This window comes from Akebia trifoliata, chromosome 9, assembly GCF_017979445.1.
Source record: "Akebia trifoliata isolate Shusen 1 chromosome 9, ASM1797944v1, whole genome shotgun sequence".
NCBI classification, from domain to species: Eukaryota; Viridiplantae; Streptophyta; class Magnoliopsida; order Ranunculales; family Lardizabalaceae; genus Akebia; species Akebia trifoliata.
The window spans coordinates 22044492-22150239 of record NC_141383.1 but is presented as its reverse complement, the minus strand read 5'-3'; the positions used below and the strand labels follow the sequence as shown (position 1 = coordinate 22150239).

The 105748-nt window shown below is 34.9% G+C and overlaps 9 protein-coding genes and 1 non-coding gene across 18 annotated transcripts; 5 read left to right on the top strand and 5 right to left on the bottom strand.

Moving 5' to 3' along the window:
* Window positions 1-3329: 3329 nt before the first annotated feature.
* On the bottom strand, window positions 3330-5956 carry LOC147394685 (UDP-glucose 6-dehydrogenase 1-like). Its single transcript, XM_086453784.1, has 2 exons — window positions 5800-5956; window positions 3330-5038 (listed from the first exon to the last, which is right to left on the bottom strand). Exon 2 carries the CDS (start codon window positions 5016-5018, stop codon window positions 3576-3578), a length of 1443 nt encoding a protein of 480 aa, XP_086309910.1. The 5' UTR covers window positions 5019-5038; window positions 5800-5956; the 3' UTR covers window positions 3330-3575.
* Window positions 5957-11991: 6035 nt separating this feature from the next.
* On the bottom strand, window positions 11992-15055 carry LOC147394684 (Ribosomal protein S19e family protein). Its single transcript, XM_086454373.1, has 4 exons — window positions 14868-15055; window positions 13504-13594; window positions 13182-13365; window positions 11992-12315 (listed from the first exon to the last, which is right to left on the bottom strand). Exons 1-4 carry the CDS (start codon window positions 14949-14951, stop codon window positions 12243-12245), a joined length of 432 nt encoding a protein of 143 aa, XP_086310499.1. The 5' UTR covers window positions 14952-15055; the 3' UTR covers window positions 11992-12242.
* A 5775-nt stretch (window positions 15056-20830) lies between these two features.
* Window positions 20831-27019, top strand: LOC147394683 (putative mitochondrial-processing peptidase subunit beta, mitochondrial). The gene is made up of 9 exons (XM_086454804.1): window positions 20831-21561; window positions 23280-23444; window positions 23575-23712; window positions 23820-23971; window positions 24094-24202; window positions 25062-25160; window positions 25995-26060; window positions 26507-26614; window positions 26714-27019. Exons 1-9 carry the CDS (start codon window positions 20896-20898, stop codon window positions 26798-26800), a joined length of 1590 nt encoding a protein of 529 aa, XP_086310930.1. The 5' UTR covers window positions 20831-20895; the 3' UTR covers window positions 26801-27019.
* A 2207-nt stretch (window positions 27020-29226) lies between these two features.
* On the top strand, window positions 29227-34394 carry LOC147394682 (biotin carboxyl carrier protein of acetyl-CoA carboxylase 2, chloroplastic-like). The gene is made up of 7 exons (XM_086454806.1): window positions 29227-29843; window positions 31637-31690; window positions 31791-31957; window positions 32068-32377; window positions 33040-33111; window positions 34033-34098; window positions 34176-34394. Exons 1-7 carry the CDS (start codon window positions 29688-29690, stop codon window positions 34197-34199), a joined length of 849 nt encoding a protein of 282 aa, XP_086310932.1. The 5' UTR covers window positions 29227-29687; the 3' UTR covers window positions 34200-34394.
* Window positions 34395-35959: 1565 nt separating this feature from the next.
* Window positions 35960-39126, top strand: LOC147394681 (uncharacterized). 2 transcript variants are annotated; one of them, XR_015181828.1, is made up of 3 exons: window positions 35960-36461; window positions 38420-38990; window positions 39038-39126. XR_015181828.1 is itself a non-coding variant. In XM_086454805.1 (2 exons), exons 1-2 carry the CDS (start codon window positions 36027-36029, stop codon window positions 38852-38854), a joined length of 870 nt encoding a protein of 289 aa, XP_086310931.1. In that variant the 5' UTR covers window positions 35960-36026; the 3' UTR covers window positions 38855-39126. The 2 variants fall into 2 exon arrangements, 1 of the variants encoding a protein (XP_086310931.1); XM_086454805.1 differs by having other exon boundaries at window positions 38420-39126.
* A 2766-nt stretch (window positions 39127-41892) lies between these two features.
* Window positions 41893-48117, top strand: LOC147394680 (uncharacterized). Of its 4 annotated transcripts, none has more exons than XM_086454437.1 (8): window positions 41904-42434; window positions 42717-42801; window positions 43791-43832; window positions 45215-45383; window positions 45941-45993; window positions 46148-46375; window positions 47519-47565; window positions 47687-48117. In XM_086454437.1, exons 1-8 carry the CDS (start codon window positions 42190-42192, stop codon window positions 47739-47741), a joined length of 924 nt encoding a protein of 307 aa, XP_086310563.1. In that variant the 5' UTR covers window positions 41904-42189; the 3' UTR covers window positions 47742-48117. The 4 variants fall into 4 exon arrangements, with proteins under 4 accessions (XP_086310564.1, XP_086310563.1, XP_086310565.1 ...); XM_086454439.1 differs by having other exon boundaries at window positions 42313-42434; window positions 42683-42801; XM_086454440.1 differs by having other exon boundaries at window positions 42315-42434; window positions 42740-42801.
* Window positions 48118-50692: 2575 nt separating this feature from the next.
* LOC147394679 (uncharacterized) lies at window positions 50693-62402 on the bottom strand. Of its 5 annotated transcripts, XM_086454004.1 has the most exons (11): window positions 62244-62402; window positions 60034-60096; window positions 59675-59924; window positions 57106-59466; window positions 56726-57024; window positions 56506-56633; window positions 54442-56403; window positions 54250-54298; window positions 53891-54138; window positions 53472-53579; window positions 50693-51217 (listed from the first exon to the last, which is right to left on the bottom strand). In XM_086454004.1, the coding sequence occupies exons 3-11, from the start codon at window positions 59865-59867 to the stop codon at window positions 50983-50985; spliced, it is 5583 nt and encodes a 1860-aa protein (XP_086310130.1). In that variant the 5' UTR covers window positions 59868-59924; window positions 60034-60096; window positions 62244-62402; the 3' UTR covers window positions 50693-50982. The 5 variants fall into 5 exon arrangements, with proteins under 5 accessions (XP_086310130.1, XP_086310126.1, XP_086310127.1 ...); XM_086454000.1 differs by having other exon boundaries at window positions 56726-59466; XM_086454001.1 differs by having other exon boundaries at window positions 56726-59466; window positions 60034-60160; window positions 62244-62396.
* A 4144-nt stretch (window positions 62403-66546) lies between these two features.
* Window positions 66547-71756, bottom strand: LOC147394678 (14-3-3-like protein GF14 iota). The gene is made up of 7 exons (XM_086454005.1): window positions 71493-71756; window positions 69270-69576; window positions 68341-68428; window positions 68125-68234; window positions 67224-67372; window positions 66935-66981; window positions 66547-66862 (listed from the first exon to the last, which is right to left on the bottom strand). Exons 1-7 carry the CDS (start codon window positions 71563-71565, stop codon window positions 66857-66859), a joined length of 780 nt encoding a protein of 259 aa, XP_086310131.1. The 5' UTR covers window positions 71566-71756; the 3' UTR covers window positions 66547-66856.
* A 13516-nt stretch (window positions 71757-85272) lies between these two features.
* On the top strand, window positions 85273-85345 carry TRNAA-UGC (transfer RNA alanine (anticodon UGC)). The gene has a single exon. It is a non-coding gene; the product is annotated as a tRNA-Ala (tRNA).
* Window positions 85346-87246: 1901 nt separating this feature from the next.
* Window positions 87247-101599, bottom strand: LOC147394676 (uncharacterized). Its single transcript, XM_086453726.1, has 16 exons — window positions 101333-101599; window positions 99340-99502; window positions 99198-99258; window positions 98700-99131; window positions 97138-98170; window positions 96991-97022; window positions 96382-96514; window positions 95508-95605; window positions 93693-93737; window positions 93005-93110; window positions 92593-92719; window positions 91631-91746; window positions 91008-91084; window positions 89355-89489; window positions 88132-88200; window positions 87247-87711 (listed from the first exon to the last, which is right to left on the bottom strand). The coding sequence occupies exons 2-16, from the start codon at window positions 99498-99500 to the stop codon at window positions 87439-87441; spliced, it is 2898 nt and encodes a 965-aa protein (XP_086309852.1). The 5' UTR covers window positions 99501-99502; window positions 101333-101599; the 3' UTR covers window positions 87247-87438.
* Window positions 101600-105748: the final 4149 nt, after the last annotated feature.

Here is a 105748-nt window from a genome sequence, read left to right as displayed (position 1 = left end):
TCTTGAGGCGAGGCGAGGCAAACTAGATCTAGTCCGATCCCCTTCCGTTTTGAAAACATGTGGCTAGTTCACCCTAATTTTGCAAATTTTATTAAGGGTTAGTGAAGGGAGGGTCCAACGGTAAGGTATCCAGGGGTGGTATTCAAGAACAAGTTCAAATATTTGAAAGATAAATTGAAATGATGGAACAAGGAAGAAGTGGAGAGGGTAGAGATGAGAAAGGGGGAGATACTCAAAGAGGTTGATGTCTTGGACTCTAAGGAGAAAGTAGGGGAGCTAAAGATAGATAAAAGAGTGAGAAGAACCGAGCTTAAGTTAGAATTTCAAAAAGTGGCTTTGATGGAGGAGATAAGTTGGAGATAAAAATTGAGGGTCAAGTGGCGAAAAGAGGGTGATAATAACACCAAGTTTTTCATAGGTGGTTAACTATCATAGAAGAATAACCAAATTACCAACTTGATGATCAATGGGAGTTTGGTGGAAAGGGAAGAAGGTATTAGGGAAGGTTTAGTAGGCTACTACAAAGAGCTTTATACTGAAAGAGAGGAAAGGAAACCTCGCCTCGTGAATCTCGAATTCAACAAGCTAAATTAAAAAGAAAGGATGTGGTTGGAATGACCAGTTGAGGAGGATGACGTGAGATTTGTTGTAGTATCCTTGAGGGGGAACAGAGCTCTGGGACTAGATGATTTCACAATGGAATTCTTCAAACACTATTGAGATATTGTCTCAGAAGATTTCATGAAGGTAGTTTGGGAGTTATAGGAGAAAGATTGTATGGATTATGCCCTTAATAGTACTTTTGAGGCTTTAATTCTCAAAAGAGTGGAGGCGGACGACTTAGGAGATTTTAGACCCATTAGTCTATTTGGTTCAATGTACAAAATAATCTTTGTTGGCAAACAGACTAAAAGAAGTTTTGAAGAAATTAATTGGTCGGGAAAAAAGTGTTTTTATTAGGGGAAGACAAATCCTATATGGTGTGTTAATGGCTAATGAATGTCTAGGCTCTAGGATCAAAGATAAAAAAGCAGGGCTGATAGGAAAAATCGACATGCAAAAGGCTTATGATCACATGACCTGAGAGTTTTTGGAGTATATGTTGAGAATGATAGTTTTTGGCTCTAAGTCGATAGGGTGGATTTTGAAGTGTGTAACATCGATTTCTTATTCTATCTTAGCTAATGGTAGTCCAACGAAGTATTTCAAGAGCTCAAAGGATTTGAGACAAGGTGATCCGTTATCTCCATTTTTATTTCTTATAGTGACAGAGGCCCAGGGAAATCTGTTTAGGAGGGGAGTTGAGATAGGAAGGTTACCTGATTTAGGGTGAACAATAATAGCCCTTTGATTTTGCACCTACAATTCCCGAAAGACATTTTAGTGTTATTAGATGATTTTAGAGAACAAGTGAGAGCTTTTTGGGTCTTATTATGCTGCTTTGAGCAATTTCAGGCTTACATATCAATTTGCAGAAAATCAAGTTGTTTGGGGTTGGCGAAGTGTCGAACCTTCCGGCCTTAGCAGTTACTTTGGGGTGTTATAGTGATATTTTCCATTCGTCCTATTTGGGTTTAACCTTAGGAGCTTCTTATTGAGTAAAAATATTTTGGAGGGAGTTATCGAGAAGATGGAAAAGAAATTGAGCACTTGGAAGAAAAAATATCTCTCCAAAAGAGGTAAGGTCGCGTTGATAAAAAATATTTTAACAAGTATACCGATCTACTTCCTTTCCTTGTTTTCGTTGCCAAAATCGGTGGAGGTTACGATCGAAAGACTCATGAAGAAATTTTTGTGGAATGACAATAATGGTGGTAGAAAGTATCATTTGGTGAATTGGAAAATGGTTTGCATTCTAAAGAAAAATGGAGGCTCCTAGGCAAGTGGCTTTGGAGATTCAGGGAAGAAAGAAATAACTTGTGGAAGAAGGTGGTTCATGCTAAATATGGAAAGAAAAAGTTTGGTTAGTATAGTAATGAGGTTAAAGGTTCTTACAGGTATAGTGTGTGAAAATGTATTCTGAAGGGTGTTGATAAGTTTGATAGACAGATTAGATTCAAAGTTGAATTGGAGACAAGGTTAGATTTTAAGAGGATATTTGATGAGATACTTCATCTTTGACTACTCAATTTCCACCATTGTATGTTTGTTCATTGAAAAAGTACAGTTCTGTGAGGCAGTGTTTGATTCGGGACAATAATACAAATTCTTGGGATCTAGGTTTCAGGAGGAATTTCAATGACTGGGAGTTAACTGAGGTCACATCTCTTCTTGATCTTCTTAATTCGCTCCATTCAAAGAGAACGAGCAAGACATGAGGGAATAGTTCAAGGCCAAGGACAAGAGATTTTCTATTAAATCTCTTTATAATTGTTTGCTTCCGTCGTGTGAGGTCTCTTTCTCACCGTCCATAATTTGGTCCGCTCTTATACCACCCAATATGTCCTTCTTCTTATGGCTTGCCTCTTTGGGTAGAATCCTAACCTTGGACAATCTGATCTCCCGGGGGTGGATCACCCCAAACTTTTGTTACCTTTGTTCGGAGAATAGGGAGTCTGCCAACCACATTCATATTCATTGTCCCTTCTCACATGTTATTTGGATGTTCTTCTTAGTTCGTTTCCAGGTGATTTGGGTTATCTCTCGTTTTCTTTTCGCACTTTTGGAGGGTTGAAACTCTTCTAAAAATAGGTATCTTTGGACTATCCTTCCTTCAGCCATTGTTTGGCGTCTCTAGAAAGAGCGCAACAACAGAGTGTTTCAGAGTAAGAAGAGCTTATCTAACACAGTAATTTTGAAGATATTGGGGTTACTCTTCTTTTGATTGAAGATGAGTAAAGACTTTGAGAGCGTATGCTTCCAAGATTTTGTTTTCAGCTGGAAAACCATTTGTAACTCGTAACCCCCCTTTGGGCGTGTGTATCTTTCTTTTCCTTTATTCTTTCTTTTGTTTTTGGCATGTTTGTTTTTTTGTCTTGCTGTTTAGGGGCTATCTCAGCCTCCTTTTCTCCTTTTTTTTTAATGGAAAATTTTTATATTTATCACAACAACAAAAAAAAAACACAATCCCATATGATCCACTCTCATGTTCCATTGATATGAAATTAAAGTCTCAAACCTAAAAACTAGGGGAAGCCTAAGAACAGATGTAAATTATCTCAAATTAGACAGTGAACCATTTGTCCAAAAACTTTACTCCTCTAAGGTGGCAGCAAAAAAAAAATGAAGCAAGATGGGTTGAAGAAAGAAGACAAGCTCACTACTCTATCAAAAATTTAGTTGGAACCATCAGATAAGAAAAGAGAGAGCAACAGATGCACAAAGTAATCTAAAGCTTTCAACAAAATTCATTTATGAAGCAAAACCAAATACAAAACAGATTAAAGTAAACAACTTAAGACCAAGTAACAGACATGGAATACATTATAAGACAAAACATAGAATCACCTACTTGTACCAAGATTGAGATAAGAAACATCAGAGAACCAAATCTAAAAGCAATGCAAAAATATAAAGAATTAAAGTGCTTCTCAAATTTTTCTGTTCTAGCTTTGACCCCCACAACAAACCATCCCTTATGCCACAGCGGGCATGTCCTTTAGCCATGGATCGAGGGGCTTTCCGATCGAATACACGATGAATCCAATCTCCCTCAGCTTGTCAACGTTCACAATGTTCCGCCCATCAAATACAAAAGCAGGCTTCTGCATGTTATCATAGATCTTCTGATAGTCGAGTTTCTTGAACTCATCCCACTCAGTCAAAATACAAATCCCATGAGCATCCTTTGCAGCCTCGTACGCATCCCAAACCACACTGACTTGCTTCACGGTAGTTGGGCTCATGGGTTGGAGATGAATCGGGTGATCCCAATCAAACTTTTTCATCGACAAATCCCTCTGGATTTGATCCTCGGTCACTTGTGGATCATATATGCTCAAGCGAGCCTTGTCACCTAACAAACCTTTGGACACGTCAATCGCGGGTGTCTCCCTTGTGTCACCCGTGTCCTTCTTAAATGCAAACCCAAACACCGCAATCTTCTTCCCAGAGACCGTGTTAAACATGGAGGCCACAACCCGGTTTACGAATCGGTCTTTCTGATAGTCGTTGATCTTGATGACTTGTTTCCAGTAATTTGCTACCTCGGGGAGGCCATTGCACTCGCAAATGTATACAAGGTTGAGAATGTCCTTCTGAAAGCACGACCCTCCAAATCCAACACTCGCATTCAAAAATTTGGGTCCAATCCTTGTGTCCTTCCCAACGGCATAGGCCACTTGGGCAACATCTGCTCCAGTCGCCTCACAAAGCGCTGACATGGCATTGACGGAAGAGATCCTTTGGGCTAGAAAGGCATTGGCGGCAAGCTTTGAGAGCTCTGCAGACCAGAGGTTAGTGGTTAGGATTCTCTCTTCGGGCACCCAATGTGCATAAACATCTTTTAAGGCTTGAATCGCTTTCTGGCCTTCAGGGGTCTCCCGGCCTCCAATTAACACACGATCAGGGCTGAGGAGGTCTTGGATCGCGGTCCCCTCAGCAAGGAACTCCGGGTTTGAGAGAATTTGAAAGTTGATGCCTTTGCTGTTGTGGGTCAGAATTTTTTCGATCGCCTCGGCTGTTTTCACAGGTACCGTTGATTTCTCAACTACAATCTTGTCGGATTTCGATACATCGGCAATCATTCGGGCTGCGCTCTCCCAATAGGTTAGATCAGCAGCTTTGCCCGCTCCAAGGCCACAAGTCTTGGTAGGGGTGTTAACCGAAACAAAGATTATATCTGCCTCGGATACATGTTTCTCTAAGTCGGTGCTGAAGAAGAGATTCTTCCCTCTACATTGCTTCACCACGTCATCGAGGCCAGGCTCATAGATGGGAAGCTGATTGCTGTTCCAGGCTGTGATCCGAGATATAGAAATGTCAACAACAACCACTTCGATTGATGGGCACTTCAGCGCTATCATGGCCATAGTAGGGCCACCGACATACCCGGCTCCAAGACAACAGATCTTCACCATTTTTGTTTGTTATATATAATCTGTAAGAGGGGAAGTACAAAGTACATACATCAGGATAACAACAATTCATGCGACACCCATTTCTAGATCTAAATATACACGATAGATAGCAAGACGATCTGATTATATATCAGAGACTAATCCTAAAAGAAGAATGTTGACGATCTCTTTAATAAATCCAAGATTATATAAGCACTTTGTCAATGATTCAAGATCTTTAGTGAACAATGTTCTTGAACTCAGTTTCAAATTGGAAAAAAAAAAATAGAACCCATTAGCTTTAAAATGGGTATTTCTCCACAGATCTACAATTCAAAGGAGAAGCTTGAAATGGGTTAAATATTTGGATAACAAATCTAAGTTTCTATTGAATCTGATCCAATAAGAACTTGATTCACAATCTAGAAATGACAATATGAACCCTAAGAGATCATATATGAAATTAAAAACCAAATAAATATCAAGATCCACAACAAATGAAGTAAAAGTCAACAGATCTGAGAACAAAAAACAAAAATTTTCCGCACACAAGAGATTGCAATTCAAAATCACAGAACCCAGAAATAAAAAACACAAAACCATCTAGAAATCAACAATTCAGATCAAACAAAGCCAAAACAAGCAAAGGGTGGTGACACCAAGTTAATAGAAACACACAGATTTCATATTAGCAAAACATTAAAACAGTATATCAAGAAGAATTGAAAAGAACCCATAAACAGAACTCATAAATCCAAACAAATCTTAAATCCATGACAAAAAATCATTTAAAGAACACCACCTGAATTGCTCCTCCCTCTCTCTCTCTCTCCCTCCTTGACTTAAATGGAAATATATATATATATATGAGATGGTAGATCTCTGATTTGGAAGAGAGACCACAACTTCTCTATAGGTAAGAAATGACACTTGGATCTAACCTTAAATACCCAAAACCCAACCTTAGATCTACCCCTCAGATTTTCACAAATCACGCAAAAAGTTGGAAAGCAACAGCTGAACTGAAATATTCAACACGTTTTCACCTCACCTTACAAATAACAGATAAAACTCTATTTCTTATTTTCTATATTAATAATAGTAACCCATTAATCAAATCAAGACTTCTACAAAACATATGTAAGAATAAGAAATAAAATCAAATTGGGTAGTATTAAAGGCACCCCAATTATTACTAAGGGCACCTACACCATAGCCAATTTTTTATCTTATATGGGTTAAAAGTTTTGGAATGGTCCGATTTTTGTTAAGATGGTGATGGGACTTGTTGGTGACTGCTCTCATTTATCAGTGAGTAACTAAACAATTGAAATCTACTAACCTCTAATGACTAATCGTAATCATTTACGAGCATCCTTATCCTTTAAAGCCGGATAAAAAAAGGATCTTAATCAAACCAAGATGGTGATTCAAGCACAGCGCATCCCATGCCTCCATTAGTGAATCTCTACCCTCTATCGTTGCCTATCTAAGTTAAGGCTTTAACTGCACTTCCATTTTCTCGTTTGACCTTTTTCTCTATGGGTTAAATGAGGACATCCTCATGGAAGCCCACTAAACCACATACGTATGGTAGCGATCCCTAACATGGTCTCTATGGTGAAGAGATCATCCTAACCAAAAATTAGCCTACTCTGTAACTTCTAACCCCATCAAAAGTGGGTTACAAAAAATAAAGAGAAAGATTTACGGTTCTTCAACTTATTTTGATTGGGTTAGAAGTTTTGGAATGAGCTGATTTTTGGTGAGGGTGATCTCCTCACCATAGAGATCATCCTCACCAAAATTCAGCTCATTCTTAAATTTTTAACCCACATAAGATAAAAATATAAATAAAAAAATTGGAGGGTGCCCTTAACACTACACAATCAAATTTCCTACTTTCAATATTTATAGTAACTCATTTATAAAATCAAAATTTCTACAATACCCATATAAGAATAATGCTAACAAAAGGGAAGAAGGGGGGGGGAGGGGGGGGGTCATATCATCCTCTAAGTTTTTGAAGTGATAATATACCCTTTGATTAAAGTCTTCCTTGAGAAACTAATAGAAATGACATAATGCCCTTAACTTCAATCTCTAATCAGAAACTCTTCAATTTTCTCCTGACAATACATTTTCTTCCACCTTAAGGGTAAATCTTCATCCTCACCTCAGACCTTAAGATTTAAGATTGGGTTTTTGGGGAAGTAGAAAATGATGTGTTTTTCAATATAAAAACAAGGGTTTTCCACCAAAGGTTGAAGACTTAAACGTAATTTACCCTAACAATTGAAGAGTTCGGAGATGAAGGTATTTTGGTTATTAAAGTATTTATGACATATCATCACTTTGAAAATCGAAAAATGCACCAAAATGTAAAGGGGTCTGCATAAATTATCCTTAAAATGTTACTAAAGATTTATAATCTTCAATCTATTGAATTTTTATGATAAATTTTGACCTATTCGACAAAATCATTGGGGTAAAAATCTTAATTATTTTCTTTTCTCTAAAAAAAAAAATCGAGAAAATTATCAAATCATGTGAACAACAAGTGGAGCTCTTGTCAAACCCAAGATTAAAGTCAAAGGTTTTATTTTATTTTTTATGGAAAGTGGATGGGATTGCATGGGTTTTTGGCAAGAGGTTGAGGTCAAAGTTATTTCAATTATTTTTAATTTTTTATAGTCTCTCAGAAAGATCGTTGTCAAGGGGTGTATATCATTAGTTTAAAACATGGGTATGTCAAATATTCACCAAAAGTTAGTGGGCTATGTCTAAATTACCCAAAATATGTTTTAGCCCACAAAGAATTTTTTTTTTTTTAGGGTGTTTTTTTGTCAGAATCTAGACACGGGGCAAAAAATAATTAATGCAAACATGGTTGTTTAAGTCTTAACCACTCCCAGACTATAAACCAAAAACCCAAAATCCTTCCAAAAAAAATCAAAACCCATAGTTAAAATTTCAATTTCCAGCTTTAGCCCAGTTCAGCCAAAATCCAAATTTTCGAAAAATAAAAAATAAAAAATAAAAGATAAATAAATAAATAAATACTGTTCTTCTCATGCAAATGATTAGGGTTTGGTAGGTTAAAAAAAGATGGAGTGACATTAAAGTCGTCCATTAAATAACCAAAGAAACAAAGAGAAGGCAAATTGATTGCTCATCATTATCCTACAATAATAAAAATGATAGAGAGCTTCTATTGCAAACCAACCTTTTACTAATGACATCCTAAGATGTATGTTGGTTCTTTGGTGATTTACATACACAGAATGAAAAAACATCTATGGTTCCTATCTACTTTCACGTCAAGATGTGTTATACGAGGTCTAATCTTGCAGTCACTCAACACAACTCTTAAAATTTTGTTCTATAATTTTTTGAGGGCTAATGCTGAAGTGACCTCGCATGGCACTACTTTGATGCAAAATTGTGGGGGAATCATGGGTGCTTTTTGACTTGTATCTCAATATAAAGTTATATGGTTCCTATATACTTTCAGGTCAAGATGTGCGATATGAGGTACAATCTTGAGTTCACTCCAGCAAAAGTCCTTTTTGAACTACAATTTGTTGCACCAAACATTTAAAAAAAAATAATAATCCAACAATTTTTACTCCACAAAGGTATGGAGGAAATCCTAGCTAAAATTTGGAGGTAAATAAAACAAAAAGTTCAGGACATTTGCAATCAACCGGAGGCATATATGATAAGAGTCGTGAGGAATGTGGAATTGGTACGCGACTGACGTGGAAAGGCACAGAACGATAGATCTTTTTCATCATGATACACAAGAAAAACATGTGCGATTTTATGCCCTTGCCACATCAGTCGCGTGCATTCATCATTATTATATATGATATATGCAAGCAAGGAGGGGCAACCAAGCACTAAGTTGTAGTTTATTTTTTTCTTTTAATGAGTTGATTTCTGATTTATCAAAAAATGGATGATTTACGGTTCTTGAATTTGTTTTGATGGGGTTAGAAGTTTTGGAATGGGCTGATTTCCAGTTAGGATGATCTCCTCATCATAAAAACCATCTTCATGAAAAATCAGCTCATTCCGAAACTTTTAACTCATATAAGACAAAACAAGTCAGCTATGATGTGGGTTGCCCTTATTAATTTGTGGGGTGCTTTTATAATTACCCTTTACCTTATGTTGGCTACAACTTTTTGTAGACCACAAATCTGCAATAAGGTTTTGATGAAGATGATGATGATGAGGACATTGATTATAATTTTCGTAAGCATGCGAAAAATGGTTGATATTGACACACCAACTTTTACTAATGCCACACTAATTCCAATGTAAATCACTAAAGAATTGCACACAGTAGGTGTGGCGTTAGGAAAAGTTGGTGAGGCAATAGTAACTCTCTAAAAAAAAATCTAGGAATATAATGAGAATCCACTTCTAGACAAATTCTAGTCCACCAAGCAATTGAGAAGGGAAGATATTTTTAAGGGATTCCCTAAAGAAATTGACTCCTAGAAATCGTGTATTGGAGCTAAAGAAATATGTATTGTACTAAAGTGAACCAGCATTGAATTCAAACAAGATAAATAATTGAGGGAGAACGGGTATGGATGGAGAGAAAAAAAACAGACATGAACTCACTCTCAATAATATAAGAACTTGGGATATTGTGAACTAGAGGATCAACATCTATTTAGTTTGATCCCAAATCTTTTTTTCAGTATAAGACTTTCTTGTTTGTAGTGGTATCATGGTTATAAAACTAGTTTTGACGTCTCGTCTCATCCATGAACGAGACCGAGTTGTCTTGGACGAGTTTTTCAATACGTTTATGTCGTCTCGTTCAACAGTGAGAAAAAATGAACTATGATTTTAAATCTCACAGAACTTACAGCAAAACTTTGCATTTAAAATTACAAAAAAAAAAAAAAAAAAAATCCTGATCAAATGATTTAGATGTCCCATGTATGGTTTTAAATCTCGTCTAAGACTAAGATGACTCGTCCAATTCGTCTCGGTATCTTCCATGAACGAGACGAATAGACAAGTCAAATGTCGTGGGTGAGATTTAAAACCACAGTTCATTTTTTCTCATTGTTGAATGAGATGACTCAAACATATCGAACAACTTGTCTAGAGACGAGATGTCAAAACAATTTTTAAAGCCTTGGTCCCATGTGCCTCCTAATATAATAAAAGAACATGTAGAGTTGCACTCAAAGCTCCATGTGAATGATACAAAGAGACTAAGAAAACTAAGTAATTTTCTTGTTTTGTACTCAGCCTCGTTACCTACAAAGCACAGCCTCACATTCAACCCATTTGTTCACAAACATGGAAGATCCTTCAAACCACAAAGACACCCCACAACCCATTACAGAAGGGGAGAAACATCAAACCATGCCCCTTACACCATACCTCAATTTCCAGACTCTGACCCCTATATGGAAGTTGAGTCCTTGGCAAGGGGGAAGCACACTATACGACTCGTATGAGCTCAGAGCCGTGACCCAACAACTTAATCGAACCATACAAGGCTTGCGGGCATCATCATCACCTAGTCCGTGTCAATTGAATTCCAGCTTTAATCCTTTTCGACGATTTCTTGATCATGTTTACAAGGAAAATGCTAAGACACCAAAACGACTCACAACATCTCGACAATCTGGTGGGACACTTGAAGTTAAGGATAGATCTCGAGGTAGAAAAAGCTTAATACCACGGCTCTGGAAGAAGATCAAGAGAACGTTTTTAAGAAGTAAGCACGAATCTGGCTTACGGGCCTAGTCATAGTTTCGAGTCCATGTAACAATTTATATGATTGATACGATATTTTAAACCATGATCTCATCCCGGAGCATGCTGAATTTGATTGTGTCAGTCACAAAATTCTAGAATTTTTTCAAAAAATTTCTCAAATTCTCCAAATTAAGGGTAAGCCGATTAATTTGGTGAATTGACAATCCCTCAAGTAATCATGGAATATGGTAACATTTTTACCTTTCAGCTCCAAAATTTTAGTTTTTTCAACCTTCAAACATGAAGTAGAAGATAAGATTTAGACAAAGGTTGAAGACGGTAAACTTTGGTAACAAATCCAATAATATATTTTGTATAATCTGAATTGAACCCCTCACCAAATAATTACTGAATCCAAACTTCGTTACCATAAATCGTGATAGTAATTAATTGATTAATACCTAACTCATTCTAACAGCAAAGAAGGTGCTGGATGGGCCAGCTTCGTGGCTCACAGTCAATACCTCCATAGTTTTTTTACGGTTCTACCTTCGCTTCTCATTTGGGGTTAATGGCTTTCTGGCAACGATTGTTACATTCTGTATACTTTCATGTTGCCGAAAAATAAATTTAGCTGATCAAATTAGATTTAAGAAATGAGAGGCAACAGAGTTTATTTCTTTCAGATTTTTGCCGAAGAGGAAAGAGTGAAAGGGTTAAGGAAAGGGCTAACTCATGCCTTACACATTTAGAAGTCTTTCATCCCCAAATGCTAAAGTGAGAAATACCAAAACCATAAAATAAATAAAAATCTCCTTTTAGGTACTGTACAGAAGCTGTGAAATTTTTTCTTGAAATTCAATAAATTATCAGAAATTATTTTCGGGAAACTTCAAAAGTAAAAAACATATTATATGAGGCATGACGAATTCAGAAAACCCTTTACGGAGAATTATTTCAAGCCTCCATTCAGGTTCATTAGAATGCTAAATACATGGAAAAATGCTGAACCGACTTTGTCCAAAACTGCATTCAGCACTGTGCTGACATAGCAGTGCATAGAGAATCTATGGTTCTCTGTGCATTACAACATTAGCGCAGTGTCGAATGTAGCATCAAGAAGACAGCTTTATAAATTTTTGGCTTTGGCACAACAAACACGTTGATCACCTCATGTTTCCTCTTTAGATGAGAAATACTTGCAAGGAAATTCGTGCAGAACCAGAGGGGGGGGAGGGGGGGAGATAGGATGATCAAGTCATGACCAACAAGTGCATTTAATGTTCAATTGAAATAGGTAAAGAGGCCAAATCAATGTTAAACCCAACTTCAAACACTTGACATCACTAACTAAAAAATAAAAAAAACGATGTCCATTCCTCAAAGAATACTCAGCAGCAAAAAAAATAAAAATATTTTAACATACTCTCAAAAGTTGATTAACCAATTAAATGAGAAACTACTAAACCCGGAGACATTACAGTCAAGTAGCTGCAGCGCTCAACAATTAGTTCAAGGGGCAACTACAATTCGCCCAGCAACCTGATCAAGATCCCGTTGGCCAGTGGATGTGATTCTCCTCCCACTGTCATGCAATAACAAAATAAAAAATTACAATGATTTCTAAGCTTTACATATCGGGATGGCAGACATTGTTGCTGTGGTATACAGAGAATTGTGACCTCTCTAAGTTAGAGAGGTATCTTCACTGGGTGTTCATATCATGAACAATCAATTTGGTCCCTTCAAATGATCTTTAGAAGGATATACACTCAAGGCTTTGTTTGATTCAAAATACGTAGTTTTCTAGTCTCAAGAGGGGGAAAAATGCGTGAATTTAATGCATACCATGAACAATATATAAAATGAAAAAAAAAAAAAAACTTTTAATCCCCACATCATCTTGATTCAAACTTCCCATTTCAAGGGGAAAAGGGGGGGTAATCCATGGGATATTTTCATATCGATAATATAGGTTTTAAAAAGCCCAACAAAATCACAATAACCATGGTTTCAAATCTCGTCTGAGACCGAGATGACTCGGGTGAGTCATCTCCGTATCATCCATCAACGAGATAGACAAGCGTCTCGAGCTTGTGGAAATAAAACTCAGCCCAGTCAACCGGGATTTTGTATATTTTTATTAAAATAAATATTTTTTCTTAGAATTTAAATACGTATTATCTAAATAAAATATGATTTCATGATTAAACGTCTTCGAATCAACCTTATTTTATAATAAAGAATATACTTATTTTATACAAATATATATATATATATATATGAATAAATAATTATAAATCTAGTTAAATGGTTTATCTCCTCTGAGACAAGTTGAATCATCCAACACAACTCGGTCTTGTCCTTGAACGAGAAGAGATTTTAATGTAGACATCAAAGATATTGCTAATCATGGAATATGAAAAGAACTAAAATAAATAACTAACTCACCCCTTTGGATCAATGTCAATGATGTTCATGGTCTGCAGCTGTAGAAGGATGTGGCGAGCAATTGCTCCACTGCTCTTGCAGAAATGGGGTGGACGACTCCCATTCCTCTTGCGTCCACCATAGATCTTCCTGAAGCCACCAACTCCAATACCATGCCTCAAGTATATCTTCCTCGCCATGGAAGCTACAATGCAAAACAAGTGAATTAAAAATAAACGTGAAAAGTAGAGATACCAACATGTACAATAGCATATGCATTGTTACATGTACATATATACCATATAAATAAATAAAAGGCAAGAACAAGTAAGAGACGGCATACCAGCTCTAATAAAGTACCAATCTGGATCATATGGAGCGAGCTCCTTGAACGTTGCAGTCTTCACAATATCAGTCCAGTGTGGGAGCTCCATCTATTCAAGACAAAGGGGGAAAATTGAGCAATGACCCGTAAAACTGGAAAGAAATTAAAAAAATTCTATTCTAGGTAAACCCATAGAAAAACATATTTTTACCGATAATGCAATCCATAACCATGGATTTTCATTACAAAATTTTCAACATTACTCTGCATATGTAAGCAAGAGATTTGGATTTTCAACACAGGTCGATGCATCAGCACTCACAGAATTTAACCAACTTAGCAAGATGGCACCTTCAATTGTGGTTTTAAGTTTAACACCAACTCTTAAGAGCTTCAAATCTGATTTTCGATACAACTGGATTTGGGATTCAACGGCAGGGACAAAAGTAAGTTTACTTTCTTTCCATTAACTCCATACCTTGCAACTTTACTTGATATGTGACATATCTAAAATGAGAGTAAATTTCTTTACATTTTTTATGGATACCTTTCCATTTTATGTAATCTCTTTCTTCTTCTGAACTTAATCCTCCAAAGTAAATTTTAGTTCTAAAACATCATAACTTGCACTTTTTTTATTAAAAAAAATATGGTTTACCATAGCTTTTGTTGTGAAGAGTCAAATGCTGTTATTATACCAGACATTATTGCGTTAACCGAAATATAGTGCCCTTATATAAATTGTCACCAACATTCTTGAACACATTCTATAACCCATAGAAAATAATTCATCATACTTCCACGCAGATTAATTCAACCACAATTTCAGTAATAGCCTCTTCAAACCCACTTGGAGCAATTAAAAACCCTACCGCGCTAACATATCCAAAACGCAGACAAAGGATCACACTTTTTTGTCTTTCAACATTAGCTTCGATACAGCGGAAAATATACAAATTAATCATGGATTAATAACGCTTCTGGCTGACTAATGCATATATATAACAACTACATGGGATTAATTCAGTAGATCTCTGGACATTGACTCTTAACAGGCACCTCAATATTTATTGTTCTTTGTTTTTTTTTTTTTTAATAACCCTAAAATACTGAACAAAAGGGACTCTACGATTGCAACCCTAACGAAATTCGAAATTAAAGAGGTAATTATGCAAAGCTACAAATCTGAGACCAAATAACACCAGATTTACGCTTGGAAAAATATCTAAAAGTACCTTACACAAAATTAAACTGTAGGGCGAATTGAATCGAAAAAAACAAGATTCAACACAACATAAATCAATTTGAGATGCTGTGATCGTGAAAAAAAAAAACTAGATTTGAAGATCAAGAGAACATATAGCAGTGAGATGGAAGCAAACCTTCCCTGATCTCTTAAGATGAGCAGCGTACGCCTTCACGAACTCGTGAGGCGAGACATCTTTCACGATCTTCGCAGTCTCCATCGCTGCTGAGGTACAGAACTTGAATCTGCAATCGAAGCAGATGAACCGGATTGGCTAGGGTTTCTGGTTTCTACTCCCTTTCCTCACTAGGGTTTTTCCAATCTATTTAGGTTTTTATAGATTGGTCGAAAGATTACAAAATTACGCAATTGCCCTCAGTTTTCAGTAATCTGGGAGGTGAGTCAATTGAGCACGTTAACCCGATTCAGCCCGCCCGACGAAATAAGGGTTAGGGCTCGGGCTGGACATGGGTCGGATGAAGCTATTTCCATATCCAACTCTATATCCGATTATCCATATCCAATTTTTTATCCACTTCTGCTAAGGATATCCAAGTCGGATGTCTATACCTCATTGTAAGAAAACCTTGATTTTTTGTTATACATATATCTTATTTTGAATTTAGGATATTAAACTCAGATAAACGGATATTCGGGTTGGATATGTCACATATCTATATCTGACCCTAAAAATATTCGGATAAAAAATAATTGATGATAAATTTACCAGAGTTCTTAATCAAATAAAAATTTGTACCCATACCCGAATAACTCAGGTAGGATAAGTTGGGTAATCGAATATTATCTAACCCATTGTTAGCCCTAGTTAGAACCCTCATATTGAGTCTATGAGAGTAATGGGGATCAATAATTTTCAATCGTCAAATCTTGGTTGTGATGGGGCCTAATAATGTCTAGTCTGTCCTCATTCGGCCCGCTACTATATCATATAAAAATATTTATTCGATAAATATTTTTTAAATAAAAGTAAGATCTATATTATGATATAAAAAAAAATAATTATACATCCCACTCAGTTACAATTTTGTGATGGATAAACGTATCGTCTAGAGATAAACAGGAAAATATATAAACTTTACAATTGAATTAGATCACAGCCGTCAGATTTACCACGATCTAACGATTGAACTTCATTGGGCGCTTGTTGGCTCCTTGACATTGGGCACTGAATGCAAAGTCTAAGCTCGTTAAGGTCAAACTAAGGGTTGCCCAATTAGTATCGAACCACAAACCGAATTTGTTACGATATGATTTGCTCTTGCCTCGTGAGATACAATGAACTAAACAAATTCCATTTTACCTTAATTTTATACATCCCTTACACATGTTGATAATATTTGAGATATCCCTTAAAATTTCAAATCAGAAATAAATAAATAAACTTGATTTTTCTTCCCAGGATCCGTCGTGTTCAATCTCTTGTTAACCCTACTCATCACTTCAACCTTAAAATGCCCTCATCTCTATCTATACCTACGAATTGGGTTCATTCTTAAATAGCAAACCACGAACAAAGCCAAAATTTTGGTAATATAACTTGCTTATATGCTCAAGCCAACGAAGACGGGAACCAAAAAGGAATATGCTAGCCTCATGCTCTTAAAAGCAAACTCAAAGGTGTGGCTCTCACATACTTCTAATATTTTATGTTATTATATATTATGAATGTATTAATGTGATTATTTACAGAATTTTTTTGTAATTTAAAAATATTAATTAACATGGGATTTGAATCAACAATTCTAAAGCCTAACCCAAATTATGGGTCCAAGTGAGCCATATTCCTTAAATTGGTTATTTCGATAACTATTAGTGAGTGTGGCACCTAATTTAGTTTATTTATTTATTTAATTTTTTTTTACGAATATCTATCATAACCCAACAAATAGAAGACATTATTAATGTAAATCTTAGATGATTGAGTAATTTAAACATTTAAGTATTTTTCCATAAATTTTTACCTTGTAGGTGAAGGAATTATGATACGTACATCTTGTTGTAGTAGGTGGAAGAACAATCCCCTAAAATATAGGCACTCGTGATTTATCTTGAATTATTAAACATTCAAAATGAGACACTTGTCTATAATGGAAGATTCATATTGTTTAATAAGTTGATGAATTATTAAACTTGAATTTTAAATAATAAAAATTAGAAACGCTTGTCTTGTCAATTTGATGAATGATTAACTTTGCATTGCTAATTGAGATACCAGTCTCTAATGGATGATCATAAACATTTAACAATTTGAAGAATGATTAACTTTGAATTATTAAAACATTAAAATACTTTTATAATATCTTTAAAATGTCATTCTTTTATCACGTATAACATTCTCCTTTTTCTCCTTCAATTCTTCTATACTTCTAAATGTAGCTAAGAATTATGTTTAAAAGAGGAGTGGTTTAAGACGGTAGTGAAAGAGTAAACACGTTGAAGATTCTTCATTTTTAATTAGCAGGTAAGTATTTCTTTTTCTCTGAAAATTAGGATTTTAATATGAGATGGGTGTGAATCAAATAATATAATGTAGGTCATTTTTTTTTCTAAAATTTTACCCATGAATTGGATGCATGTGTATATGATGGTTTTTGCTATAATTTAATGGATGTACGATGAATACACACAGATTTTTATGATTGAATGTGATGATTATAATTGTGAATGTCTGTGTAAAAAGAATATACATGGATTTTAATGATTGAATGGGATGAAGTATTGGTGCATGTATATAATTTAAAAACAAAAAAACAAAAAAACAAAAAAAAAAAACGGGATATAGGATGATGGATACTTGTGTTGTTGGCATGAAAATGATCGATTATCCTTGGGTGTTTACCCTAAATTCCCTCAAGGAAGATCTCGTGTTTTGGGATAGAGAGTGTTAGTCGAGCTGGTGTGAAAATCGGTAGGGAAAGTGTTGGTTGAGTTGGTGTGGTGTGAAAATCAATGGAGAAAGTGTTAGCAAAATTGGTGTGAAACTCGACAGGGAAAGCTTGGTCGAGTTGGTGTGAAAATCGAATATTGAGAATGTTTATGTTGGTCATCATATTGATTTGATACATATTGGTATGTTAATGTTCTTAAGATTTTATCTTATTGAATACGTTATACGTGTTTTGAAGCATGCCATGTTTTCTAATTATTTTTATAATCTTTGGAAAGAATAATGAACCTATGGAGGCTTAGGACTTATGATTGTTTACCAGACTTTTTTTTTTTTTTTCGATTTGAGATAAGTGGTAATGATGGGCAAGAAGACTATTGTAAGTGACTTGTACCATGCTTGGTTTGTAAATTTATTTTAAAACATATGTTTAGAAGCATTTCTCTTTTGTATTTTTCTTAAAAACTGAAATATGGGTTTACAAACATTGATTTAAAAAGATGTATAAATTAGAAAACAATAATTATAAGAGTTTTCTGTATTTTTAATTGTTACATAATTGAGTTAAAAACAAATAGGAAAAAAAATCAAGACCATTCGAAATATAAATTCTAAGTTATAGGTTTTAGAGTGACCAAAGGTCAAGCTGTGAAAAAAAATTATATTCTGCATTATTTTAAAAAGAGAAGTAAAAAAAAAATTGAGTATCCAGAATTACTATCGAATTATAATAGTAGATCTTGACATTTTCTCTCACCCCAAAGTTTTGGGATGAGACAACAATGCCCAGACCTCGCATTATCATGGGAGGTTGTGGATTAACATTATTTTTTTATGATTGGGGTGTCCGGACCCATAGGTTCGACTAGTAGTGGCAAGACAACTAACTTCTTAGAGCATCATATCTCGCCTAAATCCCCCGAGTACCTGCAATATCCCACAAATCACACATACGAGACAAGATAAGATAAATCCTTGTGTGTGGCCAATGAGGGGTTTGAACTCAAGACCTCTCCCTTTTTGGAGAGAAGTCATGGCCCTACGCCAATTACCAAATTATAATTATTTTAGAAATTTTAAAATATGAAAAAACATATATGTATTTTTTTTTTAAATAATGTAGATTTAGCTCATCAATACTCACACCCCCACCCCCATTATAATTGTAAAGATAACTGTTGGGTGTTATGTGAATTGTTTGCACAAAAATTACAAAATTTAGTATTATTTTAGAGACTTCAAATATCTTAATGGGATCCACTAGTTGCACATCATCTAACATTAATTGCACTCTAACCTAAAAAATAAGTGAAAATGTTGGCTTTTAAAATATCTTCACATCTTAAATTATTACGTCAATATTGAAAATAAAGAACTTATCAATAGTAAGAACTTCTATAGATTTTTACCTGAGCTTAATTTGAAGTTTATAACATTTGATGTCGCAATTCATCCATGATTTTCAACAAGAAAAATAAAAGTCTTACAACTTTTCATTTTTTGGACTACAATCATAATAACGGAACACAATAAGTTTTTTTTTTTCGTGATGGCATGCAACCGGTACTAGTTGATGTGCAACTAGTCATTCCTATTTTAATATAGGGTTGGGATCCGTAAACTCATCACAACTTATTCATATGTTCACTCAAATTTTTCGCTATTGACATTTTCAAATCCAACGGTTTTAATTCATGATGACGTGACACAATTACAAGAGGAAAAAAAAATAGCTCAAGCCGATTTTAAGGAAACATATTTAAGTCATCTCCCTTATTTTTTTTATCTTTCTTCGCGCTTTCTCTCCCACCCAAATTCCCTATCTCTTTGATTATTTGGTGTCACTATCTGATTACCTCCTTCTCTCGCTTAAATGGATAGAAAACTATTTTAAAGTTACGAGCTTCTTATTTCCTTTGATGAACAACTTTTCTGGTTAGATTAACAAGTCCATTGGTTAGATTTCTGATTTCTCGCATTTTATTTTTCAAGAAAGATTGACAAAGAATGATAAAAATTTCATAACATCCCTCTCTTGGGGGTGGTGTTGATTAATATTTTAGTGAAGGTACAAATTTAGTAGTAGTTCATCCATGCTTGGAACCTTTTATAAGTAGATTAATCAAATATGCAATCCAAACAAACAATAATGCAAGTTGGGGCTCAAAATGATATTCATCCATGTGTTTCAAATTGTGCCAATAATATTTTGCTACTCTAGAACCTTGTATATGAGGTGATCATCCCATGAGAACCCAACAAAAAAAAAAAAACCATTAAAAAAGAAAAAAAATGAAAGATTAAGCAATAAAAGAAATCGGCTTGAGCTGATTTTTCACCCATTATAATTGTGCCACATCATCAAGAATTAAAACCGTTGGATCTAATGATATCAACGGTGAAAATTTTGAGTGAACGTATGAGTTCAATTTTTTTTTCCTTTTTTGAGTCTACGGATCACTATGTTATGTTGTGCTATATTCATAAGATACCTTTTTATCTGGACCCTTGAATTTCATATGTATACGGTCGGGATAGTGAGTGGACATGTGAGTTCCCTTTCCATATGTATATTGATCCCGACACTTTAATATTATGCAAACGTGCCTAGTTATGCTAACAAGACTGACCCTACTTTCATTATAATAATAGATTGGGTTCAGACAAATTGGTCTCGATCATAATTTCTTACACTTGGATTTGATCCCAAACTCGATCAAAATGTCATTTTTAAGTTCGAGGCTTATCCAATATGATTGTACCTTATTATGGGAAAATCAATATTTTTTTCTGAATCAATCCCAACCATACATCACGTATCATTTTAGAGTCGTACTGGAGTAAATTGAAATTGACATTATTTCTCTCATTGGTGTGCACAAAACCCTAACTGCTTCTCCCTCATATCTCGATGAAAATCATCTATGATTTTGTACACATCCACGTCAGCAATGTGTGAAACGATGTCAATTTCGATGTTACTTTAGCATTTTCCATCAATTCCACATTTCAAATACACTATCGGATCAGATCCCCAAACGGATTGGAAGATGGTTGATCAAAAACAGTTCCATAAGCTACCCAAATCCATGATCCAAACCCGTGAACCCAAATCCTTGATCCGGACCCCTAGTTATCGGATCGGATTCGGTTCTTATCAGATCCACTAACAGCCATTCTCCTTCCCAACTGCAACTACTCTCTACATTCGAAATTCCGAAACCCTAACAGTCTGAAACCTCAAGAAACCCTAGCCATGGCGATTCGGCATCTGCTGCAAATCGCTCGCAGATCTCACAAACCCTCCTCACTCTCTCCTCGTTATCTTCTGCAACCTAATCGATCTGCATCGAGTTCTCCTGCCTTAGCAGAATCATCGATCTCTTCTCATGCCCCAAATGTCATGATCTACGATCATCTAGCCGAATCAGTGAAATCGAAGCTAAAACGTCTCGAAAATCCTGATCCGAGGTTCCTCCAACACGCTTCACCTCACCCAATTCTCGTCGATCACAGTAAGATCCTCTCAGCTCCTGAGACTCGAATCACTACTCTTCCTAACGGTCTCCGAGTTGCGACCGAGTCGAACCTCTCGGCTCGAACTGCGACGGTTGGGGTTTGGATCGATGCTGGAAGTAGGTTCGAGACTGAGGAGACGAATGGTACGGCTCATTTCCTCGAACACATGATCTTCAAAGGGACGGAGAAGAGGTCGGTTAGGGTTTTGGAGGAGGAGATTGAGAACATGGGAGGGCATTTGAATGCGTATACTTCTAGGGAACAAACGACGTATTATGCAAAAGTGATGGACAAGGATGTTTCGAAGGCGCTTGACATTCTCGCAGATATTTTGCAGAATTCTTGTTTCAGTGAGGATAGAATCAGTCGTGAGCGTGATGTTATTCTTCGTGAAATGGAAGAGGTAAGAAGATTCATACTTCAATTACATGTATAAGTCATCAAATTTTACAGTTTTATGTAGTTAAAGATTGGATTGGGGAAGTTGAAATTTGAAGTTATTTCTTTACAGCTATGGTTATTTTGTTGTTATATAAGAAATTGGGAATTTCCTTGCTGCAAAGATTGGACCTTTTAATTTTAGAGAAATGAAGAAATATTTTCAATTAGTTTTGAAACTTAATATTTCTAATACATTTTAATACAAAGTGTGGCTTAAGCGCTTATTGAAGATAGTTGGAGCCTCCCATTAAAGGTGACACCCTTCTATACTCTTTATTGGAATGACTAATAATGCCCCCCCACCCACCCAATTGGCCAACATGACTATACACCAATGGGTTACGTCCCCCTTGAGTGCATGAGCCTAGTCATGCACCCTCTTTGGCCAAGAAGACATATTGGCGTGATCGAGTGATCAGAGGGGTTCATGTGCCTAGGAATGTCAGGATAGTCTATGGGTGAGCCCAATGTGGCTATACTCACTTTCCCTTGGAGGCATGTGCTTGAACCTGGGCACGCATTCTCACTCACCGGAAAGCATGCCCATACTGGGTGTTAGTAGCATATCATCTTGCTTAGCAGACTTGCTCTCCTTATCTCAAAATTTTCAAAAAGAAACCAAAGTGGTTAGTATCAACCACTAAGCCACTTGTTTAGTAGTGACAAGTGTAGCCCACTAAAATCTAAAATCTAAAATCTTTTGTCAAAACAAAAGGTCTTACTTTTTTTTTCCTTCCAAAATCATCTCGAAACACGAAATCCAACGGTTTTGAGAATGGTGTGGGTTCTAATTTAAAATCGTACTTCATTTATTATGTTGTTTTATTTATCTTATTGTTCTAGATGTGTGGATGGCTTTTGTTGCTAGTCTGCAACAAAGCCAAATTTTTGAAAAAAGGTATTTAATGTTTCTCAATTTTCCTCAATTTCTCACCGAGAGTTGCTTCTTTGTCCTTTTTGAACTTGATGACTTACTGCTTCGTTTTTCTTAAGATTGGGTGATTAACTGTTCATACATCTTTTTTTTTTTTATAATAAGAATATTATTTTTTGGGGGTCAAGGAGACCAGCACAATGAACAAAGCAAACTACAGCCTGGACCAGGCTACTGAAATATTACAATCCAGTCCCATATCCCTAGAAAATCACCAAAGAAATTCTTTAAATTCCTTCTACAACTTGCACAGAAAAAAGAGCAAACCCACAATGGAAATAACAATAGCTTGGAAATCTCTTACGTGGGAAAAGACCCCAACAGATGGCAAATAACAGAAAGACTCATAGAATTCTCTTGGCACCAGAGAAATGCCCAATCAACCAGACCAACTCACTAAGAGATCAACAAATGGATTCCGAAAGGCAGCCCCACTTATAAAACAAAGAGAAGTATTTTTTCTCCACACCGCATGCGCCACTTTGCTATGAAGCAGCAAATGATGCGTCGATTCCCTGTCACATTTGCTCATCAGCCGTTCATACATCAAGGATCTTTATTGTATACTTATTGAAAAGCCAATGAATGTAGCAATTCATGAAATTTATCTAATGCTAGTTTGCTTTATTTCTTTCTATGCCTTGTAACTTCTGCTAAATTAATTAGTGAGTTTTTCCCAGTCTTATGCTTGAGAATTATGTTGGATAAATGATGAAGATGTATGTTTTTTTTTTCCTATCCTTCAGGTGGAGGGCCAAGTTGAGGAAGTTATTTTTGACCATTTACATGCAACTGCTTTCCAATACACTCCTTTGGGTAGAACCATATTGGGTCCTGCTCAAAATATTCGGACAATCACCAAAGCTCATCTTCAGAACTACATTTCAACTCACTATACAGCGCCCAGAATGGTAATTTAAGTGTATCAATGGTGTTTTCTTTCTAATTTTGTTATGGATATGCATTCAGCTAAAACAAAACCCTACCATGTACTCTGCCTTGGAAGTCATCTTGACAGTTCCTTTGGGACCTTTATTTTAGGTAATTGCTGCTGCTGGAGCTGTTAAACATGAGGAGGTTGTTGAGCAAGTAAAGAAGCTATTTACAAAGCTATCAACTGATCCCACTACAGCTTCACAGTTGGTTGTGAAAGAGCCAGCAATTTTTACTGGTTCTGAGGTGTGTGTATATTTTGAGGCCTTACAATCTCTTTTGATTTCTTGGAATAAGATATTTCAAGTTTTTTCAATAATCTAGAGATCACTAATTGTGTCATGGCTACACAGGTTCGGATGATTGATGATGATGTCCCTCTTGCACAATTTGCGGTTGCATTCAATGGAGCATCTTGGACAGACCCAGATTCCATTGCTTTGATGGTCATGCAGTCCATGCTAGGTTCTTGGAATAAGAACATAGGAGGGGGAAAGCACATGGGGTGAGTGTCTCTCCCATCTCTAACCTGTTTTGGGATATAAGACACGTAACTTGGCCTTCTGAGCTCGTGATTCATTTTGTTGTGAGGTTATATTTTGATCGTGTTTGCTAATCTCTAAACAGTTCTGAGCTTGCACAGAGGGTTGGCATTAATGAAATAGCTGAGAGCATGATGGCTTTTAACACCAACTATAAAGACACAGGTCTATTTGGTGTTTATGCTACTGCCAAGGTAGGATCATTCTTGGATTTTGGTCCATTAGTTTAATCTCAATGAAAGTGCTTTCCTAGTCTAGGTATAGAACAGTTTTAGTTCTGTAGTTCGACTGTGATTTTATTCAGAAATATATGTAAAATGAAGTATTAAAATGCTGCTTATCCCTTTTAGCTCTCTAAATATTACAGGGACTCATTTTTTCTATATGTAAATTTTAATTAATAAAGATGGTTGAGATAACCAGCTAAAATACAAAGGAGCACAAACACAATGAGCAACTAATGCCCGCAAAAAAAAAAAAAAAAACCAAATCATTCACCAAACACACTCTTTCATTCAAAGATCCAGCATAATACATTGTTTGTTTTTCTTTCTCAATGTCCCATCACCACCACACCCATGGACAATTTTTCGCCCAAAATTGGCTTCAATCTTGTTCCATCCGTCCATTTATATATATAAAGAAATTAAGTTTATGGGTAAGCTGGACTTGAACTCACGACCTTGAACTTGCTCCATCCATGCTGTGTTCTTCTAATACAAACTTAGCATTCTGGTCAGGGGGTCTGCCTAAACCCCCGATTACTCTCCAAAAAAAAAAAAAAAAAAACTATAATTGGGATACTATTAACATATATATTAGTCAAATTGCATGCACTCCAATGTAATGAGGGGTTTCGAAGATGTTTTTGATTGATCTTTCCAGCTAAACCATTCTTTTTTTTCTTACCTTTGTATTTAATTTAATCTGTTGCTTTTGACACTTCTATCTCAGGCTGAGATCATTTTTATTCAGTCGTGAACCTTGATGCGCTGTTAATTACCTTATGTTGATTTTAATTGCACACATTTCTTTCTTGTTTTTCATAAGCAGCCAGATTGCTTGGATGATCTAGCGTATGCCATTATGTACGAGATAAGCAAGTTATCCTACCGGGTGTCAGAAGCTGATGTTACTCGTGCTCGTAATCAGGTATTTATCAGTCCTTCTCAGTTGCCAGTTGCTCATGATGGTTTCTTACTTTATAACTTAACCTAAACTGTTTCGATGTGCTTGGTTAGTTCAATTTAATGGATGATATTGATGATGCATGGTATTCGCACGTTATTAATTTATTAATCAATTTTGATATGATATTGATGATGCATGGTCTTCACCCTTCAGCAATTTACTTATCAATTTTGATATATTACAGCAACATATTAACCATGGACTTACTCACTCATCTTCCTTGAAGCAATAGTGAAAATATTTACTAAAATTAATAGTCATGGCTTTGATTTGAAGTTAGTACTATTTTGGGTACTTTCTATTGCAGTTTATCTCTGCAATAGAATAGAATGGTTGAACCGGGTTAGTGTAGCCAGCCGCCAATCCTAATAATCAGGATAAGGGACTGATGATGCATTAGTTCCTCTATAAATGAGTTGTAAGGACCTGTCACTGTATTTTTTTAATTTTTTTTGGCAAGTAAAATTTTTATTAATAAAGGAGAAAAAGGAGGGAGGTCGAGATGACCATCCCAGGAAAAACAACTAACAAACAAACAATGAGGCCTTGTCACTGTATTTGGTTTCTTGGGTGTTGTGTCTGACATGGACTCCCTTTCTGTCTGACATAGATTGACTTTTTTTTATTATTTATTTTAAATGTTTCTATTGTGAGAAAGACTTCTATTTTCTGTTACTAATTTTGCTTTTATTATACTTGGATTGGAGTTTATTCTTTTCCTATTATTAAGAACAGATCAAATCATCCTATTTTTATCTTATAACTTTTGCCATTGTCTAATGCATTTTTTTGCAGTTGAAATCATCTCTGCTACTTCACATAGATGGAACCAGTCCTGTTGCTGAAGATATTGGGCGTCAGGTAAAATTTCCTTCGTTCCAAATCCAGACATTGGTGAAAATGAGGGAGCATGGATTGTGAGGCCTATTGTTTCTCACAATTCAAAAAATGCTTGTATCATATGAGGTCAATGGCCCAGGTGTTATGGTTGTATTCTTTTTGAATGCTAACCCCGTGACAATCGTAGGTTGTGTGACCTGCACACACACACACACACACACACACACACAAGGCACAAGCAACACACGAGTATATGATATGGGAACAGTGATGGGCAAAAGAATGATCCAAAAAAAAAACTTGCAAGGCAACTTTCAGAGGCCAATACTGACAAAAAGTCCAATTGCCTATATTTACAAGACTGCCCCCAGGCATGCTGACTTGGGCGGTCTACCTAGACCTCGCATCCTTTTCTTGATCATTGTACATACGGTTATGTTTTCCGATTTGTTTGCTCGTGCTTGCAGCTACTTACATATGGCAGAAGAATCCCTTTTGCGGAACTGTTTGCAAGGATTGATGCTGTGGATGCGAGCACTGTGAAGCGTGTTGCCAACCGATTTATATTTGACAGGGTAATAATCAGAATACATAAACCTTGAGTACTATGTAAATGTTAAACATCAACGGTAGGAGAGCTTGAACTTCTCTTAATTTCTGTTTTGTTTTTGTAGGACATTGCGATCGCTGCCATGGGACCTGTCCAGAGCCTCCCAGATTACAACTGGTTCAGGCGCAGGACCTACTGGCTCCGTTACTAGGTTCTTTATTCCGTATTTATTTATTCATCTCTCTGTCGCACAAGCAATCATGAACCAAGCTCCCATTGCTTCGTGCATGCGGTGTGCACCATATCCAGGAGAACCCTAAGTCCTGGCATTTTTGTTGATTTGATTGCTTTTCCAGGTTTTGATTCCTGTGACACTTCCCCAATTCAGGCAAAATAATTAACCTTTTTTAATACCAATGTCATTTAGTCATACCCTTGACGTTTCGTTGAATATTTGAGATACCCTTGTGTTTTCAAACTTATGATGTACACTGCCTGACCTCAGTCTACCATGGAAGATAGCATAAATGTCATAAGTGCCCTCATTTTCAGCATCTAATCAAAACCGTTGATTTTTCTCCCAGAACTTGTAATAAACTGTAAAATCGATTAATACAAGACCAATGTAAATTGTTTATAACCTATTTGATATCATCATCAATACATTGTCTTCAGCCTTTTGTTTTCTACCCAAATCACTGGCTTCTACTTCCCCAAACATCCTATATTGTTCTTGAGGTTTGAAGGAAGGAAATGTAATCTTAGATTGAAGATGAGGTTAAAAGATTTAACCAAACGTTGAAGATGATGGGTTTTGGGGATTAAAATCAAGACTTTTGGGCTATATATCTACTTGTAAATTTGGTCATCAAAGTTGGACTTAATGAGAATTTAGATCTGCAATCTCAAGAACGTCAATCCTCCAAGCATCGAAAAATTGTTCTTTGGCACTAAGACTATTAGGAGGATATAAGAGCACAAAATAATTTGTTTTTCCAAGGAAATAAGCTATCACATTCAACTTGGGACCCATCTCTGTTTTCGAGTAGAAAAGGAATTTTGTGGAGATCATTTACTTCCCTTCTATTTAGGGTTCTGATTGGAAAGGAATAAGAGAGTTTTCAAAGAATTGCCTTTCGAGGATATGATACTTAACATTCTTGGATTGTTATTTATTTTGGAGTAAGTTGTATCCCGATTTCTAAGGTGTTTTCTTTTGAGGATTTCGTTTTTAAATGGGACACTTAGATTGGTAGTTAGTCCTTTTGTTTCTCATTTCGACAGTCTTGCTTTCTCTTGTTGTTGGACAGATCTCCTAACCTATGGGGTCTAATAACTACCCTAATGAAGTCCTATTTATACGACCGACTATAGGGTATAAAGTGGGTGAGTCACGTCAAGGTGAGGGAGAAAGTGATGTAGTCCTCCACCTTTTGGATGATTATTTGAGATACCCCTATATTTTTAAAAATGATGAGTAAGCCCAGCCTGACCTTGGTCCTTTGTCATGAATTAGTGGGATATTATCCTACGTGTCCTCATTCAATATTCAACTTCATCTTCAATCCATTGTTTTTAAATTACATTAATGCCTTGTGGAAAATCTTGAATTTTCTTTTTCAAAATTTCATTGTTTTCTATTTTTTTTATAATAATAAAAAAAATCATATCTTGTTCTAGAGGCCATTGTCACAAATTCTCCTTAATTTTTTTTAAAAATCATAAAATTCTCTAAAAAAAAGTGAATGGTTGATGAAAGTGGTGAATCAATGAATTAATTGATGATTTATCGATATACCATGTAATTGGGTAACATTTTTACACTTTGTAAATTCAAAATTTTTTTAACATCTAAATGTCAATAACTAGATAGGCTTATAGAGATGTAGACAATGATTGGTTTTAGTAAGAAATCCCAAAACAACATTTCTATATCCTTAAAATTTTCTCAGATTAAATTCTTTTTTCTTTATTGAACGTGTCCAAATTAAACCTTGACTGACAAATTACTAAATCCTACATATAAAGGGTGGTGTTCGGCAGCCAATGTTTTCCTATGTGACTTAAAATTTTTGGATTATGCTAATTTTTTGTGAGGATCATCTATATGGTAAAGAAATCATCATAACAAAAATCAACCCAATCTGAAATTTATAAATCCATCAAAAGTGGTTTACAAATTTTTAATAAAAAGTCAATGGTCCATAATTTCTAACCATTTTTATGGGATTAGAAGTTTCAGATTGGACTGCTTTTTTGTGAGGATGATCTTCTCATCATAGAGATCATCCTCATAAAAAAATCAGTCCAATTCGAAACTTCTAACCCATATAGGACAAACCTGTTGACTCCCTGATGTTGGTTGCTAAACGAGACCTATCTATATATATATATATGAAGGTTAAAGGTGAGGATAAAATATTTTACACAAGAGATTGAAAATGCTTGATTTTGGTAACAAGGTTGAAGATGAGGAAATTTAAGTCATTTTTATTAGTCTTTTAAAAAAGACCAAAGTCAAGAGGGGCATATTTTCAATTTGTAAAACATAAGGTCATATCAAATATTCACCATATCATGAAGGGGTTATGTCTAAATTACCCTTATCTTAATATATTAAAACTTTCTTAGGTGGGTCCACAACTACAAGGCTGAGTGTTGTTCGCCAAACGAAAATGACCTGTTCTTGCTGGCTAGAACAAACCGTTGAGAGGCTAATTAAAGTCTCTAATAATAAAGCTCTAGTTTTCTCAGATCTTCTCTTCGATTTCATCGCCACTATCAAACCTACTTCATCTTTCCTCCATTTCTCTCTCTCTCTCTCTCTCTCCAAATTATAAAAACCCTTTTGATTTCTTCTTTTCTTTCTCAATTCTTCCAATTTCATCTCATTCCGTACTTTTGTTCGTCTAATTTTGATTTGCAAAACCTTTCATTTCTTACGGTTTCTTTGTCTTGATTTGAAGCTGTTCTTCATATATTTCTTCGGATTTTGGTTCAGTTTTTAGGGTTTCTTTCGAATTTAAAGTTCATTTTTATCTCCTAGATTATTATTATTGTTGTTGTTGTTGTTGTTTGTTACTGTTATTGGTACGTCCATGGCCTCCTTCTCGGTTCCGTACCCTAAGTCTTCTTCTGCATTAGTTCTGTCCGGATCTCGGAAGCAGGATCCGCAGCAGTCGAGGATCTCGTTTCAATCAGTTTTGAAACCAAGGTCTTCGTTGCTCGATCAATCTGCATTTTTGCGATTTCAGGTTGGTTGTGTTGATTTGTTTGTATTTCTGTTTCTTTATGTGAAAATCTTAGTTTGAATTGAGTATTATTGATCTTGATTGTTGTAATTTAGCTTTTAATCTATGGTTAATGCTTCCATTTTATAGATGTTTAGCTTAGTCTGGTCGATCTATTTTAACTCTAAATCTGGCGGTGGGGCTCGCATGAAGATCATGTCGGACATTCCAACTATTGATTGCATCGTTAATTCTAGATGTTTAGCTTAGACTGGTTTAACTTCTCACGAGGTTAGGAACGTGAGAATGGACTGAATTTTAGTTAGTATGGTTGTCTCGATTTGTAGGACAAGGGCACAATAGTTATTTTTTGAAGTTTGAATGAACATTGGACAATCACTTTGTTTGTACAAAATGGAAAACTTGTAAATTTTGCGTAATAGTAGATTGGGTATTAATGATGAAGGTGCCACTTAGTTAAGTGGTAAAGGCTTGAGGAGAGTTGATCCCAAGACCTAGGTTCAAATCCTGTTGAACCCAGCTTTACCTCCATTAACCAACTAATCCCTTGCTTGGTTAGCGCCAAAAAAATGGGGGGTTTTAACGAGTACAAGCAATCTTCTTATTGTATTTTGGTGCTGGGCACCATGTTGTATCCACATACATGATATATGGTTACATAAGTTTTAAAACAAGATCTTTCCTTTACTCATATAGTATGCTGGTGAAAATTTCAATGAGGGGTGTGCGGGTAGTGACATCTTTAGCTGTTGGATACTCAGTTGGTGGGAGTTTGGTGCTCCATTACTACACAATACCTTTGTATTACTCTTCGACAATCCAACTTTTCATTTTTCACATTTTTGGGTGCCCTCATCTGGCTATTACATACACGTGTCATCACATCTAAGCCTTGTCGAAAGTTGAAACTATCTTGAGTGGATCCTCTCATTCAGCCCCTTCATTCCATCCAAGGCCATATGCTCTGTTAATGTGTATGCCTTTGAAATCAAATCAAGTATAGTATTCAGACATTTGTTTACATTTACATGTGTAAATATTGTATTATTGGGTATAGCTTTGCATTTTTTGTGATATGCATGTCATATGAGGCTGGTATTTTGATATAGCTTGAAGCTTGTTGTTACTAGGAATCCATGCTAACCTCAGAGGTGGTATGATTATGTTTACAATGCACAAATATGCTGTATGAGCTGTTCTTATGGGATACGTATATCTTGGGGCTGCTAGCCAGCTATATACTGGTGAACGATACAAACCTGGGTATGGTTTGTATGCAAGTTTAACGGCAAACTTGTAAATATTGCATCTCCATCATGGCTGTAATATCATTACAAGCCTATTGATGAGAAAGATGACTTGATAATTTGAAAGCTTTATGACCTATTCCAGAATTCTTTTAGACCAAGACATTTATCTTTCAAAACCAACTAAAAAATCTATTAGTTATTAGATATTAAAGGTTAACCTGAAGTGCCAACTTAGCTAAGTGGTAAGTCGTGTGAAGTGTTGTTCTCACGTCCTAGGTTCAAACTCCCTTGAACCCAACTTCATTTACTAACCACTAACCCTATACCTATAAAAAAAAGATATTAAAGGTTAACCCAGTGTATTTGTCTGTGAAAAAAATCTAATAAGTCTATTAGGTACTACTTACTAGATATGAAAGGTTATCCACTAATCTCATATGCCATTGATATTAGGTCGGTAAAGAGCCACTGTGATGTGAGATAGAAGAATGCTTTATTAGATCCTTTTTTCTTCTTCTTCTCAATGATATCATGCATCTTGTGCAGGGGACTACCCATAACCAATCTTCCATTTGGAAGGTTCAGGCTCAGCTTAATGAGGTGTGTTGCTCACCAACAGTTCAGAGAGTCTTTTTCTTGTATCCTTCTAGGATTTGTTATCTTTGGCTTTTATTCAACCTTTTTTCTTTGTACATTAAAGGTTGCTTCTGAGAACTCCTCAAATTCCACTGCAATACCCCAAACCAAGCCAGAGGTCTTGTCATCTGGAGGAAACAATGATCCAATGGAAAAACCAGACTCCCAAAACACCGTTCCAGATGCATCATCCATCTCTGCATTCATGACTCAAGTTTCAGACCTTGTAAAGTAAGTGTAAACCACTAATTTTGTTTTATAATCTTCTTTCTTTTATTGGTAAGCACAGATGAAATTTGGATCACCCTTCTGCATTAAATATTGCTTTTATATCTGGACAGGCTGGTGGATTCAAGAGATATTATGGAACTACAGCTAAAGCAAGGAGACTGTGAACTCATTATAAGGAAGAAGGAAGCTTTGCCACAGCCAGCAGCTGCTCCTGTTTTTATGAACCAACTCCCGTCGCCTCAGACCAATCTTCCATCTCAATTGCCACACGCTCCGGCCGTTGCTACTGCTCCATCCGCTCCAGCTCCTGCACCACCTGCCCTTGCAAACACAAGCAAGTCGTCACATCCGCCTCTTAAATGCCCTATGGCGGGAACATTTTATCGGTCTCCTGGACCTGGGGAACCAGCATTTGTGAAGGTAAATGTGTTTGTTGTATGCATAGATGTATAGAAGTTCTACATGTAGGCTTATGCCTAATTATTATTATGGTAAATTACACTCACCCCTGTAGTTTGGCATAGTTCTATGGTGACTCCCTGACGTTTTGATACATGCAGGCTTATGTCTAACTATTTTTATGGTAAATTACACTCACCCCCTGTAGTTTGGCATAGTTCAATGTTGAACCCCCGATGTTTTGACAATTGCACTCACGTCCCCTATAGTTATCTAATGGACTCATTTACACCCCTTCCGTCCACTTGCTGTCAACCAAACAGTTTAAGAAATGAATTTTTTACTGTTTGTAAAGACCATTTTACCCTTTTACAAATGTTGTTCTTTTTGTAGAAAAAAAAACTTCAAAAAAATGGGTTCACACGTAAGAGTGTGCGTGCTTAGACTGGGACAATTTTCTATTATTCATTTTAGTAAAAAAAAGATAAGATGAGAGGGTAAAATAGAAATAAAATTTGAACTTTAACTCCATCTGTGAAAGGGGAGGTAAGTGCAATTGTCAAAATGTTAGGGGGTCAATATGAAATCATGTCAAACCACAAGGGGTTAATGTGTAATTTTTCCTTATTATTATCTCACTTACGGTTCATCTTTCACTTACATATGTGCGTGTGTTTCTTCAGGTGGGAGATAAAGTCCAGAAAGGTCAGGTCATTTGCATCATTGAGGCTATGAAACTGATGAATGAGATTGAAGTAAGTTTCTCCATCTCTTGACGTAGGATAGGAGTAGAGTAGCAGAAATAAAGCTTTATAAAATATGGAGAAAATGTACTTAGGTGGGTTTGTTAGCAACATATTTTAATAGGAAAACTCAAGCTTAGGATCGTATAATGGATATAATTTATTCCTTTGCTGAAGAACACTCTCTTTTCTCTAAAAGGAAATCTCAATGTTCATTCCATAGATCATTCACACAAGTGAGGCACATGTAGCAGACGTGATGCCCAAGTTGTTCTCGTATGGGAAGCATGTGCACATGCTTATGTTATCTGTTGCTTACATGCTTATGTAATGGAAAAAAATACTAAATGGGCATTGCAGTAGGAAACACTAACTGGCTAGCTTAAAACAAGTATGCTAGTTCTGCAATTGGCTCATGTTTTCCCCCAACTTATTCAAATTATGCATGAATTGTGCTTGTAAAAAAAATCATGCCTGAACTGCTTATTTTAAGGTACTGAGGTTTTTGGGAACTTATGATTAGGGGAAGAATAACGATTTTCTGACACACGCCCCTGACGTGGCATGTGCTAGAACCATAGATTCTTTTCCTTGGGATACACAACGACACATATTTATGGAGATGTACAGTTGTGTATCCCAAGGGGAAAAAAATCTATGGTTCTAGCCCATGCCAGATCAGGGTGTGTGTGTCAGAGGGAGAGTCAGAAAATCACGACTCTTTGGGGAAATATTGTCATAGATAAAATGGTGAGATTAGATTGTATCACTTTAATTTGCGTCTTCCATTGCTTTGAACATGCCCAAACCATCTCAGCTGACACTTTCTTAGTTTATTGTTTGTTGCCATTTGGATTTTGATCTATTTCTCTAGACTTCCGTACACAAGATCAAATGGTTTAATTCCACGAATTTGTTTCTTCTTTTTGTTAGGCTGATCAGTCAGGAACCATAGTTGAGATACTCGCAGAAGATGGCAAACCAGTTAGTCTTGACATGGTACTCTATCACACATTGTCTCCGTTATTTTCTGTCTTGCTTCGATTTATCTGATATCTGACTTTTTCTCCTTGCAGCCTTTACTTGTCATTGAGCCATGAAGTGAGGAAGCCTTAGTGGTATTGTAACTTGTAGGTGAAGAAGCAGTCAGTTGTTCGCTGAGGTTTTAGGTTTGTTAGGTTTCAATTTGTTTTTGTTATTTGTTTTTGTTTTAGGTATATTTTCTCTCTGTATTAACTATGTAGTAATGATCTGTTCCTCATATTTAAGGTAATTTATGTTTAATTTGTTGAGAATTTAGATACCCTCAGAAATCTCTCTCTCTCTCTCTCTCTCTCTCTCTCTCACACACACACACACACACATATTTTTTAATAATTTAATTAAGTTAAGGACAATGCTGAAGAAGTAACATTAAAATTGACATCGATTCTCACATTTTTGATGAGAATGTATGTACAGAACCATAGATGCTTTTCATTGAGATACGAGTGACGAGCATCTATGATTACATGTGCACCTCCCCACATCAGCAATGTGATAATTGATGTCAATTTTAATGTTACTTCAGTACGGCTTGTAATTTAATAATCTGACCCGAAGACTTGCCTGAAACCTGCACCGTGGCCAGAATTCGGGTTGGGCTCGGATTTGAGTATTTCTAATCAGGTCAGGCTTCTGCAATATGGCTGTGCTTCAGATCCAGCTCAGGATTGAGTATTTCAAATCATGCTGGGCCGAAGTCCGACCTGATTACTGTAGTTCTGCCCATTTTACATCCCCATACAGGGCATAAGATGGGTCAGACTTGATTCAAAATTCAAGTGATCCAAAAACGGAATTTAGCGGGTTTGGATTGTAGAGTAAATCCGAAATAAAAAATGGGTTGAATACGGTTTAATGTCCCTTTACTTGACATTAACCCATGTCAATGCAGGGATGCGCTAATGCGAAATGTAACTTGACCCGACCCAGTGTATTTGAAATATGGACTTAGTCAGGGATGGAGTTAGTAAGGAGCTGGTTGGGGCAATTGACCCCACAGAACTTTGAGACACTCCTATATTTTCAACTAATTACATGTCCCATTTAACCCCCTCCTTCACCTCTGTCCCCATTTGCCCCCACACCTCCACCTCCCTTCAATTTTTGCCCCCACAGAATTTTGAGATACCTATAAATTTTCAATTAATTACATGCCCCATTCGTCCCCATTTCCTCACCTCTCTCCCCAGTTGCCCCCACACCCGCACCTCCCATCAATTTTTGCCCCCCCATAGAACTTTGAGACACTCTTATATTTTCAACTAATTACATACCCCATTTGTCCCCCACTCCCTTATCTCTTCAATTCTTTATTAATGACATTGTCTTTTGACTAGGACTTCTCAAACATTAATTGGAAATGACCTATAAATATCATTTTCTTCGACTTCTAACAAAAAATTTCTTAATTTCCCTCTAAAATCATTCATCTTCATTATACAACTAACCATAGTTTGCCCCCACTACATGAAAATCTTGGCTCCGTCCCTGGACTTAGTTACTATGATTAAAATTTGATCTGATCTGATTTGATTTCCATCCTAGAATTTTTATATAGATTTGAATATAGATATACTTAAGACCCGACCCGGTCCAACCCATTTTATGCCCAACAACCCTATCCACTTTGAATTAAGATTTAGAAATGAGTGCTTTTTCGGACAGAGCCCTTACGAGAAGAGGGGGCACGTGTAAACAGCAAACCAGACACCTGGTCGAATAGACACACCCATGCAGCCCTAAAACGCCACGTGGCACGACAGCTGTCCTGTTTTGCTCTCTTCATCTTCACCTATATTTATCAACTTCATTCACTTGTCTCTCAATATCTACAATATATCTTGCACCACAGCCGGTTGTGCACTTTTAACTTCGTTGTCATCATGACCATCAAATCTTCGATGCTCATTAATCGTAAACCTCTGTTTCTTCTGTTACTATTGCTGCTGGTGCATAATGTATCGTCCAGCAGCGGAGTAGTAAATGATGAGAGCTCGAAAACGTACGATAAAGCGAAACAAAAGATGGAAAAAGCGGAGAAGGAAGCATCAGAATCGTGGACCGAGTGGGCCAAAGAGAAGTTATCAGAGGGGCTTGGTTTGAAACACGAGAATGCCCAACATAAAGCCAAGGAAGCTTCGGAAGCACTTCGAGAAGCTGCTTCTAAGAGCAAAGAGAAAAGCCAAGAACTTACGAAAGAAGCTATGGAGAAAGCAGAGAAAACGAAGGAAATGGCTTCAGAATCCGTTGGAGAAACTGGGTCCAGAAGCAAAGAAAAAGCCCAAGAAATGGCCCAAGAAGCTTTGGAGAAAGCCCAGGTTTAAATTTTGATTTATTTATTATTTTGTCCTAATAAGTTTATATTTTTTTTTTCCCATTGTTTTGAGATCGGAGCGTCAATGTCAATGGGTACCCATTTACCCGGAAACCAGAACCGAAAACTCAGGTTCCGATTTTTATTCGATCCAATTAGAATCGGGTCTAATATGGAACCGAACAGATAAGAACCAAAACGATGTGAGTCAGAATCATTAGGCTCTATATCCGATGCGAATTGGAACGGATTATTATTTTTTTTTTAATATATATTTTAAAATTAACATTTATTACATAAAAGTTCTTCTATTTATCATATAAATTAAATATTAGAGTTTAAAATGATCATCTCTTCTTAAAATTTATTACTTTGTAAAGAACATAAATTTTAATTTTTGAAAAAAAAAGTCATTAAATCATATTTTTAGTGAAATAAATTATAATTACATTGATACTTTGTAGATAATTGGATATTTTTAGAAATAATTTATTTATTTATTTTTTATAATGATTTTGAAATATTTTTTTCTCATTCAATTCTTGAGAACCCAAATTGGCGGGTACCCATGGTTCTTGGTGGTTCCGATTCCGCTTATTTTCGAAACTTTTATGTGATTCTAATTTTCTTAGGAATCGAATTGAACCGACCCATTGGCACGAATTGAACCGACCCATTGGCACCCCTAATATTGGAGTGTAATAAGTAAAAGTTGGGGTGACAATAGCGGCTCTCTAAAAATTCAGTTAGTCCATTAAAATATATAATGAAGATTTAGACTTACCTCACTTGTATTTTCAAATTGATGGCATGCCCCTTGATATTGGTATGGAAAATGACCTAAATACCATTATCTTCAACCTCTAGTCAAAACCCTTGATTTTTCTCTCAACATAAAATGACCTAAATCACATCGTCTTCAACCTCTTAGTCAAACCACCTTGATTTTTCTCTTTGAAAACTTGTCCAACTTCAAGCTAATAACCTCTAGTTAAAGTAGGGCAAATTACTATTTCATGCCCTAAATATGACGAAATTTCAATTCTGGTTCATTTTTCTTTTTAATTCCCAATATATAAAGAGCGAGATATCATGTATTTCAAAATGACGATCTTCTTGATATAAGGTAATGAGATTGTTGAAAAGGGACAGTTTTGCTGGTTTATAAAAGTAATGATTTCACTAAAAAGGTGATGATCTCATTAGAGAGAATATCAGCGAGATCGTCACTTTGAAATAAATATGATCTCACTCTTCATATTTTGGAAATTAAAATGAACAACGAGCCGGAATGGGAATTTTATCGAAAGTTGGTTGTTTTTTTGGAAATTTCTCTTTTTTTAACCTATATAAATGGACATCTTCAATGTCACCTCAATTTTTTCAAACCTTAAAGAAAGTATTTAAGGTCGAAGATGAAGGTAAAAATTTTGGGAAGAAAATTAAGGTTTCTTTTTTCTTTTTTTTCTAAGAGGTTGAAGAATAGGTCATATATCTTAGTGTCTCATTGAAGAGCTATATTGTTCAAGGGGCAGCATGTACATTGGTATTCTTTAATCTAAAGTTCTAAGATATGTGATAAAGATATTGAATTAATTATTTTATATAATATTTTTTATCAATGTTCTAATTTATGTAATTAATCATGATAGTGTAACTTGAGATATTTAGTTTAAATCTTGCAATGTTAGAATGCATCATTTTATATCATGGTTTTAAAACTCATTTTTACATCCCATCTCATCCATGAACGAGACCGAGTTGTCTTGGACGAGTTTTTCGATACGTTTGAGTAGTCTCGTTCAACAATGAGAAAAATGAACCGTGGTTTTAAATTTTGTCTGATACGTTTGACTTGTTTATCCGTCTCGTTGATGGATGATACTGAGATGTATCGGACGAGATTTAAAACCATGTTTTATACCCATTATAAGAACTTGTGTTTTTATTTATCATCATCAGAAGGTGAAGGAAAAAGCTTCGGATGTTGTTGGAGATGCTGGAATGGGGGGTAAGGACATGACAAGAGAAGCCTTGGAAAAGGCAGAGAAGGCGAAGGAGATGGTCACGGGCAAAACTCAAGATGTGAAGGAAGCTTCGATGGAGAAAACAAAGGAAACAAAGGACACGGCCACGGAAACTGTTGGAAACGTCACGGGTAAAGTAAAGGAGAAGGCTGAACAAGTGAAGAGAGCAGCGACGGAGAAGGTGAAGGAGACGGCTTCGGAAGCTGTGGCAAAGAGTAAAGAGAAGCCTCAAGAAGTGAAGGAAGCTCTCAAGGAGAAAACAGAAAAAGTGAAGGAGGCAATAGAAGAAGCGAAGAGGAAGGCCGAGGAGCAAGGAAGTTGGGCTAAAGAGAAAGCCCAGGAAAGTTTCAAACAACCAAGGAAAACATAGATGGTCGATTTGGCGACGACGAGCTCTAAGCGTCCAATCTTGATCGAGTAATGCTAAGCAGGTTGATCTGGCATTGATGAGCTCGTATTGTCCCATCTTTCTTGCATCTGGAGTTGCTTTCATTTGTTCTATGTAGGTTGTTGGTTGATACAATCTGGAGTTGCTTTCATTTGTTCTATGTAGGTTGTTGGTTGATACAAACTATTACTGCTTTTGTAGTTTGTTTGGGTTGAAATACCAGTAATGTAAATATAGGAATCGTTTTTGAGTTATTTTTTTTTCACTTATGAGCTCTCTTAGGAGTTTTCATTTTGTCTCGTAGGACACATGAGATGAAAGTCTCATAATGAGTTGCACGAATAATTCAAAAAAGTTTAAATGAGGGAAGAACTGATTTGCATAAATTATTCAATTTAAAAGAAAAACAAAAACAAAACTATGAAGTATTACAGCCACACATTGTCTATAACTAAATCCAATTCTCCCTCGACAGGTTCCTTAAAAAAAAAAGTCCGATTCGTGCAGATTCTTCCTCCAACTAACAAAGAGATCTTCGCGGAATTGAGATCTTCGCGGAATTGTTGCATTTGAAATTGAGCACAATTTTACTATCAAATCCAATTCTCTCTCGAGAGGTTCCTAAAAGTCTGATTCGTGCAGATTCTCCCCCCCCTAATGAAGAGATCTTGGCGGAATTCTCACATATGAAATGAAGCACAATTTTGCAACTAACAAAGAGATCTTGATTACCTTAATCATATAAAAAAACAAGAGACATGGGAAAATTAATTCCCCATATTACCTTTCAATTAGGGTGATATTTAGATAATCGTCATAGATTGTATTTTTATTGTGTTTCACATTGTGCTGATGTGGTGGTGTGCTCAGAACCATAGATACTTTTCCATGAGATACGAGTGAAAAAGCATCAACGATTCTGAGCACACTGCCATGTGAGCTCATTGTGAGTCGCAGTCACTCTAGGATTTTCCTAATTAGATAGTGGTTGACACTAAACCCATGAAATTTCCATCAACATTAATTATATGAACCATTTTATCCTCTTGAAAACTCTACAAATTCTATAAAACTCTATGACATTCCCTTTTTCCTAGAAACATTATCCTAATCCTCCTAGAGAAACCTAGTAACTCCCAAGTCTTCTCTCTCTTGTCTTCAATCTTTCTTTCTTGTTTTACTTTCTTTCTCTTAAACCTCCATTGAAGATTTAGAAAGAAGGATGAGAAGAAAAAAATAAGTTAAAGCACCTAACATGGGTTTAGGGTAGGTTTTTTTTTTTTTTTTTTCCTTCATTACGCCAGTTCTTGATCCTTATTTTCAACACCCGATTAGAATCGGATCTAAAAGGAACCGAACTAATTAGGAACTGGGACCAATAGGTTCTACCTGATGGATACCCGCGGGTATCTAAAATCAATTTGTTTTACTCTTTCTTCATATCATAAATGGTTGAAGGTTTTCATATTTTTTAAAGTCAATTGATATCACATAAATTATTTCATGTTTTCATATAAATTATGCATTCTAATTTAACATGTATATATTTCCTATATGTTTGTTAATAGTTAAAAAAGATGAATTTAAGTTTTTGAAAAAATATTAACTTATAGATTTGTTCAAACATTTGTAATTTTGCTATTAATGTTTTTATAAACAATGTATTGTGTTATAGAAATTAATGTTTTTGCAATTATAACTTCTAAATTATATATATATAATAAAATCAACAAAGTAGAATATTATTGTTGCTCAAGATTCTTTTTGTCATATCTATTTTTCATGAATTGGAACCGATGGGTACTTGTGGTTTTCTGTGGTTCCGATTCCGATTCCACTAATTTTAAAATCAGTACCAATAAAAATTGAAATTGAAAATTATGATGGTTCTAGTTCTAAAAATTGAACCGGAACCGACTCATTGACACCCCTACGAGAAAGTGTCATGTGCAAAAGCAAATATATTAAAATGATTATTTTGTAATTTAAATATTGATTAAAGGGTTTTTGAAGATTACATAGTAAAAAAGGACACTTTTGTAATTTGAAAAATTAAGTAATGTAATAGAATAGATTACAATTTTCTTGATTTTCTTTTTGAACAAAATGACCTTGATTATATTAAGTTTAAATGTAAAGTAGGTGGCATTTGTGAGATCAAAATGTGTTCAACCACTTCTCAACTGTCTTCTCTTATAATGGTTAAAGAAAGGGAAAATTACTTGTATGACCCTTACAGAGGGGTTTCTTCCTAAATAGTTCTTGAATTTTGAGTGTTAGCTTGATAGTCCACTTAATCAACTTTTTATACCTTAATGGTCTCTCATTATTGTCAAGGTCACCTCTTTTATTGTTGAACTCACCACTTTTTATTTTCAAGTTCAACATTTTTTATTGTTGAACTCAGACAATTTTTTAAATTGTTGAACTTGACAATAAAAAATATCGATCGTTGTAAAATCCACATGTTTTCGTTTTTAGAGATTTTTCAATTAAACTATATAGAAAGATCGTCTAAAAAACTTGACATTATGACTTATGTAGATTATTTCAAACCAAAAGAATCATTGTTAATCAATTTCCATCGAAAAATGAAATAAAAATTGACAATCCTAATTTTTTAGGTATATCTTCAAAATGCTTGAAAATGACTTCTTCTTCCTTCTCAAATCTTTACGTAAGAATAGTCTCCAAAATTATATTGAAACACCGAAAATCCAATTTTGTTAGATGAAAATGGTGAGTTTGAACGGTTATGACACATTCGACTTTCAATCGTAAGAAATGTGAGAAGTAAGGTTCAGTGACCGATTAGAAAGAAAAATTTTACTAAACGGATTATTAAGAGAAGCCCTAAAACTTAGGGACTAATTAGAAAGAAATCCCTCCACTAGGGTCTTCCAAGTAATTTTCACTAAAAGAAAATATATTCGATAATTTTTTTAATTATTTTTTTTAAAACAAAGAAATGTCCCTTGACTTTTGTTTTGCATGATATACTAACGTAAAATGACCGAATCGTCCTCTGTCAAAATTCTAACCTGTTCTTGCTGTTTCATGGTTGAAGTTGAAGAGAATAGTGGAATTTTAGGTTGAAGATGAGGGATTCTTTGGAAAATTAAGGGTTTTCTGTCAAATGGGAAAACCAAGTGTATTTCAATCATTTTAATTCAATCTATTTTAGAAGACAAGTCGGAAGATTTAGGTTTTGGTAGAACAAGAAAAACCGGATTTTTTTTTTTTTTTTTTTTTGTAGCCATTTAATTCGGATTGGTTTTTTTTTTTTTTTTTTTATAGCAATTTTAAGGCAAACTGAGATGATGCAAACCCTAGATTCCCCATCTTTTCAATCTCCATCTCCGACACTATCAGAATCAAAGCTTCAAACCCCTAATACTAGCTCTTCATCTCTTTCTGCAACACGGCTATGGAGACCTGCAGCACAGAGAAACCTCAGAAATCAATGGTCCAAATTGGTCTCTCATAAGCAACAATGGGTTTCGGCTTCATCGAGTGGAAGATCCCATGCAACATCTCTCGTAAATTTTCATCTCTCTCAGAGGTACTCAGTTTCTGTTATATATGTTCTTCGATCTCTAGTTCTCTATTATTCAAAAATTGGGTTTTAAATTGGGGAATGTTGAATGAGATACTTGCCTGCAATCTCTAATTCTATATAGGTTGTGTTTTAAAAAGAGTGATTTTGGTTCAGAAACTAGGTTTTAAATTGGGGAATGTTGGATCAGATACTTGCCTGCAATCTCTAATTCTATATAGGGTTGTGCTTTAAAATGAGTGATTTTGGTTCAGAAATTAGGTTTTAAATTGGGGAATGTTGAATCAGATACTTGCCTGCGATGGATTTAGGTGTTTTGAGTGATATGCCCAATATTCGATCTAAAGCCTCTCATAAATTGGTCCGGAAACAGGTATTTTTCTTGTCGATGATATATGGTTTTAGCATCTGTTTTAGATTTTTCGATTGTACTCCAATTAACATTGTTGATCTTGTTTATCGATTTTGGTGTGTTTCTTATATCAGAATATAATTATGGTATTACAATTTCTCTGAAAATTGTTCAATGTTTTGAAGATCTAGAACTTTCAATTATATATCTTGCAATGGTTATGAAATTGAACATTTTAGTTTCTTAGCTGTCTCACTTCGTTCACTTTTGCATGCTCAATCATGATCAAAACTTGCCACTTCACTAAAAATTGTAGGTGATTTCAATAATGAATGCAAGCATTTGAGTCCTATACTTGGTGGTAGTCTGGGAGGCACTTAAAGTGCCCCATTCTCAGGTTGGAACAAAAATTAGTATAATTCGTCCCTGCCTACGGATCAGTCTACATTTTTTCACAAATTTTATTTGTGGAGGCCCTTATTCTCATATTTATCGTTTCTTACCTTAATTCCAAATCTACTCCTTGAAAGAAAATAAGTCTCTTGGTTTGGTCTCTAGCAACCATGTAGTCTTGGATGTAGCGCCCCCCCCCCCCCCTTTTTTCAAACCACCTTGGTCTATCTTCTTAGTTATCTGGTTTCTGTTCATTTCCTACCATAATGATGATGCACACATTTTTTATGCTAATTCTTTGAAACTTTATCGATTTATGTCATCACAATGTATGGGTACAATGGCATCTTCTTATTATTAGGGGACAGTGGTTTGGGGAGTTGCATATGGTGTCTTTGCCCATATATGGACTCTATTATGGTAGAAAACATAAATTTGTAGATTGATTCTGTATTATTTTGAACGTTGACCTAAGCCAGGCCAACCTAAATATGACTAGTAAGTTAGTAACTAAAAACTAGGTATTTTTCGTAAATGGTTGATAATTCTGATCGTTGGATGCTTCTCTTCTGACATTCATATCTTTAGTGACATTAACTAATTGATTCTTGTCTCAGGAGTTTCATCAGACCAAGCTTTTATTATCTTACAAGGATATGGTATGTATGCTTTACATTTCAGAAACTGAATTGTAATCTAATTAGTTGGAAGAGTATTGGTAATAAAGTATAATTAGTTGTACTATTTGCTAAAATGGGAGTACTCCATATTGGCATGGGAGACATCATGAACACACTGGGATTCAAGATCCATCATAGATGTGCTATGTTGCATTTTTTACCTTCTAAGAGTGTGAATACCTATGTCAGACATGAGTTAGATTCTGAATTTAGTATGTCATAAATTATGAGTTCTAACTCTATTGAAATTTTCTGTGGAAAATATAACAGTATTTTTTTAGCGATAAGTACATGATAGTGATGTATCAAAAAGAAAAAAATGTTAGAAATAAAAAAAGCAAAGCTAAAAGCAGACACATGGTGACCTTTATATGTGTTTCACAAAGATGGTTCTTACCCTAAAAAAGGGAAGAGAGGTATATTTGTTACATCGGCAATACCTCATGAGTTGAAAAAGAGATAGCTTAGGCTTCAAAAATGTGATGGTTATGTCTGCAAGACACAAATAAAAAAGAGACGTTGGTTTAAAATAATCTGTTGGAGTTCTTTATCCTTAAAGGTTACTGTGAACAAGGAAAGGAATTGATTGGAAATAATCAACTGGAGAGATTAATACTTAGGTTAAAAAGAATTTTACTTTCCAGACATACATTCTGTGAAGTTGCAAAATTTCATACCTACACCTAATCTGAGCTTGAAAATTTCCAACCCAGACCTGGCTTTGATCACTAGAAATGGAGTAATGACACATATTATTGTTTTAAGATTACTAGAAGAAGCATCGAATTTTGGATTTATGTTATATGAAAAAGTGAGATTGGTTTGGTTGAGTCATTAAATCAATCAGATACAGTTTTAGCCCAGTGTTATCAAGATATCTGACTCCACGTAAGTTTCATGAGGGCTAATAACCTCATTTAGCTTCATTTCTTTATGGTTTGAAATATGAATCTTATTTTATGGTAGCGTAGGGTATTGAGATATGTATCTAATATACCACAAATATATGTTAAACACGAGAGGAAAAATGACATACTCTTTTTTAAGAGATTCTATTGCCACGCCAACTTTTGCTAATGCCACCCCAATTCATATGTCAATCACCAAAGAATTAGTACACACAATGGGTGGTGATAGCAAAAGTTGGTGTGGCAATAGAAGCTCTTTTTTTCCCTATCAATAGCCATGGCAATGTATCTCAAACTGGAATTTCCAACACTAATATTTTCAAAAGATTATAGTATCTTTCTTACATGGTTGATTTTTATTTATTCTCTAAGGCAAGTTCGTGCAAATGTATGTCTAGTGCAGAATCAATCAATTTATTGTGGTGTCTTCTTACTGATCTGTCTTATTTACAGGTCGTGGTTGTTTCTCAAATGGTCAATGTTTCTAGCTCCATGCGGTGTTTCCATAAAGGTCCAGCTAGTAGTCCTCTTGTACAATTTTCAAGCCATTCTGAGGATGTGAATGACATGGGCGATGGTGGAGGGATTCCAGCTTACAAGTTTTTGTCAATTTCATATTTTGGTATGCTTAATGTTCTTAGATATCTTCCCTGTTAAGTTGCTGCAATATTGAAGCAGAATTCAGTTATCTATCGAAATCTTTATTGTCCTTTATCCTTCATTTTGAGGAAAGATCCATGAAACAAAACTGTGCTTTGTGTTGCAAAACCATTGGCTTCGTTGATTACTTTTATTTTTAACTTTTTAGTAAACAGTGTAGTGTCTAATATTATGCAACCATAATTCGTATGCCCAAAAACTCAGCGCAATTTCTAGAGTATGTGATAGTTTTTTTTTGAAATATATTATGTTTAGGCAATGTTTGGTTTGCTTCTTGTAGTTTTCTTGAAAGATGTTTTTGTGCCATTTTAAGCTAAAATATTTTCTGAGAACTGCAGGATGCAAACCAAACGGAGCCTTAAAGAATGCAGTTTGGTTTGCTTTCAAAACCATTCTCTTGAAAAATCCCATAATTTAATTTTCTAAAGCAATAGCCCATAATCTCTTTTTATATGTAGATGAATTTTTCTTTTTCTTCCAATGCCCATGGAGCTAATTGCGATACCTGATAAATCTCAGAAAAATTGGCGCAGGAGCTTGTCAAGATGTTTTCTTTAGAACTAATTTTGAAGGTAACGGCTCTTGTTTTCTCTCTATATTGCACGTCTAAGAGATGTTCTGGATCTTCTTTTTACGCATATAGCTCTACTATGTAGCTATTATTTTTTTTCTATCTTATTCTTCTTTGGTTCCTTGTCTTTTTGGGGTATTTATTGGCATGTATAGCGGTTGCTTGTAGTCGAGTTTCTCTCCCTCAGTTTTGAAGTTCCACGAAAAACTGATAGACTAAGTTGGTCAGATGAGCTTTATCCTGGAGAATTTGATGAACTGAGGGTATGCAACCTGTATTCTGAAGAAACTTGTCAACCAGTTCTTCCAAGGATAAATGGTGGGGAGTCCAGTACTCCTACAAAGGTCCCATCTAATCATCAGCTAGACCGTGAGGTTTTAGAGGTACATGACTGCTCAGACTAAGTAATATTCTAGACATCTTGTGAGAGGACACAACTAAAGAGATTTATGTCATCTTCATCAAAGCCACCTTATCCCAAAGATTTGGGGTCGGCCAAACAAATCTTATTCCACCATTCAATTTTGTCCAGAGCCACATCTTCTGTTACAGAAAGTGGTCATAGACATCATCATCAAGTCCTTATCTTATCTTGCATTGAAGTTAGGGCCGTCAACCTAGGCAGGTTGGAGGGTAAACCCAGGCTCAAATCAAGTGGTAGAGCTGTCAACCCGAGCTGAGAGCCTTAGCTCAGTAACCCAAGCTTGAGCTTCTAAACTTGGGTTAGCCCGAGTTAGGTAGTTTTGGGCTGGTTGGGCTCATCGGACAAGCCTAATTTTGTTTTGATTAGTAAAAAAATTGATATCTTAACAAGAAATACAATTAATGTAAATAAAACTTTTATATCTTAAAACAATAAATAATTAAAAAAAAACTTTTAAAATAAATTAAAAATATATGATTAATATAAGAATATGTATACATTATTATATAGCTTTGGGTTCGGGTTGAGCTGGTTGCCCGAACTCTCAACCTGAGTTTAACTTTAATTAAGGTCGGGTTGAATTATTCTAACTCAGACTTAACCCATGTTCTACACAACTCGGCCCAAGCTTGCCCATCAATCGGGTTGAGCTCGGGCAAGCCCACCCAAGTTATAGCTCCAATTGAAGTGAAGGTGCCACCTCAGTGAGGTGGTGTCTGCACATGTGGTAACACCAAATCTAGGATCAAAATGCCACCTCACACTTAAACCCATCCAAAAAAATGTGGAATTGAAGTGAGGAATTTTTATCTTGTGAAGTTAATGGTTTTTCTCATTAGTTCAGCATTAGCCCATAGTACAAGAGTCGCTAGCCGACTAAAATTCCCACATTCACTTCCATGCATATGTTAATACCCACCCTATAACATCCATAATCATAAATATACTTGAATAAGATCTGTCTATAATTCTTTTTCTGATTATCAGATCCAATATTCCCCAACTAATTAATTAATACTCATGATCTATAATCGAAACTTAAACTGGAGTGACTTTTCTTTGTTTGCTGACATTGTTTAAACCTCTATAATTTGAGTTGCAGGTATGCCTAACTACATGGCTTACAGAGGTGAATGTCGATACATACAGGTACAGATGGAAAAAAAAACAGTTGTTTCATTTTATTTATTTTTTGGTGCCACATGACACCATAATTATTATCATGTAAATTCATTGGATTTGTATTTTTATTCTGCATTTGATCTTACAGGGTTGATGAAATTTTTGACATGGTTGGGGAGGAAATGCATGTTAAGTTCTCATGAAGAAGCCTTTACACAAGGAAATTGGAAACAAAAAAAAAAAATTATTGGAGTTTTCTTTGTTCTTCTATTTTAATAGTTATACTAGGAGGGGGCATGTGTAGACGCACATGTATCAATAGGGCGTATCTGTAATTTAAAATATTGATTAAAGGGTTTTTGAATATTACATAGTGAAAAGGATATTTTTTGTAAATTTGAAAATTGACCAATGTGATTCTAGGATTTTGGCTAGACTTTCTTGGTTTTTGACCAAAATGACCTTGATAACATTTAGTTTAAATGTAAAGGTGGGGGTATTTGTGAGATCAAAATTTTGGTGTAGAACAAACTTCCGCCCTGTCTTCTCCCATTATAATAGTAAAGATGTTTCATTTTATTCTGTTTTGGGAACCCTAGTTTTATAAATAGTGTTATAGATCCTTGTTAACTGTAGGAGCTACAAGTAGGTAATTTATGGGAAACAGGAGCAATACAATAACTTGGGAATATATGACATATAGTCGTGATAATCTGACTTAGCCACATGGCATGCACAATCGAAATCCCTGACATGACAGGTTTGGGAACCGTAGATCTACTCTCCTTGGGATACTAAACTGTACTTTTTATGGGGAACCATAGTTATATACCCTAAGAGAGCAGATCTACGGTTCCCGAACCTGTCACATTAGGGATGTCAATTGAGTACGTTAGATTATCACGATTCTATGACATATCTTGTCTGTGGTCTTCTATAAGAGACTAATGAAAATGAACAAAATACCCCCCATACTCCAAAAACCATTGGCCGACTCTCCCAACAAAAAATAAAAAAAGGATCCTTCACCATCAACTTTGGATTGATTCAATGAAAATGAAGTATAATTTTTATCCTATATGAATTTGCAAAATAACTAACGATTGAAAATTATTGTTTTGGGGAAAGAAAAATCAAGAATCGCCAAATAAATTGAAGTTTTTATCGAAAGGTTGAATTATAGATTTTTTTTTTACAGTAGAAGTCATGGTTTATCGCAAGAAAGTCGGAGATGGGGTAGTTCATTTTTAGTAGATCTCTTGCAGAAGACTATGGCAAGGGGTATTCATCATTTGAAAACAGTGATTCAAAAGAGACCTTAATACAAAACGTTTGATGTTGTTAGGTGTTCAATCTTTGGGTGTTATTCCATCATGCAAGCAAGCAGGCTTTAAGTTTCAAAAATGTAAAACAAGGAGGAAAAGTCAGTTTTGAATGCTTGACATGTAAGAGGAACTTTATATTACAGAGCTGCTATTGCCACAACAACCTTTACTAATGCCACACCAATTCCAATTTGTATACCAAAGAATTGTACACAGTTGGTGAGGCGTTAGTAAAAGTTGGTGTGACAATAGTAACTCTCTTATATTATCATACTAACTTCTCCTGACAAATAAATAATAAAAATTCTTCTCTAAAGAAACGCTTCGTGAGAACTTGTTCAAATAGACAGACTTTGAAATTTGTTCCACTCAATGAGAATATTTTCCAATCCAACAGGACATGAAGATGATTTTTCTCATTTTCTATCCGTGTACCCAAATTTCAAATGACATGATGAAGTCATCACACATTTACACCACCTCCAAAACCACTTATGATATTTGTGGCCCACTAATATTATAGAGATTTAGTCCATCACCCCTTTGTGGGGGCGTACAACCATGGTTTCAAAACTCGTTTTGATGTCTCGAACGAGTTTTCCGATACATTTGAGTTGTCTCATTCAACAATGACAAAAACAAATCTCGTCCGATATGTTTGACTTGTCTATCTATCTCGTTGGTGGACAATACCAAGACATATCAGACGAGTCATCTCGATCTCGAACAATATTTAAAACCATCCCTACAACACCATAAAACCAAGCTGATTGGTGATTTCTAGACCTTTGATTCAAGTCCCTAAAACCATCAATGACATACTACTATGTTTAAATTCTAAAACCATATAGAGCCAATGAGCCTATTTTTGGTGTGCTAAATCCACCAAGATGTGGGGCCAGGCTGAAAAGATTTTTTTCCCAAAAAATGAAAACCCCCCTTATAAAAAGATCTTTAGAGAGAGACAGTTTGAAAGATTGAGGGAGATGACTCATCACAAAAAACATTAATTAGATTCTTTTTTCTTTGAATCTTATCGAGGATGACACATGGCATTACACTTGTCTAAGACCAATTAATATTTAATGGCGCTGAGATCACAACAGGACTGTCCTTTTTCACCCTTTATTTTAAATTCTTTTGGCTAAGTAACTGTCCTTTTCTTTTTAAACTTTGCAGAACGACAAACTGGACCACCAACCACTAAATATTCTCTGTTTCAGGTGATTCGAATCTTCTCTTCAATTAATAATTAAGATTCTAAAGTCAGAATCAAACAAACATAACTGTCATTCAACAGTCAGAATTCCTTCAATAAAATGATTTGTTTCATAAAGTAAGAGAAAAAGGACAAAGATCCTTCTGTCCCATTCAATCCAACTCACTCAACCATAACTACCACTTTTTCTTTCTATAACTGGAAACAAAATCAGCTTGTCTTTTACCTTTCTAAGAAACAAAAATGAGCCCCAGTGACCTTAACCTTTATAATAATAAAAAGGACATTGAAGCTTCTCTACTTTTCTCTTTCAACCCATAAAAGAAATTTTTATTCAAAGGCGCATGTTAGTGTAAACAAGTCAAGGAGGTAATGTGCAATATGTAAAGTTTCAATAATACCTCCAATAGTATAGGATTCATCATCTTCAAGATGCATCTCTGCTGCTTATAAAATAATAATAATAATAATAATAAATTAAAAATATAGATGAATCCCGTGCCGATCATTCTTGGACAAAATATATGTGAGAATATAACCGTGTCGCTTACCATGATTTCTTGAGAAAAATTGATGGTGATGCCATCGTTCTTCCTGCGCTTTTGCAAAATGAAAGCTAACTGAAATCTCCTTAATTTAAATAAAAACATGTACAAAGAGCTACATATATACTGACCAAAAATGACATTGACGGCCTCAACTTGAAAACATTGGGAAGCCTTGATTACACAGGAATAAACCCAAAAAATCCAATTACTTTTTGTCCAGCATTTCCCTCTTTTGTGCTTTTAATAATGTTCACGTGGGTGCGTGTGCCGCCATAAAAGTTAAAAGACATCGTGAGAGGCACATGAGAGATAGACCAATGATTAAAAAAGGAGAAGGGGATCATAATAACGATCAAAGAGAGAGACATTGTACCCCCTCGGGAAGGTTTCTAGGCATTGCAACTGCAGTGACATATCTCTGGGGGCATGTTTTCTGTGCGGTTACGGCTGCATCAGAGGAAGATGAGGTCTCAGCCCCATCCCCATGGCCCCTACCGTGGAATTTGGCAAAACGATTGATGACGGAAAACCTCTCCAGATCCTGGCATTCCACTCTTACGTCCAAGATCGATGCCCTCTTATCCAACCTGCATCAGCACAAGAAAGTATTATACAAAAGAATAATATGGAGAAAACAAATGGTCGACTGAGCTAATCAATGTTTTTCTTTTCTTTTTTTTTGTTCTTACTTCTTTTATTGGATGATTTATTTTTATTTTTATTTTTGGTTAAGCAAGCAAGGGTATAGGGGTTAATGAAGGTGAAGGTGGATTGGATCTGAATCTAGGTCATGGGATCAATTTTCCTCAAGCCTTTACTACTTGGCTAAGTGGCACCTTCTTATTACCACTTAGCAACCTAGTCAACCAACCCAACTGGACCTAACTTGATACAACCTGAATTGCATTCGGACTGTTAGAAAAATTGGGCCGGACTCAGGCTGACCATATCAAGCCAGCCTCGGGTTGGGTGGGGCTTGGGTTGAGAACCTCAAGGCTCATATAGGCTCGGCACCCATTGACTTATGCCACTAATAAAATGAGTCTCATAAAAAGAGTTAAAACCCAACTGGCTACATAAATTCCTCGATGATTGGATACAAATCTAAGGAAAAACTAACCACTATGAAAAGCGAATATTATAAGTTGGTGCTCCTTTTTCCATTGATTTGGTAACTAATTAATAAAACCGTTTACCATCCCAAACACCAACGACCAAGTTTCTTGGGGAGTGATGCTAAGGCCCAACACCACTTTAAGCATCTAGGTATTGCTAGTTACTTTGAGAGATCAAAGCATTGTTCTAGGTAGCCATAGCAACCATCTCACAATCACATTCAATTTGAACTTAGTAATTATTTGCAACACTTACTGATAAAAGATATTCCTACTTTTCATATAAAAATCTATCTCCATAAACATATTCAGCCTAAAAACAGTAAAGATCAAACAAGCAAAATTATAATAATTCAATTTTTCAGAAACTAAAACCATTGGCTATATAGTGCATTCTATTGATAGTGTTGCTCTTTACTACATAGTAGCTCCATAAGCATTACATTAAAGTAATTCTAAGTTTTAGTAGTCAAGGTGCCAGCTTTGTAAATTGAAAGTCTGTGAGTGAATAATGTGGAATGCATAGACTAGGGCAATACCCTCCACCCACTAGCCTATCAAAAAACTAAAATAGGTAAAAGAGAGAAGAAAAGAAGAAATTCCCATTTTTAGCAGTCAGGGAGCAGCTTCATATCACCATATCCTCTGACCATTCAGTAACAATAGATTTAGTTACTCAAAAGATGAGTGAAAAGACTGATGTAAATTAGAAATACGATAGTGCACTCATGCATAACAAAGACAAGCACACCATTATTGAAATCAAAAGCTTAATATCAAAGACTCTCATCTGTCTTGTTTACGTGTGTATTTAGAGAAATTAACCAAGCAGCACGTTACTTAGCTAGTCTATGTATTAATGGTGAATCTAGGAAATTTGATATTAGTGACTTATGTACTCATCTTGTTCAAATCCTCGATTAGGGATAGAGGAGGTAGAGTGTACCTAAGATTGTAATTGGTTGTTTTCTGGTTGGGGTCTGCTGTAACCCCGCTTACCATTCCGGAAAAGAAAAAAAAAAGGATGTGAATTGAAGTAGTGGTAGCTGATATGAAGATAATTGAACTAAAAATACATAGGTTTTTCCACGCCCCAATTGACCCCCCGGAAGAATATGTGCTTCTAAAAGATCTTTCATACTGTGCCCAATCCCAAAGTTAGTTCTATACATCTGACCAGCTATCATGAAAAGAATTGCAATAGCTAAATGATGATAGATAGAATTGTATTGAGGAATAGATCCATTTAGTCAACCCCAAATATATGTGATAATGTCTTTGAAAACGAGAATTATGGATATGAGTCTTCAGTGTATGAAAAAGAATCCAAATGGTCATGGTGCAATGCAGCGCTGAGGTCGTGAGAATGTTTCAAAGTTTCATTAACCAAAACATTGCCTTGAAATGAGATTTTAAACCTTGGTAGTGAGTTCAAGTCCAGCTTACTCATCAAAAAAAAAAAAAAAAGGAAAAAGAATTTAGTCAGGGTACACTGGCTGATGTAAAGAAAGATAGTTGTCAAATAGGACTGGGCTAGTGCAATTCATGAAAAATGGCAGTGACCCTTAAAAATTCTAGGATAGGAGGCTAACAAATACGAACGCAAATCTAAATAAAATTGAGACTCGGTACTCAAAGCATTGTTGCGCAGGTCAGTGGAATATCTATTAATTACCTTTAAGATAAAAAATACCACATAATGCAGACTCTTGAACTGGGCTCTTACCTCAACATATCAGTTTCCAGCGTCTTTGCTCTATCAATTAAGTCTTCCACAACTTTTGAGAAATACTGATCACCTATTCTCTCTGAAGCTTTGGACTTCCCAGATGTCCTGAATGAAAAAGGAAAACAAAGCGATTGAATTTCAGAGAGACAAGCTCCTCTAAATATGACTGTAGGTATTAAAATCAGTAATAGATTTTTTCCATTTACACTTATAGCATATTTTTGAGCTGGATTCACAGAAAAAAATTTCATCATTTGCTCACTCGTGTCAAAACAAAGCAAACTTATGCATGTAGTAATTGAGCCCTGAGATGGTGTGGAATTCTCATTCCCACATGCACAGAGGCCCAATGATCAAAATGCACCATTATGAATCCGTATAACATTCACATTTAAGCCTTCAAGAGCAGTTCTTACATGTTTCCATTTTCAGGGGGCCCACGTGAATCACTTCCTGGATAAGAGATGAGGCTGCATGCATCCCCTAATGCTAATTTTGCAATGAAGTATGTCACACTCTCATAGTCTGAAGTAGCGTCTAGAGAGAGGATTGGTGCTGGTGCGGGACGAAGGAGTTGCTGCATTAACTGTGTTGTCAGGACAAGCCTTCTATGTGATCGAAGCATCTGTTGTCCATCTTCAATCATCATAGCTTCATCTTCCACCTAGAACCAGAAATCAGCCATTAGAATTCCTGCCTGATCATCTATATCCAGCGAATATTGTAAAAGAATAATCAAAATTCTATAAAGTCGTCCTTTGAATTACGAGCCCACCTTCTCAATAAGCCGACATGCAGCTTGAGCCCAGTCTTGTTCCAAGATGCTGTAAATAATAAACAATGTGTACATCAATAAAAAAACATCAAACTTATCAAGAACCAATACAAAAAACTTCAAACAATAATACTATACATAGAGTTCTCAAAAATATGTGTTCAAAAAATTAGGGTAATTAAGACAACCTACCTGATATTTTGAAGCCTTTGGGAACCATGTGTCACTTCTTTATGCCATGATAGAAGCTCTGATGTTTCACTTTTACGCTTCTTTGGTCCCACAATAGCCAAACTTTGGTCAGGGAACTCTGGAGGCAAAGAATAAGGGAGGGACAAGCGCTCACTGGCTGCCAAGGCAGTGGTTGCACTTTTCCACACCATACCAACCTGACTGGCATCAGCAGCATTTGTTTGCTCTGTTGATGTATGTGCATGTGTACTCTCAGGAGGCTTACCGAAAACAAACTGTTGTTGAACAATTTTCCCTGTTTTACGTGTATCGTACATCGGCAGCTGTTCCCCATTTTTGAAATTTCCATACTGCTCAAACCAGGAGGGTGCCATCTGTGGATTAACCTGGGAAGGTTCAGATGGAACAGATGTATTACTAAGATGATTAGAATGAATAAAAGAATTGCTTTGACCACGTGCAACCATATCTTGAGAAGGTACATCTCCTGGAACATTTTGAGAAGATGTGTTTGTGAGTTGTTGATCTTCTCTTGCCTCTGAAGAAAAGCTTAGCATTTTGCTATTGCCAGAAGTGTGTTCATTATCCAGATTATCTCTGACCATTGTACTGTATCCATATAATAACGGTGGTCCTGCTTTAGCAGCCTGAAGTGGAGTATCCGGACCACTATCTGCTCCTTTAAATCTCTTAACAACTCTCTTATTTGGATCAGTCTCAGCACCCTTCATGGCTTGCACTTGGTGTAGTAGGGAGTAATTTCGATGTGTACCATGAGTCGGTTTCAAAGAACGGCCAAAGGCTTCAATATCACTGTTGGAAGCGACAGAGTTCTGAAGAGATACACGCTCTGTTTGGGAACCAGAAGCAGTGGCATTTTCATTGGAAAGATGCGTAGTTGAAGAAGATTCTTTCCCTTGAAATGCATCAGATGTCTGTTGAATTAGATTAACTTTCTCAGATTGTATCTGTTGCCAAGAACTTTCTTTCTCAGGCTGCTCTTCCACATATGCGAAGGGCTGAGAGTTAACCGTACATGTAACCCCCTCAGACAGGCCATTTCCTGCTGTCCTGATATCCTGATTATCTGGCTTTTGGGTGACCCATGAGTTTTTTTCCGAACTTTTATTTGATGCATTAGTGGATTGAAGACGCTGCTGAGGCGATACATTGGCCCATACGTTATGCAACATTGTTGAAAACGCACCATGTTGAGACATGCCTGACGTGACAGAAGGATGAGAGACGGGCACAGCGTCCGAGACTGAGAGTTGTTGGCCCGGGCTTCTTAGGTGGGATGAGTTGGTACTAATCGAGTGGGAATCATCTGCAGGGGCGACAAGATTCGAAGGTGGAATCCTGCTAGATGCACCAGGCAATAATGCCTGAGCAGATTGATCAGCTACTGCTCCATTACGAGTGTCATGTGTCTGTCTAAAATGAGAAGCAAATCTATCAAAAGAAATGCTCATAGACTGGTCAGTCATTACTTGTCCACTTGGACTGGACATGTGTTGATGTTGCAGCTGATTTCTTGGAAAAGCAGGAGCAGATGAGGGGCTCCCCTGCGTGTTTGAGTGTGAGGTCTCACTGCCTCTGTGCCCTGAAATACTGGATCTATTATCCCAATGTTCTCTTTGAGACATTCCACCACTGAAAGACTGCACGGCGGATGTGGGAGATGACCATCTCTGACCCTTCTCTGAATTGATATTATTTGCTTGTGAGGAATTCTGAGAGAAGGCTTGGTTTGAAAGATGCATCCGTTGAGATGGAGGGGCCAACCGTAAACCAAAACCTTGGGGAGAAGAGAACTTATTCTGCTGAAGATGAGCAGCGGATGTATCAGCACCCGGTTCAGGCATCTCAGATGAAGGTTCGCGGTCAAAAGAACCCAAGCGGTTTGGCGTGCTGTGCTCCCTTGGTCGGTCCACCTTATGGAGTAGTTCAAGCATATTTTGACTGCCATTGTGAAAATATTAGAGTAATAACTTTTATTAGTAAATAATAAAATTTCAAAGTGTAAAGAAGTAAAAAATAGCACAATTTAATATTATCAGCCACCTTGTCTGATCAGGCATTTTGTTTGGGACAAAAAAGCCAGCTGATCCATCAACAGAACCAGATACATTAGATCCATAGCCTGGAAGAACACCTCGTTTTGCATTTCCTTGAAAATCAGTTAAGTGCCCCTGTAAATCAAAGACCATTAATAATTTCCAGCCAACAAAAAGACTCAGAAAAGTTATAATCCCTAACTAATAGTCTCAAGTCCCTCGTTCACCTTTTCCATATCAATGGCTTTGTCACGAACATGACCACCAAACTTTGAGTGCCCAATATACCCTTGTTCATGACTCTTCAATCCTCGAGAAACCTGTTGGGACAGAGGCTGTGTATTCGTGACATGTTTTGCCGTGTCTGCAGGATCCACATTTACCTCCAAATTTCCCATTGGATGATGCTGAAACCTGCGAGGCCCAGTAGCTTTACGACCAATCTGACTGGTGGACTTTTGGTTGCCACCAGCCATAGCACGAGGATCATTTGCACCTAACCACATATTTTGTCTCTGACCCCCTCCTGGAACAGTATGCTGTAATTGTTTAGAGTTGTGGCCATCATTGTAGATTTCTTTCTGTTGGTAGTTTTCGAGCTTCTTACCATATTTTTCACCTGAGACCCGGTCAGAATTATTTGATGATGATTCCAGTACTCGAGGACCCTTTTTCTGCTGATCTTGATACCTGCCAACACTCTCGTCGCCTTTATATTCCACAGAAGAATCAACAACTTGCTTCCCATAGTCAAGAGTTTGACTATTTGGGAATTGTTGACTCATTTCTTGATTGGTCTTCATAGTGCTTGGATTTGGTACAGAAGTAAAATTACTCATATGAGTGTCTTCTCTGTTGACTTGTAGGCTACCATCAGTCTTCCACATACTAACACCATGATCCATTCCCATATGCATCCCTCTCTTGTGATCATTTCTCTGAGAAATTTGTGAAGTGTTTTCATTCTCGCGGATCTTCAACGTATCATCTCCAGAAGATAGTGACTCATTAATATTCCAACCATTTGGTTTAGAAGAAGGTGGTGCACTACCAAAATTATACGAGGGCGTGCTCTGTCGATGGATCCAAGAACCCTGCACGTTCTGAGCATTTAATTCAGTTTCTGCAGAATGTGAAGCATTTCCTGCCCAGGTACCTTCAGAAACATTTTTAAGGGCCATGGGAGGTTGAACTTGACGACTCGCATCAGTATATTGTTGCTTTGGTTGAAGACTCCGATCAAGCCACCTGTTAGCTTCCTTGGGAGATTGATGATTCTGTTCTTGGGAGGTGTTGGGCTGAAACTTCTCACTCTGTTCGTATGAAAATTTGATGCCAGGTTGCTGAAAACCATGAATGCTTTGACCACTCGGACTCATATTCGCATCATCAAACAGAGGAAGAGGTTTTGATGTTAAAGAAGAGGAACTCTGAAAGTTGTTATCGACCCAATTTGTTTGCTGCTTCTCACTGTCGACAAACGGCGTACGTTGATTTTCAATTGGCAGTTGTTCTGTCTTCTGATAACTCAAGCCACTCCACTCATCTTGCATACCAGTGTCACTACTAGAAGCTTCTGCTACAGCAGACTGCATTAAAGCACTCCAACTCCCACTCTGAATGGAAGGTAATGAGTTGAAGAAATCTGTGCCTTCCAAGGGACTCCCAGAGCCTCCTGTACCCATGATGCCGCTTCTACCAAAAGATGAATCCCAAAATTTGTCATCTGTATTGAACAAAATCCTCTCTTCTGTTGGGTCAAGGCTAACCAAACCCTGAGAAGGGACAACTTCTGTCGTAGAATTTTCCTGCAAGTTTCCCGACCAAGCTGACGCATTTCTCGTCAGTGAAGTCCCTTGATGGAAGTTTGTTGATAGAACACCAGCATTTTGACCTTGAATAGGCGAATACAAATTTTTCCCTTGAAATCCCTGCTGTTTAGAAACCAAAGTACCATCTTGCATGCTTTCCTGATCTTGAAATACGGCACACTGATCCTCTTGAAAAGAGTTATTTAAGGATGAATGCATCATAGCATTCCCTCCTTGACTACCGCCTGCCTTGGGTAACATATCGACACGATCACGAGTAATTCCTTGGAGATGAGGAAAATGATTCAACATGCCTCCTGTGTTAGCGATAGGAGTACCATATAGAGACTGATCGAGCTGTTGAGGAACCATCCCCATTGAACGTAGAATCTGACCTTGGTGATCATTCGAAAAGCTAAGCCCATTAGGAGTTCCTTGCACAGCAGAAGATCCACCTCGCTGTCCCCAGTTCACATTACCAACCATAAGCATTTGTGTGGTATTCGGTAGTTTAGAGTCACCTCCCATAAGCTCTCCTGGCCAAAAATAGTTGGAAGTGTCACGAATAGGCATGCCATTGATCAGTGCCGGTAACTGACCACTAGATCCTTGCTTTGCAAAGGCAGACATCTGGTTCACTGGATTCGATTGCCTTGCTTCCTGGCTTATGTGCTGAAGTTGCTGCCGTGATTGAAGTTCTTGCAATTGCTTGAACATAAGTTGCTGTTGCCATAACTGCATGTCATTGAGGCCTGACTCCTGACTTTGCCGAGGTTGTGGCATGACTGGTTGTTGACCCCTCATAAGCTGTTGTTGACCACCAAGGAAGTCAAAACTAATAGGAGCCTCAGCAGTTTCCAACCTTTCTGAATTTCTTGTCAGGTCGGGATTGTGTTCAGGAGCATTCCCTTGCTGTGATTCGAGAATAGACAAGCCTCTCGATGTTAAATTATGCCGATCAGATATGGTATTCTCTCCCAAAAACTCTGCCCGATTCTGCCTCGTATGCAAACCTTGGTGTTCGTGCATAAAGCCATTCAAGTTCAATTGATGGTTTCTAGATTGGCTTTTGGCAAACTCGGGCCTCAGAGATAATTGTGTAAGATTCGCGCCAATGGGTATATCTAAGGAATGCCTGCCATTTCCCCTCTCAGAATCTGCAAACACCAAAAGAAAAGGAAAGTAACTTCTCGATGAGCAGGAAATATGTAAAGTTCAAAATGATAATAATAATTAGATGTCGGATGAACAAAAACACAAATTGGCTGAAGATAATCAGATTAGTTAAGCCATTATGAGGAGCACTCATGAAGAATTTAATGATACAAAAGACAATATATGGTAAACTGATCAAATCATCAATACCTGATTGATGTAAACTGTAATTCGTCTGATTGGAACTAGGGGATGCCCCAATTTGTCCCTGGTTTCCAATCCATGGATTCCTATTTAGAACCGGCCAGTTCCCGCTTGCAACTTGAGACTGTTGTTCACCCTGAGACAAGTTGTCTTGCTCAAAGAAATTGTGGACCTTGTCTGCAACTTCGTTACCAGGCATAGATAATCGAGCCAACAAATTATCCACAGTTGATCCTTTTGTCGGGGAAAACTCTACCTGAAAATGAAAAAATCATTCTTGTGATTCTATTGAACATGAATATGAAACTCTGAACAGTATTTAATCTTTAACATAAGTTTGTCCAAAAGTGTGTACAGCAGCTTACTTCTTTCTGTACATGTCGGTGTTCCTGATAGTTCTACGTTCAAACCCTTGAAACTTTCTCCTGCTGAAGATCAGCCCAATAAATCAACATAGGCTGAAATGAGCATTACATGGTGACCAAGTTTCAACTATCACAATATATTACTTTTTTATCAGTAACGAGAATCTGCAGATCTTATACGCAATATGCACTCTTCTTCTTGTTTTGTGAGAGTATTTAGAGGATATGCAAATAATGGTGCAAAGCAATATCTGCATCAAGAAAAACCTTACACTCCATCTTTTCAATTTTCCTACTTCATCCACAATTTACATGGATCTACAGAAAACTACGATGTGCAACAGCTAGAACCTCCAAATGAAATTGTTTGTTGGCATACATGTTTCTTTGTGGTAGAATTCTTGACTATGGATCATAAACCCTTAAAAAAATGTGATGTTAAAATGAGGACATTGAAGACACAACGGGAGGAAAGGGTACATTAGCAAGCACGAAAGGAAATGAAAGTAGATGTAAGTACATTGCAAAAGCTTGAGTTCAAGTGTGCAACTACCAAAATTAAACAGAAATCTATTCAAATGGTCAAAAAAATATGGTATTATAAAAATGAAATACCAACCATGAGAAGTGGGTTTTGGGCTAGACCCATAGCTCAATTGATTTGACACATTGCAAAGCAAATTTGAGGTCGTGAGTTCAAGTCCTGCTTACCCATCCCAAAAAAAAAAACATGAGAAGTGGGTTTCTTTCCCTACACAATGGAGAGATCAACTCACACATAGAAAGGCAGCATTAACAAGCCCCCGTAGACGAAAATTTAAACCAAAGTTAAGTCTATGTGTGATAATATCACAGGCAGGGGATCAAAACCCCACTTTCACATTCTAACTGATGATCATATCACTGCTAGGGTCATTCATGTGACTTTTGTTGTTTAGACAAACCTAGTGGTGAATAAGTAAACCATTTACAATTGCTTCGTAGCTTTGTCAGAGAAATTTGCGCTCACTTTTTATCCCCATTTTACACTCCATGTTGTTTCCCAAAATTGTTTTGTCGTTCTTTCAGAGTTGGCAGATCGAAGCATTTTCTTCCAAAGAAAGGATCCTTTGGAACTTGGTTCCATTTGCTATATGTTGGGAAACTTGAAAAGAAAGAAACAACAGAACATTTAAAGGAATAGATCACTCCTCGCAGGAAGGTATGTCAAGTATTATTAGTCTTTTAGTTACGTTGTGCAAAATGTTTAAAGAATATAAAAGGAAATTTAGGAGGCAGTTTGTTGTATGTGATGCATTGTAGGGAGGCTCTTGTTGCTTTGTAGGCACCTCTCCCCAACCTCGACTTTTTTCTTCTTCTAAGAAATCTTCACTTATCAAAAGAAACTAAAAAACAAAACAAAAATACGCCTTCAAACCTATCATTAAAAAAATTCTCTTGACAAGGGTTGAACCCACAACTCCTTTCTTAAATGAAGATCTTTAGCCTTTCAGCATATGGGATTTGTGTCCTGTTTTGTTTCGCCTCTAATTCCAACTAACAAGCGTGTTCCTTGTATTCAGATGACTTAGCAAGTTAAGGATTTTATGAGATTTCTAGTTCTAAATGTGTTTGGGAGCAAACAAAGAATGGGACTTCACGTGAATAATAAATTTGAACTCAAACAAGCTATAATCAAGTATCTGAAACTGACAAGTATAACTCCCAGATTTACAGAAACAGAAATCTTCGTTCCTCAGACAAAAATTGGGGCATAGAAGCAGCAGTTAAGCACAAAAAAAAAGTGCTCCTCTCAATCACTAACACAAGCAAGCCAACATAGATGCAACCAACACCGCCACGTCATACCGCTCAAATTCAATAAACAACCCAATTTCAAACCCTATACCTACAAAACACAAACCTTTAAAACAAATTACACCAAGAAAGCAAAAAAACTTAAACAATTTTCCATAACATACAGTTAATTTCCAGAATCCGCCATTTCTAACATAATTCCAGCGAGATCAAAGCCAAACACCCATAATTCCAACTAAAATCCATCATTAGGTTAAGAAAACGAAACCAAACTAGAAAACGAGCTGAAACAGAGATTCTAAACAGCGAAAAACAAACAAATAAGCTAAAACCTTAACAATAACCATTATTGGACTGGAATGGCGATCCGATGAAGAAAATTAGGGTTTCAGAGCGGATAAAAGTGGACTTACTTTGTCTTCGAAGGTCCTCTAATGGAGATCGAAATCAACACTGGCTTCTCTAAGTTAGGGTTTCTCTTCGATGGAGAAAAAATGCCTCTTTTTTTGGTTCGAGCTCTGCGATGGAGATGTTCTACATATCAGAGAGCGAAGATAAAGTGATCGACATTTTGCGAAAATTTCAACGAACATAGGAACAATCTCTAGGCTCGGGCCGAACCTTAGGTTTGTTACCGAAGCTAAATTGGTTTGGTGTCCGAAGCTGATGATATTAATAAATAAAATACAGATTAAAAATGAGTATATGATTCAATGCGACGGGGACCACTGAAATGAAGTGAGACCACACGCCAAAATGAAATGTGGCGCGTTTTGGGCTAATAAGACAATGAATATTAACGTGATTTAGATGTACCTCCTTGTATTTTGATCAATATTAGAGATACCCCTGTGTTTCTAAACTAATGACAAGTCCCTTTTTTACTAGTGCTGCAACTCGGGTGGGTTGGCTGGGTTGGGGATCAACCCGTGCCCATGCCCAACTTGACTCGACCCACCCCGAGCATGAAATGCTCAGCCTAAGCTAAATCCAACTTCGATTGGTCTGGTTAGCTCATTCCTTATCGATATTAGATAATTTTGTAATGATAATAACTTATATATAGATAAGTGGTAAGTAAAACAAATATAAAATTTACAATTATTTATCTTAAAAATATATTTAAAAAACAAAGGTATTTTAAAAATATAATCATATTAAGTTTGGGTTCGAGTTCGGGCAACCCGATGTCTATGCCCGAATCCAACACGGTTTGGTTCAATCAAAATATTTTTCACCCCTAGCTAATTGTACTCTAACTTGACACAAGTTCGGTTGAACCCATCGGGTTTAGGTTTGGCTTGGCCAACTTGCAATCCTATTTTTTTACATAAATGCCCTTATATTTAACCTCTGCCAAAGCCCATTGATTTTTTTTTTCCATAAACATTGTCTTCAAGTTTTTTCAATCTCTATGAGAAATTATTTTTAACTTATTCACCCTCACCAAAAAAGAAAAAATTTTGATTTTTCTATCTCAAATTTCATCTACCTTCTACTTCTTCAAAAGTTCTTTCTCCAAGAGTTGACAGAGATAGAATCTTAGGGACAAAGATCTTTAAAAAATATAATAATACCCCCACACAAAATTGGTGATATCAGGCTTTCCCTTGCAAATATATAGTCATGCTGAAGTGACCTCAAGATTGTACCTTGTTTCTCACATCTTGACGTAAAAGTGTGTGGGAACCATATATGCTCTTTGACTTGTATCTCAATGAAAGTATCTATGGTTCCTACACACTTTTATGCTAGGATGTGAGAAATGAGGTACAATCTTGAGGTCACTTTAACTTCCAATTTTTTTTTTCCAATAAAGCGTCCCAACCTGATTCTAACATGGCATAATAGGTTATACAAGTTATTTGCTAAGTCATTTAGAATATAGTTTTTTTTTTTTTTTACATTAAAAATTAGTTTTCTTTTGATATCAAGAAGAAGAGATTCTTCTTGGATCATTTTCATCATCTAACATATGCTATCATCGTGTGGTGTATGATAAAAGAGGCCTCATGCTTCAATCTCTTTGTAATGCATTCTTGCAAATTATGAGGGTTTGTAATTATAAAATGGAATAAAAGTGATTCCATTTCCTATACCATTTTGTTTTTCAAAGCAAACAAGATTGTTTCAATTTAATTGGACCTGTGTCGATGAAATGGTGAATCGGGGAGAGGCATGGACTCAGTCACCTTGTATAAAATGTTTCACACCTCTGTAGAATCTATGATGTTTGATGCATATTTATTTGACACGATTCCCCCAAATGCAGAAACTAATGTCCTACTACTGTAGTTTGCGCCAAAGTTTGAGAACCTAAAAGAAAATCAACACATTTCCTTACTTCGCCTAAAGAAACGAAATGAATCCAATTGAAAATAATCATTAAAATAGATTAGAAAAAATATGAATGAAATCGTGTTCATCTCAACAATGTTTAATTAACTCAATCTTCACAATAAATATAAAAATGATAAAAACTATAGATATGTAGTCTCTTTGTTTATAGTTCAAATTTGGTTTGAATATCAAACTATAGAATACGTATTGTATACCCATGGTTTTTGGATCCTATCGATTTTGCTCCCAACATGGGCAGTCCTAGAATCGGGATACTTAGTTATGGTTATAATTAAGTATTGATTAAGCACATACTAAAATAGCTCGATAAGGTTGTGTTTGACATAAGATATTTATTTTTTAAATGTTTATTAACGATAAGGAATTGAGGATAAGTTTTTGATCCCAAAATCTCTAGTATTACCACCATAAAAGAGGAGCACAAAATCGTCCATAAGATTGAATAACAAGGCTAGATGATATCTAAACAAGAAAATAATATGAGTCGTACTGCAATGACCTTAAGATTGTACCTCATATCTCCCTTTCTAGGTATAAATGTTTTTTCACTAATATCTTGATAAAAAAACATCTATGATTCGTACACAATTTCACGTCAGAAAAGTGACATAAATAATAAATAATAAGTAAACATGAGACTTATGTCAGGCTCTTTAAACTCTAAGCCCAAAGTTATAATCTACATATTATCTCAAAATATCAAGGTTGACAACATAAATCCTTTTCTGACATTCAATTTTATCTCGAACTCTAGCATTAATGGTGTCAATATATCTAGAAACATAATATATCATGTGTCACACATAAAGGTTTTGGTTCATATCTTAAGCCACATAAATAATTTTGGATCCACAACATATTGGGGTACAATATTTGTCCTTGGCACAACCTTCTCCTTCTTGTTTAGGAAGGATTTTAAAATGGGATTATTTCTACTTTATAAATTAAATGATTCTATAATATATGTAGTGATTTAATATAATACTTCAATGTTAGTCCCCCACTTTATAGGAGAAGAAAAGACGCCTCATAATTTGACAGATACCCACAAGAACTGGCGAACGTGACATTTGACTTATCCAACTTAAAAGGTCTCTCACTAATGCAACAGATGAGCAGTTATTTCTGTTGGTCATAACGACAATAACTGAGAGATCCCACGTACGGAATTTACGTGGCAAATCGACAGATTCAGTGTTGGTAATCATGAGGACAGAATCTAAAATCCAAAAGGATGTCTCCTTGTACGGCCATATATATGATTAATGACAACCCACGTGTAATGTATTTTAGAGGTCACTTAACATCAAGTGCGTCATTCTTACCAAGTTATTTGGTTTAAAATCTAAGGCCAGGTGTTGATATTTTTTGATCCTACCGTTGTAAAGAAAGTATACTTTTAAATTAAAAGAGGAAAGGTCGTTTAGTACTCAAGTCTATATCTATCTCCACGTGTTGGAACATAATTGGCTGCTGAGGACCCACTTAAGTGAGGTAAGCACACTCTTTTAGACGTAACAGCCATTATCTTTAAACTCAATAAGATATATTTATGACCCCACATGATACACCTAGAACCCATTAAAATATATTGATGACCTCATAGGATATTTAGATATATTATAATAACATATATATATATTTATTATAGTAAAAAAATTTCCCTTAATAAATTGGTCAACTTAAAAAAAATTGATTAAAAAAGTTTTGATGGGTATGGTTTCCAATTTGATTTGTTTATGTATTTTTTGTTGATAATTGAGCGGTTGTGTTGGCTTATTGGGGTAACAATCGTCGGCCTTGCCCTTGCACATAGGATTCGACATTTACTATAAAAGAGAGAATCCACTTCTAATAAGTCACGAACAAAAAATCTTGACTTATAAATCATTATCTCAAAGTTGCAATTCTCACCGTCAAAAGAACAATCTACCAAAATAAAATAAAAAATAAAAAACTCATTTGGATTGAGAGTATGACGTGGACACACAGAAGCAAATGGATTTGAAACATCTTGAACCTTGTATCACAAATCTTAAGTATTGGGAGATTCTTATTATAAGATAACTGTACTTGAACCCATGATGACCTATTTTATTTTACAAATCAGGTCGAAAAAGATGGGCTTTTCCAATCCATTACTAGTCAAGTCCACAATATGGACCCAAATTCAAATAAAAAAATCACCCTATTTTGGCATCAGTAGTCGATCTCTTGAAACTTTTTTTTTATTTTTTATTTTTTTATTCTATCATTGTGACTTGATAATTTTTTTCGACTCCACGGCAACCTCTCCACCTGAAGAAATGGTGTAATTTGCCACATTGGTAGATAAAATAAATAGCCAGAAAGGCGAATAGAAAGATCATGATTTTACCATATAAAATGGGAAAATTGAAGTAAAGATAGGGAGAACTTGAATGCCCTAATATCCATCACCAAACATATCAAGAAAGAGTAGAGTGAAAGAAAACAATAAAAACAAAGGGTAAGAAGAAAGGTGGGCCAAAAGAACAAACTGTCTTCCAGCAATGGAAGGACCCAAAAAATTTATACTATATCGAGGTCTCTCCACATCATCCCAACCTCTTAAAACGAAAAACTGAATGTTGCCTTGCAGTACCTTTGGGAACTATAATTCGTGTGCAAAGCTTCTCGGAGACCCTCAGCTCTGGAGAGATAATAAAACATTAATTTCATTTGGACAATAAAATAGACTTCTGGAAATAGGTGGTTGTTTTACCTCAGCTTCAGAAGCTTTGGTGTCCTCGCCCTTGAAACCATCCTCACCTACAAAGAAACAATTGCATTTGAGAACCGTGGTTTTAAATCTAGTCCGAGACCGAGATAACTTATCCAAGTTGTCTCGGTATCATCCACCAATTAGACGAGTTGACAAGTCTCAAAGACATGATTTGTTCTAATTCTAAGGGCTTTTTTATTAAATCTCGTTCATGGACGAGACGAAATGTCAAAATGAATCTTCAAACAATGTTGAGAACAAGAGTTCTAATGTATCGGTTGTACAATACCTCCATCTTCAGGTAAATCAGAGGTCCATAGAGTAAGGTTGTCCCTCAAGAGCTGCATAATAAGGGTGCTGTCTTTGTATGACTCCTCATTCAAGTTGTCCAGATCCGCAATTGCTGCATCAAAGGCTTCTTTGGCCAAATGGCAGGCCCTGAGAAGTTTGAAAACATTATAACAGATATGAGAGTCAAAAATAAATTAGTATACATATGTTTCTAAGCATAAAAACTAAAAACTAAGACGAAAACAACTTTCTGAAAGTTTCTTTTGTTATATTTATTTACACCCTTATCTCATACCATTGACCTCATTGATTTTGAAGAGTAAACAATTTACTACATATGTGTTGAATTTAGATAAGGAAACAAATGAATTAGATTATATAGAAAAAAATGAGTCGTGATACAGAACGGTGTCCCGTTCCTATAACATTTGGTGTCTACATGGCACATTTCTATTGGAATTCAAACGGATCAGGCTGTGTGCACGACTTGGTTAAGAGCCCTAGGTGTTTCAAACTCCAATAAAAACGTGCCATGTAGACACCTTACCTTTATTATAGGGAATGGGACACCGTTCTGGATCCTAATTCAGAACAAAAATCCCTTCTTTGTTTAAGGTTGTAAGCGAAAACCTCACAACCTTGTATAACTGTAATAAAAAATGCTAAATTTTTTGACATTCTAGTACACATGGGTTTCATTTGGTTATATAAGCAACACAATCTTGGTAGGTCAGAGTCCAATCCAGATATTTTGTGTGTGTGTGTGCGCGTTGGGGGGGATGCAATTTTGGTCTGCACTCAAACCATGAAATTGCAATTTTAGAGTGAGATTGTGCCCCACATCGAAGGTTCTGTTTACAAAGTAACAAAATCTGCATGCACGACAAATTTGGCATTACCTTTCAGGGGAACCCAGTATCTCGTAGTAGAAAACAGAGAAGTTGAGGGCTAAACCAAGACGGATCGGATGGGTTGTGGGAAGATCGGAATTTGCGAAGTTGGAAGCAGCCTAACAGAGGTACGGTCATGGTCACAAAAGATATCAAAAAATAAGATTATTATAGATGCATTAAATACATTAATTGAGCCTGTGAAGGTGGAAGAGAGAATTGTACCTCGTATCCCTTCAATGACTGATCTGCAGCATCTTTCCTTTCTTGATCGGTCTTAAACTCGGCAAGATAACGGTAGTAGTCACCTTTCCTAGATTTACAAAGCAGAATCAAAAGAAGGGTTAGCTTTTCTATCAAGACCTGGGTGACCACATTCATTGAGCAAGCCAGTGGTGAGTTACGTTCCCTACACACACCCTCCCTTGCATAAAACAAACTCCATAGATTATCCCATCCATTTTGTTTAGAGAATTGCTATTAGCACCCCCAACTTTTATTTATTAAACCCCAATTTCTTAAATTATTTATCACACCATAATTAAAGATTAAAACAAACTCATCAAACATTACAAAGGTTTGGTTCAAATTATAATCTTAACATGATAACACTCGTTCAAACAATTTTAGTTGTTTTTTTTTTTTTTGATAAGTGATTTTATTAGTTGTTTACAATTATGATTAGGCTCGTATAAAATCCTAAACCCAAAAAATAGAAATCTAGGAAAAAAAACAAGAGAGCTTATATTGGCACCCCAATTTTTACTTATTCTCAGCAGTTAACTTATTTTCTTTATTTTTAATTGGGGTGTAATAATTAAAATTTGGGGTGCCAATAATAGATCTTTTTTATGGTGGTTTTAGAGCTTAGGAAACCGATAGGAAATACAAATTTGATTTACTAGTAGAGGGAATCACTAGAGAACTAACACGACTAGATTATCCCAGTAATACAAAATCGTCAAATTGACAACCCTCATTCACTTGGAATATATTTCAGATGATTACATGAGAAATTCCCAGAATTTCTATGCAATAAGGATCCATCAAAGCAACAAGCAAAAAAAATTTCAAATTATCCAATGAACAATAGTTGCTTCAATAAAATTATAAACAACATAATTGGAATAAAACTGTGTGGCAACATGACTCACATCTTGTAGTAGAAAACAGTTGATTCTACTGATGCAGAAGAAGGGACCAAGTGCTCATCGATGATGGTCAAGATGTCATTGCAGATTTTAGAGAGCTCTTCCTCTACCTTCTGGCGGTAACCTCTGATCAGTTTTACATTTGCATCATTTCCCTTTGACTCTTCCTTCAACTCAATTGAAGACATAATGCGCCATGAAGCTCGGCGAGCACCAATAACATTTTTGTAACCCACAGAGAGGAGATTCCTTTCTTCAACAGTCAACTCAAGATCAAGTTTTGCAACTTTTTTCATACTTTCCACCATTTCTGAGGCATCAAATGTAAGGAAAGTGTGTTGAAATGCTTCCAAAAATATATTATTTTTAATGCATAGATAAGCATTTTTTTTTAATCTAGCAGTAGCAGAAGCACATAAGCAATTACCTAATTGTAGCAGAGGTAGATGTAGAAAAATTAAAATTTAATAACTAAGGCCACAGAGAAATGTTTACCATTTTAGTTATTTCAATATTAAAAGAGTAGACGGCCTTTTAAGGAAAAGGAGGAAAATTTGACATAAGTGAGTTGACATGAATGCTTCACATGTGACATGCTTTGTTTATTGATCCGAATTTGCACTGTAGCCACTAGTTTTAGAATTTTTCTAAGGTCGCACCGAATTGGATGCCTTTTGAAAAACAAAAAGAAAAGACAGAAGGAGAACCAGACGCCTAGTTTCTCTGGTTCATTCAGATACACATGGCACAATTTTATTGGCATTGGATGGTTTTTGAGTCCAACACGGTCGCACACTATAATCCTCCCCTACTTTTATGGGGAACCTTCCTGTTCAATCAAGGACTCTTCACATGGATCTCAAATTGTTATCATCTTTTCTGTGGCAGTCCTAGTGAAGGTTTTTGGGATAATTAAATACAATTTAAGGTCGTATCATGGGGACAGAATTAAATAACTGGATGATATAGGTTGACAGGCCTGAGTATGTGAGGCCATCATATGTGTACCACATAGATCCACACATGAATGTGAACTATTTGTATACGGCACACTTGCACATCAATCCAAATGGTCAAAAAATTTGGGTTAATTGGTCCATAATACATTATAAGTTGGTAATTTTCAGGTTCACAACCAAAAATCACTAGTATTGGTTTTCCAAATCAAGTATGATAATGGCAAATCCATCAAGAAACAAACTAATTGGAAAATACATAACATTTTCTAGAGATGTAGAAAAACAATTACAATGTTAAAACTAACAAAGTGTAATTGAAAAATGACAAGATTCACCCCCAACCCACCCAAGAAAGAAAAAACAGAGGAAATCACATTCTAGGACCAGACTGTAGCCATGGTTTTAAATTTCAACCGAGATGACTCACCCGAGTCATCTTGGTCTTGTTCAGCAATGATAGGGATATACATTACATTGTGTCACAACATTCACATCATCTCGCAAGATAAACGAGATGTCTCAAACCATATTTTGAAAATCTCGGTCGAGTCAACTGGGGTTTTGTAGATTTTAATTTAATTAATTAATTTTTTTTTAGAATTTAAATATTTATTATATAACTAAGACATGATTTTATGACTAAACATTTTCAAATCTATCTTATTTTATTAAAAAATTATAAATATTTTAATTTAAATATATGTGAATCAATTATTATAAACCGAGTTAAATGGATTGTCTCATCCGAGATGTCAAACCGAGTTTTGGAACCATGATCGTAGCTAATAACATCAAAACACCAACTTAAAAGTACTATCAAACATTTCATTAGCTACAATTCCGAATATGAACCATTAAGGCACCAAACTTTCAAGGATCAATTCAATCCCTCCAAAATCAAGTAACAGAACACGAAGTAAACCAAAACCATTGATTTCGAAATAAATATTTTTTTTAAAATACCCATAAAAACATCAGAAACCCCTATCTATCACGATCCAAGCGCATACGAAGTTAATTTCATTAGATCTGGATCAAAATACACCACCGAAGCATTTAGAGACGCGATCAAGAGCAAAACGAGGTAAAAAAAAATGCCAAAAATGCACCGGAACAAAAATATTAAACACACTCTAGATTAGTTTCAATAGATCTAGATCAAAATAAACCACGAAAGCGTCAAAAAACAAGATCAGAGCAAAACTAAGTCAAAAAAATTGAAAAAAGCAGAGAAACAAAGCTATTAAACCAGATATCGAGATGTTACCATCGTAACGCTCGGCTTGCTCAGAGAGCTTTGCCTCGTAGACATGCTTCTCTCTCTCCTTCTCGATCGACATTGAGAAACACTGGATACGAAGAGACGAACACGAGAAGTTGAAGACAAGAAAATGGAGGGAGAGATTGGAAATAAAAAACTAAAAAGAGATTCAAATTTTCCGAAAATGAGGTATTTATATAAGTCTCGTAGGTTTTATCGAACAAGTTGTGGGATGTAGACCAAATCTCAGCCGTTTAATTTGAGATTTGAAATTAACCGCAAGAATCGTGATTGGGGTGTTGAGGTACATCTTTGATCAATCAAGGAAGAAAAATAATGTTTATGTAATTACTTGGGAATTGTGTGATTTGATTAAAAACTTTAAATTTGTTTGAGAAAGTACATGAATTTATAAATTAAATTTTAAATAATAAAAAAATCAACATTTCATATTTTAATTTTGATTTTTTTACTTCCCAAAAATATTCACACTTCAATCTTTTTTGTGAAAAAAAAGAAAGAAAGTGATTATATTGAGGACATAAATTTGTTTTTTTTTTTTAAAGACTAATGATTTTTGGACTCGAAAAGACTCACTTGGTCTGAACATGACTCACGTGATAAGGACACATAATTGTTGTTGATCTTTTTTCCTTGTGTATCCCAAAAGAAAAGATCTATGGTTCTGTGCCCTTGTCACGTTAGCCGTGTAGAGATTGAGTGAGTCTTTATGAGTCAGAATATCACGACTCTTTTTTTATAATCCTCTGTCTATCTATCTCCTTAAAAAGTAAATTATTTTTCTTATGTTTTTTCTAAAAAATAATATTTTTAAATCAAATAAATAATTCTCTCATTGTTTTGTAGAGAACGAAATCCAATTCCTATAGAATAAGAGTCGAGATCCCAAACGATGTTTCATTTCTATAGATAGAAACAATGTCTACGTGACACAATTCTATTAGGAAGTAAACACATCAAAAAATCAATTCTTAGAAAATTTACCAAAACATGCACAAGCACAACATATCAATTATTTATCAAATTAGTAAATTATACATCTTATTTATGAAAACATTAATTTATCGTTTTCGAAAATATTTTATTTTTTCAAAATAATAAAAATAGTAATTTCCTTATTTTTACTACTGAAAATATCTTTTTATTGGAAAAATCCTTCTGACATAAAATTATAATGTATTTTATACAGTGTCAAAAAAATATTTTTAATATGAGATCAGAATGTATTTTATACAATGTCAAAATAATTATTTCGACAAAAAAAAGTATTTTCGATAGCAAAAACATGATTTTTTTTAAAACCATTATAGTAAAATAAAATATTTTTGAAAATGATAAATTACCTTTTTCAAAGATAAGATGTATAATTTATCGTTTTGATAAATACGTTTGAAAAGTAATCTATTTTGATAAATTATTCTTAATTCTCTTTGTAGACAATGGAATCCAGTTCCTATAGAATAGAAGTCACGATCGCATACGATGTCCCTCATTTCTATAGATAGAAGCTATGTCTATTGATCCTCCATCCCCTATTATTATTATTATTATTATATTTTATTTTTATCATTGGTGCATCTGTTTGTTATAGTCTTATTAAAGTTATTCATCATAATACTCAAGGTCTTCTAATATGAATCAATTTTTTTGTTTTTGTTTTTGTTTTTGTTACTCATTTCTTTGAGACATAATGTTTCCCTTCAAGACTGGGAAATTGTTTTCTTGGGAGAATTATTTTTAGTGAAAATATGCTATCGTGCACCTGCAAATTGCATTTTCCCAAGAAAATGTTTTTATCTCCCATTTCATATGCAATCATACGAACTCTAGATACAATGGTTCTATTGGTATGTACGATGGTTTTGCAAATCTAAGGTAATCCTAATAATCATTTTTGAAGTTGGACTTTTAGCAACTAACTCAAAAGCCGATGGATCATCAATAGTTAATGAGATCCTACTTGGACCCCACCCCTATTGGTCTTTTGTAGGGTTGGAACTTGGGCAGATTAACTCAAATTCAAATCGGGCTCGATCCAATTGATGGGGGAACCTGGGTTGGGTTATAAGAAAAATGACTTAAGCATGGGATAAGAAATCTCAGTCCGAATTGAATTCGGGTTAAGGTTTTGGGCAACCCAAACTTGAGGCTATATATTTATATATAAATATTTGTATTTATCTAAAAAATAGTTTTCTCTTCTTAAATATATAGTTTGCACGTAGGATTTTTCAAAGGGGCGATGTGTGTGACCGTGGGATTAGTCTCACCCGAAGAGTGGGGATACCCACGATAAGAAAAAAAAAAAAGTATTTAGCAGATTTTTAAAGATGAAGAGTCGTTTTGACATAAAATTTAAAGAGAGAAAAAAATAAAAAATAAAAGACTCCAAAAGTCAAAAATCACAACTACGAAGCTTTCTTCATCTTCACTCCTTTTTTTTTTCTCTCTACCAGGTACTCACATTATTTTTATTTATTCATAGACTCCTAACTAGGATCGACTTCAAGAACTCTTCAAATTAAATAAGTCTCTTCATCATTTTATTCTTCTTGTATGTTATAGTAACTTTGATAGTGTAGAAGATGAACATTAAAAAAACAAGACAGGTTTCACCTCAATAGATGTAAAACTCATTGTTTAGTAGAAGATGAAAAAAAAAGAAAAGGCAAAGAGATTAAGAGAGGGCTTTTAACCCCAATCACCTAAATGTTTCTTTAACTTTTTTCTTTTTCTATATTGATTAAAAAGAGTATATCAAAAAAAAAAAAAAAGGTAGAGATGAAGTCTTTTAACGCCAATCGAACCAAACCTCTATTTATCTCTTCTCGTTTACATTGATTGAAAAAAGTATCATATGAAAGAGGGACTCAGGATTTATGATAAATTGTTAATTGGTACCTAATAGTTTAAGACTTAGAAGCTAGGTTAGATAGATGGTAATGCCAAAAAAGAATATATTAATAAGATATATAGTACTTTTATTTTATTTTATTCTACCTATTAAAGTTAGTATCTAGTACCTAAGATCTACAGCTACGAGAGAAAGAGAGAGAGAATAAGTAAAAAGTTATTGACTTTTTTTCATAATTATACATAGTATGTATGAGATAAGATGTATGACCTATATGAAAAGACATTAGAAAGAGAAAGAAAGCAAAAACAACTTTTGTTTCTTTCATAATTACACCTAACTAGAATCTATAAGCCCTAATATATGAGTCATGAGATACTAGGAGACACAATAAAGTTAAATTTTCATTTTTTTTTAATATTAGATTTTAGAAAAAATTTATTTAATTTTTTTTATCTTTCTCTCGTATTTTTTTTTCATGATACTTCATTAATGTTTGGTTTGTTCTTTTTATATGGAATTTTTTTATTCAAATGAGATTGTAGACATGAGATGTTCATCATTTGAACATTAATATTACGTTGTTTGGAGTCGTCACTATTTTCTTTTAGAAATGAGTTTGAATGAGTATCCGAAATGATTTTTAATGAAAATTGATTGTTTGGCATTTGTTATGAATCTTATTAATGGAAAAAATGTGATCTACTTAGATCTAGGTAAGGAGGTTTGGTTAGAAAACGTGAAAGGTATTAGACACCTCATTCTATCCACCCTAGGGTGTTACCTTTAAAACTTTGTCATTTTAGAAAGTAAAAAAAATAAAAGCAACAACAATGAATGAGATGCATGAAAAGTAGGTATGTGCAATAAATGGGTAATATACCTTTAAAAAAAAAAGGATTTAATGTTGGTGTTAACATAAAAGAGTACCCTATGAAAAATGATATCTCATAGAGTCATCACTTTTTATGTGAAATGGGATATTGATTGAGATTTTTAGAGAAATTTCATGAATGAAATTCTCTTAAGACCATAATCTTGATGTATGCGTAATTGGCTAAAAACTTAATGTTTCCACCCTATCAAGAGGGTGACATATTTATTCATCATGGCAAAACATGTGGCGTGTGCATGCATTGTGTACATTAGGATGCATAAAATATTAAATGGGTTAAAAATGCTTCAATCTTCATCCTTTCATCCAAATAAGCATCAAACATTATATGCCCAAGGTTGAGGTTCAACATACTCAAGATGAAGATGGGTTATCCATTACATTATAAGATTTTTTAAAAGAAAAATAAAGATAATTATAAAAGGAGAAGAACATACAAATGCTTTTAAAATGATAGTTGCACTTACACCCACCTTGTCTCTTGATGTTCTTGAATGAGTTTTGAGTCTTAGGTAAAAGAGTTTAAAATGAGAATTGAAGGTAAAAGATGGATAAGGATTTTAATTTTGAAGATTAAATGTTAGAAAGAGGCTAATAATTTTCTAGTAGAGATTTAGGTTAGGAGAATGTTGGAGGAGTTGAGTAGAGATTTTAATAGAGTTTAGGGTTGAAAAATGGGGGCTTGAGAGTGTGACTTTCTCATAGAAAATGAGGTTTTTTATAGAGGTTTTAAGAGATATTTGAGGATAAAGTAGTCAAATTTTAAAAACAAAGGGAAAGAATGTGGGATTTAAGTTATTTCTTATATGAGAGTAAAAGTGGAATTTGTAAAATGAAACCCTAAAAATACATTTGTTCTTTGATTTTTTGATAAATAGAATTAAGAGACAAAAAAATAGTTTTAGGAAGATGAATGAGAGAGTGACATGTGTAAAGGTAATGGTAGGTAAAAAGTAGATATTGGTTCATTTGTAAATAACACATAAAACAAGGGTAAAAGGAAAAATATGAAAAAATACTATTGGGAGGATGAATGAGATAATAATAAATTTAAATATGATGTGATAGGTAAAAAATAGATCTCGATTCATTTATAAATAATCCAAAAAATAATAACAATGATATAAATTAAAATTGAACTAATTGAAAGGTGACATGTGTCCATTTTCAGGGAAATGTGTGAAACCATGGACTTCTTAGATTAGGACATGGGTCATGGGATTGGATTTAAAGATTAATTATGAGAATGGATTAGACTTAGAAGTGGGTTTGGATTTGAATTAAGAATAATGGTGAGCTTTAGTTAGGAATAGGAATTGAAGATAAGCTTTAGAATGAGTTTGAGTTAAGATAATAAGTTAGATTTTGGAATTGAATTTAAGTTAGGTATATGGATAATGAATTTGGATTGAGTTATACAAATGAGAAGGTGGAATTAAAAGTAATTTTGAGAACCTTGAAGTTACAAGTGTGTCTCACAACTGATTTAAGGACTTATATCCAAAACCTTGGATATATGTGTCTTACGACACATTATATTGATAAAGACTGGAAATTGCAAAAGAAAATCATAAATTTTGTGTTCTTTCGACTCTACATTGAAGTGAGATTATTACACAAGTCGTGGAGACATGCTTGTTGGGATGGAGAATTGATGATGTGTTAACCATTACTGTGGACAATGTTAGTTCCAATGATGTGGCAACAAAAACTTTGAGATCCAAAATAAATAGGAGGAAATGATTGTTGTTGGATGGTGGTTTATTTCATATAAGGTGTTTTAAACATATCTTAAACCTTATTGTGAAGAATGGTATCAACGAGGTGTCTAAGTCAATTATTCGCATTCGCAAAAATGTGAAATATGTGAGGAGTTCTCCTTCACGATTGTAAATATTTAAGAAGTGTGTTGTAGAAGAAAGAATTACATCTAAAAAGTCTTTTTGCTTGGATGTGCAAATCCAATGGAATTTTACATTCCACCTACCTTATGTTAAATAATCCGATTGATTTTCAAAAGGCTTTTGAGATATTGGAAGAACAAGATGTGAATGTTATAATTGAAGTTAATCATAAGTATGTGGTTTCAACTGAAGAAGATTATGTTACAACTAAAAATTTGTTCAAGTTCTTAAAACATTTTTATAATATGACAAAATATGTGTCTTTAGCAAACTATCTCACTTCTAATATATATTTTCATGAGGTGAATGCAATTCAATCTCTATTCTTCAAATGGTCTAACAGTAAAATATATGTTTTATTGAGATATGACCATAAGGATGAAATAAAAGTTTGAAAAATATTGTAACATAGTTAAAGTCTATTAGTTGTTGATCATTGCAGAGATTTTATATCTTTGCTATGAGTTAGTGTGTGTGAAGTTTCGCTTTTCAAAATTTTATTTTGATAGCAAGGTTAATAAGTTGATTGAAAATGTTAAAGATGCCTTAAATCCTCTATGCCAACACTCGTCGTTGGAGGTATCTTCAATAATGGAGGTTGATTCATCCTAAGATGAAAAAAAAGATCAAATGGAAGATATGGGAGATGCAAGTTATGTACTTGATGAAATTAAAGAAAAATGACGTAAATTCAAGAAAACAGAAAGTGTTGCAAAAAATATGAATTGGATAGGTATTTGGAAGAGAGCGTTGAAAAAAGTCACATAAGTTTGACATTCTGAGTTGGTGAAAATTAAAAGCTTTTACATATCATATACTCTCTTGCATGACATGAGACATTTTTATCAATTCCTCTGTCAACTATTGCTTCTGAGTCGACTTTTAGTACTGGGGGTCACATACTTACCCTATTTCGAAATTCCTTAACTCCAAAAATCGTGAAGTGTTTAGTTTGTGCTCAAGATTGGTTAAAGATTTCGTCAACACCTATTGAAATTGAAGAAAAATTAGAAGATCTTGAGGAGTTAGAGTTAGATAAACTTTTTTCCATTCTTTGATAATTTTTTCTATTCATATTTATTTATATTTCCTAGATGTTAATATTTGAAAAAAAAAAAGTATGTTTAGGTATAACAGATGGTATTGGAATTCTCTTTCTTAAAGCTTCAACTTTAAGTGTGTGTTTGGTAACACTTTCTGAAGTTTGAATGGAAGTGGTCCACCATTAAAATTCAGACTTTAGAGGTTTAAAACATGTTTGTTTATGTTTAGACTTCAGAACAAGAAGATAATTTCAAATAAATAAAATCAGCGATTGAAAGTTACTGGATGGAACTTCTGAAATCTGAAAAAAAAAATTATTCCTAAAATACCCTCATCAAAATCCTATTTCTATCACTTATCCCTTCGTTATAAAAACCCTTAAACTCTTACTTCTCTTTCATGTCCAATTTGACTGTCAAGATCTACCCAGGTATGTGCATATACTACTTTTATAAGGTTGTGTGTAAATCTCTATGATATCTGATCAGAAATTAGAAGAACAAGAATATAACTTATAAAATAAAATAGATCTTTGCACTATAAGAGGATAACCTATTAATGGCAATCTACAAACAACAAAGGAAAAAATCAGCAAAGGAAAAAAAATGAGAAGAATTCTTACTAGATGGATGTCAGGTTTGTAGTGATTCAAATAAGATATGTTAATGAAATTAGAGAAGGTCAATAAAAATTTTAAAAAAAATTTCGAAGAACAACTTACAAAATACAAGCTTGGTGAAAAAAAAAAAAAATTTCCTTGTATTTTGCGTTTCACTTGTTTCTTCTTTCTTCTTTGTTTTTTGCGTTTTACTTAGTTTTGATAGATTGGAAAGAGAGAAAAGAATGTATGAATGTTAATGTGAATGAAAGAGATGAAAAAATAGGAAATTAGAATTTTTTATATTATTTTATATATGAATGAGATTAAATGGTTGATGTTGTATCTTGAATGAAACTTTTTTGTCTCATGTCTTTGATGGTGGAAGAGATTGTGACTATATTATTTTATATATGAATGAGACTAAATAAAATAATTTTTAACACTTTATAATATAAGATGATTTTGAAATATATTGTTGTGGTTTTGATTTGGTTAATACTTCCATATTGTTAGAGGTCATGAACAACCCACTTTGAGACTCTAAATTTCTTTGTATGGTTGGATTTTTCTTCAGTTTCTTTTTTATTTCATGTAGAATAACACACACTATTATATAGAAATTGTTTTACACACATAACAATATCTTTAAATCACACACACACACACACACACACACTGCTATATACACACATGTACATATGTGAACATTATTCAAAATGTTCAAATTGTACCATTGATCTATTAGGGCCCAGGGGATTTTTCTACATTATTCATTGGTCATCCTCCAAAAGATGAATTACATGTACTGGCTCTATTTGATTAATACTTCCATTTCTTTGTTATTCATAGATATAACTTCTAAGAATAATGATAAAGAAAATAATGTTGATAGAACAAATTTTTTTACGGACCACTAAAAAATAAAGCATTTTCTTGAGTTATGCTTAAGTGAGGTGAACAAAGAAAGGTACAAATGAATATTTCTTATTAGTGTTTCATAGAAAAGATTAGAATCTAAATTCAATAAGGCGTGGGGGGTAAACTTTAGTCATAAGGTGTTCAAAAATCAATATGATTACTTGAAGGCTGATTATAACATATGGCAGAAACTTGTTGGATTATTCGGGCATGGACTTAATGTGGATATCAATACTGTAAATTAACTTTCGCAGAAGTGGGATGATGTCTTAGAGGCAAGTCTCTAACTTTACGTACATATTTTTAATTTGATTAACTAAATTTAGTCTAATTATTTTTATATTATTGTTTAAAATAGAGAATTCCCAAAATTAAGAAGTTTATGTATAAAATTCTCGTAAATGTTAAATTAATGATGGGTATTTTTGAAAACACTCTTTCAAATGCCAATAAAGCATGGAGTCCATTCTCATCAATCCTGCGTTCCACTGTTGATAGGGATGTAAATGGTCCTGAATTCGTGGAATACACAAATTTGGATGATGAAGACACTTATGGTGGCCCATTTTCAAGGGAAGGGGATACATACTTCCAAGGTGTAAGTGTGGAAGACACTCCTAATACCCCAAGAATGAATAGTGACATTGGTACTATCCACTTGAAGAGAACACATCACAAGGTCCGATGAAAAAGGATCGTAAGAATTCGAATTGTGGTAACACCATTGAGAAAACTTGAAAATGCTTATTAATGTCATCGAAGAACATATTAATAAAAAAGAGTTTAGCAAAGAATCTTGTTTCAAATATATGAATGAAGTTATAAAGGATTTGAAGAACTTATGGGTGATAAGCATTCATATTTTTCATGTTGCTATATTGAAATTTGCACAATTGTCGAAATTAAAACACACATTTATGAACTTAGATAATAAAATAGAGATGATTCAATTTTTGAAATTTATTGTAAATAATTAGTTGAAGTCAAACATTTTTTAAATAAAAATCAATGATGTATTGATTGTTTTGATATTTTAATATTTTTGGATAATTACTATGGATGTATTTTTTTGGGTTGTTATCATGGATGATATTATAAAAATTTTAATTGTTTAATTGGAATTATTATCTTATTACCTAATCAAATAGGCATGTTTTAACTTACTAGAGAAATTGCATATTTGAAGAATCTTTTTTTATAACTTTAATTAATACTAATTTTTATATTTTTTCATTGTGTTGTAGTGATGATGACGCTAAAGTAATGGTTGTTAGTGAGATTGATAATATTACTTTTTATGTTTAAACTTAAAAATCGTATGAATGTTCAATAAAGGTTGTGCACCTCATCACTTTCTAGTAAGGCATATGTGTGAAATTTTTTGGAAGGATTTTCAATACAAATGTAGGAGATCTTTAGGATGGAGAATAATATTTTCATATAATTATGTGAATATTTTCGAGATAAAAATTGGCTAAGTTATAGTAGGTATATAAACGTAAAAGAAAAAATGGCAATGTTCTTGATTACAATGTCATAATTGTCATAATCGATTCGATTAGTAAAATATTGATTCCAACATTCTGGAGAAATTGTAAGTAGGTATTTTCATGAAATGTTGAAGTAATGATATAGTTTACACGAGAAATAATAGTCTCCCAGCATTTAACAAGCCAATGGAAGAAATTTGATCTGATGTACATTCAAGAGAAGGACCATTTAAGGGTGTTGTCAGTGTATTAGATGGCACACTAATTGATGTGCACATTCCACTTGATTAACAAGTCCCATTCAAAAGAAAGGGACATGAAAAATGTTTTCAAAACGTCATGGCGGTATGTGATTTTGATATGAAGTTCATATATGTGATAGCTGGATGAGAAGGAATTGCACATGATTTGAGGGTATTAAATGAGACATTGCGTAATCCGACTAACAATTTTTCAATGCCTCCCCCAGGTATGTAATTTCAAATCATATTTTTGAAATTAATCTTACAATTAATAGCATAAATTTTACATAATTTTTATATTTGTTGTAGATATATATTTTTTATGCGACGCTGCATACACACACATTAAGGGTTTTAGGACTCCATATCACAACACACAGTATTGGCTAAGAACATATAAAGGAACGCGTGCAATTGGTAAAAAGGAGAAATTTAATCATGTACATGATCCATTAAAGAATGACATTGAGATAACCTTCAATGTATGAAAAAAAAAATTCTCAATTTTGAACAGAATGCTTTCATATCATTATAAAATCCAACGGGATATTGTTATTGCATGTATGACAATATATAACTTCTTATACCGTGTTTCTCTCTATGATGAGTTGTTTCGACAATATGAAGTTGATGTCGACGAAGAGAGTAATTATTTAGTAGACTTTGAACCATCACAAGATCTATCATGTTATAATGGAATATTCTCATCGCAAGCACAAACTGATATGATCACTTTACGTGATCAAATTGCAATTCAACTAGAACATGAATGATTGTTTATTGTTTAAATATTACCTTGTTGAAATATAATTTCTTAAGTATGAATTCAATTTAAAAACAATACTTTTGGGGTGCTTGATTTGTTAGAAATCGAAATTAAATATATGGATGGTTTCATTATGCATAACATATTATGTTTTTTGGTTAACAATTTATTAGAATTACAAAAATGTAATATTCCCAAAATCACCATTATGTTTGTAACTAGAAGCTCTTAAAAATGATAAAAACAATTTTTTTAAAATAAGATTTCAGAAAACAGACTTCAGACTTCAGAAGTGCTACCAAACATACCCAAAGTGTTACATTTAAAGAAATCATTTCTATTAAGGTAATCTTTGAATAAAATTTTACAAGTCTTGTGCTATAAATGCTATCCCTTAGATAATTGATATGTACAAACCATTTTATTTATGTTTTTTTCTTCTTTAGGAATGATATTGACATTAAGAAATAAGGAGTGGATGGAAGCATCATTGAGATATTTTTTTAATCTTAACCCTTTGATTTTATCTTATTAGTTTGGCTTGTAGACAATTATTAGTTATTAATGTGGGATTTGGTTTAATATGGTTCGTCTAAATATTATTTAAATGATGGATTCAGAGGTTGTGTGCCAATTTATTTACTAGTGATTTTGTTATTTATGTTATATTTATTTTTTAAGATATAAAATAAAATTTATGTATTGATCAAAATGAAATTAGGCTTGTTCAATAAGCCTAACCTGCCCAAAATTACAGAACTTGGGCTAACCCGAGCTCAACCCAATTTTAGAAGTTCAATCTCAGGTTGAGCTTGGGTTAATGAACTCTAACTCAATGGTCGAGTTGAATTGAGCCCAAGTTGAGGGTTCTACATTTTGGGTTGAGCCTAGGTTGACCTTCCAATTCACCCAAGTTGTAGCCCTAATCTTTTGGATTGTTTGGTCCACTGCAGCAGTGTTTATTACCTCTTTTAAGTTAAATTGTTCTGGTAACTTGTCTCTAACCACTGCACATTTATTATTTGCCTGATCTGTTGTAGTCTGAATCCTAATCCCATCTACCTCATTTAAGGATTGGATTCTATTAGGAGGGATTTCGCTTATTTTTACTTATCTGTTATAGTGCATTTGGAATCAAAGTGTTAACCAACCAACTACTACAAAAGATCAATCTGTTGGAAAAAGGGATAACTATGAACATAAAAGGGTCACGGGGCTTAACTGGGGTATGACTCATCCAAGACTGGAGGAAAATATACACTCAACACTCCCCCTCACCCATAAGGATGGAAAAATTCGAACCCATGACCTATACGAACCAACACTCTGATACCATGTTAACCAACCAACTACTCCAAAAGACCGATCTGTTGGAAAATGGGAGAAGTATGAATGTAAGAGGGTCACGAAGCTTAATTGGGGTATGACTCACCTCGAGAGTAGAGGAAAATATACATTCAACACAAAGTGATCACATATGTTGCAGATGGTGCACTTGGGAAGGGCCTAGTCATAATCCACCTTTACGTCAACTTTCAAGTCATTGCTTAGCTTCACTTTGAGGACTTTATGAGGATTATTTTCAATGCTAACTTGCATACACAACCTAGAATAAGAAAGTCTTGTACCTTGTACAGTGGCATTATTCATGTACTAAGGTCTCCCTATCCCACTTGCTGCACATCCCAACCCTTTAAGGGTTCAGGATTGTTTAGGCAGATTGAAGAATATTACCCATAGAAGCTTGCCTCCCACATGCCAAGACCCTTTCTCAAAAGCCTCAACAGTCTTGACAGTTGTTCCATTTGGCTACTCCCTTGTTGATTATTTCTTCAGGGTAGTCTATAACTATATGGTTGGCTCCAAGAAAGGTAACTTGGTTTCATTTCTTGAAGAGGTCGTTGAGCTAAACAACTTAGCCACCAATGGCTTAGTCACCCCCGACCCCACCCTTTAGAGAATTATCACCTCTTAACTAACTCTTCCTATATATATATATATATATATATTATATATGGGAAATGTTCAGCACCCTAAGTTTTACCACACACTTTAACAAACGTTTTTTGTCCTACATGGGTTAGAAGTTTTGGAATGAGCTGATTTTTGGTGAGGATGATCTCTATGATTAGAAGATCATCCTCCCCAAAAATCAGCCCATTCCGAAATGTTTAGCCCCATGTTTACACGTTGAAAAATCGTGGACCGTCCATTTTTTGTAAATCAATTTTGATGGGGTTAGAAGTTTTGGAATGAGCTGATTTTTGGTGAGGATGATCTCCTCACCATAGAGATCATCCTCACCAAAAATCAGCTCATTCCGAAACTTCTAACCCATGTAAGACAAAACGCATTTGTTAAAGTGTGTGGTAAAACTAAGGGTGGCGAACGGGACCCTATATATATATATATATATATATATATATATATATATATATATATATATATATATTATATATATATATATATATATATATAATATATATATATATATATATATTTTCTAGGATTCTTCCTTCATGGATTCCTCTTTCTGGCAATTGGCACCTCTCTCTCTCTCTTTGCTATGGCGGTATTCCATGATATTTTGCTTGTGCTTGTCATTGTATCAATAAATCCAACTTTAACATCATATTTTGTTACAAAAAACACTAAAGAGTTTAAGAACATGGTTTTAAAACTCGTTCGAGACCGAGACATATTGCGCAAGTTAACTCAGTATCGGAGCCGAACGAAACCAACTCACAAGTTACTTTTTTGATTGAGATTTAATACCTCACGTTCAATTTTTTGAACGAGACATCTCAAACGTATTGGAAAACTCATCCGAGACGACTTAGTATCGAGCCTGGACAAGACGAGTGTGAAACTGAGTTTTAAAACCATGTTAAAGAAATAATTCACTTGCAATTCTTTTTACAAGATTTTCGTAATTTCAATATTTACTACTTAATTACAAGAAATTTAAGTTTCTAGGAGTTTCAAATCCCCATCCAGAAAATACGTAAAATTCATAATTAATATAAATATTTATTCATCATTTCACAAGTCGGGGATGTAGCTCAAATGGTAGAGCGCTCGCTTTGCATGCGAGAGGTACAGGGTTCGATACCCTGCATCTCCATCATTCATCTTTTTATCCCTATTTTCAACTTTGAAGCCCCACCTCCAAAAACCTGAGATCAGATCCTTTCTCCATCAATTTTTTTATGGGCTGTTGATGGATTGGGTCCGGATGTACCAATCCAAAAAGGATCGGATAGGTTTTGGATCAGACCTATGGTTCTTAGCATTAAGAATCAAATCCAATCCATTAACAATAGTTTCCGGCCAAACCCGATTTTATATACAAAATCCAAGTAAAGTTTATATATCTCAATAAAGGGTGAGGAGTCAAGAATGACTCCTGAAAAAAACACATGATCCTGATCCTTTAAATGCAAAATCCAATGGTTGAGATTTATTGTCAGGATAAGTATATTCGAGATTTGTGTTATCAAGATACTCATAAATCCCAAACCATTTGATTTTGTGTTTAAAGAGTTGCGATCTTGTGTTTTTTGCAGGAGTCATTTTAAGAAGTCAATGGATTCTAACCCCTCAATAAATACATAATATAAGGGAAGTGCTCGGAGGCTCAAAAATTGTGCCAAACATTTTCCAAAAAGCCCAAGTTGAAATGTCTAACCCATATTTTGAAAATTGTTTGGCTCTATTTAGAGCCTTTGAACGCTCCCATTATATAATTTATATACTTTCTAACTTATTATCACATCAGGACATGATTGATCCAGATATGATCCAATAAGATATTGGATTGAAACCTTATTGGATCGGATCCTTATTGAAATGCAAAACATCATTCCAGACCCGGAGTTATCGGATTAGAGCAGATTGGATTTTGGGTATGATCTGATCCATTGTCAATCCTAGTAGGGGGTTGGCTCAATGGTAATTGTAGCTATAAGAGTTTGCTCCCTCTAATCGTGTGTTAGAAACTAGGTGGCCTCCAAACTTATTCTAAGATCATATCCTCTCTCTCTATATCAAATTCTATTACCAAATTCATTTCTACTGATTGAATTGATACAACCCCCCAAGAGATTGACTTAACGGTAAAACTAGCTACAAGAGTTTGCTCCTTCTGGTCATGTGTTAGAAACTCAATGGCCTTCTAACTTACTATTAGATCACACCCTCTCTCTATTAATCCATGTTACCAAATTCATTTATCCTACCTAGATCAAACCAATATGACCCTTGCCCTCCCCCCAAAGTTGGCTCAACGGTAAAACTAGTTGCCAGGATTTGCTCCCTCTGGTTGTGTGTAAGAAACTAGGTGGCCTCCTAACTTATTCTAAGATCATATCCTCTTTCTATATCAACCCGTGTTACGAGATTCATTTCTACTAGATTGAGCAGGTATGAATCCCCACCCCCACCCCACGCCACGCCACTCACCAAGGGGATTGGCTCAGCGGTAAAACTAATTACAGGAATTTACTCCCTATGGTTGTGTGTTAGAAACTGGCTGGCCCTACGTTACATGATTTGTGGGTTCGCTCATTCGAATTCGAATTCACCACTTGAAAACGAATTCATAGGGGTAGACAGAGATGACAACATTTGAAGGTTGAAGTGATGAATATATAGGGTAAAAAAGATAAAGGTATTTGATCATTTTTCATTAGTTTATTAACAAAGACTAACGTCAAAGGAGTATTCTATCAATTTAAAGATTTAGGGGACATCTTAACATATCAACATGTGAAGAAGGTATGAAGAAATTAAGTCAAAATAAAGTAATTTCTTTGATTCGCAAGGTTTCACGTACCCAAAGCGAATTCTCCATGAACTAGTTTGAGGTTCGGCATCCCTTTATCGAATTGGGTAACCCTAGACTGGCCTCTTAACTTATTCTGTTGCACGTGGGGAAACTTCCACATACTTAGAGACTATTCCCCTCCCAAAAGGTGTGGGGATACCCGCGATATAAAAAAATAAAAATAGGTCGAACAGATGAAATGAATCAGTTCACAATATGATTTATATGGATTTTGTGAAATATAGGAACCATACACTAACCAATTTGCCAACCCAACCATTCTGATTTGTTGGATTTGATCGTTGGATTCGGTAAACAAAATGGACAACAGAGTAGATACAACAGTATAGAACTATAGGTACAAATTGTTCTTTCTCACAACATATAAGACCTTACTGTCTCAACCATAACTGATAATCACATCCCTTATCAACAAACTTTTGCCAGCTTCCATCTAAATCATTCTCTTTTGAAGGATTCCAATCGAATTGGCCAAGCTTCATCACAAGTGTATTGCCTATTTCAGCGACATAACCCTCATTGTTTGCGTGATATATCTTGATAGAGCTTCGGCAATGGATCCCAGCCCTTCTCCGAGCCTCAATTAGTTCTGTGATGACGTCTCGAAGGCCAAAATCATAGAAATGGTCGTAAAATATCACAGGCTGCATAAAAGAAAGAAAAATCATGGCTTCTGTCATCACGGGCAAAGGACGATTCAGGATTACTGACTCCAAAAAGTACCATTAATAACAACAGTTTATGTCGAATCCACCTTTTAAAAATGGTGTTGGAAAGCAACATGTTAGAAGCCCCTAAAATTATAATTAGGCTCCCTATGGTTGCACCCAGAAACTTTTCCTAGAAAAAATTTCAACTAAAAATGACATGTAAATGATAAAATTTCTTTGTGAAACAATTATTTGGATAATTTTTCGAATTAAAGAATTTTATTTAAAAGAAAATTTTAACAGGAAAAGTTTTTAACGATTAACTGTAACGTAAGATATTGGAGTCATTAGAATGGTTTACTTTTATATGGAATCGATACCTTAGATATCATACTACGAAAAAAGTTAAATTACCGTTCCAGGATGAGTAAGAATGTATGCATATCCCTGTTCGAGCTTTTCCCTAGGAAATGGCCAGTGCCCCTGAAATAACAAGAGAAAAATAATAAAAAAAAGTGAATTTCATTTGTCACGGCTTCAAATGAGACTGTTGAGCTCTCTAACATTTATTGAAATTGACAATGAGAACAATTGTCTCAATCACGTGTGATATAATTGAGAAATAAGAATCAGTGTTATCAAAGGATTTCCTTTGATTCTTTCTAGTATGGAAGGAGTTAACCATCCGCTTTGGTATCTTATTGAACAAAAATGGTGATATCTGAAGCTAACGTTGGGTGCTTAATCCAATCAGTTCATCGATGGTCCGCAAGGATGATGGTCCTAATGATGATTTTAAAAGTATTGTGTGTCTCACCGGTGGATTTAAAAAACCTCATGAATTGACTTAGATTACATGGTTCTGGATGTACTGTTCAAGTGATGTGGCCGAGTGACAAGTCCATGTGCTCAACCGATGGTCTTGGAATCAAATTTCCAGTTCGATATAACAAGATAAATAAATGGATTAAAGGGAATTGCCACCTCAAATTTGTTTATATGAAGGTACTTAAACTTGCGCATGCACAAATAAATACACGTGATGGAATCAAGTTCCATCTAAATAAACCCTAGGCTTCAAACGCTAGAAGCGATCCGCCAACCCATCAATCTGTACTGTCTAATTGATGTTGTTGCAGTGACTTAGCGGAAGCGTGTGAATTAATAGATACAATAGATAAACAAGCAATACATGGCCTGTAATGTGCGAATAACACTGGTAGATGGTGTAACATGCTAGATGAGTTAACTTATCCTAGTAGACAAGGTTTTTTTTTTTATAAAGGAAATATCCTATTTGTATGTGTAAGTACGTGTGCAGGGTGAACTCTTCTTTAAGTCAATACATCAACAAATTCAGATTAAAAAAAAAATAGAATAGAAAATCCCTTTACAATGACATGGAAGGCGACCTATTGATTTTAATCCCTAATAAACAGAAATCAACTCTTGAATGGGCTATGACACAAATCAATAGCATTATTTTTTATAGTTTAGAGAGTGCCAAATGATAGTCCAAAAGAATGTGTTTCATTAGTCTGTCAGTCTTGGTCAGAATTTTGGTGGCTAATTGGCTTGATAAAACAATTATAGGCACTGAGGCTATATGTGGATGTGGAATGAGCATGAGAGAGAACCTGAGTGGATCCAGTATCATGGTTTTCTAAAAATGTGACGGCACGTGAGGGCCACCATCCCATTACTCCCGTTGGTTTCCCTTGAGGATCTATCAACCTCCAATATTGATCATGCAAAGCAGAGTGTAGTATTCCCTGCACAAACATAATCGAATAAATTAGTAACTTCTGCATTTGAAAAGATATATCTAGTATACATGAGATGTTACGCTCCAGAAATAAACGGTTGAAGACTTCATTATACTAAGAAATTGGTGAATCATGCTGTGGAGTATTAAAAGTGGGTAGCTCATAATTTTGACTCCCTTGATACAGCATTGCTTTAAAGTAATGTATAAAACTAGGACTCTATTTGGAGACCCGAGTTTCAACTCATCAGTTTGACTTGGCCTAGTTAATGTCAAATTTTGCCAACTATATCACAAGATCAAAATTTTGCAACGAAACGTTGAGGGAAGCTAAATCTATCAATTGTTCAGAATTGCAAATCGACCAACAAGTTCTGAACACCTATTTGAAATTCCAGATTTATCATTATACAAATGTTCTTCGTTATTGTAAAGTATCCGAAAAGAAGTTTCGACCAAAGAGGTACCAGCCACCCAGTTATCATCTTTAGCATTCTACATTTGTACTTTAGATCACTGTTCAGGTTGACTCATGGTTCTGCTAGTGTATAGTTCCTTTTATGCTGCATTGTTGTTAGCAAGCCGGGAAGGATTACCGTGTCGTCACGTTTTTCAGTCTGTATAAAATTTTTGCCAATCCTTTACAGATGAGTCCTGATTTGAAATTAACTCCTGAAAAAAAAATTGAAATAGTTCTGTGTATTGAAGAAAATTAATGGAAACACAATATATTGCTTAAAACACAGGAAAAAGGAACTTCATTTTGAGATTCCATGTTGAGGGGAAAGGAAATTGAAATGAAGAAAAGAAATTTGTTATCCTTTGTTGCTAAAATAAAATCTGTTCATAGGTTTCTTTGTTTTCTTTCAGATTTAATCAGAAAAATATTGCCCAAACCATGGAAATTTTGAAACTATCCTTCCAAATGACATCACTTTGGTGCAAGTTAAAGGCTATGAAAAGGGCCAGAGAATGCTGAAAAATGATGTGGATCGAGGTAGTAAGAAAGATATGACACATGAGTTGACTGAATATATGACTAAAGATCAGAGTTGAATGATGCAAAATAGGATTCATGTTGCCGAATAACCGAATCTAATATTTTGGTAAGGCATAGAGGATCATCATCCTCCTTCCAAATGATGTCCATTCTCCAAAGGATTCCGGAACACTGGGTTTGAGTAGCTAATAAATAAAGATCTTTACACACACTAAAGCTTCAGATATTTAGATTTATAGACCATTAATTTGGTGAAGAGCAACTACTGAAGTACCAATAGCACATAAAATTTATGCTTCTAAACCATACATATCAAGCTGAAACAAGTCAAGATGACACATTGGTCACAGCTATTTACCCATAAAACAAGTTAAAATACATTAATATTAATTATGAAGAAAGAGAGTGTTCCTAGCCAAATTTAAGCTCCCCATAAGAATAATGCTGACCATACTTGTTAGTTCCTTTGTCTGTGTTACACATGAAAGATCACTAAGTAAATCTAGATAAAGTTATAGGAATTACCTTAGTTGTTACATCAAATGCAGATGACGTACCACCAGTGGCATTGATCCAGTTAACGATTCGTTGCCGATGAGAATCTAAACAGGCAGACAAGTTCAAGTTATCAAGTAAGATGGATTCTGCAGCCAACTGAACTGTTGATACTAAGCTAAAAGTAAATAATAATAATAATAATAATAATAATAATAGTAATAGAAATAACAAAAAAGACATAAACCCCCCAGTGTCACTTATACTTCAACGGGTTAGGGAAACAAGAATTCCAGGTCTATGTAGTGGTATAATTATATTGTATCTCTCAACATATAACACGGGCCATAGTCACTATTTACTTGAAAATTTTCTAAAATTTCTACAAGATATATATTTCTTTTAAGGAGCTCCACAAAAATAAAGAGGCTTGATGGAGCTATTTGGAGAAATTTGAATTCAGGAATCAATCATCTAAACTGAAAGCAAAAAATTAATGGAGGCGGGGTAAGTATTCAGTTTGAAATTGTGTGAGGCGAGTTATGTAACGCGACGGAATTAGAGATTGCTTTACCAAATCCCCAGAGCATTTAAAGAAGACACAAAATTTTAAAAAACAAAAAAACATAAAGTAACATGCAAGAAGTGCCTACCTTGGTTGTAACATAAATTTCCACCTTCATATGCCAAACTATCCCAATATTCTCCAATAGAAAATGCAGGATTTGAAGCTTCTATATATTCTTTCACATACCCACCAGAGAAGCCTCTGCAAACAATAATAAAGAGTATGCATTCTCATCCATGAACAAACTCAAATAGCTCAATATTAGGAATGATAGGAAAGTGTAAACTGGTGCCTCAACATTAGATCAAAACATTGACATGCCTCTTGAAAAAGGGAAAGGAATCTCCAGGCAAGCATTCTTAGATTTCTAAAAGTATCTCGTTTGGTATTCCGTTTATCAACTTTGGAGTTATTTCCAAGGGTTATATAGGAGGAATTGAGACTTGAGACTTGAGACAGCACTCTTAAGTCAGAGATGTAACATTCTAGTGAAACAAATCCAGATACCATGTGTCGGATATCTGGAGTTGTAGTAACCTTTTTCCCAGGTCACCATTGCAATTAGATCATGAAAAGGAATCCAAGAGTCCTTGGGTACGTACCTATGCTGATATGGCCTGTCATAATTATGGATATGGGGTTCGTCTTGGATATGGCTCAGGAACAAATTTATAGGGAAAAAAAGTACAAAAGGAAGAGAAAAATATATTAATACCAGCCATACCACGTTAGAGTACATTAATTTGTACCTACATATTTTATGTTAAAAATAGGAAATAAAGTTATACATAAATACTTCATGATGCTATTTAATGCTAAATATTTAATTTAATGTATCTAGTTGTGTTCCAGTAGCCTCACCAACTTATCAGCGGGAGAGGGAGTACTGGAACACTTTATGCATTGGAGGATCCTTGCTCCTAGAACAAGTGTATTCAACTCCTTTGACAGAAGTAGTTATTTAACAAAAAATGAAGAAGAAAATGCTGATATGCCACAAGTAAATGGAAGAACCCAATATATTGGAGGATAAGAAAAGAACGTCACCTTGCAAAGTCAAGGCGCCACCCATCAAAACCAATATCATTTCGAAGCCAGTTCAACCACTGCTTTATATCTCTTCTCACAAAGTCCTGGGAATGATCAATGTTTGGTGCTGCATGAAAGATTTCTCCTGCAAATATAGTTGGATATCAAACACCAGATAACTGTAAAAGTCTATAGCAGTAAATATCATGCAGCATAATAGAAGTCCAATACTAATTAATGATTCTGAAATGTCACAAACATATTTCTAAATAAAAATACAGATGATCCATTATCCATATACCACCAATGCCTTATATAGGGATGTTTGCATGGTCCTTAGATATGTGAGATATGAAAGTCCTGCAAATATCTAGATGCTGAAAACAAAGTAATCATAACATTCATTTACACAGATATAAAATTTCCATACCAGTTGAAGGATTCCCACGTCCTTGGAAGTTTGGATCATCACAAACAATTGCTTCAGGTCCCCATGCAAGCTTGCCGCCAAATATATTCCACACCCCGTTTGGACTCTGGTATCAGTCAACTAGGCACAATGTAAGGCTACAGAGATACAACACCTCGTCGAAGAGGTGACAGACACACTTGACTACCATCAATTTCATATAGTAACAGTGTGGTAATTAGGCAGCACAAGTGTGTGCCATGCACGAAGGTGCCAACCAACCTATGTTGGTAAAGTGTGGAGTGTTAATCCCCCAACCTGGGTTCAAAACCAGTTGAATCCACCTTCATGTTGACCACCAAACCTGGCTTGCCTAGCTAAAGAAGTGTGCCATCATGCACCAAGTTGCTTGAGAAAATAAAACAGAAAAATTATATTTCCATACTTCATCTCCACAATTGGACCAATGAAATATACAAACACAACACTCATTTTCAGGTGCACAGTTAATTTAGCTTTGAAACACCACAAAAGATGTGCAAGCAGCCATCCCTGACACATTATGTGCATATTTATGGCACGTAACAATTAACAAATGCCATGAGGTACATAAGAAGAAATTTGTTTAGCACCAGCATGGTACCTCCAAAGGACACAAAGTTCTCATAAAGTTTAGTTATTCAAGAATGAAGTCAAACAACAAGCTTACCTGCTTATGTGCACATCGATGATTAAGAACAACATCTCCCAAGGCCTGTGTGAACATGCAACACATAAGAATACCATCACAGATTAGAGTCAGTCAAATCATCAAGTTGCCTATTTTGACCATGGAAATTTCGGTCCAATTGGGTAACAAAATAACGCAACTAAACTGGCTAATAAAAACCCAAAAAGCATGAGGTTGAACATGGCATGGGATCTCATATTTAAACTTCAAGCAGAATTCAATACTTTTCCTTTTTTACTTGCAGCAATAAGAGAGAGAGGGAGAGAGAGAGAGAGAGAGGGAAAAAAAACTTTGAATCTATCATTATCACCACCGTATGCCTTATTTAAATATTGGGGTGAACAACATGGATCCTCTACACCATTCAAATTTATCTTCATGACCATCCTCAATCAAGGTATGCTTCTTCAAATCCTTTCTTATTACCTCTATCAACGTCGTTGTTTCTAGCCATCCTCAAGCCTTTTCAAAGCTTCTGGATTAACAAAAGCACTACTAACTGGTGTTGTTGCTATCTTCTTTGTACATGCCTAAACTATCTCATTAACTTTCCTTTATTTTTTCTCCTCTTGGAGTTCTACCCATATTCCCTTGAACATACTCAGCTCCGGTTGTCTTTCCTAGTCTTCCCACTCATACATCTCAACATCCTCATCTCTCGGCTACACTCATTCTACGAACTTGTCATTTCTTGACTGCCTAACAGGCAGCTCCATAATGCATGGCTGGTCTTGTTGCAGTCATGTAAATTCTTTTCCTATAGTTTGATTGATACAAGTCGATCACATAAAACTCTAGAAGAGTTCCTCCACTTTATCCACCAGCACTATGATCTTTCTTAACTACCCAAGATTCAATTCATGAAGCATGGATAGTCTTATTGCAATTTTATAAGTTTTTTTTCCTTTAGTTCGATTGGTATACGCTGATTGCAAAAAACTCCGAAAGAGCTCCTCCATTTTATCCACCCAACACTAATTCTATGGATCACATACTCACCAATGTTTCCATTTGTATGGATAACTGAACATAAATGATAAATGTGGCCTCTTAGGGGTATTTCTCTCCCATAAACCTTGATGAGTGTCTCATCCCCAATAGTTTCCTCGCAAAAGTTGCAGTGCATAAGTTCTTTCACATATTCTTTTCTTAAAATTCTCTTTTTACTAAATTTATCCTATCGTTCATTTTTAGTATTCATGTACAAAAAGCCTACTCATGAGGCTTATGCCTCATGCTTTAGATCACTGAAGAGCCACAAGGCATGCCTCCATGTGTAAAAACTTTGAACTAGAATCCCTCTTTCTGCATGTTCCTTCAAGTCTATTTTCCTTTGGTTTTTGAACAAGGTTTTTGTGTTCCAGTGAGGATATATGTATGTTCCATCACAACGGTTACATGATTTAATGGCTTAACCCATTCCATTCAATGTAGTTTTCAGTCAATAATGTGTTAAGTCATTGAAGTGAATTTTGACCCATATCGTCGTAGTGCTTTTGAACTTTCCCTAAAACCAAATCTAGAGAGCTTGGTGCTGTCTTGCTTAGCAGCTGCAGAATGAAACCAAGCTCTTAATGCTTGAATAAGCATGATAAAGTTTTAGAGAGCCTATCATCGATCATATTTTGGGAGAAACAAGGTTTTGCTATCTCTAGAAGAAAAGTAAATAATAGAAATATGAGAGAAAAAGAACTACCATTTTGAAATTTCACTTTCAATGCTCAATTAATTTATCATCTCACTTCCATTCTACCAAATAGATACAACATGGAAAACTGAGGTCTGCAAACATACCAGAAGATCTTGAGCATGCATTTCCCCTATACAATATCTGAGCTCTTCTTCAGAACCATAAGCTGAGTTTAAATTGTAGAGATCAGAAGGCATGTAACCTGCAGCATGTACTATAGAGTCAATAACTACATATAGTAAAGACAGCTAGCCCCAAAGTGACCTTAATCTTAAGATTTTGAAAACCTAGGTAACAAGGATACCGAAGCATACAGCATCTTTGAGGGCACCAAAATGCCTACTTGTCTGTACATATGTATTTTAATACAATGCTTAAAATTTTATCCTTTTAAGTAAAAAAAAAAAAAAACATCAAGAAAGAAATATACAAGTAAAATAAAACATTTCTGTATATCATAACTTAATAAGAATAGATTTCTATTACCAATCATGGACGTGTAAACACAACTTAATAAATTAATGTATTGCATCAACCCTCTTTTAGAAATCATTTTTAATAGAAAATCATTAAAATAAAGGGTGAAAGGTATTGAGTATATTCAACAAGGAAAAATCCTACAAATGCAGCGTCCTTGTTACATAGTGAAAATATTCTAACCTGCATGCCCAATCAAAGTGATTGGGAAGAAGTAACAACAGAATATCAGGAAAGACACATATGAACTACCAAGGTGCACTCTGCTTCCCAAATGACAATAAATAAGCATGCATTTTCTGAATGACGTAAGGTCGCACGCATGCATGAAATGATACTGGTCAAACAATAGTAGTATGGTCGGTTTGTCATCCATTTTCCTAAGAGCAAGCATGTCTTTCACACTACTTAAAATGAGGAGGGAGCAAAGATGACAGAGATTTAAAGATGGACTTGTGAACTTCAAAAGAAACTGTTAGGAGCAAAAGTTGTAGATCAAACCTTGAGGAGCAACAGATTCTGTCGGCGGAGGAAACCACACTGCTGTTATCCCACAGTGAGACAAATCAGCAGCTTTAGGAGAAAGCTCGAGGTACCACTTCCTTCTACAGCTTTCCCAATTGAAACCTTGAAACTTTGAAGGATTAAGGTATTAAAAATTAGCTCAAAGTAAAAGCTTGTGGGGTGCAATAACAACTGCTTTTACCCACAAATAATAACAGTCTGATATGAAATCTCCTTATTTCGTACGTAACAGAAGTGGATTTGGTGGGACCCAAATCACTACAATGTAAGTTGTTATGGGGGACTTGAGACAAGTCTTTGCCACACTTCCAACAACGGAAACATAAATTCTAGTATTAATTATTCATGACTTTAAGTGCATATCAAGCACTCTATAATAAGGGGTAAAATCATAAAATCCTAGACCACACTTAACAATACATCCTATTGTAAATGTGCATTAAAATACAGATATCCATCAATATTTTTGACTCTGAACCTACACCACAATAGCTAAATTTCTGATATTCAATCCACATGTTGCATTAATAGTAGTATAAGCATCGATCCCTCTGAAATTTCAAAAATGTCGAGATAAATACTAACCACAATCTCTCGTCCAGTGCCGGTTCCAGGTTCTGCATAAAAGACCAGATCAAATTCCACATTCTTTTTCATCGACCTTGTCTGCAAACCAGTCTTAGAGAATGAAAAAGAAAAACACGAACCGTTTCATGATACAAGACTACTTACCTAATTTTATTTGTTCCAGAGTCCTCTGCCATTGTATGGTTTTACGCTGCAGAGCACGTTCTAAAGCCTCTCGTTTCTTCTCTATTGTCTCTTTCTCAATTACATGCTCAATAAGTGTATCTCCCTCCTTTGGTTTTTCTTGAGCAATAGACCATACTTCATCAGGTTTGGGCAACTCTACAGGCACAGATTGCATTGTGAGGGCTTCAGAAACATTGATTTTCCGAGGCGGAAACCTTGGACAGATGGTTCTAATTTTACGTGCCATCCACTCAGGTATCTCTCTTCGGGGACCCTCGCTCAATAGTTTCCACTTCTGTGAATCATCATCAGTCAAAAGATCTATCCTTCCACCGTTGACCATATAAACGACATCTTCGTCCACTTCTCCAAGTGATCTTTCTTTCTGCAAAAGCGACTCTGTCATTTCTGCTCTCTGTCTCCAACTCTTCAAAGCAGCTTCTGACGCCTTCAACGATCTTTGCAAAGCTTCACATCGTCTCATATTGGCGTCATCTTTCACATGTGCAGTTTCTTTGGCTGCTTCAATGGCAGCCTTGATTCCCTCCAATTCAACCTTAAACGCCGTGGTAGCAATCTTCTTCCGTTCCAAAGCATCTTTCTTCATTTTCTCCAGCAATGACTTGGTTTCCTCTTCATGCTGACGAAACTTTTTCTCCGTTAACTCCTGAAGATCAATCAAAGCTTTCTCCATATAAATAGCTCGGGATTCAGATGCCTTCGCTTGGGCTTGAGCCCGTTCCAACTCTGGCTTCAACCTATCAACCTCAGTTCTAGCAAACAGTAACTGAGATTCTAAATTACTAACAACATTCTGCAATTCAAGATTCTGTGATTGGACAGCCGTAACCTCGTTAACGGGATTCATCCCATCTGAGAGAGCTACGACAGTTTTTTTGACCTGGTCACCAGCTTGTTCAGCCAGAGTCAGAGCCTTGCTTATCGTATCTTTCGACTGTTCAACAATCGATAGTATAGTACCCTCGGTTGCATTCCTTATTTGTTCCTCAACCTGATACCATAGTCACCAAGTCGGAATACAAGTTTAAAATGGTAAGGGAAAACTTCGGAAAAAATGGGAAAGAAACGATAACAAAACGGGAAAAAAAAAACGATAAGCATAAAAAATAAAAACCATAACATATCTATGCATGAAAACATGTTTTCACACATAATTATAAATTTTATGACGAAAACAAATCTAACCATGTATCTTTTGAGCAAAATAACTCACTGTTGAAAAAAAATTAAAAACATAACATCAAGATATTATCATAAAATCTCACATTAAACAACATTTATGAACTAAATCACAAACAATCATAAGGCCATAGAAATTAATCATGGGCCTACCTACCAAAAAAAAAAAAAAAAATTGGTTCTTATAATTTTTTTATTTTTGAAAAAACATGTTTAAGAGTAAAAAAACACGATTTTTTTTTAATTTTATAAAGTCAAGTTTTTTTCATTGTTTTTAATCATTGGAGGTACAAAACGCATTTTAAAAAAACTTCAAAAAAATGGAGTTTTTGTTACTATACCTGATATGCGGCCTCTGCTGCGGAAGTCTCCGCTGAAGAAATTCGAATTCGAGCATCTTCCAATATGTGAGAAGTTGCTTGCTGAAAAGCGATCTCCGCCAACTTCTCAACTTGCACTGCAAGTTCAACAGCATCTTGTTTCGCAAGAACCAGTTTAGATTCTAAGTTGAACTTCTCTTCTAACGACTCCTCCAACTTTTGATTGAACAAAGATTTGGCAGCTTCAAGTTCAGAAATTGCGAGCTCCTTTTCATGATGTATGGTAGCCTCATATTCTTGCTGTTTACCTTTGGACTGAGCCAACTCTTCAAGTAATTGGTCTCTCTCTTTCTCAAGGACTTCTTGCCTTGCTCGAACCTCGGACAAAGCAGTTCTTGCTGCCAACAGCTCTTCTCCTTCAACTGTGTCTATGAAGGTGTCTTTGGAGTCTCCCTGTCACAATTCTAAAGATTATAATCAAGAAATTAAAGTATGATTGTTTAATCCATCTATATATACCCTGCTAGAGGAAACCAGCATTTTCGACAAATTATTGCCGTTCTCTAGGTATGAATATTTCCTGCAAGAATTCGACACCCACGTTAAAATGAATTCTTGAAACTTCACAAAACACGAACTACTGCAAGTTTTTGGAATCTACCTCTTGTTCCTGTAAATATTTTTGAAGGATAGAGGGTTCCATCTAAGATAAACAGTTGAGCTGTGGAGCCGAGCTTTGCTAGAAACATGATGTTCATGATGACGATGATGATGTGGAAGACATCGGAACGGTGAATCTGGTATGATAATGGTACCCATCATGTCTGCCAATAAATAACAAATGTGCTTTCTTAGTATCCAAAATTTCCTTTTTGAACATATAGCAATAAGAGAGACAATCAAGTGGGACTAGTTTCAGAGAGTTAATTCAAACAACACGTGCAATAACTAGTGTTACGAAAAGGATAAAGAACTTCATACACTTAGTATTCTTGCTTAAACTTCCCAAATGTGGAATTTGAAGAGCGTTTAATATCAATTCAGGCAGTGTGTACTTTAAAGTACAGCAATAAACTTATGAAATTGTATGAATCCAAAAGAATGAATAACAATCACAAAAAAATTTAAAAGAAAATTAAAAATTTTAAGAAGATAAAGAACTCCATACACTTAACATTCTTGCTTTAAGAACGAATAACAACAACCAATAACTAAAATTAATTTATTTTTTTAAAGCATAAATAACTCCATACACTTAATATTCTCACTTAAGCTTCTCAAATGAGGAATTTGAAGAATATTTAGTATAAATTCATGCAATATGTAATGCAAAAACACAATATATATATATATATATATATGAAATTGTCATTCTGCCAATAAATCACGATTGTGCCTTCTTAGTAACCAAAATTTAGTTTTTTGATCAAATATGATAAGAGAGACAATTGAGTGGGGCTAGTTTCAGAGATTTAATTCAAACAATACAAGCAATAACTGGTATTAACAAAAAAAAGAAGGATAAAGAACTTCATACACTTAACATTCAAAGCTTAAAATACCCAAATGAGGAATTTGAAGAGCATTTAATATAAATTCATGCAATGTGTAATTTAAAAAATAAATAAATAAAAACTTGTGAAATTGTAAGAATCCAAAAGAATGAACAACAATGACCAAAACCTAAGATTATTTTTTTTTTTTTTAAAGGACAAAGAACTTCGAACACTTAACATTCTTACTTAAACTTCCCAAATAAATTATTTAAAAAAAAAATTATGAGATTGTAAGAATCCATTAGAACAAATAACAATCTCCAAAAATTAACATTAATTTATAATATATATATAAAATATAAAAAATAAGACAAAGAAATTCATACACTTAATCTTTCAGAATGAGTAATTTGAAGACTATTTAATATTAATTCATGCAATACATAAATTAGAAGAAAAAAATTATGAAATAGTAAGTCTGCCTATAAATCACAATTGTGATGCCTTATCACCCAAATTTCATTTTTTGATCATACAACAAGTAGAGAAACAATTGAGTGGGGTTACTTTCCGAGAGTTAATTCAAACAACACGAGCAATAACTAGTATTAAAAAAAAAAAAAGGATAGAGAATTCCATACACTCAACATTCTGAACTTCAACTTGAATTTGAAGGGCATTTAATATAAATTCATACAATATGTAATTTAAAAATAAAAAAATAAAAAATATGAAATTGTAAGAATCAGAATGAATGAATAACCTATCACCAAAAATTAAAATTAATTTTTTTTTTTTAATAGAAAAAAAAGGGATAAAGAACTTCATACACTTAATATTCTCACTTAAAAACACTATTTAATATAAATTCATGCAATGTGTAATTAAAAAAAAATGAAAATTTCAGGATCCAACAAATAACAAGTCAATCCACATAACTTATACTTTAAATGGAAAAATTCTGAAAAAAAAAAATGTGACAAAAGAAGAGAATTATTTGCTTCTAAACTAGTAAAAAATGCACAATTTGATGACTAAAGTGAGCGAACAGTATCAGTTATTAGAGTAGATTGGAAGAAGTTCACAGATATTAAACAGTAACAATCGATTACACTCATGAGTAAATTAAATTGAGCAATACAGAGCAAGAGATCAAACCCTAGAACAAGAACATCGAATTGAAGAACACAGCAACGATCAAATCAGACTGTAATCTATCAACTGTAATCGATTTCAGAATTCTTTGCTGGAATTTGAAAGAAATCAACTGTTGAATCTCCTTTTTTTATTCACAATGTATGTTTGACTGCATTTGTTTAAGTCGAAAAGAAATAAAAGAAAACTTTTTTCAATTTAAAATGTTTAAAAAAAAATCTTCTGTAATGAGATGTTTGTACTTTGTAGTTCGAAGAACAGTACAGAAGACTAGATGCACAAAATGGCGAGCAACGACTAACATTCTATCACGTAATGCTCAAGGACACTTATACCCCTGATAATCAATAGCATAATTGTCACTTATTTATTAATTGTTAAAGGGTAATTATAAAACCACCCCATGAATTAATAAGGGCAACTCAGTCAGAGCTGATTTTTGAGGATCCTCGTAAAAAATTAGCCCATTATAAAACTTTTAACTATATTAAAACTAGTTTTAAAAAAATGGACGATTTACAATTCTTAAACTTGTTTTGATGGGGTTCGTAGTTTCGAAATTGGCTCTAAAACTTCTAACTATATCAAAACTAGTTTTAAAAAAATTAACGATTTACAATTCTTGAACTTATTTTGATGGGATTCGTAGTTTCGAATCCTCGAGAAAAATCAGCTCATTTGGAAACTTTTAACCCATATAAGACAAAATAATTCGGCTATGGTATGGGTTCCCTTATTAATTTGTGGGGTACTTTTATAATTACTCATTGTTAAAATATGGAATTTGAGATTCTCTCCTCTCTCTCTCTTTTTACTTGTGAATTTGGGATTGTTTTTATATTTATTTTTTAAGAGTGTTTTTCAAGTGATTTTCATTAACAATGATGCTGAAGTGACCTCATTTCACATTTTTCTAGTGTAGAGGTGTATACGAACCACATATTTTTCATCGAGATACAAGTGTCAGAGCATCTATGGTTTGTGCGCACCTCCATGTTAGGTAAGTGTGAAATGAGGTCAATATTGAGGTCACTCCAGCAAGACCCTTTCATTAACTTTAATTACATTGCATTGCATTGTGCAATTCATTATTGTGGAGGTTTTTTAGGGGCTTCCACTCCTCAAGATGTGCGAGATTTTCAAACAACTTAGTTGGTATGTGATCCTCTGACTCTACTCTTTTGGACTCTTGATCTCCCGATCTTCCCCTCAGACATTATTAAAAAGGTGGATTATTAAAAAGGAAGAAGGACAAGACCTCGATGTAGTGCCTGCCAAAAGGTCCTCCAGAGATTAAGTATATGAAAAGTAGAATGAACGGTGGTGGGTGGAAATGGAGAAGATGAAAAATAGTGAGTTGCAGAATGGTTCTTTGATTTATGTGTGTGAAGAAGAGATTTTTCTGAACCCTCCTTAGCCTTTGAGATGAGTTATTATAGTTCTAGTCTGGGACAGGTGTCACCACACTGTTGATCCAAGTGTATTATCAAATATGAAATGAGTTGATTATGAGTTGCTGACTATGTCTTCGAATTTCGCACCTACACCTTATTAATGTTAATATTCAAATTTGATTCAAAGTGTCTCAGTATATTAATTGTTGAGTTGAGTTCTTTTTACTGTTTGGGGGTTAACGAATCAAAAAATATCATTATCAGTGATGTAATGATAAATACATGCGGATATGGTATTTAATGAGAAGATTTGGAGCATGATCAAGCCATGACCACCATAAATTCTTTGTTTCATTATACCTGAGGTTTGTTCTCCGAACTAACAAAACTTTGTTTTGAAAATCTCTTGATTGATTGGTACTAACTGGCCTCTGAGCTTTGTCATTTGCTCCAACTCGGATGATTTGATTTTTTGGCTAATTATGTGATTCTTTGGGTACAATATTTTGCTCGGTCGATACCATACCTCCCATCACATGACAATCTTCGGATCTTGTTAGTTGATGTTTGATATTTAGACTATCATTATTCTTTCGATATAGTGGAATGGATAAATAATATTTTTATTTATGATAAAATATTTTAAATAGGACTTTGATTGCAAGCATGATGACAACGACAACATCATATTTTAGTTGTTGTCGTCACTATTTTAGAAATAAAAAAAAATGTCCTAATTGGTGAATACAAATAGAAAAATAATAAATTCAATAAAACTTTAGTTGGATTATGAAATTTAAACTTTATTTACTTTGTTGATTCTCAATTCTTCACCTCCAACTTCCCGCGTCTTATTCTCAAACATTATTCTAATTCGTAGAAGTGCTTCCTAGTGCGAGAAGCCCGACTAAATCGCGTTAACTAACATCTTAAATAGTAAATTGTTGAAATAAGGATGTTGGGATACAACTGTTTCGTCATTAACATCGTCATGAAAGTATATCCAAAAAATTTGGATTGCTTGAACAAATCATGCTTACGGTGTCTTTTATTAATCGAGTCTGATCATATATTTATGTCTTCCCTTCACTTTTGTGGAACTTTCACCTTACACATATCTTTGTAATTGGGAAATGCAATCATGTTTAAATACCCAACTTTAATTCTACGATCTTTGGATCCTTAAAATGAAAAATTGTAGTAATTAAGGAAGAATATTATTCCAAAAGTAATATTGAGTAATATGAATTAGAAACATAGTTTCAAAACTCATTCGAGATCGAGACGTATCGCCTGAGTCATCTTAGTATCAGGCATGGACGAGATGGATGGACAAGTCAAATTTTCGGACAAGAAATAAAATCCCACGTTCATTTTTCATTTTGTTTTTTAACAAGACATCTTAAACATATTGAAAACTCATCTGAGACGACTTGGTATCTGGCATGGACGAGACGATGAGCGAAACTGAGATTTAAAACCATGATTAGGTGAGAAAGATACATTAGTTATATGAGGGAAATATAATACAATTTTGTTATTTATTGGGAGTATTTTAGTCATTCTATCAAGGAATTAAGTTTCCCATCAAGGTTACTTCGGTAAATTCATCATTCATGGCCTACTTGCCAACATTCACGGGCCACACGTATAAAACTGACACCTTTGGACCTTTTCCAAAAGGACGCCATGCAAGTAGCTTAAAAGGCTACACTTTTTGGCAAGAAAAAGACTTAAAGTTGTTAACGGAGAAGTAACGGTGGGCAAGAAACTGTTACAGGTGGTTAAGTGGTTGAGAGTGAACTGCAATTTTCAAAAAGTCAAGGGAGGTTTGCTTAATTATACAAAAAGTAAAACTTCTTGTATCTTGAGTAAAAAACTTTCCATTTCTTCCCAAAACCAGCCACAACGTGATGGGTAATTACTTTTGGAAAAATTACTTAAAAGGACCATTGCGAAGGTATTTTTTTTTAAATTATTCATAATTTTTTTTATAATAGCTTGGCAGTACATTTAGTAAACTTTTCTTTTCTAGATGGTCCCTCATTATTATCAAACTCACCACTATTTACTGTCGAGTTCACCACTTTTATTTGTTGTCGGACCCAATGCTTTTTATTTATTGTCGAGTTCACATTTTTTACTGTCAAACTCACCACTATTTACTGTTGAGTTTACCATTTTTTATTTACTATCGAACTCGACATTTTTTATTTACTGTCGAACTCGACACTGGTAAAATTCACCAATTTTTTATTTTTTTTCGACTAAAATACATGGAAAGATTGACTAAAAGCTTTAAATAACGACTTGTTTCAAAGATTTCAACCTAAAAGAATCATTCTCGATCAATTTTCATCGAAAAATTAAAAAATAAAGTGAAAAAAACCCTAATTTTTTACATACATCTGCAAAATGTTTGAAAAAATACATGAAAATGACTTTTTCTTCTTTCTTAAATCCTTTCTAATGAAATTAAGTTTCTAAAACTCGATTGAGATGCCAAAAAATCAATTATTTTGGATGAACGGTTGAGCATTCAATCGTGAGAAATGTTGAGAGATGAGGTCCAGGGACTGTTAAGAAAATAAAGTTTATTACATGGACTATTAAGATACCATCCAAAACTTAGGGTCTATTTAGAAAGAAATCTCTCCATGAGGGTCCTTTAAGTAATTTTTCTAAAAAATTTTCCACATCTTGAACTATAAGATTATGTCTACTCTAAACTTCACACGTTAAAAATAATATAGGATTTTTAAAGAAGTAAAAACACACAAAATTTTGTACGAAAAAATCAAGAGTTTTATACAAGAAATTAAGAGGAGGTTGAGAACAAGGTCAAATGGATTAAAAATAATTTGTCAAAGTGTGAGAAACATGAAGATGATGGGGTTTTAAAAGAAAAATCATCCTATTTTATCTAGAAATTTAAGGTGATGGTATTGAGCAAGGCAAAGGCCGGAGTTTGCCCATGTGAGGGTGCTCAAGAGTGGAAAAAAAAAATTATGGGGGTAATTAACAT

Bases quoted from the DNA above. Each gene is read 5' to 3' on its own strand.
- LOC147394682 (XM_086454806.1), top strand. From the start codon at position 29,688: ATGGCCTCCTTCTCGGTTCCGTACCCTAAGTCTTCTTCTGCATTAGTT. The intron at 31,691-31,790 runs GTGTGTTGCTCA...TGTACATTAAAG, and splicing joins TTCAGGCTCAGCTTAATGAG to GTTGCTTCTGAGAACTCCTC. The intron at 34,099-34,175 runs GTACTCTATCAC...TTCTCCTTGCAG, and splicing joins AACCAGTTAGTCTTGACATG to CCTTTACTTGTCATTGAGCC.
- LOC147394684 (XM_086454373.1), bottom strand. From the start codon at position 14,951: ATGGAGACTGCGAAGATCGTGAAAGATGTCTCGCCTCACGAGTTCGTG. The intron at 13,595-14,867 runs GTTTGCTTCCAT...TGTCTTGAATAG, and splicing joins ATCTTAAGAGATCAGGGAAG to ATGGAGCTCCCACACTGGAC. The intron at 13,366-13,503 runs GTATGCCGTCTC...TTTGCATTGTAG, and splicing joins TTGGTACTTTATTAGAGCTG to CTTCCATGGCGAGGAAGATA.
- LOC147394683 (XM_086454804.1), top strand. From the start codon at position 20,896: ATGGCGATTCGGCATCTGCTGCAAATCGCTCGCAGATCTCACAAACCC. The intron at 23,713-23,819 runs GTGTGTGTATAT...ATGGCTACACAG, and splicing joins CAATTTTTACTGGTTCTGAG to GTTCGGATGATTGATGATGA. The intron at 24,203-25,061 runs GTAGGATCATTC...TTTCATAAGCAG, and splicing joins GTGTTTATGCTACTGCCAAG to CCAGATTGCTTGGATGATCT.
- LOC147394679 (XM_086454000.1), bottom strand. From the start codon at position 59,867: ATGCCTGGTAACGAAGTTGCAGACAAGGTCCACAATTTCTTTGAGCAA. The intron at 56,634-56,725 runs GTGAACGAGGGA...TTTGATTTACAG, and splicing joins AAGCCATTGATATGGAAAAG to GGGCACTTAACTGATTTTCA. The intron at 54,299-54,441 runs GTAGGTTGTCTT...TATTATTTACAG, and splicing joins CAAAGGCTTCAAAATATCAG to CATCTTGGAACAAGACTGGG.
- LOC147394676 (XM_086453726.1), bottom strand. From the start codon at position 99,500: ATGATGGGTACCATTATCATACCAGATTCACCGTTCCGATGTCTTCCA. The intron at 99,259-99,339 runs GTAGATTCCAAA...GAATTCTTGCAG, and splicing joins AATATTTACAGGAACAAGAG to GAAATATTCATACCTAGAGA. The intron at 92,720-93,004 runs GTATGGAAATTT...CTATATTTGCAG, and splicing joins ACGTGGGAATCCTTCAACTG to GAGAAATCTTTCATGCAGCA.
- LOC147394681 (XM_086454805.1), top strand. From the start codon at position 36,027: ATGACCATCAAATCTTCGATGCTCATTAATCGTAAACCTCTGTTTCTT. The intron at 36,462-38,419 runs GTTTAAATTTTG...TATCATCATCAG, and splicing joins AAGCTTTGGAGAAAGCCCAG to AAGGTGAAGGAAAAAGCTTC.
- LOC147394685 (XM_086453784.1), bottom strand. From the start codon at position 5,018: ATGGTGAAGATCTGTTGTCTTGGAGCCGGGTATGTCGGTGGCCCTACT.
- LOC147394680 (XM_086454437.1), top strand. From the start codon at position 42,190: ATGATGCAAACCCTAGATTCCCCATCTTTTCAATCTCCATCTCCGACA. The intron at 42,435-42,716 runs GTACTCAGTTTC...ATGTTGAATCAG, and splicing joins AATTTTCATCTCTCTCAGAG to ATACTTGCCTGCGATGGATT. The intron at 46,376-47,518 runs GTACATGACTGC...TTTGAGTTGCAG, and splicing joins TAGACCGTGAGGTTTTAGAG to GTATGCCTAACTACATGGCT.
- LOC147394678 (XM_086454005.1), bottom strand. From the start codon at position 71,565: ATGTCGATCGAGAAGGAGAGAGAGAAGCATGTCTACGAGGCAAAGCTC. The intron at 69,577-71,492 runs GTAACATCTCGA...TTGATGCCTCAG, and splicing joins GCAAGCCGAGCGTTACGATG to AAATGGTGGAAAGTATGAAA. The intron at 66,982-67,223 runs GTATTGTACAAC...GTTTCTTTGTAG, and splicing joins TGATTTACCTGAAGATGGAG to GTGAGGATGGTTTCAAGGGC.